Below are 144,179 nucleotides of genomic sequence, written 5' to 3'. Positions count from 1 at the left end.
TTCTGGGCTGGGGTGCAGTCTGGAACTCCCTGAAGGCTCAGGGTTCGTGTACTCAGGAGGAGGCCCTCCTTCCGATAAACATTCTGGAACTAAGAGCGATATTCAATGCTCTTCAAGCTTGGCTTCAGATTTCAGTCGGACGACATCACGACTGTAGCCTATATCAACCATCAGGGGGGAACAAGGAGCCCCCTGGCAATGTTGGAGGTTTCAAAGATAATTCTATGGGCAGAGGTTCACTCTTGCCATCTCTCAGCTATCCATATCCCAGGAGAAGAGAACTGGGAGGCGGATTTTCTAAGTCGGCAGACGTTTCATCCGGGGGAGTGGGAGCTCCATCCGGAGGTATTTGCCCAGTTGATCCAACTTTGGGGCAAACCAGAACTGGATCTCATGGCGTCTCGTCAGAACGCTAAGCTTCCTTGTTACGGGTCCAGGTCCAGGGATCCCAAGGCAGCGCTGATAGATGCTCTTGCAGCGCCCTGGTCCTTCAGCCTGGCTTATGTGTTTTCACCGTTTCCTCTGATCCCTCGTCTGATTGCCAAGATCAAGCAGGAGAGAGCTTCGGTGATCTTGATAGCCCCTGCGTGGCCACGCAGGACTTGGTATGCAGATCTGGTGGACATGTCATCCTTTCCACCATGGACTCTGCCGCTAAGGCAGGACCTTCTACTTCAAGGTCCCTTCAAACATCCAAATCTAATTTCTCTACGTCTGACTGCTTGGAGATTGAACGCTTGATTCTATCAAAGCGTGGTTTTTCCGAATCGGTCATTGATACCTTAATTCAGGCTCGAAAGCCTGTCACCAGGGAAATCTATCATAAGATATGGTGTAAATATCTTCATTGGTGTGAATCCAAGGGTTACTCATGGAGTAAGGTCAGGATTCCTAGGATATTATCTTTTCTCCAAGAAGGATTGGAGAAGGGTTTGTCAGCTAGCTCCTTAAAGGGACAGATTTCTGCTCTGTCTATTCTTTTGCACAAACGTCTGGCTGAGGTTCCAGACATTCAGGCGTTTTGTCAGGCTTTAGTTAGGATCAAGCCTGTGTTTAAACCTGTTGCTCCGCCATGGAGTTTAAATTTAGTTCTTAAAGTTCTTCAAGGGGTTCCATTTGAACCTTTGCATTCCATAGATATTAAGCTTTTATCTTGGAAAGTTCTGTTTTTAGTAGCTATCTCCTCGGCTCGAAGAGTTTCGGAGTTATCTGCTTTACAATGTGATTCCCCTTATCTGATTTCCATGCAGATAAGGAAGTGTTACATACCAAACCTGGGTTTCTTCCTAAGGTGGTATCTAATAACATCAATCAGCAGATTGTTGTTCCTTCACTATGTCCTAATCCTTCTTCAAAGAAGAACGTCTATTACACAATCTTGATGTGGTTCGTGCTTTAAAGTTTTATTTACAAGCTATGAAGGATTTTCGTCAAACATCTACTTTGTTTGTTGTCTACTCTGGACAGAGGAGAGGCCAAAAGGCTTCGGCAACTTCTCTTTTTGGCTAAGAAGTATAATACGCTTAGCTTATGAGACAGCTGGCCAGCAGCCTCCTGAAAGAATTACAGCTCATTCTACTAGAGCAGTAGCTTCCACATGGGCTTTTAAACATGAGGCCTCTGTTGAACAGATTTGTAAGGCGGCGACTTGGTCTTCGCTTCATACCTTTTCTAAATTCTATAAATTTGATACTTTTGCTTTTTCAGAGGCTATTTTTGGGAGACAGGTCTTACAGGCAGTGGTGCCTTCCGTTTAAGTTCCTGCCTTGTCCCTCCCTTCATCCGTGTCCTAAAGCTTTGGTATTGGTATCCCACAAGTAATGGATGAACCCTTGGACTGGATACACCTTTACAAGAGAAAACAAAATTTATGCTTACCTGATAAATTTATTTCTCTTGTGGTGTATCCAGTCCACGGCCCGCCCTGTCATTTTAAGGCAGGTGTTTTTTATTTTTAAACTACAGTCACCACTGCACTCTATAGTTTCTCCTTTTTTCTTACTTGTCTTCGGTCGAATGACTGGGGGTGGCAGTTAGGGGAGGAGCTATATAGACGGCTCTGCTGTGGGTGTCCTCTTGCAGCTTCCTGTTGGGAAGGAGAATATCCCACAAGTAATGGATGAACCCGTGGACTGGATACACCACAAGAGAAATAAATTTATCAGGTAAGCATAAATTTTGGTTTTTCATAAGGTGGTAAAAGTCCACCAGCCATTACTCCTGGCCCTAGCAGGAGGCAAAGATACCCAAAGCTCTAAGGGCACTTAATCCCTTTAACTTCTCTGGTATTCTAGTTTTATCTTTGCCTCCCAGGAGGAAGGTTAAGAATTGAGATGCTCCAGGTTCTTTGTTGAGAGGGGTCCTTAAACTGTCATCAAACTGATTTTAGGCTCATTTTCCCAGCAGTGAGCTGCTAAACAAAGACAGAGGGGAAATTGGACTATTGGGCTGTGGCTTGCCATAGTTGTCCTGGGGACTGGTCCACTAGCTGCCTTCTGTTGTGTCATCTGTATACTCCACACATAGACCCTCTGCTGTAACGTACACAGCACTGGATGGGCTCTCTACAGGAATCAGTCTTTTCTGCAGCCATTATGTATGTTAGAGTGCATGCATATGAGAGCAGTTCTAGCAACTAAATCACATAATGTAAGAAGCAAGTAAATTACATTTTTTTTTATTTTTTTTTATCTAGGTCACCCCCACCCTAAAATCAGAGAAAAACTAAAATTATAGTTTCTTTCCTAAGACATGGAGAGTCCAGTCATTCCAATTACTAGTGGGATATTCACTCTTGGCCAGCAGGAGTATCATTTATCTTCTTGAAAAAGTCCGTTCAGGGGGGACAAAATGCGTTGGGGGCGGAGCTCTGGGTGGCTCCTTGAAAAAAGTCAACTGCAGGATTTAAACTTGGTGTCACGTACCGAGAGTTATAAGGGACCGGCATTTGGACTTCTTACCCTTCATCCCTGAGTGGATACAGGCTTGACATTTTTATTATTTTGTAAGTGGTTTTTAACCGGTGTGTGTGAAATAAATTGTACAAACGTCTACCTTGATATGGGCTTGCGCTTGTTTCTTTTCCTGTAGAATTGCCGCATAGAGAGTGTGGGTGACACACTTCTGAAAGCAGCTGCAGCCCGTGGATCAAGCATATAGGAACATCTGAAATAGTTATTATTGGACACTCTCTAACACTCCCACTCTTAGTGGTGAGCCTGTGGAAGTGGTAACAATACTCCCATTGTTTGTCTGTATCTGTTTTTGTGGTAATAATTTTCTAGATAGTAAATCAGTTAATATCATATTTTTTGTATTTTTTTGAATATTATTATTCTTTGAATATTTTTGTACTATTTTTTTAATTGCTAGCCCTGTCCCACACCCCTCCTCTTATCTTGCGCTGCTAATACTTTTGTTTTTGGGTTTGAAGCTTAATAAATACTATGATGTTCCATCTGCCGTGGAAATATTTCCTGTCCCAGACCGTGTGTCTGAGATAATCTCAGGAATGGGATAAACCAGGGGTTCCCTTTTTCCCCTTTTCCCATTTTTAAGAAGTTTCCTGTTGCTGACTCAATTAGGTACTCAGGGCACACTGTGCCTAAAGTGAAAGGAGCTATTTCCACTCTGGTCAAGAGAACCACAATTCCTATAGAGTATAGCTGTTTCTTTAAGGATCCCATGGATAAAAAGCTGGAGGCTTATTTAAAGAAAATGTATGTATGTTCATCAGGGATTACAATGGCAGCCTGCTTTTTGTATTGCTACGGTAACAAGCGCAGCATCTTATTGGTGACGCTATGTCAGAGCTAATTTTAGAAGAGACTTTGTTAGAGGAGATCCATGATAGATCAAGGCTCTCAAGCTGGCTAATAACTATCTCTCTTGCCAACATGCATGTCATTAGACTGGAAGCAAAGATGTCTGGTTTCACTGTTCTAGTCCGCAGGGCTCTGTGGTTAAAATCTTGGTCAGCTGATGTTACCTCTAAGTCCAAGCTCTTGGCGCAACCTTTCAAGGGCAAGACCCTGTTTGGCCCTCGTCTGGCAGAGATAATTCTGAAATTACTGGTAAAAAGGGGTCTTTCTTTCCTAAGATATGGAGAGTCCATGATGTAATTCAATTACTAGTGGGAATATCACTCCTGGCCAGCAGGAGGAGGCAAAGAGCACCACAGCAAAGCTGTTAAGTGTCACTCCCCTATCCTTAATCCCCAGTCATTCTCTTTGCCTCTGTCAATGGAGGAGGTGAAGTTTGGTATCTGAAGAAATTAATTCCTTTTTTCGAGTACTTTTCCCTGCAAGCAAGGATTTGGGTTTAGCTGAGTCAACGTCAGTCTTTTCAGTAGAGTAGTGGTGGCTTTTAAGCAGTTAGGAATCAAAGCAAGGACTACCTCACAACTTCCTAACACATTGCTGCCCATGGTACAGAAAGACAGAGTTGGTTACTCTGTTCTTTATTTTTCTACCGGTCTCTGTATGGAGTGTTTGTGCTTTCACACTTTGTGAGCTGTCTTCCTGCCGGACAGCTAGACTGCAGGTAAGTGCTTTTGTCTTCTATGTCTTGGAGACTTGCACTTCAGAAGAATATGTAATATGCAGTAGATGGAGACATTTTGAAAATCCTTTATACAGGATTTTCTTTGGCAGTGGGCAGGCACATATTATGTATGTTGAGACTAGGGGTTAAGCTTCCCTTTATTGGGATTTTTTTCCTCTTTGGGCTAATTTTGTTGAAATACTTTTAGTATGTGTGTGGCTTATGTTTAATACAGGGATTTATGTATAAACTTAAAATTTGGCAGTTGGTTTTCTTTGCTTGCTTAGCTAGAACAGGCTAACTGACAGACTGCTTGAGTTTGAAACCAGCTGCAGCTACTTGCATCTTATGTTGTTGGCAGAGGGAAACGCGTGCCTTTTACTTGCGTAGTTTCCTCTCTCTGTCGGTCATGTGACTTCTCTCTGCTGTCGGATATTCACGGAGCGGATCAGCGTCATTGAATTTCAGTCTATTTAGCGTCGATCTACTTAACAGTTTTAGAGACTTCTAGCAGCCAAATTGTGGTATTAAAATTTTTTAAAGTGAGTGTATTTAAAAAAAAATCTACAATTTGGGGAATTTTTTATTTACTATTATGGACATGGACCTAGACTCGTTGTTTTGACAAATGCTTGTTATGCCTAGAGGCACAAATCGTTCTGCCTATGCAATTTTGTGCTGCATGCTTAGCTAGAACACTTCAATTTAAAGATACATTATTGCCCTCTGAGCCCAATGTCTCTCAGGATGATGCTGTTCAGGCAGTGCCACAGCTTTCTCCTCAAACGTCCCAAGCCTCTATGGGGTCACATACAGTGCCCTGCAGTTCCTCTCAGCCTCCTGGAGGAGTTTATTTGCCTGCAGATTTTGCTACACAGGTATCTTCTGCGTTATCTGTGGAATTATCTGCTTTTCCTATGCTGGGAAAACGCAAGAGGAAAATTAGACATTCATATAGTAAGGTTTTTGTTCCACCTACTGCTACGCAGGTTGCCCTCCCTCATAAGTCTGGTGCGGAGGATACGCCGGTAGCCTCTGAGGGTGAAATCTCAGATTCAGACAGTATTATTCCTTCATCTGATACTGAAGAAGTGAACTTCAGATTTAAGCTTGAACACCTTTGTGTACTGTTAATGAAGGTATTGGCTACTTTGGATGACTCCGAAACTTCTGTCGTCAACCCTTAGAAGTCTAGTAAACTTAAAGGGACACTGAACCCAAATTTTTTCTTTTGTAATTCAGAAAGAGCATGCAATTTTAAGCAACTTTCTAATTTACTCCTATTATCAATTTTTCTTCGTTCTCTTGCTATCATTATTTGAAAAAGAAGGCATCTAAGCTTTTTTTTGGTTTCAGTACTCTGGACCGCACTTTTTTTTTATTGGTGGATGAATTTATCCACCAATCAGCAAGGACAACCCAGGTTGTTCACCAAAAATGGGCCAGCATCTAAACTTACATTCTTGCGTTTCAAATAAAGATACCAAGAGAATGAAGAAAATTTGATAATAGGAGTAAATTAGAAAGTTGCTTAAAATGTCATGCTCAATCTGAATCACGAAAGAATTCTTTTGGGTACAGTGTCCCTTTTAATAAATACTATGATGTTCCTTCCTCTGTGGAAGTTTTTTCTGTCCCAGACTGTGTGACCGAGATTTCAGTTATGTGAGAAGCCAGGGATTCCTTTCTCCCCGTCTCCCGTATTTAAAAAGATGTTTCCTGTTGCTGACTCCATTAAAGATTCTTGGCGCACAGTGCCTAAAGTAGAAGGGGCTGTTTCTACTCTGGCTAAGAGAACTATGATCCCTATAGAGGATAGCTTCTCCTTTAAGGATCCCATGGACAAAAAGCTGGAAGCTTATTTGAAGATGTATGTTCATCAAGGTCTTCAATGGCAACCTGCAGTTTGTATTGCCACAGTAGCAAGTGCGACGCCTTGTCTGAATCAATTTTGGTGGAGACGAGATGTCCCCGATCCTTGGGCTGTGGACATAGTATCTAAGGGTTACAAAATATAATTCAAAACTTTCCCTCCCAGGGGCAGATTCCACCTCTCAAAATTCAAATCTGTTCCTGGTTCCCAAAAAAGAGGGAACTTTTCGACGCACTTTAGGTCTAAAATGGCTCTACAAGTCCTTCAAAATAGAAACCATTCGTTCAATTCTTCCTTTGGTCCAAAAGGGTCAGTTCATGACAACCATAGACCTGAAGGACACGTATTTTCATGTTCCCATCCACAGGGATCATCACAAATTCCTGAGATTCACCTTTCTAGACCAACACTTTCAGTTTGTGGCTCTTCCATTTGGCCTTGCCACAGCTCCCAGAATTTTCTCAATGGTTCTGGGGGCTCTCTTGGCAGTGATCAGGTCTCGGGGAATGGCAGTGGCGCCATACCTGGACGACATATTGGTTTAGGCGCCATCTTTTCAACAAGCAGACTCTTATACAGAGATTTTGTTGTTGTCTTTTCTACATTCCCATTGTTGGAAAGTGAATCTGGAAAAGAGTTCCCTTGTTCCAGCTACAAGGGTGGTTTTCTTAGGGACCATAATAGAGTCCCTATCTATGAAAAATGTGAATCTGCTCTCCCCATAAAAATCTTGGAGTTGAGAGCAATTTACAATGCTCTGATGGCTTGGCCTCAATTGTCCTTAGCCCGATTTATCAGGTTTCAGTCGGACAACACCTCAGTGACTTACATCAACCACCAGGGAGGAACTCAGAGTTCCTTAGCCATGGAGGTGGCATGCATTGTTCAGTAAGTGGAAGCTCACAATTGTTTATCTGCCATCCACGTTCCTGGAGTGGACAACTGGGAAGCGGATTTCCTGAGCAGACATTTCATCCCGGGGAGTGGGCTCTTTATCCAGAGGTGTTCTCCAAAGTTACCCCTCAAAATGGGGGGGGGGGGGTGATGGAGTTGGATCTGATGGTGTCTCGGCAGAACGCTAAGGTATGGTTCAAGGTCAAGAGATCCTCAGGCTGCTCTGATAGATGCTGTGGCAGTTCCTTGGGATTTCGGTCTAGCATACCTGTTTACTCCATTTGCGCTCCTTCTACGAGTTATTGCTCGTATCAAACAAGAGAGAGCATCAGTAATTCTAATAGCTCCTGCATGGTCTCACATCATCTGGTATGCAGACCTAGTGAAGATGTCTTCACAGCCGCCTTGCAGGGTGCCTCTGAGGAAGAACCTTCTAACTCAGGGTCCATTCCTCCATCCAAATCTCGTTTCTCTGTAGCTGACTGCTTGCAGATTTGATTTTATGGAAAAATGTACAATAAGGTATGGCGTAAATACCTTTTATTAATGTGAACTAAGGGGTACTCTTGGAGTAGGGTCAGGGTTCCTAGAATTTTGGCTTTTTCCTGGAAGGTCTAGAGAAAGGGTTGTCAGTCAGTTCTCTGAAAGGTCAGATTTTGGCATTCTCTATTTTGTTACACAAGCGTCTGACGGATGTGCCAGATGTTCAATCTTTTTGTCAGGCCCTTGTCAAGATCAGGCCTGTGTTTAAACCTGTTGCTCCTCCTTGAAGCCTTAATCTTGTTCTTAAAGTTTTGCAGCAGGCTCCGTTTGAGCCAATGCATTCCATAGATATTAAGTCGCTATCTTGAAAGGTTTTGTTTCTTATTGCTATCTCTTCTGCTCAGAATTTCGGAACTCTCGGCTTTGCGGTGTGATTCTCTTTACCTTATCTTTCATGCTAATAAGGCGGTTCTTCGTACTAAATTGGGGTTTCTTCCTAAAGTTGTTTCGGATAGAAATCAGGAAATTGTTGTTCCTTCTCTCTGTCCCAATCCTTCTTCTCATAAAGAATGTCTGCACAACTTGGATGTTGTGTGTGTGTGCTCTAAAATTCTACCTACAGACGCCTTAGGAATTTCGCCAGTCTTCTGCCCTGTTTGTTTGTTTGTTTTGTTTCTCAGGAAAGCATAAGGGTCAGAAGGCTACTTCTACTTCTCTTTCCCTCTGCTTAAAAAATTGATTTGTTTTTGCTTATGAGACTGCTGGACAGCAGCCTCCTGAGAGAATTACAGCTCATTCCACTAGGGCTGTCTCCTCTTCTTGGGCTTTCAAAGATGAAGCTTCTGTTTAACAGCTTTGCAAGGCTGCAACTTGGTCCTCTCTGCCTACTTTATCCAAATTTGACAAATTTGATACTTTTGGCCTCGGCTGAGGCCTCTTTTGGGAGAAAGGTTCTAAAAGCAGTGGTGCCTTCTGCTTAGGTCTGCCTGTCTTGTTCTCCCTCCCTGTTCATTCTGTGTCTTCTAGCTTGGGTATTGGTTCCCACTAGTAATTGAATGACGTTGTGGACTCTCCATATCTTAGGAAAGAAAACAAAATTTATGCTTACTTTATAAACTTCTTTCTTTCCGGATATGGAGAGTCCTCGACCCCACCCTTTATTAAGACAGTTATTTTTTACTAAACCTCAGGCACCTCTACACCTTTGTTTTATTCTTTTTCTTTTTTCCTTTGCTCGAATGACTGGGCATTATGGGTAGGGGAGTGACACTTAACAGCTTTGCTGTGGTGCTCTTTGCTGCCTCCTGCTGGCCAGGAGTGATATTCCCACTAGTAACTGAATGACGTTGTGGACTCTCCATATCCAGAAAGAAATATATCAGGTAAGCATAAATTTAGTTTTCTCTTGTTAAGTGTATCCAGTCCACGGATCATCCATTACTTGTGGGATATTCTCCTTCCCAACAGGAAGTTGCAAGAGGATCACCCACAGCAGAGCTGCTATATAGCTCCTCCCCTCACTGCCATATCCAGTCATTCTCTTGCAACTCTCAACTAAGATGGAGGTCGTAAGAGGACTGTGGTGTTTTATACTTAGTTTATTTCTTCAATCAAAAGTTTGTTATTTTTAAATGGTACCGGAGTGTACTGTTTATCTCAGGCAGTATTTAGAAGAAGAATCTGCCTGCGTTTTCTATGATCTTAGCAGAAGTAACTAAGATCCTTTGCTGTTCTCACATATTCTGAGGAGTGAGGTAACTTCAGAGGGGGAATAGCGTGCAGGTTTTCCTGTAATAAGGTATGTGCAGTTAAAATATTTTTCTAGGGATGGAATTTGCTAGAAAATGCTGCTGATACCGAAGTAATGTAAGTAAAGCCTTAAATGCAGTGATAGCGACTGGTATCAGGCTTATTAATAGAGATACATACTCTTATAAAAGTGTATTTTAAAACGTTTGCTGGCATGTTTAATCGTTTTTTACATATGTTTGGTGATAAAACTTATTGGGGCCTAGTTTTTTCCACATGGCTGGCTTGAATTTTGCCTAGAAACAGTTCCCTGAGGCTTCCCACTGTTGTAAAATGAGTGGGAGGGGCCTATTCTAGCTTGGCCTCAGCAACACTGAGGTTCATCAGATTTCAGTCGGACAACATCACGACTGTGGCTTACATCAACCATCAAGGGGGAACCAGGAGTTCCCTAGCGATGTTAGAAGTATCAAAGATAATTCGCTGGGCAGAGTCTCACTCTTGCCACCTGTCAGCGATCCACATCCCAGGCGTAGAGAACTGGGAGGCGGATTTTCTAAGTCGTCAGACTTTTCATCCGGGGGAGTGGGAACTCCATCCGGAGGTGTTTGCTCAACTGGTCCATCGTTGGGGCAAACCAGAACTGGATCTCATGGCGTCTCGCCAGAACGCCAAGCTTCCTTGTTACGGATCCAGGTCCAGGGACCCGGGAGCAACGCTGATAGATGCTCTAGCAGCTCCTTGGTTCTTCAACCTGGCCTATGTGTTTCCACCGTTTCCTCTGCTCCCTCGACTGATTGCCAAAATCAAACAGGAGAGAGCATCTGTGATTCTGATAGCGCCTGCGTGGCCACGCAGGACCTGGTATGCAGACCTAGTGGACATGTCATCTCTTCCACCATGGACTCTGCCTCTGAGGCAGGACCTTCTAATACAAGGTCCTTTCAATCATCCAAATCTAATTTCTCTGAGACTGACTGCATGGAGATTGAACGCTTGATTCTATCAAGGCGTGGCTTCTCCAAGTCAGTCATTGATACCTTAATACAGGCTCGGAAGCCTGTCACCAGGAAAATCTACCATAAGATATGGCGTAAATATCTTTATTGGTGTGAATCCAAGAGTTACTCATGGAGTAAGGTTAGGATTCCTAGGATATTGTCCTTTCTCCAAGAGGGTTTGGACAAAGGCTTATCAGCTAGTTCTTTAAAAGGACATATCTCTGCTCTGTCTATTCTTTTGCACAAGCGTCTGGCAGAAGTTCCAGACGTCCAGGCGTTTTGTCAGGCTTTGGTTAGGATTAAGCCTGTGTTTAAAACTGTTGCTCCCCCGTGGAGCTTAAACTTGGTTCTTAAAGTTCTTCAGGGAGTTCCGTTTGAACCCCTTCATTCCATTGATATTAAACTTTTATCTTGGAAAGTTCTGTTTTTGATGGCTATTTCCTCGGCTCGAAGAGTCTCTCTGAGTTATCTGCCTTACATTGTGATTCTCCTTATCTGATTTTTCATTCAGACAAGGTAGTTCTGCGTACCAAACCTGGGTTTTTACCTAAGGTGGTTTCTAACAGGAATATCAATCAAGAGATTGTTGTTCCATCATTGTGTCCTAATCCTTCTTCAAAGAAGGAACGTCTTTTGCATAATCTGGACGTAGTCCGTGCCTTGAAGTTTTACTTACAGGCTACTAAAGATTTTCGTCAAACATCTGCCCTGTTTGTCGTTTACTCTGGACAGAGGAGAGGTCAAAAAGCTTCGGCAACCTCTCTCTCCTTTTGGCTTCGGAGCATAATACGCTTAGCCTATGAGACTGCTGGAGAGCAGCCCCCTGAAAGTATTACAGCTCATTCTACTAGAGCTGTGGCTTCCACCTGGGCCTTTAAAAATGAGGCCTCTGTTGAACAGATTTGCAAGGCTGCGACTTGGTCTTCGCTTCACACCTTTTCAAAATTTTACAAGTTTGACACTTTTGCTTCTTCGGAGGCTGTTTTTGGGAGAAAGGTTCTACAGGCAGTGGTTCCTTCCGTTTAAGTTCCTGCCTTGTCCCTCCCATCATCCGTGTACTTTAGCTTTGGTATTGGTATCCCACAAGTAATGGATGATCCGTGGACTGGATACACTTAACAAGAGAAAACATAATTTATGCTTACCTGATAAATTTATTTCTCTTGTAGTGTATCCAGTCCACGGCCCGCCCTGTCCTTTTAAGGCAGGTCTAAATTTTAATTAAACTACAGTCACCACTGCACCCTACGGTTTCTCTTTTCTCGTCTTGTTTCTGTCGAATGACTGGATATGGCAGTGAGGGGAGGAGCTATATAGCAGCTCTGCTGTGGGTGATCCTCTTGCAACTTCCTGTTGGGAAGGAGAATATCCCACAAGTAATGGATGATCTGTGGACTGGATACACTACAAGAGAAATAAATTTATCAGGTAAGCATAAATTATGTTTTTCTGCCACAGGACAAGAAACAATAAATTTAAAGACCTAAGGGTGCCGTCAAAATTCTAATTTTCGTTCCTTTCGTAACTTCAAGGGTCAAAAGTCTCCATCTTCCTCCTCCAAGCCGGAGCAGTCCAAGTCCTCTTGGAGACCCAATCCAACTTGGAATAAGGGGTAGCAGTCAAAGAAGCCTTCATCTGAGACTAAGTCAGCATGAAGGGTCCGCCCCCGGTCCGGTAGTGGATCAAGTGGGGCGCAGACTTTCCTTGTTTCGTCAAGCTTGGATACACAATGTCTCAGACACTTGGGCTTGGACATAGTATCTCAGGGTTACAAAATAGAATTCAAGACTTGTCCTCCCAGGGACAGATTTCTCCTCTCAAGATTATCTGCAGATCAGGTAAAAAGAGGCATTCTTAAGATCCGTTCAGGATCTTTCTTCCCTGGGAGTGATTGTTCCAGTAAAGCAGGGGTGGGCAGACTTTTGTAAAAACAAAACACCAGTCGATGGCTGAAAATTGTATTTTTGCCACAAATAGGACCTGCTGGCTGAAATTGTATTTTTGCCACAAATAATACAGCTTTAAAAATCAGTCACATTCTCTTTAATAATAAATACAGCCACACTCTACTTACTGCTAGAGCTCTCTTTACGTCACGGTGGGACCATAAAGCAACCTTATCTGTGTACCGCGCCTGTGAACTATTCTCAGCCAATCATAGACAGACTCATTCTACAAAGTAATTTTATTGGCTGGACGCTATGTCAGGTTGATTAGGAGGTAGGCTGCTCTCCACCCAACTGCTACTAGCTGAAGACTACTGCAAATAGTTGGGACAGTGGCAGGACCTGCAGGTGCTCTACCACCTTACAAAGCAACCAAAGACTGGTATAGCAGCAACAGCAGTAAGCTGCTCAATTTGGTGGTGACAAATTCTAAGGACAGAAAGCTATAGCACAAAGTATAGCTAATATTAGTGTGTCAGAGAAAGTATCGGAGAGCAGCATCAAAGCCTGGTACAGAGTAAGTAAAAGAACCTGAGGGGGTGTAACAGACCATTCACCTAGCAGAGCCTGGTGGCAAGCAACGGAGGACAGAACTAGAAAGTTGCAGCAGAATATCAGACGGAGCAGGACCTGGAACTGCCAAACCCAGGGAAACCAAACAGCATCTTAGCCTGGCGCATAGAGTCTGTACTATGGACTGACCATTCTTGAGACAAAAAGTAGGAGTTTGGGACAGGCAGTAACCAAAGCTGGGGCAAGCGAGTTAAAGTACAGCCGTGTCACGCATGCTGAAGTACACATACCACCGTCATAGACCTATGCAGACTTTTGAAATCGGCTATAAGAGAAACATTTCTCGTATATCTACGGTGGCGAGGCTCTTCACTTAGAATCTAGATGTGTGAGAAATGTTTCTCTTATTATACAAACTTTTGAAATATTCCAGGCGGTCACCTTAAAATTAACTTGCGGTCCACTGGTAGACCGCGATCTACCTCTTGCCCACCCCTGCAGTAAAAGAACAGGGTCTAGGATTCCTTTCAAATCTGTTTGTGGTTCCCAAAAAGAGGACATTTTTTGACCCATTAAAGACCTAAAATGTCTCAACAAGTTTCTCAGGTTACCATTCGGTCCATTCTTTCTTTAGTCCAAGAAGGTCAGTTCATGACCACCATAGACCTGAAGAATGCATATTTTCATGTTCCCATTCACAGGGATCATTACCAGTATCTGAGATTTGCTTTTCTAGATGAGCAGTTTCAATTTGTTGCTCTTGCCACATTTTCCAGAATTTTCACAAAGGTTCTGGGGGTGCTCTTGGCAGTAGTCAGGTCTCGGAATTGCAGTGGCTCCTTACCTGGATGACATCTTGGTTCAGGCATCATCTTTTCAACTAGCAAAATCTCATACAGAGATCTTGTTGTCTTTTCTACGTTACCACGGATGGAAAGTGAATCTACAAGGGTGTGTTTTTTAGGGACCATCATAGATTCCCTATCTATGAAGATTTTTTGACGGAGGTCAGAAAATCCAAACTTCTCTCTTCTTGCCTCTCTCTCCAGTCTACTGTTCAGCCATCATTGGCTCAATGCATGGAGGTAATTGGTCTGATGGTTGCTTCCATGGACATAATTTCCTTTGCTCAATTACATTTGAGAGCTCTACAATTATGCATGCTCAGACAATGGAACGGAGACCATTCCGATCTGTCTCAGAGGATAGATCTGGACCAGTTGACAAGAGAGTCTCTCTCATGGTGGACTTCTCAGGATCATCTGTCTCAGGGCACATGCTTCCGGAGGCCCTCCTGGGTGATTGTGACCACAGACTCCAGCCTGCTGGGCTGGGGAGCAGCCTGGGACCCGTTAAAGGCTCAGGGCCTGTGGTCTCGGGAGGAGTCTTCTCTCCCCATAAACATCTTGGAGTTGAGAGCGATCTTCAATGCCTTGATGGCTTGGCCTCATTTATCTTTAGCCAGGTGTATCATATTTCAGTTGGACAACATCACCTCAGTGGCTTACATCAACCACCAGGGAGGAACTCTGAGTTCCTTGGCCGTTGAGGTGGCTTGGATTATTCAGTGGGTGGAAGCTCACAATTGTTGTCTATCTGCCATCCACATTCCAGGAGTGGACAACTGGGAGGTGGATTTCCTGAGCAGACAGACCTTTCATCCCGGGGAGTGGGCTCTCCATCCGGAGGTGTTCTCCAGGTTAACCCTCAAGTAGGGGGTGCCAGAGTTGGATCTGATGGCATCTCGTCAGAACGCCAAGCTTCCAAGGTACGATTCAAGGTCAAGAGATCCTAAGGCTGCCCTGATAGATCCTCTGGCAGTTCCTTGAGATTGTGGTCTAGCATACCCGTTTCCTGCGTTTGCTTTCCTTCCACGAGTCATTGCTCCGTATCAAAAAGGAGAGAGCGTCTAATTCTAATAGCTCCTGCATGGCCTCACAGTATCTGGTTTGCAGACCTGGTGAGGATGTCTTCTCTTCCACCTTGGAGGTTACCTCTGAAGAAGGACCTTCTAACTCAGGGTCCTTTCCTCCATCAAAATCTAGTTTCTCTGAAGCGGACTGCATGGAGATTGAACGCTTAGTTTTGGCTAAGCGTGGATTTTCTGAGTCAGTCATTGATACTATGCTTCAGGCCCGCAAACCAATTACTCGTAAGATATACCATAAGGTATGGTGCAAATACCTTTTATTGGTGTGAATCGAAAAGGGCTTCTCTTGGAGAAGGGTCAGGGTACCTAGAATTTTGTCTTTTCTCCTGGAAGGTCTTGAGAAGGGTTTGTCAGTCAGTTCTCTGAAGGTTCAGATTTCTGCGCTATCTATTCTTTTACACAAGCGTCTGGCGGATATGCCAGACATTCAATCTTTTTGTCAGAATTAGGCCAGTGTTTAAACCTTCTGCTCCTCATTGGAGCTTGAACCTTGTGCTTAAGGTTTTGCAGCAGGCTCCGTTTGAGCCAATGCATTCTGTAGATATTAAGTTATCTTGGAAAGTTCTATTTCTTATTGCTATTTCCTCTGCTCGCAGAGTTTCTGAACTCTCGGCTCTGCACTGTGATTCGCCTTACCTTTTTTTTTCATGCAGATAAGGCAGTCCTTCGTACTAAGTTAAGATTTCTCCCTAAAGTGGTTTCGGATCAAAACATTAATCAGGAAATTATTGTTCCTTCTCTTTGTCCTAATCCTTCTCATAAGGAACATCTTTTGCATGTCTTTATCAAGATATACAGCACCCAATCGCTCACATGTTATAAATCACATATATCAGTAGTTATGAAGAAATCTATACATAGAACTTTAATAGAGCTGCTCCTCTTTTGGAATGATTAGTGTAGTGCCTGTGGTCTTACTAGAACTGTAAATACATCTAGCAGTTGGGCTACTGTGGTTAGGCCACAATCCAAGACAAGCCAGAAAGGATGAAAGCAAACGCCCAAAATTAAAACATCAGCCTTTATTAGAAAAAGTTAAAATCCAGGAGGGAAGGCACACAAGGAATTCAGCATACGCGTTTCGGCTACACGCCGTAATCACTACTGATAAAAAACATTACACACATGTGCATTTAAAAAGGGTGTACTGAACACCCATTGGTAAAACAAAGAACACACCCACTGTGATGATCTTATGTTAAATTGTGTGCACAAACTTTACAAGCCTAGAACAATTAACCCCTAACATACCGGTACTGCTGTGGTTTAAAAGGGATGATAATTCATATACATTAATTGAACAGCTAGAATACTAGTCAAATATAGATATATATGTATCGATAGTTAAAGTGAATGTACATTTTTTTACATCAGCTGCCTCCTAATTACTGTTTTACCCATCTGTATCATAACTGCTATGTTTATTTTTTTAGAAAAATTAAGATTGTTTATATATTTGAATTACTTACTTTTTTCCACTTTCTATCTTCCTCCTCCCACCCGGCACTTCCTTGTTCTTCACATGTGACGTATAGAGCAGTCCCAACCGCTCTATGCGTATGTGTGAAGCGCGCACCCATTCAGCTTTTTTTTCTGAGCATGCGCATAATTTCAGTGATGCCTCCTCATTCATGCCTAATCTCGATCCTAAAACCAGATACCCATCAATTATTAAATTCATTAATTCAAACGAAACATGAATTACACCCATCTTTGCTCTTTAGCCTAAATAATTGCTCACATATAATTTTTTGCAGAAGCGCATGCGCGTTCTATGAACACGCATTGCTTCTGGTATAGGATAACATTTTCAAACGCATGCGCTGAAGAAGCGCATGACATATCGAAAAAGGGTTTGAACCCCCTGGGGGGGAAACGCGGATTAGCTAGAGTAGCTGTCATTCATTCCAATAATGAGGGACAACATGGCGGGCGGAGGCAGCGCGGCATAAAAATAGAGTTTAAAAGGTATAATTTTGGATTTATTGCTAAGCTTGTTAAAAATCGATGAATTAAACTCCCCCTTATTTGAATAGCTTAACAATATTGCATTAAGCAATAGGGGTGACTTTACATTCACTTTAAGCTATTATGGATAGACATAAATCAATATTATGCAAGATCAACATATTGCACATACCATGGATGTAAACAAAGCCTCTGAAATAGAAAAACACTTTATCTCGTTTGTTAGATAGAAAAATGGTAGGATGTAACTAACTTGAGTATAGGCCACAATCCAAACATCCTGGTAGAAAAATACGACTTCCTTACACTTTGTGTGTCAAGCCGCACCATTTGCATAATCCAGCCCTGGCTCCTAAGGGATCTTGAAACTATTTTAATTTATTTCTTAAGACACGGTGAGTCCACGGAATCATCAATTACTATTGGTAATATAACTCCTGGCCAGCAGGAGGCGGCAAAGAGCACCACAGCAAAGCTGTTAAGTATCACTTCCCTTCCCACAACCCCCAGTCATTCTCTTTGTCTTCAGTGCATGGAGGAGGTAAAATTATAGGTGTCCTGTATAAGATTCTTCTATCAAGATTTTTTTATTTTGAAGCCAGAGTAGGCTTGCTCTGATCTTCCCTATCAGACTGGGTTTAGCTGTACTGCATGTTAGTCTCTTCAGCAGGGCTGTGGTAGCTTTTAAGCAGTCAGGAACTTGTGGGGTGGGCCTCACTGTGTTTTCCTTACAAGTTGCTGCCCTCTAACAGAATGCCAGAGTAGGCTTACTCTTTCCTTTTTTCTACTCATAGGTCTCTGTGAGGAGTGGCTTCCTCTCATGCCGGTGAGATGTCCTTCCTGTTGGACAGAGATGCAGGTAAGTGCCATGTTTTTTACAAATATACAGAAACCGTGGCACTTCAGTACTGCATCATTGTGGGGGTAAGTTATCCTGAGTTCAGGATACATTGGACAGGTTGCAGGGCCCTGCTACGGTATGTGAGAGAAGTATAGAGTGATTAAGCCTTTTTATTTACTTTATTATGGTGGCTCAGGGTCATATAACTTCTGTGATCAGACATCCTTTTCAGGAGGTGGCAGACTCGTTGTTTTTATTTTAGTTTGATTGCGGTCCGTTTATCAGACATTTTGTGACGTCATAGATACGGAGCTTCTTCCGGTCTCAAAGTGCGCTGTAACTTTGCGCCCTTTGCTTGTTTTAGCTGTTGGCAGTTGCACACGTAGTGGATAGCGTGTTTTTGCTTTAAAACTAGTCTCTCTCTGTTCGTAAGGGTTCAGTTAGGCATCCCAGCTTAACGCTAAGGTGTAGAGGGCCCAGACGTTTTTTAAAAAAAAAACCTGTATGGTTAAAGGGACACTGAACCCAAAATTTTTCTTTCATGATTCAGATAGAGCATGCAATTTTAAGCAACTTTCTAATTTACTACTATTATCAAATTTTCTTCGTTCTCTTGCTATCTTTATATGAAAAAAGGCATATAAGCTTTTTTCTTGGTTCAGAACTCTGGACAGCAGTTTTTGATTGGTGGATGAATTTATTCACCAATCGGCAAGGACAACCTAGGTTGTTCACCAAAAATGGTCCGGCATCTAAACTTACATTCTTGCATTTCAAATAAAGATACTAAGAGAATAAAGAACATTTGATAAGAGTAAATTAGAAAGTTGCTTAAAATTTCATGCTCTATCTGAATCACAAAAGAAAAAAATTGGGTTCAGTGTTCCTTTAAGTTTTTCAGTTGAAAGGGAGCTGAATATTAAGGGGGAGGGTTTTTTGCCGGTTAGTTGCGGTTCCTGTAACCGACGTCCTACTATCGTTACCCAGTTAAAGGGACAGTACATATAAAAAAAAAATCGTTTTTTGTTGTTTACCTAAATCTTTTGCAAGATGGACTTAGAGTCTATGCCTGAAGCAGAGTGCAAAATTTGTTTGAGTGCCCGTGTTGAACCTCCTTTGCCCTTTTGTGGTTCCTGTATTGAAAGGACCTTGATGTTTAAAGACAGACTTTTTGTTACTGAGCCACCATTCTCCCTGGTGGATTCTGTTCAGGCAATGCCGCAGTCTCCTCCTCAAGTACCCCAGGTATCATTACCGTCTCAGGCAGTGCCCTGTGGTTCCTCGCAGACTCTTAATGGAGTCTTTTTGAAGGCAGAAATTGCTGCCCAGGTGTCCTCAGTGGTATCTGAGGCATTAGCTGCCATTCCCTTGCTGCAGGGTAAACATAAGAGGAAATCTAGAGAATCAGATAGTAAGGTATCAGATCCTGTACAGGCTAACAAAGTTGCTCTCTCCCATAAGTTAGAGGAGGAGGATACTTCGGTAGCCTCTGAGGGTGAAATCTCAGATCCGGATAGTGTAATTCCTTCTGATGCTAAAGTGGTTTCCTTTAGATTTAAAGGGACACTGTAGTCAGAACAAAATGTATCATAGACCAGCGGTCGCCAACCAGTGGTCCATGGACAACTGGTGGTCCACGAGAAGATGTTGGCGGTCCTTGACACCATCAAGCAGGAATTAGTCTGTCACCCTGTCGTGCCGCAATTAGGTGTCACCCTGTCGTGCTGCAACTCCCTACAGTGCCTGGCTGGGCATTAGTGAAAATGGAGGAGTTAAATTACAATCTCCCTACGCAATCTCCCTACTCATTAGGAAGTATTCTCTCAGTTTTGTCATTCAGTTAGTTAATTCAAAAAAATAATTCTTAAACATGCAAATATATGCATAATGTAAACTTAGCTATGGTTATACTAGTTATGTACAGTATGTGTGTGTGTGTGTATGTGTATATATATATATATATATATATATAACAATTATTATTATGTTAGTGGTCCACGGGATTCAAAATTGTGAGTTTAGTGGTCCCTGAGGTCGGAAAGGTTGGCGGCCCCTGTCATAGACTAATAATAAGTACTGAAATAAATACATTTATAATGCCCTTCATGTTTTAAATACTTATCGTTTATCAGATATTTGTCCACAAATATTTTATCCTTTCCAAACCCACTCCGTTACTAGCTGTTATCATTTTCCAATCCGTGCTGAGAACCCAGGTTGCAAGATGGCGAGCGTTAACAGATATGCGCATGCGCAATATACTGCAACATCATTGAATACATCACTCTCTTCAGATCGTTTTTTTGAAGCAGTAGACCCGCTCTATCGATCTCGTAGTGGAAGATTTGGATGCGCTGTTCAGGTAAGTTTTTTTTTGTGTGCCCTAGAATTAACGAGCAACTAAAATAAAAGTTTAGATCAACAACTATTAATAATTTATAATAATAAATTAATAAGAATACTAATAATAGTTAATGTCTCATAAAATACATATATTAAAATTAAGCAAATAAGAAATTTTGATTTTAGGCATATTCTATTATATAAGCGAATCTCCCTATTAATGAGCAATTATAAAAAAAAAACGTCTGCAATACTAATTTTTAACTTTCTAGCATTTACAAGCAAATCGCCCTTGAATTAACGAATAATTCAAAATATTTATTTGAAATAATTTCTATCTTATACTTTTCTTTATTCTAAATTATTGATTCTTCAACAATCGAATTTTACTGCTGAAAGAATTTTAGAATTATTGTAAAAGTATTAAAAACTATGGGACATAGTTAAAAGTTTATTAGTATAAATAAATATTATTTCTATATATTTTAATATGATATTATTTATGTGCAATGATATTAAAATCTATTATTTTTGTGTATAGTTATAAATATATGTTATATGAATGCCTGGATAACCGATCAGATGGATTGAGATGAAAAATGCGCAGCCGTGAATATTAGTCAGTTTAGATTTAGAAGGTTCAGTCACGCATGCGCTACTGAAAGAATCAAATTGCGCATACGCAATAGACCTATAATTATATGCGAAAAGTAAAAGTCTGATTGGTTGATGTTTTGGGACATGTACTGCCCATTTTGGAGGGCGGGATAGAGTGACGTCATAAAGGAATAATAAAACTCGATTATATGGCGTTATGCAGCTTCGTTTTTGGATTACAGTAGGTCAATTTCATTTTATATATGTATATATTTCTAAATGTGGGTGTTTAGTTATCATTTAAGCTTGAACACTGTGTGTTACTAAAGGAGGTTCTAGCTACTTTGGAGGACTCTAATGTGCCTGTTGCGGTCAACCCTAAGAAATCTAGTAGATGCTTTGATGTCCCCTCTCCTGGGGAGGTGTTTCCAGTACCAGACCGTGCCATGGAAATTATTACCCGTGAATGGGAGAGACCAGGGATTCCTTTCTCCCCCTCCCCTGTCTTTAAGAAAATGTTCCCGGTGGCTGACTCCATAAAGGATTCGTGGCAGACGGTTTCAAAGGTGGAAAAGGGTGTTTTCCACTTTGGCAAAGAGAATTACTATTCCTATTGAGGACAGTTGCTCGTTCAAAGATCCTATGGATAAAAATCTGCAGGCCTTTTTAAAGAGAATGTATACTCATCAGGGGTTGCAATGGCAACCCTTCAAGCATAAACTCCGTTGGAGGAAATTCAGGATAGGATAAAGGCTCTAAAGTTAGCTAATTCCTTTATCACAGATGCAAATTTTAGCGCATAGAGCACTATGGCTTAAATCTTGGTCTGCTGATGTTTCTTCTAAATCTAAGCTTTTGGCAATTCCTTACAAGGGAAAAACCTTGTTCTGGCCGGCATTGGCAGAAATTATTTCCGATATCACGGGTGTTAAAGGATCCTTTCTGCCTCAGGATAAGAACAACAAAATGAAAGGACGTCAGACTAATTTTCATACCTTTTTGTAACTTCAGAGGCAAGTCTTCCCCTGCCTCTACCAAACAGGAACAAACCAAGCCCTCCTGGAAGCCTGGTCAGTCCTGGAACAAGGGAAAGCAATCTAAGAAACTTGCAACTGAATCCAAGTCAGCATGAAGGGTTTGCCCCAGATCCGGGATCGGATCAAGTGGGGGGCAGAATTAGTTCGCACAAGCTTGGGAACGAGATGTTCCAGACCCGTGGGCAGGGAACATAGTTTCCCAAGGGTACAAATTAGAGTTATAGACCAGATAAAAAGAGGCATTCTTGAAATGTGTACAGGACCTTTCCCTGTTGGGGGTGATAGTGCCTGTTCCAAGGCAGGAACAGGGTCTCGGGTTTTACTCCAACCTGTTTGTGGTTCCAAAAAAAGAGGGAACTTTGAGACCTATTTTAGATCTAAAATTACTAAACAAATGCCTCAGGGTACCGTCATTCAAAATGTAGACTATCCGTTCCATTCTGCCTCTGATTCAAGAGGGTCAATTCATGACAACGATGGACCTGAAGGATGCGTACCTGCACATGCCCATTCACAGGGACCATCATAAATATCTGAGGTTTGCATATCTAGACAAACACTTTCAATTTGTAGCCTTCCGTTTTGCCTTGCCACAGCACCCAGAGTCTTCTCAAAGGTTCTGGGAGCTCTATTGGCAGTAATTCGGGCCCAGGGAATTGCAGTGGCGCCTTATCTGGACGACATTCTGGTTCAGGTGCCATCCCTACAACTGGCAGTATCTCACACAAGGACCTTGTTGGCATTTCTTCGTTCCCACGGTTGGAAGGTCAATCTGGAGAAAAGTTTCCTTGTCCCAGCTACAAGGGTGATCTTCCTAGGAACCATTATAGATTCTATAACAATGATAATTTTTCTGAAGAGTCAATATTCGGTCCGCTTGCTTGTCCCTATAGTTGACGGCTCGTCCATCAGTGGTCCAATGCATGGAGGTAATCGGGTTAATGGTGGCTTCCATGGACATAGTTCTATTTGCTTGATTCCATTTGAGACCTCTGCAGCTATGCATGCTAGCTCAGTGGAACAGGGATTATACAGATCTATCTTAGAGAATAGTTCTGGATCAATCTTCAAGGGACTTGCTACCGTCTTGGCTGTCTAAAGAACATCTGTCCCAGGGGACGTGTTTTCAGAGACCCTCTTGGGTTATTGTGACTATGAATGCCAGCTTGCTGTGGTGGGGAGCAGTCTGGGACTCGAAGGCGCAGGGACTTTGGTCTTGGGAGGAATTGGCTCTCCCTATAAACATTCTGGAGTTGAGAGCGATCTTCAATGCCTTGATGGCTTGGCCTCAGCTGGCCCTAGCTCGGTTCATCAGGTTCCAGACGGACAACATAACCTCAGTGGCCTACATCAACCACCAAGGAGGAACTCTGAGTTCCTTAGCCATGAAGGAGGTGTCACAGATCATCCAGTGCGCGGAGACTCAAATTGCTGTCTATCTGCCATCCACATTCCAGAAGTGGACAATTGGGAAGCGGACTACCTGAGCAGACAGACTTTCCATCCCGGGGAGTGGGAGCTCCATCCGGGAGTGTTCTCCAGGTTAACAACCAAATGGGGATTACCAGAATTGAGTCTGGCGTCTCGTCAGAACACCAAGCTCCCAAAATATGGTTTGAGGTCGAGAGATCCTCAAGCCTTTCTGATAGATGCTCTGGCAGTTCCTTGGAACTTCAGGTTGGCATATCTATTTCCTCCATTTGCTCTCCTTCTGTGAGTCATCACTCGGATCAAGCAGGAGAGAGCATCAGTGATTCTAATCGCTTCTGCGTGGCCTCACAGGATTTGGTATGCAGATCTAGTAGAGATGTCGTCTCTACCTCCGTGGAGACTACCTCTCAGGAAGGACCTTCTACTTTAGGGGCCCTTCTTACATCCAAATCTTGTTTCTCTGAAGCTGACTGCTTGGAGATTGAAAGCTTGATTTTAGTTAAGCATGGGTTTTCAGAATCGGTCATTGAGACCATTAATCAGGCTCGTAAGCCTGTCACTAGAAAGATTTACCATAAGATATGGCGTAATTATCTTTATTGGTGTGAGTCTAAAGGATATTCTTGGAGTAAGGTTAGGATCCCAAGGATCTTGTCTTTTCTCCAGGAAGGCATTGAGAAGGGGTTATCTGTCAGTACCCTTAAAAGATAATTTTTTGCTTTATCTATTCTGTTGCACAAGCGTTTGGCGGACGTGCCTGATGTCCAATCCTTTTGTCAGGCTCTGGTCAGAATCAGGCCTGTGTTTAAATCAACGAAATAAGTTCCCCTTTTAGGTATACAGCCAAGGTGAGGTAAAGTTCATTCTTGAAAAAGGCACATAAAGCACTATAACAGAGTGATATAAAACTCATACCATTTATTGAAGTCGTATAAAAACACAGCAGTTTAAGAGCAATCTAGTTACCAGGAGACGTAGGTACTAACGGAGGGTGACGTCATCTGACATGTTTCACGCCTTACTGGCACTTTGTCAAAGATATGTGTAGAGGGGGAGCGGTGTCTACTTATACTCAAAGGCATTACAATTAAGGTCCGCCTCTATACTACATATTGGTCACCTGTAGTTACAGTACGTATTACAGTGTTGGTTATACATAATCAAAACAAAATTAGTTAAAAACACCATGTATCTTGTATTCAGTTTGGCAGCTTGCAACAATGTATATTCAAAGAAATACAAATCAGTTTACTAAACTTTAACAAAATGTATTAAAGTAACCGTTTGAATGGTTTGAGAACGTAACTATAATTATGTTATCGTAAGTAAATCAACAGTCATTGTTTTAATGGGAAATTTAACTATATCATGTCCGAATGTAAACATTTTAGTATATTAAATAACAGACATATTAGTTCCCATATTTTATTTACTGACTCAACACACCCGATCTCTTTAGAAAAAACGCTGCCTAGAAAACAAGATAAATACATAAAAACAATCAATAGCACCCTGATCGAAAAAACACAAGTTATTGGCTTTAGAAATTATATATACTAAACATTTGCATTTTTTTATTATGTTTTAGTGCTTTTATATTATATATATATATATATATATATATATATATATATATATATATATATATATATATATATATATATATATATATATATATATATATATATATATATATATATATAGAAAGGCAAGAGAATAATAAATACTAATAAAACACAAATGTTAAACTCGTAATATAAAATGACACAAAATGGAGTAATAGAAAATAATAAAAGTAAAAGTTTTTCGTTGCGTTTGGGAGAAACGGAGGAAATTTTTAAACCACTCCTAACTAAGACCGTACAGACAACCCGGATGAGTACACCTGTGGGCGAGATACTTACCTCATCAGATTTAGGTGAAATCTGGTGAGTACCCACCCTTAGCCAGTAACGGATAAAGAAACATTTGCACCCAAGTCTGCACATTTGAATTGATAGACTGTGTGAACCTCCGTGGCAATATAATAGTGATATCACCCTTGCCGACTACACACCTTAAATCATATTATTATATAGTATTGGCTATAATAACGAACTATTATTTTTGCTTTGTCTAACTATACATGTGATTGTTATCTTAGCTTATTCTGGACTCTATTTTTTACTACCAACAACTTTTACTTTTATTATTTTCTATTACTCCATTTTGTGTCATTTTATATTACGAGTGCCACATATTGATGGCCATATGCATCCTATTTTAGTTTAACGTTTGTGTTTTATTAGTATTTATTATTCACTCATTACAATCCTATGTCATTGCATATTTATATGTTATTGCACTTCTAGACTAATAATATCCACAAGATCTACTTGCTCCTGTGGTGTAGCGTCACCTGGTACTTTTAGGTGATCATAAGGAATTGTTCAGATGCGCTTGAATCATTATACCTTGCTTTTTATTTTTCTGTTTTTTGGAAGTTTAATAGGGATATTACTTCCTTTTTTTGTGATACAGCTGCTCTGGCCTCTTCTATAGCTACTGTGTATAACATTTGTCTGTCAATACAGACATTTGTAGCCTTTGATTTGTCTTTGGATTAGAACCCATTACAAGTCTTCGTTTTTAGGCTAATCCCAAGCGCAGTCCCTGAGTGTTTTGTTCACTTTGTTCATTTCACTCTGATTCTCTTGCCTTTCTTTTTACTTTTAACTATCCCTAGGGGACAGCTGCTAGGATGTTATTTTAATTTCTCCAACATAGGTGTGTCCGGTCCACGGCGTCATCCTTACTTGTGGGATATTCTCTTCCCCAACAGGAAATGGCAAAGAGCCCAGCAAAGCTGGTCACATGATCCCTCCTAGGCTCCGCCTACCCCAGTCATTCTCTTTGCCGTTGTACAGGCAACATCTCCACGGAGATGGCTTAGAGTTTTTTAGTGTTTAACTGTAGTTTTTATTATTCAATCAAGAGTTTGTTATTTTAAAATAGTGCTGGTATGTACTATTTACTCAGAAACAGAAAAGAGATGAAGATTTCTGTTTGTATGAGGAAAATGATTTTAGCAACCGTCACTAAAATCCATGGCTGTTCCACACAGGACTGTTGAGAGCAATTAACTTCAGTTGGGGGAACAGTGAGCAGTCTCTTGCTGCTTGAGGTATGACACATTCTAACAAGACGATGTAATGCTGGAAGCTGTCATTTTCCCTATGGGATCCGGTAAGCCATGTTTATTACGATTGTAAATAAGGGCTTCAAAAAGGGCTTATTAAGACTGTAGACTTTTTCTGGGCTAAATCGATTCATTATTAACACATATTTAGCCTTGAGGAATCATTTTATCTGGGTATTTTGATATAATAATATCGGCAGGCACTGTTTTAGACACCTTATTCTTTAGGGGCTTTCCCAAAGCATAGGCAGAGACTCATTTTCGCGCCGGTGTTGCGCACTTGTTTTTGAGAGGCATGGCATGCAGTCGCATGTGAGAGGAGCTCTGATACTTAGAAAAGACTTTCTGAAGGCGTCATTTGGTATCGTATTCCCCTTGGGGCTTGGTTGGGTCTCAGCAAAGCAGATACCAGGGACTGTAAAGGGGTTTAAGTTCAAAACGGCTCCGGTTCCGTTATTTTAAGGGTTAAAGCTTCCAAATTTGGTGTGCAATACTTTTAAGGCTTTAAGACACTGTGGTGAAAATTTGGTGAATTTTGAACAATTCCTTCATGTTTTTTCGCAATTGCAGTAATAAAGTGTGTTCAGTTTAAAATTTAAAGTGACAGTAACGGTTTTATTTTAAAACGTTTTTTGTACTTTGTTATCAAGTTTATGCCTGTTTAACATGTCTGAACTACCAGATAGACTGTGTTCTGAATGTGGGGAAGCCAGAATTCCTATTCATTTAAATAAATGTGATTTATGTGACAATGACAATGATGCCCAAGATGATTCCTCAAGTGAGGGGAGTAAGCATGGTACTGCATCATTCCCTCCTTCGTCTACACGAGTCTTGCCCACTCAGGAGGCCCCTAGTACATCTAGCGCGCCAATACTCCTTTCTATGCAACAATTAACGGCTGTAATGGATAATTCTGTCAAAAACATTTTAGCCAAAATGAACACTTATCAGCGTAAGCGCGACTGCTCTGTTTTAGATACTGAAGAGCATGACGACGCTGATAATAATATTTCTGAAGGGCCCCTAACCCAGTCTAATGGGGCCAGGGAGGTTTTGTCTGAGGGAGAAATTACTGATTCAGGGAACATTTCTCAACAAGCTGAACCTGATGTGATTGCATTTAAATTTAAGTTGGAACATCTCCGCATTCTGCTTAAGGAGGTATTATCCACTCTGGATGATTGTGACAAGTTGGTCATCCCAGAGAAACTATGTAAAATGGACAAGTTCCTAGAGGTGCCGGGGCTACCAGAAGCTTTTCCTATACCCAAGCGGGTGGCGGACATTGTTAATAAAGAATGGGAAAGGCCCGGTATTCCTTTCGTCCCTCCCCCCATATTTAAAAAATTGTTTCCTATGGTCGACCCCAGAAAGGACTTATGGCAGACAGTCCCCAAGGTCGAGGGAGCGGTTTCCACTTTAAACAAACGCACCACTATACCCATAGAGGATAGTTGTGCTTTCAAAGATCCTATGGATAAAAAATTAGAAGGTTTGCTTAAAAAGATGTTTGTTCAGCAGGGTTACCTTCTACAACCAATTTCATGCATTGTCCCTGTCGCTGCAGCCGCATGTTTCTGGTTCGATGAGCTGATAAAGGCGGTCGATAGTGATTCTCCTCCTTATGAGGAGATTATGGACAGAATCAATGCTCTCAAATTGGCTAATTCTTTCACCCTAGACGCCACTTTGCAATTGGCTAGGTTAGCGGCTAAGAATTCTGGGTTTGCTATTGTGGCGCGCAGAGCGCTTTGGTTGAAATCTTGGTCGGCTGATGCGTCTTCCAAGAACAAGCTACTTAACATTCCTTTCAAGGGGAAAACGCTGTTTGGCCCTGACTTGAAAGAGATTATCTCTGATATCACTGGGGGTAAGGGCCACGCCCTTCCTCAGGATCGGCCTTTCAAGGCAAAAAATAAACCTAATTTTCGTCCCTTTCGTAGAAACGGACCAGCCCAAAGTGCTACGTCCTCTAAGCAAGAGGGTAATACTTCTCAAGCCAAGCCAGCTTGGAGACCAATGCAAGGCTGGAACAAGGGTAAGCAGGCCAAAAAACCTGCCACTGCTACCAAGACAGCATGAAATGTTGGCCCCCGATCCGGGACCGGATCTGGTGGGGGGCAGACTCTCTCTCTTCGCTCAGGCTTGGACAAGAGATGTTCTGGATCCTTGGGCGCTAGAAATAGTCTCCCAAGGTTATCTTCTGGAATTCAAGGGACTTCCCCCAAGGGGGAGGTTCCACAGGTCTCAGTTGTCTTCAGACCACATAAAAAGACAGGCATTCTTACATTGTGTAGAAGACCTGTTAAAAATGGGAGTGATTCATCCTGTTCCATTAAGAGAACAAGGGATGGGGTTCTACTCCAATCTGTTCATAGTTCCCAAAAAAGAGGGAACGTTCAGACCAATCTTAGATCTCAAGATCTTAAACAAGTTTCTCAAGGTTCCATCGTTCAAGATGGAAACAATTCGAACTATTCTTCCTTCCATCCAGGAAGGTCAATTCATGACCACGGTGGATTTAAAGGATGCGTATCTACATATTCCTATCCACAAGGAACATCATCGGTTCCTGAGGTTCGCATTCCTGGACAAACATTACCAGTTCGTGGCGCTTCCTTTCGGATTAGCCACTGCTCCGAGGATTTTCACAAAGGTACTAGGGTCCCTTCTAGCTGTGCTAAGACCAAGGGGCATTGCTGTAGTACCTTACTTGGACGACATTCTGATTCAAGCGTCGTCCCTTCCTCAAGCAAAGGCTCACACGGACATTGTCCTGGCCTTTCTCAGATCTCACGGATGGAAAGTGAACGTGGAAAAGAGTTCTCTATCTCCGTCAACAAGGGTTCCCTTCTTGGGAACAATAATAGACTCCTTAGAAATGAGGATTTTTCTGACAGAGGCCAGAAAAACAAAACTTCTAGACTCTTGTCGGATACTTCATTCCGTTCCTCTTCCTTCCATAGCTCAGTGCATGGAAGTGATCGGGTTGATGGTAGCGGCAATGGACATAGTTCCTTTTGCGCGCATTCATCTAAGACCATTACAACTGTGCATGCTCAGTCAGTGGAATGGGGACTATACAGACTTGTCTCCGAAGATACAAGTAATTCAGAGGACCAGAGACTCACTCCGTTGGTGGCTGTCCCTGGACAACCTGTCACGAGGGATGACATTCCGCAGACCAGAGTGGGTCATTGTCACGACCGACGCCAGTCTGATGGGCTGGGGCGCGGTCTGGGGATCCCTGAAAGCTCAGGGTCTTTGGTCTCGGGAAGAATCTCTGTTACCGATAAATATTCTGGAACTGAGAGCGATATTCAATGCTCTCAAGGCTTGGCCTCAGCTAGCGAGGGCCAAGTTCATACGGTTTCAATCAGACAACATGACAACTGTTGCGTACATCAACCATCAGGGGGGAACAAGGAGTTCCCTGGCGATGGAAGAAGTGACCAAAATCATTCTATGGGCGGAGTCTCACTCCTGCCACCTGTCTGCTATCCACATCCCAGGAGTGGAAAATTGGGAAGCGGATTTTCTGAGTCGTCAGACATTGCATCCGGGGGAGTGGGAACTCCACCCGGAAATCTTTGCCCAAGTCACTCAGCTGTGGGGCATTCCAGACATGGATCTGATGGCCTCTCGTCAGAACTTCAAAGTTCCTTGCTACGGGTCCAGATCCAGGGATCCCAAGGCGGCTCTAGTGGATGCACTAGTAGCACCTTGGACCTTCAAACTAGCTTATGTGTTCCCGCCGTTTCCTCTCATCCCCAGGCTGGTAGCCAGGATCAATCAGGAGAGGGCGTTGGTGATCTTGATAGCTCCTGCGTGGCCACGCAGGACTTGGTATGCAGATCTGGTGAATATGTCATCGGCTCCACCTTGGAAGCTACCTTTGAGACGAGACCTTCTTGTTCAGGGTCCGTTCGAACATCCGAATCTGGTTTCACTCCAGCTGACTGCTTGGAGATTGAACGCTTGATCTTATCGAAGCAAGGGTTCTCAGATTCTGTTATCGATACTCTTGTTCAGGCCAGAAAGCCTGTAACTAGAAAGATTTACCACAAAATTTGGAAAAAATATATCTGTTGGTGTGAATCTAAAGGATTCCCTTGGGACAAGGTTAAGATTCCTAGGATTCTATCCTTCCTTCAAGAAGGATTGGAAAAAGGATTATCTGCAAGTTCCCTGAAGGGACAGATTTCTGCCTTGTCTGTGTTACTTCACAAAAAGCTGGCCGCTGTGCCAGATGTTCAAGCCTTTGTTCAGGCTCTGGTTAGAATTAAGCCTGTTTACAAACCTTTGACTCCTCCTTGGAGTCTCAATTTAGTTCTTTCAGTTCTTCAGGGGGTTCCGTTTGAACCCTTGCATTCCGTTGATATTAAGTTATTATCTTGGAAAGTTTTGTTTTTAGTTGCAATTTCTTCTGCTAGAAGAGTTTCAGAATTATCTGCTCTGCAGTGTTCTCCTCCTTATCTGGTGTTCCATGCAGATAAGGTGGTTTTACGTACTAAACCTGGTTTTCTTCCAAAAGTTGTTTCTAACAAAAACATTAACCAGGAGATTATCGTACCTTCTCTGTGTCCGAAACCAGTTTCAAAGAAGGAACGTTTGTTGCACAATTTGGATGTTGTTCGCGCTCTAAAATTCTATTTAGATGCTACAAAGGATTTTAGACAAACATCTTCCTTGTTTGTTGTTTATTCCGGTAAAAGGAGAGGTCAAAAAGCAACTTCTACCTCTCTCTCTTTTTGGATTAAAAGCATCATCAGATTGGCTTACGAGACTGCCGGACGGCAGCCTCCCGAAAGAATCACAGCTCATTCCACTAGGGCTGTGGCTTCCACATGGGCCTTCAAGAACGAGGCTTCTGTTGATCAGATATGTAGGGCAGCGACTTGGTCTTCGCTGCACACTTTTACCAAATTTTACAAGTTTGATACTTTTGCTTCTTCTGAGGCTATTTTTGGGAGAAAGGTTTTGCAAGCCGTGGTGCCTTCCATTTAGGTGACCTGATTTGCTCCCTCCCTTCATCCGTGTCCTAAAGCTTTGGTATTGGTTCCCACAAGTAAGGATGACGCCGTGGACCGGACACACCTATGTTGGAGAAAACAGAATTTATGTTTACCTGATAAATTACTTTCTCCAACGGTGTGTCCGGTCCACGGCCCGCCCTGGTTTTTTTAATCAGGTCTGATAATTTATTTTCTTTAACTACAGTCACCACGGTACCATATGGTTTCTCCTATGCAAATATTCCTCCTTAACGTCGGTCGAATGACTGGGGTAGGCGGAGCCTAGGAGGGATCATGTGACCAGCTTTGCTGGGCTCTTTGCCATTTCCTGTTGGGGAAGAGAATATCCCACAAGTAAGGATGACGCCGTGGACCGGACACACCGTTGGAGAAAGTAATTTATCAGGTAAACATAAATTCTGTTTTTTAAATGTTATATGTGAGTGTATATCAGTGGTAATTACAATTTTTAAACTTCTAAATATTTCTATACTGTTACATTGTATATGTGGGCTTCTGTATTCGTTCCCTAATACACACACACATATACATACATATATATATATATATATATATTATTTTTTTTTTTTTTAATTGTCTTTTTGACATTAAAAACACTGTTTATATCTAGATATAGATATATACATCTCTCTCTAGATATATATATATGTGTATATATACACACACACACATATATATATATATATATATATATATATATATATATATATATATATATTTAGTGCAGTCAATAACAGTATATACTAGATTCTATCCAAAAACAGTTATTCTTGAAGGAAAAAAATATGGAAAATAATGATGAAAGATTGAAATTCAGGAATTACTTTGATCCCCTTACTAAACCTAAACTATTGTCAATTAATCTCGAGGAAGATCAGGAAACTTTAGATATTCTATTAGATCCTAAAGAGGCCTTTGAAAAATTAGAAAAACTAAGTAAACGGCAGCTAACCCATTGGTATGATGGTAACAATCTCGAGAGGTATATTAAATATAATCTGATTCATAATGGGCTTAAATTATTTAAGCAAGCCATCTTTGAACAGGAAGATGTTGAATTTTGGTCAGAATGGGAATCTAGCCTTGAGGAAAGTTCTATCAAACTAATAAAAATAGCCATTAAATATAGACAATTTAAAGTTAAACATCTTACCTCCCAAATTTTAGAATTAAAGGGACAGTAAACCTTAAAAATAATGTTATATAATTCTCCACATAGTGCAGAATTATATAACATTATTTAAGTGCTATAGTTCTAATAGCCTTTTTTCTCTTTAAATATGTAAAAATTACGGCGCTTTTACAGACCCGCTCTCTGCTCTCTGCTGAGCGGGTCTGTAATATTTAGTCAGCGCATCGGGCCAGCTGTATAGTCACAGCCCGGCCCGACCGCGCCATAACACTAAGTGCAGCTCGCTCCTGTCACCGTAATTTTTACATATTTAAAGAGAAAAAAGGCTATTAGAACTATAGCACTTAAATAATGTTATATAATTCTGCACTATGTGCAGAATTATATAACATTATTTTTAAGGTTTACTGTCCCTTTAAGGGAAAGGCGAGAACCTCATAAGGATGATGCTGTATATAGAGAACTGGATGATGAAATTAAAAAGAAAATTCTTAGATTTGAACAGGTGGTAGATTCTAAGAAAAAGAAGAAATTTCTTAAAGACTGGCATCATGAATCTAAAGTCAATTTGGAGATAGACATGGAAGGGGAGGATGAAAACACTGATAACATCTGGTATGAGGTTGAAGATGGAACAAATGAAATTATAGCTGGTCCTTCTACAGCTAAAAATCCATCTAATAATAAAATTGCCATAGACTCTAAGAGAGATAAGCTGGTGTCGAATTCTGCCGCCCCTCATGTTGGGGGAAAGTAGAAACACCACCTATCATACAAAAATTCTTGCAACTGTATTCCAAAGGCTTCTGTAAAAGAAACTAAATCGTCTAATTATGGAAATCCATCATCTTTTAACTACAAAAACAAAAATGAGGGAAACAATCACAGACCAAGTTAAGTATAAAATTGGTGCACAACAATATAATGGGAGGGATTTTAGGAGGAGACAGTCATTTTGTCCACCCTCACAATCTCATTACAATCATTCGGAGTTTAATTATCAAAAAAATACAAATAAAAATAACTGGTATGAGAGACCCTATCCTTTTAAAAATGAGTACTACTATAATAACAAGAAGGAATATGACGAGAATGAAACCTATAACATTCAACATCATGCAAATAGTTATAATCATCAAAATTATAACTATAATAGGCAACAAAATTGGAGAGATGATCTTCCTCCAAACCATCAATATAATCACAACAGAAATTGGAGACAATATAGAAAAAAATTCTAGTATTTATCCAACTACACCTTTTTAAGAAATTGAACCAAAACAAATTTATACACCGGGCAATTTACGAAATTCTATAGAGATTCCGACGCAAGAATTTCAAACACAAATAAATCTAAGACCCGAATGGAAAACACTGACAAGAAGCGGAAAAAGTAAAGAACTAGATGAGAAACTAGAGGAGGACAACAGACAGGTAGAAAACCAAAGAGGAAAGAGGACGGCCAAACGCCGACATCTGAACAATTAGTCAAGATATTTAATCTTTCTACAGTCGTTCTAAATGATAAACAACTAGAGGTCCTTAAGAAAGGATTATCTTTTGCTCCTACTCGAGGTCCAAACCCGTTTGAACTTTTTATTGACCTACATAAATTTGTGAGAAAACTCACTTTACGTAGGCATTTTGAAAAATTAGAATCACAAAGAGAAGTTGGTACCTCCTTCCCGTCTAGTCTCACAGATAAGGATCTAGAAACTTAGCTCTTGAGGAACTAAATGGTGAAAGAATACCTGATATGCAAATTCAGTCAAATAAGAAACATCTTGGCTCTAATCTTAAACCTAATTCTACATTTTTTCCAGTCCATTCCAAAGGAAATTTTATTCCTACTTTTTGGAATCTAGTGAATAATGACCTGAATGTCCTTTGTAATAATTATAAAATCGAAAAGGACAATTTGAAAAAATGGGAGAAAGATATTATAAAATCTATTGAGGAAAACAATGATCTAATAATTCGCAAAGCTGATAAGGGAGGAGGGATAGTTCTCCAAGAGAGATCTGATTACCTAAAAGAGGCAAACCATCTTCTGTGAGATCCCTCTACATATAAAAAACTTAGTGGAAATCCCACTGTAGGTTTTCTAAAGGAATATCTGTCACTTTTTGATACAGCAAAATTCAGGGGTATTCTGTCCAAACACGAATTTGATTACTTATATGACGAACATCCAAAAATTGCTTTATTTTATCATCTACCAAAAGTCCACAAGGACCCAGTACATCCACCTGGGCGCCCCATTATTTCAGGGATTAACTCTCTGACCTCGAAATTATCCCAATATGTGGACTTTTTTCTTAAACCCCTAGTTCCAATTACACCTTTTTTACAAGACTCCACTCACACGATTGAAAAAGTAGAATCCCTGGAGTGGAAAACCTTGTATAAATGGGTCTCCGTAGATGTGGCCGCTCTGTATACGAGCATCCCTCATGAACTAGGTATCTGTAGTATTAAAAACACTCTTAGACAACAAAATTCTCTTACTACAGAACACCAGGATTTTATCTTGGAAGCCATACGTTTCGTTCTGGAAAGAAACTATTTAGATTTTGATAAACAATTCTACCTCCAGATTAGTGGAACAGCAATGGGGACCATCATGGCCCCCAGTTATGCAAACCTTTATATGGCCCTGTGGGCAGAAGAGTACATCTATCACAATAATCCCTTCCACCATAATATAAAATGGTGGGGGAGATATATTGATGATGTTCTTCTCATATGGGACGGAAATAAAGAGGATCTGACTAAGTTTGTAGAATATGTCAACCTGAATGATAGAAATCTCAAATTCACTCATAAAGTATGACGCTTTTCCTATACCCAAGCGGGTGGCGGATATAGTGAATAAGGAGTGGGAGAAGCCCGGCATACCTTTTGTCCCCCCTCCTATATTTAAGAAATTATTTCCTATGGTCGACCCCAGAAAGGACTTATGGCAGACAGTCCCTAAGGTCGAGGGGGCAGTTTCTACTTTAAACAAGCGCACTACTATTCCTATCGAGGATAATTGTGCTTTCAAAGATCCTATGGATAAAAAATTGGAGGGTTTGCTTAAAAAGATTTTTGTACAGCAAGGTTACCTCCTGCAACCCATTTCGTGCATTGTTCCTGTCACTACAGCAGCGTGGTTCTGGTTCGAGGAACTAGAAAAGTCGCTCAGTAGAGAGACTCCGTAGGAGGAGGTTATGGACAGAGTTCACGCACTCAAGTTGGCTAATTCTTTTATTTTAGATGCCGCTTTGCAACTAGCTAGATTAGCGGCGAAAAATTCAGGGTTTGCAATTGTGGCGCGTAGAGCGCTTTGGCTAAAGTCTTGGTCAGCGGATGTATCTTCCAAGACAAAACTGCTTAATATCCCCTTCAAGGGTAAGACTCTCTTTGGGCCAGAATTGAAAGAGATTATCTCAGACATCACTGGGGGAAAGGGCCACGCCCTCCCACAAGATAGGCCTTTCAAAGCCAAGAATAAGTCTAATTTTCGTTCCTTTCGCAATTTCAGGAACGGACCGGCCTCTAACTCTGCATCCTCTAAACAAGAGGGTAATGCTTCTCAAACCAAACCAGCCTGGAAACCGATGCAAGGCTGGAACAAGGGTAAGCAGGCCAAGAAGCCTACTGCTGCTAACAAAACAGCATGAAGGAGTAGCCCCCGATCCGGGACCGGATCTAGTAGGGGGCAGACTCTCTCTCTTTGCTCAGGCTTGGGCAAGAGATGTTCAGGATCCCTGGACACTAGAAATATGTTCTCAGGGTTATCTTCTGGAATTCAAGGAACTACCCCCAAGGGGAAGGTTCCACATGTCTCACTTATCCTCAAACCAAATAAAGAGACAGGCATTCTTACATTGTGTAGGAGACCTGTTAAAGATGGGAGTGATACACCCAGTTCCAACGGCGGAACAAGGAATGGGATTTTACTCAAATCTGTTTGTAGTTCCCAAAAAAGAGGGAACTTTCAGACCAATTCTGGATTTAAAGATCCTAAACAAATTTCTCAGAGTACCATCGTTCAAAATGGAAACCATTCGAACGATTCTACCCACAATCCAGGAAGGTCAATTTATGACTACCGTGGATCTAAAGGATGCGTACCTACATATTCCTATCCACAAAGAACATCATCAGTTCCTAAGGTTCGCCTTTCTGGACAAACATTATCAGTTTGTGGCCCTCCCATTCGGGTTAGCCACTGCTCCAAGGATTTTCTCAAAGGTACTCGGATCCCTTCTAGCGGTTCTAAGACCAAGGGGCATTGCAGTAGTACCGTACTTGGACAACATTCTAATACAAGCGTCGTCTCTTTCAAAGGCAAAGGCTCACACAGACATCGTTCTGGCCTTTCTCAGATCTCACGGATGGAAGGTGAACATAGAAAAAAGTTCCCTGTCTCCGTCGACAAGAGTTCCCTTCTTGGGAACAATAATAGATTCTTTAGAAATGAGGATTTTCCTGACAGAAGTCAGAAAGTCAAAACTTCTAAACGCTTGTCAAGTTCTTCATTCTATTCCTCGTCCTTCCGTAGCTCAGTGCATGGAAGTAGTAGGGTTGATGGTTGCAGCAATGGACATAGTTCCTTTTGCGCAAATTCATCTAAGACCATTACAACTGTGCATGCTGAAACAGTGGAATGGGGACTATACAGACTTGTTTCCAGTGATTCAAGTAGATCAGAAGACCAGAGACTCACTCCGTTGGTGGCTAACACTGGACCACCTGTCCCAGGGAATGAGCTTCCGCAGACCAGAGTGGGTCATCGTCACGACCGACGCCAGTCTAGTGGGCTGGGGCGCGGTCTGGGAATCCCTGAAAGCTCAGGGACTATGGTCTCGGGAAGAGTCTCTTCTCCCGATAAACATTCTGGAACTGAGAGCGATATTCAATGCTCTCAGGGCTTGGCCTCAACTAGCAAAGGCCAGATTCATAAGATTCCAATCAGACAACATGACGACTGTATATCAATCATCAGGGGGGAACAAGGAGTTCCCTGGCGATGAAAGAAGTGACCAAAATAATAAAATGGGCGGAGGATCACTCCTGCCACCTATCTGCGATCCACATCCCAGGTGTGGAAAACTGGGAGGCGGATTATCTGAGTCGTCAAACATTCCATCCGGGGGAGTGGGAACTCCACCCGGAGATCTTTGCCCAGTTGACTCAATTATGGGGCATTCCAGATATGGATCTAATGGCGTCTCGTCAGAACTTCAAGGTTCCTTGCTACGGGTCCAGATCCAGGGATCCCAAGGCGACTCTAGTGGATGCACTAGTAGCGCCTTGGACCTTCAACCTAGCCTATGTGTTTCCACCGTTTCCTCTCATTCCCAGGCTGGTAGCCAGGATCAAGCAGGAGAGGGCCTCGGTGATCTTGATAGCTCCTGCGTGGCCACGCAGGACTTGGTATGCAGACCTGGTGAATATGTCATCGGTTCCACCATGGAAGCTACCTTTGAGACAGGATCTTCTTGTACAGGGTCCATTCGAACATCCAAATCTGGTCTCCCTCCAGCTGACGGCTTGGAAATTGAACGCTTGATTCTATCAAAGCGTGGGTTTTCAGATTCTGTGATAGATACTCTAGTTCAAGCCAGAAAACCGGTAACTAGAAAAATTTACCATAAAATATGGAAAAGATATATCTGCTGGTGTGAATCCAAGGGATTCTTATGGAATAAGATCAAAATCCCTAAGATCCTTTCCTTTCTAGAAGAGGGTTTGGATAAAGGATTATCAGCGAGTTCTCTAAAGGGACAGATTTCTGCTTTATCTGTCTTATTACACAAACGACTGGCAGCTGTGCCAGATGTTCAAGCATTTGTTCAGGCTCTGGTTAGGATCAAGCCTGTTTACAGACCTTTGACTCCTCCCTGGAGTTTAAATCTAGTTCTTTCAGTTCTCCAAGGGGTTCCGTTTGAACCTCTACATTCCATAGATATTAAGTTGTTATCTTGGAAAGTTCTGTTTTTGGTTGCTATTTCTTCTGCTAGAAGAGTTTCTGAGTTATCTGCTCTGCAGTGTTCTCCGCCCTATCTGGTGTTCCATACAGATAAGGTTGTTTTGCGTACTAAGCCTGTTTTTCTTCCAAAGGTTGTTTCTAACAAAAATATTAACCAGGAGATAGTTGTACCTTCTTTGTGTCCGAATCCAGTTTCAAAGAAGGAGCGTTTGTTACACAACTTAGACGTAGTCCGTGCTCTAAAATTCTATTTAGAAGCCACAAAAGAGTTCAGACAAACTTCTTCTCTGTTTGTCGTCTATTCTGGTAAAAGGAGAGGTCAAAAAGCGACTTCTACCTCTCTTTCCTTTTGGCTTAAAAGCATCATCCGATTGGCTTACGAGACTGCCGGACGGCAGCCTCCTGAAAGAATCACAGCTCACTCCACTAGGGCTGTGGCTTCCACATGGGCCTTCAAGAACGAGGCTTCTGTTGATCAGATATGTAAGGCAGCGACTTGGTCTTCACTGCACACTTTTGCCAAATTTTACAAATTTGATACTTTTGCTTCTTCAGAGGCTATTTTTTGGAGAAAGGTTTTGCAAGCCGTGGTGCCTTCTGTTTAGGTAACCTGATTTGCTCCCTCCCTTCATCCGTGTCCTAAAGCTTTGGTATTGGTTCCCACAAGTAAGGATGACGCCGTGGACCGGACACACCAATGTTGGAGAAAACAGAATTTATGCTTACCTGATAAATTACTTTCTCCAACGGTGTGTCCGGTCCACGGCCCGCCCTGGTTTTTTAATCAGGTTTGATGAATTATTTTCTCTAACTACAGTCACCACGGCACCCTATAGTTTCTCCTGTTTTTTCCTCCTGTCCGTCGGTCGAATGACTGGGGTGGGCGGAGCCTAGGAGGGACTATATGGACAGCTTTGCTGGGACTCTTTGCCATTTCCTGTTGGGGAAGAGATATTCCCACAAGTAAGGATGACGCCGTGGACGGGACACACCGTTGGAGAAAGTAATTTATCAGGTAAGCATAAATTCTGTTTTCTGGCGAAAAAATACCCTTTAAAACTTGTAGAAAAGCTTTAAAAAAAAGCCAGAAATTTGGATAGAAAAGTTCTTTTACAAAATAAGAACCAAAATAAACTCTCTACAAAAAATGCCCCTCTTAAATCTAAAGAGAACTGTAGAGGAGAAATGTGGTTTATCACTACTTTTAATGAAGCTGCTCCAGATATTAAGAGAATTTTTTTTTTAAAATTGGGCAATATTACAACAAGACCCACTATTGGAACCAATAATTGGAAAAAATCTGAATATTATATACAGAAAAAAAAAATTGAAAAATATTCTTGCACCTTCCAAATTAAAAAAACATCTGAAATCAAACAATAAAATAGCCAATTCTAACTGGCTATCAGAAGGATCAAAAGGTTTTTTCAGATGTCAAAGAGCAAATTGTTTGGGATGTTCTCATGCTTATAATGGAAATAAGCCAACTAGAGTTGTTAAATCCAATCAGAACCCCAAAAAATTTGCAACATCAACACACTTACTAATTGCAAGACCACTTACGTGGTATACCTTTTGGAATGTGGCTGTGGCCTTCAATATATAGGACGCACTTAGAGGCCCTACAAGAAACGCCTATTTGAACATATTGACAACATTGAAATGGGCTTTAAGGGCCACAGCCTATCCAAACATTATAAGAAGAAGCATGACAAAAATCCTCAGTGCCTAAAAGGGACCATTTTAGAACATGTAAAAACTAATGAGAGGGGTAGAGATAGGTTTCTGACTCTCAGAAAGAGAGAAACGTACTGGATCCATTTTCTAGATACACTATACCCCCAAGGTCTAAATAAGGACATTGATCTGCTTTTTTAGTTTAATTTATATATGTATATATGTGGAATACATTTTTTAAATTGGTGCAACCTCTCTCTATATATATACTATATATAAAAAAGAAAAAGCATCATGAATGATGGATGTAATCATCCACTTATCCTCCCCTTCTATATTATCAACACTACCTCTTGATAATATTTGTCCAGTTCTCTCTAATACTGTAGAATATATTATTATTACCATTAAAGGAATTTTCACTTATATTCCTAATATGACATATACATGTATGAAGGTAGGTCCCCTTTTCATACACAATAAATATAATAAGATGATATTCTCTAATTATAAGTTTTAGATATGTATATTTATATAGATATAGACTAATGGTCGACATAAAACATTTTTTTCATTATGGATGACCATAGCAATTACTTCCGAAATTCAATAATTGTAATATCCCTGCTTTTATTATCTTATTATCTTTTTATTATTTATTTATTATTTATTTTATTTATTTATTATTATTATAACACGGGCTACCCGGTCCTGGTAGTTTTAATACTTCAAAATTTTATGGAAGCTTGTTTTATCGTATATGCAAATCTGCATTTTCTCGTCTGTAACATACCTCATCTGTTGAGGTTCTGTCTATGTTCCTTCTTGTTTTATGCTCAATTGATACCGGAGCATCATACAGAAGCCATTCACCAGGTGATCATAAGGAATTGTTCAGATGCGCTTGAATCATAATACTTGCTTTTTATATATATATATATATATATATATATATATATATACAGGTGAAACTCAAAAAATTAGAATATCGTGCAAAAGTTAATTTATTTCACTAATGCAACTTAAAAGGTGAAACTAATATATTAGATAGACTCATTACATGTAAAGCAAGATAGTTCAAGCCGTGATTTGTCATAATTGTGATGATTATGGCTTACAGCTCATGAAAACCCCAAATCCACAATCTCAGAAAATTAGAATTTTGTGAAAAGGTGCAATATTCTAGGCTCAGTGTCCCACTCTAATCAGCTAATTAAGCCATAACACCTGCAAAGGGTTCCTGAGCCTTTAAATGGTCTCTGTCTGGTTCAGTAGGAATCACAATCATGGGAAAGACTGCTGACCTGGCAGTTGTGCAGAAAACCATCATTGACACCCTCCATAAGGAGGGAAAGCCTCAAAAGGTAATTGCAAAAGAAGTTGGATGTTCCCAAAGTGCTGTATCAAAGCACATTAATAGAAAGTTATGTGGAAGGGAAAAGTGTGGAAGAAAAAGGTGCACAAGCAGCAGGAATGACCGCAGCCTGGAGAGGATTGTCAGGAAAAGGCCATTCAAAAGTGTTGGGGACTTTCACAAGGAGTGGACTGAGGCTGGAGTCAGTGCATCAAGAGCCACCACACACAAACGGATCCTAGACATGGGCTTCAAATGTCGTATTCCTCTTGTCAAGCCACTCCTGAACAACAAACAACGTCAGAAGCGTCTTACCTGGGCTAAAGAAAAACAGACCTGGTCTGTTGCTCTGTGGTCCAAAGTCCTCTTTTCTGATGAGAGCAAATGTTGCATCTCATTTGGAAACAAAGGACCCAGAGTATGCAGGAAGAATGGAGAGGCACACACTGCAAGATGCTTGAAGTCCAGTGTGAAGTTTCCACAGTCTGTGTTGATTTGGGGAGCATGTCATCTGCTGGTGTTGGTCCACTGTGCTTCATTAAGTCCAGGGTCAACGCAGCCGTCTACCAGGAGATTTTAGAGCACTTCATGCTTCCTTCCGCAGACGGGCTCTATGGGGATGCTTACTTCATTTTCCAGTAGGACTTTGCACCTGCCCACACTGCCAAAAGCACCAAAACCTGGTTCAATGACCGTGGGATTACTGTGCTTGATTGGCCACCAAACTTGCCTGACCTGGCATTGCCAAGAGAAAGATGAGACATGAGACCAAACAATGCAGAAGAGCTGAAGGCCGATATGGAAGCATCCTGGTCTCCATAACACCTCAGCAGTGCCACAGGCTGATAGCTTCCATGCCACGCCGCATTGAGGCAGTAATTGCTGCAAAAGGGGCCCAAACCAAGTACTGAATACATACAGTATGCATGCTTATACTTTTCAGAGGTCTGATATTGTTCTATGTACAATCCTTGTTTTATTGATTGCATGTAATATTCTAATTTTCTGAGATTGTGGATTTGGGGTTTTCATGAGCTGTAAGCCATAATCATCACAATTATGACAAATCACGGCTTGAACTATCTTGCTTTGCATGTAATGAGTCTATCTCATATATTAGTTTCACCTTTTAAGTTGCATTAGTGAAATAAATTAACTCTGCATGATATTCAAATTTTTCGAGTTTCACCTGTATAGATATGTAAATCATACCGTATTAGAGGATATATAGATAGTCCTTATCTATTATTGAAATCTAAACCTAATTTGTTAGTTATAAAATAGATAGGACTAGATCCTCAGATAGAAAAACTAAGCCAAAGTTCAAGTGAACTACTATCTAAGTGAAAAAATAAATAAAATATAAATATCTTTATTGGTGTGAGTCTAAAGGATATTCTTGGAGTAAGGTTAGGATCCCAAGGATCTTGTCTTTTCTCCAGGAAGGCCTTGAGAAGGGGTTATCTGTCAGTAACCTTAAAGGACAGATTTCTGCTTTATCTATTCTTTTGCACAAGTGTCTGGCGGACGTGCCGGATGTCTAATCCTTTTGTCAGGCTCTGGTCAGAATCAGGCCTGTGTTTAAATCAGTTGCTCCACCTTGGAACCTTAATTTGGTTCTTAAAGTGTTACAACAGGCTCTGTTTAAGCCTATGCATTCCATAGATATTAAGTTATTATCTTGGAAAGTTTTGTTTCTTATTGCTATTTCTTTTTTTTTTTATTATTATAAATGTTTTTATTGAAAGCTTCATACGTCTTAACAGCAGGGGTCATCATATTCACAAAAAACACAATATACAAAGCATACATTTCCAACTATTGCTGACAAACACAGCTTTCTATCCGGATGACCGATCCGGAAATTACAACTCCTGTTCAATGAATATATATTGCCTACTCGGCAGAAAAGGAAAAAAAAAAAAAAAAAAGGGAAAGAGAAAGAAAGAGGAAGGGAGAAAAAAAAAAAAGGGAAAGGGAACTCGCTATTTACACTATCTATTATCACAATTTATAATCGCTGCCAGCCCGTCCCTGACAGAGAGGCACTAAAGCCAGTATGTCGGCAGAACCTCCCCAACTACCAGTGCCATGAAGTTAATATTCTGCTTAAGTGGTGAAACGAATTGAATCTGGGCCTGTTGGGGCCATGCTAAGATTACCCTCTTCCACTTATCAAAGAAGTTCCTTATTACCTTTTCTGATCCCCCGGCCAAATACTGTCTTTCCATAATCATTTGTAACTTAATGGTATTAACAAATTCCCCTATCGTCGGGGCCTCAGAAGCTCCCCATTTCACAAATATCATATGCTTGGCAGCCAGAATGGCCATATTGATTAATTGACCCTCGCCTTTATACCGCCCGTATTCTTTTAAAAGAAAGATATGTCGTAGTTGGGGGACCCACTCCACACGTAAAAACCTATTCACCCAAAATTGGATTTTACTCCAAAATTGACGTATTTTAGGGCACTCCCATATACAATGCGGTAGGTCTGCTCCCTCTCTCTGACATTTGAAGCATTCCCCCTTATGACTCGATTGTCCCCATTTGCTGATCCTCATTGGGGTGATATAAAAGTTGTTTAGGAGTTTAAACTGTGATTCTTTCCAGCTGGTTACACTCGTGGCTGCATTTGCCAGTCTTATACTCCTACCAATATCCTCAACTTGAAGATGATTAATATACTTGGTTAAAAACACCTTATCATCTGTGTCCTCTAGCTTGGGTATTGATTCTCAACAGTACGTGATGATTCTGTGGACTCACCATGTTTTAAGAAAGAAAACAAAATGTATGCTTACCTGTTTTTCAGACAGGTTTTTTTTATATAAACCTTAGGCACCTCTGCACTTTGTATTATTTCCTTTCTTTCCTTTTCCTTCGGTCGAATGACTGGGGGTATACAGGGAAATAATAATTTGTCTCAGAACAGAATTTAGAGAGACTGTCCTTGTTTGTAAAAGGTTATTGAGACCCCCTTATTAGATTGGGGGGGAAAATAAACACCCACATAAAGAGTTTCCTCCATTGGCTACTTTTGTTTCCTTAATAGAGTATTAAAGTGAATGTAAAGTTTAATGAATAAGTACCCGGTTTTTAAAAATACTCTTAAAAACAGGGGCAATTTCATTCATTAAAGTTACCTTTGTTTTATGGAAAGCAGACCGGCGATCCTTCGCCTGCACCTCCTGCTGCAGTTAGCAGATCAATAACGAATCCGGCTTTCTCCAATCATTGTGTGGATGAAGTCGGATTCGTTATCGCTTTGCTAAATACAGCAAGAGCTGCACAACACCTATTGCATTGAATCGTCAAACCTGTCGGAATGTGGAACCACGTCTCTTCCCATGACGTTGATATTCGCAATCCAACAGGTTGCGCATGCGCAACTCCCACAGCTACAAAATACTTTAAATTCTTGAAACTCCTAACACTGTCTGTCGGATTTTGGAACCGCTGAGTGCGCATGCGCGAGTTCCATATTGTAAATTCATATGTAAAACGACCAATAATGTAGTAACCTATTGAGTATGTGATGTAAATAATGGATTTTGGCATGTAGAGCTAGGTGAGTGATATAGGTGCACAAGCTCAAACAAATATTGAAGAGACTGACTGGTATCACACCAATAGCAGATGATGTACTAGTAGTCATTTATTGTTACAATATAAGTCTGCGATAAAGTCTGAAATAAAATAAAAAAAAGAGTATGAAGCGTTGGAAAAACATAAAGGGACATAATAATAAAACTGTTTCATATAGGTTTGTTTCATACTTAACAACATTGTGGGATCCTTCACTGGGGTTCAGTGTAAAAAGACCCTCTTAGGTTACCCCTGGACCCTCTCTTTCCATTATCCTGACTTGTCTATCTGGTCAGCTTAGCCTCCCATCTCCTCTGGATAGGGTGTGGTCATCATGCATGCTCAGTGTGGCCCCCTGTGCCGTCTGCTTGTGTCCCCCTCTCCCCCTTTTGTGGGTGAGTGTGTATTTTATGGAAAGTGCTTAACTCCACCCCAACTGATAAGGTTAGGTTTACATAAATGCTTGGCTAACACTAATTACAGATTAATTAACATTTTTGTTAATAAGCTAAGATTTAGCAGTTAGAATATTTTTCCCTCGGAAGATGGCACTCGTCACTAAGCTATAACAGACAAATATGTATTTTGTAAATATATTCTGAAAAACAAGTCAGTATCTCAATTTGACCATTAACCAAGGTTGAACCCCACTAATGTTTATAGAGAAAAGAGACTTATTGGAACCATGTATGACAAACATGGGGATATTTGTGAATATTTATACCAGTAATATAATGATAGGAATCATGCAGCTATGAAAAATTATTGCAATTCCTATATCTAGCATGATTCTGCAGACCATGTCACCTTTTAGGCACCCCTACTTGATTTTCAACCAATATATCAAGAAAGATAAGACAAATAGAAAGATAGAGAGTGAGTAAGAGAAAGAGAGAATGAGGTTGAGGTTGAGAGAAAGAGAGAGAGAGAGAATGAGGTTGAGAGAAAGAGAGAGTGAAGGAGTGAGAGAAAAAGAAAGAGAGCGAGAGAAAGAGAGAGAGAAAAAGGGAGAGTGCGAGAGAGAGAAAGTCATAGTGAGTGAGAGAGAAAAAGACAGAGAGAGCAAGTGAGAGATATAGACAAAGAGAGAGAGAGATGGAGAAATAGAGAGTGAGAGAAAGAGAGTGAGTAAGAAAGAGAGAGAATGAGGCTGAGAGAGAGAAAGAAAGAGTGAGAGAAAGAGAGAGTGAGAGAGAGAAATAGTGAGAGTGAAAGACAGAGTGAGTGAGAGAGAGTGAGAAAGAGAGAAAAAGACAGAGAGCTAGAGAGAGAGAAAAAGAGAGTGAGAGATGGAGAAAAAGAGAGTGAGAGATGGAAAAATAGAGTTAGAGAGTAAGAGAGAGAGAAAAAGGGTGAGAGAGAGAGAGACTGCAATTTATATGTTTAGTATATGTTCTGAATAAGTAACAAGTGTATGTTGAGATTATTTTGATAATCGGAACGGAGATACACAAGGTATGTTCCCATTGGCACCATTAGGGAGTGTCAGTGGGAGGTAACACAATTAAGTTAACATAGCTGTGCCTCTTAATTTTGAAATATGATTGGTAGAAATTTGTATAAAAGGTAGTATGTTAGGTTTGTTCATTATGCATGATGAAACGGCTAGGACAGCCGAGAAACGCGTTGCATATTTGGGGTATCTTATGAGAGCATTACCCCTTAATCTGTGCACTTTTTTATGGTTTTAATAAATATTTGATTTTAACTTTTACTCAAATCGGAGGGCCATTATTCATGCTACCATCCCATCAGCCTGTATATATCCTCCTGTAGAGAGCCGTAATACAGTGAGCTTGGAGTACTGAGTCTCCAGACTGCCTCTATCAGCACATCTGTGTGAGTACCCTGTGATATTGCATTAATTCCAATTGGCATACTGATATACACATGAAGCACTCTCTGTGTTGTGTATCTAGGATCTGTCACCTTTTTGTGATTGGTGTGGAGTGGAGCAGCCGGAATCTTGTGTATCCTGAGAGAGAAGGAATTTTGGATTGCCACTCCTAGGCTCAATTCTAAAGACCCATTTTGGTTATCACATCCTATATGGACATTGTGGGACTATATATGATTTAAGATACGTTCATATTGTGACTGGTAGCACCTGTATTGTTTTAGTGCCTTCCTAAGGGAACTTATTGTGGTTGGTAATACCTGCATTATTTTAGCGCCCCCTAAACTTCAATTCCCAGTTTTCACTACATATTCATGCCACATACATACACCCTAGTGAAACATTGCAATTAAACAACCTGCTCACTAATACATAAACACACACACACTGCATTTACACGCACACTGCTGTATATGCCCAACAGAGCACATTGTCAGCTACTTAACAACCAATACACAATCTCTAAACTTTCTCAACTCAGCATTTTGCTGCAAACAGAAAAGTTATCTACCATACTAGCCACAAATCCAGTCCCAGTTTTTTATTACCAGTGATAGGGGCTGTAAGAAAACATCACATGCAGTTCTGCTCACTGGAGCACACTCACTGTGAACAATTTATACATGTGCAGCCTTCCAATTAGACACATGCGTTTCGATTCGTTCCGAATCCAAATTCGGACAAATTTGTTACATTCGGAGATTCGGATTGATTCGAATTTCCGAATTATGGTAGTACCGAATCTACCGAATAAATCTGAATTAGTTCCGATTTATTCGGTAGATTCGGATGGCCATGGATTACACTAGTATTGTACAGTATATTAGGTTATATCACTCTGCTATGGGTTACACCTAATATACAGTACATAATACTAGTCTAATACACAGCACATCCCACCTAACACATACTGAATTTCCGAATCGAACCGAATCCAGCCGAATTTATTAGAATCCGAATGAATCCGAAATGAATTCATTCAAATTTTTCAGAATTCGAATCGATCCGAACCGAAATTCGAAAACATCCAAATCGATCCGAACCGAAACTAATTTTTCGATCATGCACAAGTCTACTTCCAATGGATTGTTATAAAGAGTTCAAAGCAAATTCCTAGCAACAAATTGAGACACAGCCTCCTATACCAGCAGATAAAGCCCAAGCAGTAATCAATATATATATCTCCAATACTGCTTGTGTGAAAGTTATGAGGAATGCCAGGAGATTACAGCATACTTAAGCCAGCAGGCTTCCCTCCTTTCACACAGCTGCCACCCCCTGGACACATGACATCACTGTGCCGAGAGAGGAGGAGACTATCTCCTGCTGTGGGGAGGGGAAAAACCCTTCCTGCATGACATCAGCAACAGGGGAGGGACAATGAAAATGTATTTTGTCACTCACTGTGGCTGCTTGTAGATTTTAGGAGAGAAACGGGAGGAGTATACGAAATAACTGTTGCCCTTAGAAAAGCAAACTACTACTCCATTAGAAGACAACACTTCCTTTTAAAGACAAGTTTCATATTGGCTAAGAGGTAACATCTAGAGTGACAGTTCACCTCTACCTGCATTATCTGTTGTTTGATGGGGTGAGTTACCATGGAGACCTATGATGTCACAGAGGAGTTTTTGCTCACACACAGGTATTAGCTCTTGAGTCAGTGATCTCATCACACTTGCTATGACAATGGATAGGACGTTAGCAGCTTCTCATAGAAAAGCTTTTCAGCAGCTGTTTTATTGTCTTCAGACCAGTGGTTTGTGTTGCTTGTGTGGACAACGCTATAACTTGTGTGACTCTTTATCAGAAGTGGTCGCTGAAGAGATTTCTCTGGATAAGATTCAGGATCGCTTGAAGATGATTAAGTTGCCAATACTTTCTTTTGTGATGCAGTTGTGGAAATAATCTTCATCAAAGCCAAAAATGTGACTTGGCCATTTTAACTAGAAGAACCTTTGGGTTAAAATCATGATCGGCATACTTGGTTTCTGAAGGCAGATTTTGTCACTTTCATTTCAGGGAAAGATTTTATTCAGGCCAGGTTTGGATACAATTATTTCTATGCCTGTTTTCAAATCATAGAGGTTTCTCTGATTCGGATGTTGACACTCTTCTTCAAGGTAGGAATCCTTTGACTAGGAAGATTTATCATAAGGCCTAGAAAAAATATTTCCTGGTGTCACAGTAAGAGTTTCCTTGGAATACCTTTAAAGTATGTAGAATTCTTTAGTTTCTTCAAGATGAGCTAGATAAGGGTTTATAAGTTAGTTTCTTGTAGGGTTAAATTCTGCTTTCTCAGTTTTCTTACACATAAAGATTGCCAGAAAGACAGACCCTTGGGGCAGTGGTAGGGAGTATCCAATACAGCAGTAGTAGATGGCTGGGTAATCACAGTAATAGAAATCTAGTAACTGAGATATCTAGTAACTGAGACTGAGTATACAATATAGCTGTAGCAGATGAATGGATAATTACTGTAATACTTGTCTAATAACTGAGATATGTTGCAGGGCCAGTGTATACAATACAGTTGTAGCAGTTGAATGGCTACAATACCAGTAATACTTGTCTTATAACTGGGATATGTTGCAGGGTCAGGGTATACAGTTGTATAAAATGACTGGATAATCACAACAATGATTGCAGAGTTTAAAGTATACAATATAGCGGTGTACAGCAGAATAAATAAAACAAAATACAGCAGGGTACGTGCGGGCAGTAGAAAACAGGCAGAGGAATTCAAGCAGGACCGGTATGACTTGAAATACACAGGGAAAAGGCTTGTTAGAACAGACACAGAGTGAACTGCAAAGCTGGTGCATTAAGCCTAGGCCTGAAAATGTCCTAAATAGAAACTGAATCAGAGATCAGGCAGGAAATAATCATACAGGTTCCAGCAGAGGAGGTTAATGCCCAAAGCAAGCTGAGCTACTGAAAAGACCAGTGACATCCATGAAGAGACAAGGGCAACAACCAGGCAGACATGACGCAGGTGTTTTTTTACCATTAGACAGTTGTTCAATCCGGTATCTCCTCCTTGGAACCTTTTTGACCTTATGGGTGTTATAACCTACACCCTTTGCACCTATACATGGTTTGGATAGTCAACTTCTGTCTGGAAGATATCTTTTACATAATCTGGATGTGGTAAGGGCTCTAAAATTGTCTTCAGGGGCCACTAAGAATTTTCGTCAAACTTCTACCTTATTTGTTAATTTTTTTCTGGATCTCTTAAGGGTCAGAAAGCTTTAGAAATTAAACTTGTTTCTTGGCTAAAGCAAATGATTAGTAAGGCTGGTAACGAGGATGGAACCTCCAGAGCGTATTACAGCTCATTCTACTAGATCTGTTTCTAGTTCTAGGGCCTTTAGGAATTAAGCTTCTGTGGAACAAATCTGCAAGACATCTACTTGGTCCTCATTACATTACTTTACTACATTTTATCATTTTTATGTTTTCTCACTTGAGAGTGTGTTTGAAGGAAAGTTCTGTGGGCAGCAGTATCTGTATCTGGTCATTGGTTTTCCTGCCTTAACTTCATGTCCTTCCTTTTCATGGTGATCTTGTGGACTCCACAGCTTGGGTATAAGATCACACATGTGATGGCTCTCACCAAATTATGAAAGAATAACATTTTTTTGCTTTCCTGGTATATACATTTCCTTTATGGTTATGAAAATCCATGAGACCATCCAATTTTTTTTTATACTTAGTTGGCGGAAGTTCTAGTTGGCACTTCATTTGCCCTGCTTTGAACTTTGCTGCTTTTCTGCTATTTTTTTTCCTTAGCCATACATTTGAGTGGGGTAATCAGGGAAGTGGGAGGAATTAAAAGCTGTTGGTATTTATTTTGGGTATTTTTTTACCTCCTCCTAGTGGACTGGAGTTTAATCCCACGTGATGGCTTGTGGACTCTCACCGCCATGAAAGAAATTAATTTATCAGGTAAGCATAAATTTACTATTTTTTGTTGAGCTTCTCATTTGAAATAAAAACTAAACTAATTTTATAAGTACTTTAAAAAAAATAATGACATTGATGTAAATTTGTAGTAATGCTACAAATTTCCTCACCCTGTTTTCTATGTTTTAAAACTAACTTTATATGTTTTATTTTTTTAACAGGTCTTCCCAAAAAGTTTTTAATAGAACTGTTCATTAAACCATCAGAATGGAGGAAGAGGTAAGTTGTTTTAATTACCACCTATGTTTAGTACAGCAATCTTGAGTATTTTCAGGCGCTCGTGACAACAAGAGATACTTCCAAATCCCTAAAGTCAAAAACCACAAACAGCGGCCCACAGCACCTTAGTTTATTATATCTTCTTTATTAAAGACAGATAAAATACAGAATGTGACGTTTCGAGGGTTTCCCCCTTGATCATGCATGATTAATGGGGAAACCCTGACACGTTGCATTCTGTATTGTATCTGTCTTTAATAAAGTAGATATACTAAACTAAGGTGCTGTGGGCCTATTTTAGGTTAAGCGCTTTTTAAATTTGTGTTTTTGATAAAAGTATTTGCTTTTGGAGAGCTGCCTACACCTCTAGAGGACCTAAATGGAAGCCAAGCAGAGTGATATTCTATGTAGACAACTGGAATGGTAGACAGTTTGTGGTGCTGGGAGAGGGAAGGGGATTTAGTTTATTAAGTTTTTTTTCAACTAGTGCTTTTCATTAATTGCTTTAAAATTAGAATAACGTTTTTATTTTATTCTCAAAAGGACACCAAGCACAGTGACAAGTCCCCTCTTCCTCTGAACGGTATTAGATTAGTGGTGGGGTGATGTAGGAGGGAAAGAGGGGGTAATTGTCTCACTGGTTGATGCACCTTTTGGATATTTTGAAAGACTATGTAATCTTAACATTACTAATGTTTAAAGGGACAGTCTAGTCAAAATTAAACTTTAATGGTTCACATAGGGTATGCTAAACCTAGGTAGACTCATATTTTAATTTCTAAGCCCTTGAAAGCTGCCCCTTATCTCAGTGCATTTTGACAGTTTTTCACATTGCTAGTTCATGTGTACCATAAAGATAACATTGTGCTCAGTCACGTGGAGTTATTTATGAGTCAGCACTGATTGGCTAAAATACAAGTCTATCAAAAGAACTGAAATAAGGGGGCAGTTTGAAGAGGCTTAGATACAAGGTATTCACAGAGGTAAAAAGTATATTAATATAACTGTTGGTTGTGTAAAACTGGGGAATGTGTAATAAAGGGATTATATTTAAACAATTTATATTTAAAGGGATCTATTTAAACAATAAAAAATCTGAAGTAGACTGTCTCTTTAATGTGTGTCCGCTATATTAATTTGCAATGTAGGTTGTACTTACCTTTGCCATTTGTTGTTTTATTTATAATGTAGCCTTTACATGTCTAATTGTCTTTTTATTAGCATTTTTACATATTTCTATTTATACAATTTCTTTACTTTATTTTTTAAATTGCCGCCATATATTATTCTATATTAAAAATACTGTCATTTTTTTTTTCTTGTTAAAGAGATGTTAAAACAAAATAGCTTCATACTTTTTTTGTTGTTAATATTTTGCTCCTCTTTTGGAATCAATATGATACAAATCAAGTATTTTTTAGTAGAGCACTATATGGCAGCACTTTTGCAAGAAATTGCAAGAGCACTAAATGTCAGCACTATTTCCTGCCATGTAGTGCGCCAGATACCTACCTAGGTATCTCTTCAACATAGAATATCAGGGGAACAAAGCAAATTTGATAAGAAAAGTAAAATGGAAACATTTAGTTAAGATAATTTTTGGGTTTCATATTCCTTTAATCAAATTAGAGAGATTAAAGGGACACTGAACCCAAAATTTTTCTGTTGTGATTCAGATAGAACAGGCAATTTTAAGCAACTTTCTAATTTACTCCTATTATCAAATTTTCTTTGTTCTCTTGCTATCTTTATTTGAAAAAGAAGGCATCTAAGCTTTTTTTTTGGTTTAGAACTCTGGATAGCACTTTTTTATTGGTGGATGAATTTATCCACCAATCAGCAAGGACAACCCAGGTTGTTCACCAAAAATGGGCCAGCATCTAAACTTACATTCTTGCATTTCAAATAAAGATACAAAGAGAATGAAGAAAATTTGATAATAGGAGTAAATTAGAAAGTTGCTTAAAATTTCATGCTCTATCTGAATCACGAAAGAAAAAATTTGTGTTCAGTGTCCCTTTAATATTTGATGTGTTTAGATTTTCGTTTAATATTATAGCTAGTTATCATTTTTAACATTTCTTTAACATTGTTTTTATAATTAATTTTAAATTGTTTACGATTAAAAAATAATGTTTATTTTGTTTTCTTTGCCAAAAAGTTTTTTTTAAAAAAATAGCTTGCTTCCTTTCAAACGTGAGGAGATTTTTTTTTTATTTTTATTAAGCTCCTCTTTTGGAATCAATATTTAAATGAATTTAAGTAGTAGAAGTTTGTTTAGTTTTATATTGGTGAAGATCTGTACTAATCATGAGAAGGACACTAATCATGTAGCAAATTTCTTCACCCACTTGTTATGTTTTTGTAAACTAACTTTGTATGTTTCAATATTTTTTTAAACAGGTCTCTTTATCTCTTTACTTGAGTTTCCCAAGAAGTTTTAAATAGAACTGCCTGCAAACCCTTGGAATGGAGAAAGTGGTAAGGTACTTTCTTTCCTAAGATATGGTGAATCCACAGCATCATTAATTACTGTTGGGAATATCACTCCTGGCCAGCAGGAGGAGGCAAAGAGCACCACAGCAAAGCGCTGTTAAGTATCACTTCCCTTCCCACAACCCCCAGTCATTCTCTTTGCGTTCTGTGCAAGGAGGAGGTTAAGTTTTGGTGTCTGAAGAAGATTGGATTTATTTCACTTCAATCAAGATTTTATTATTTTGAAAGCCAGAGTAGGTTTGCTCTGATCTTTCCTCTCAAGATTGGGTCTAGTCCTACTCCACGTTAGTCTCTTCAGTAGGGCAGTGGTGGCTTTTAAGCATTTAGGAACTTGTGAAGTGGGCTTCGCTGCATTTTCCTAACATGTTGCTGCACTGGTCTAGAAAGCCTGAGTAGGTTTACTTTGTTCTTTCTGTTTTGTCACAGGTCTCTGTAAGGAGTGGCTTCCTTTCATGCCGGGTGAGCTGTCCTCCTGCCGGACAGCTAGATGTGCAGGTAAGTGCCTTCTGTCTTCTGGGGCTAGGAGGCTGGCATTGAAGGGGTTAAGGGCTCCAATTTGCACTTTATGTGGGACACATTATCCTTTATGAAGGATTTTTGCTGGGAGTGGGCAGGCACTTTTGGCTGTGAACATAGGAGACAAGTGTTAATCTCCTACTAGTCTAGGAAGGAGTTAATCTTTGTTGGGGCTCAGATTTTATTCTGTGTTATATAACATAGGATTTACAGGTCCAGATTATTAGGTAACACCACCTTTTATTAACATGCTGGATTCTGTTAGGAGAGATAGCTTACTTAGCGGCGTCACTCCTATGGGGCAGTTAAGTCTAAATCTGGAAAATACTAATACTCCGTTGGTAATGGGCTTTCTCTGAATATATTGTTATTTTATGGCCCGGTTTTTCAGCAGAATGAAGCGTGATGTATGCGCGCTTCATTCTCTTGCCGTTTGCTAGCTTCAATCTCGAAGCGGCACCATTTTGGGTTTTACTGTCCCAGGTTAACTTCGTCCTGTTTTCAGAACGCCGCATTCGCGGCACACAGCAGGGCGCTCGTAAAAAATGGTGCTTGTGTGAGAAGGGCTTTGTGCACATGGCCGCCTCAGCAGCACTAAACTAAGAGAGCGGAGTGGCGTTCTGTGGGCGTTGATAATACATTTTGTTATGTGGCACCACTGATTTTACATTTAAACATAAAATCCTGGTGAGAATATGCAGCGATGTGCAGGGACTATAGATGCTTTTTTTTTTTTTTTTCAATCTATCTAATGAAAGAACAGATAGGTTGTTGTCTTCTGAGCCTCATGTTTCCCAGGATGATGCTGTTCAGGCAATGCCACAGCTTTCTCCTTATCCGTCCCAAGCTTCTATGGCATCACATGCAGTACCTTGTGGTTCCTCTCAATCTCCTGGAGGAGTGTATTTGCCTACAGAGTTTGCTACTCAGGTATCCTCTGCGGTATCTGCAGCTTTATCTGGTTTTCCTTTCCTGCAGGGGAACAGGCAAGAGGACATTAAAGTATCAGATGGTAAGGTTTCTGCTCCACATTCTGCGACACAGGTCGCTCTCTCTCCTACGTCTGGTGAGGAGGATTTGAGATTTGGACAGTATAATTCCTTCATCTGATGCTGAATTTATCTCCTTCAGCTGTATGCTTGAACACCTTGTGTATTGTTAACAGAGGTTTTGGCTACTTAGACGACATCGATACTTATGTCATTGTCAACATTTGGAAGTTTAGTAAACTTATCATCACTGTTTCTTCTTTGAGGAAGTGTTTCTAGACGACGCACTATGGAAATTTTCGCCGGAATAGGAGAAGCTAGGGATACCTTTCTCCCTGTCTCCTGTCCTTTTAAGGATTTTCTTGTTACTGACTCCATTTGCATGCTGCCCTAAGTAGAAGGGAATTTTTCTACTATGGCTCCGAGAACTTCGATCCCCTTGGAGGGTAGCTGCTCCTTTATGGATCTATGGATAAGAAGCTGGAGGTTTCTTTGCTCTATTAGAGCAATGCCTTGTCTTATTAGACTTGCTGTGCTAGCCTGCCGGGCATTGTGGCTGAAATTTTGGTCGGCTGAGAAGCTTACCTGTGACTTAAGGGTACAGCATAGGCTTTATAGTTCTGCAGTTGCAGGTTCAATTTTTTATGTTTCCTCCATATTCACGCATCTGGTGTTTGCTCTCAAGGATGAGACCTTGATTGGATTTGGTCTGGCAGAATTATCCTTTGACTTTACGGGTGAAATAAGGTTTTTCTACCACTCGTCAAGAGAGTAAGACTACAGGAAAGTTCTACTTTTCTTCTTTCTGCAGGGTCAATAATGTTTGTTGGGATCCAACCGAACTTAGTCGAATCTAAGATTTCCTCCCAGGGGCAGATTTCTCCTTCTAGAGTATCTGCAATCCAGGTATGATGAGAGGTATTCCTTGAATTGGGTTCAGGACCTGCCTCTATGGGAGTAATGGTTCCAGTCACAGTTTTGGAAAGGGATCTAGGTATATTTACCTCAAGTTTCCCAGGTTCTGACCTTCAAAGTTGTATCCATTCTACTTTGGTTCAAGAGGGTCTTTTCATAACGAACATAGACCTGAAGGATGTGTATTTATTGTTCCCATGATTGGGATTTTCTCAGGTTTCTGAGTTTCACCATCCTAAAAAGACTTTTAAGTTTTAGGGTATTGCGTGGGTTTCTTCCTGGACAAAATAGGGTTCAGGTGTCACCTTTTCCTTCGAACAAACTCTCTTCTTTCCCATGGATGGGAAATGAATCTAGGGAAGAGTTCCTTTGTTCCATCTACAAGGGTGATTTTTTTTTGGTGCCTTTACAGATTCTCAAGTCTATTGTCCGGCCAGCAGCAAGCTCTGGTGGTCCGGTAGATAGTTTAGTCATCTTGCAACCAGAGGGTTGGGAGTTTGCATCTAGCTGCAGTTCATTTTCTTCACTTTTCAATGACTTAATATATGGAAGGAATTGGTCTGATTGTTACTATGGACATCATTCCTTTCGCTTTTTTCTATAAAATAAAGAACGTTTGGATCTGGCTCAAGAGGATAGCTCTAGATCAGTCGACAAGAGTCTCTCTCTCGTAGTGTTTTTTCCAGGAGTATCTGTCTCAGGGCACGTGCTTCTGGAGACATTCCTGGGTGATGTGACCACGGACGCCAACCTGCTGGGCTGGGAAGCAGTCTGGGTCTTGTTTAAGGCGCAGGGATTACGGACTCGGAAGTGTCTGCTCTCCTCTTTAACATCTTGGAGTTGATATTGATTTAAAATGCTCAGATGGCTTGGCCTCAGTCGTCCTTAGCTTGGTTCTAGTCAGACAATATCACCTCAGTGGTTTATATCAACCATCAGGGAGGAACTCAGAGTTCCTTAGCCATGCTGGAGGTGACTTGGATTGTTCAGTGGGCGGAAGCTCACTATTGCTGTCTGTCTTCCACTTTCCAGGGGTGGTCAATTGGGCTTCTGAACAGACAAATATTTCATCCTGGGGAGTGGGAATTCCATCCGGAGGTGTTCTACAGCTTAACCCTCAAATGGGGGATGCTGGAGTTGGATCTGTTGGCGTCTCGGCGAAATGCCAAGCTTCTAAGGTACGGTTCAAGTCAAGGGATCCACAGGCTGCTTTGATAGATGCTCTGGCGGTCCCTTGGGTTTTCAGACTGGCTTACCTATTTCCTCCATTTGCTCTCTCTTTTCCACGAGTCTTTGTACGTATCAAACAGGAGAGAGCATCAGTGATCTAATAGCCTCTTCATGACCTTGCAGGTTTGGGTATGCGGACTTAGTGGAGAGGTTGTCTCTCCCACCTTGGAATATGCCTCTGAGGAAGGACCTTCTACTTCAGGGTACCTTCCTTCATCCAAATTTTGTTTCTCTGAAGCTGACTGCTTGGAGATTGAACGCTTAGTTCTGTCTAAGCGTGTTTTTTCTGAGTCGGTCATTGAGACCATGATTCAGGCTCTCAAGCCTGTTACTAGAAAGATTTACCATAAGATATGGCGTCATATATTTATTGGTGTGAATCTAAGGCCTCTCTTGGAGTAGGGTCAGGATTCCTAGGATTTTGTCCTTTTTCCAGGGAGGTCTGGAAAAAGGTTTGTCAGTCAGTACTCTGAAGAGTCTGACTTATGCTTTATCTTTTTTGCTACATAAGCATCTGGCGGACATGCCAAATGCGCAATCTTTTTGTCAGGCCTTGTTCAGAATCAGCCCTGTGTTTAAGGAGCCTTTACCTTGTGTTTAAAGTTTTGCAGCAGGCTCAGTTTAAACCTTTATGTACAAAAAATGCAAAAGAATTTGCAAAACAAAGAAAAAGACTGCCTGTCTCTAAGAAGATATCCATTTAAACCTTTGTATTCCATAGATATTAAAGGTTTTGTTTCTTATGGCTATCTCTTCTGCTCTGAGAGTTTCGGAACTCTTAACTAGCAGTGTCATTCGCCTTATCTTATCTTTCATGCCGATAAGGCGGTTCTTCATACTTAGTTTAGGTTTCATTCCTAAGGTTGTTTCGGATAGAAATTTTAAGCAGGAAATTGTTGTTCCTTCTCTATATCCTCTCATAAGGAACGTTTGTGGCACAACTTGGATGTTGTGTGTGCTCTTAAATTCTTTTTGCAGGCTACTAAGGATTTTTGCCAGTCTTCTGCCTTGTTAGTTTGTTTCTCTGGGAAATGTAAAGGTCAGAAAGCTGCTGCTACTTCTCTTTCTCTCTGGTTGAGAAGTATAATTTGTTTGGCTGATGAGACTGCTGGACAACAGCCTCCAGAGAGAATTACGGCTCATTTCTCGAGAGCTGTTTTTTCTTCTTGGGCTTTTTAAAGATGAAGCTTCTGTGGAACAGATTTGCAAGACTGCAACTTAGTCTTCCTTTCTTTCTTTTTACAAATGTTATAAATTTAACACTTATGCCTCTGCTAAGGTTTCTTTTGGGAGAAGGTTCTTCAAGCGGTGGTGCCTTCTGTTTAGGTTACCTGTCTTGTCCCTCCCTAATAATCTGTGTCCTCTAGCTTGGGTATTGGTTCCCAACAGTAATTGATGATGCCTATCTTAGGAAAGAAAACTAAATTTATGCTTACCTGATAAATTTCTTTCTTTCCGGATATGGTGAGTCCATGGCCCTCCCTTTATTTTAAGACCGTTATTTCTAACTAAAACCTCAGGCACCTCTACACCTTGTGTTACTCCTTTTTTTCTCCATTTACCTTCTGTCAAATGACTGGGGCTTGTGGGAAGGGAAGTGATACTTAACAGCTTTGCTGTGGTGCTCTTTGCCTCCTCCTGCTGGTCAGGAGTGATATTCCTAACAGTAATTGATGATGCCGTGGACTCACCATATCCGGAAAGAAAGAAATTTAGCAGGTAAGCATACATTTAGTTTTATTTGCCATATCTTTTTGGGTTAAACTGTTTTATATGTGTTTTTGATAAAAGCATTTATATGTATTTTATATTTTGCTAAACTAACTTTGTATGTTTTATTTTTTTAAATAGGTCTTGAGTTTCCTAAGAAGTTTTAACCGGAACTGTTCTTCACACCCTTGGAATGGAAGAAGAGGTAAGATCTTTTATTTGCCATCTCTTTTGGGTTAAACCATTTTTACATTTGTGTTTTTTGATAAAAGCATTTAGATATGTTTTTATATTTTTTTAAACTAACTTTGTATGTTTTATTTTTAATATTTTTTTAAACAGGTCTCGAGCTTCCCAAGAAGTTTTAGACAGAACTGTTCTTCAAACCATTGGAATGGAGAAAGAGGTAAGCCATTTTATTTACCATTTCTTTGGGTTAAACTGTTTTTATTTGTGTTTTTTGATAAAAGCATTTATATTTTTTAAACTAACTATGTTTTTTTTTATATTTTTAAACAGGTCTCAAGCTTCCAAAGACGTTTTAGATAGAACTGTTTATCAAACCCTTGGAATGGAAGAAGAGGTAAGCTATTTTATTTACCACCTCTTTTGAGTTAATCCCTTTTCTCCAACATAGGTGTGTCCGGTCCACGGCGTCATCCTTACTTGTGGGATATTCTCTTCCCCAACAGGAAATGGCAAAGAGTCCCAGCAAAGCTGGTCACATGATCCCTCCTAGGCTCCGCCCACCCCAGTCATTCTCTTTGCCGTTGCACAGGCAACATCTCCACGGAGATGGTTAAGAGTTTTTTGGTGTTTAAATGTAGTTTTTATTCTTCAATCAAGTGTTTGTTATTTTAAAATAGTGCTGGTATGTACTATTTACTCTGAAACAGAAAAAAGATGAAGATTTCTGTTTGTAAGAGGAAGATGATTTTAGCAGAAGTTACTAAAATCGATTGCTGTTTCCACACAGGACTGTTGAGATGAAGTAACTTCAGTTGGGGGAAACAGTTGGCAGACTTTTCTGCTTAAGGTATGACTGGCCATATTTCTAACAAGACTATGTAATGCTGGAAGGCTGTCATTTCCCCTTATGGGGACCGGTAAGCCATTTTCTTAGTTAAATAAAAGAATAAAGGGCTTCATAAGGGCTTAAAAAACTAGTAGACATTTTTCTGGGCTAAAACGATTGCTTTGCTAGGCATATTTTGCAGATTCTAACTATTAATGGTTATTATAATCTTGGGGATTGTTTAGAAAAACGGCAGGCACTGTGTTGGACACCTTTTTCAGATGGGGGCCTTTTCTAGTTATAGACAGAGCCTCATTTTCGCGCCACTAATGCGCAGTTGTTTTTGGAGAGCAAGGCATGCAGATGCATGTGTGAGGAGCTAAGAATCACTGAAAAAGCTTATAGAAGGCATCATTTGGTATCGTATTCCCCTCTGGGCTTGGTTGGGTCTCAGCAAAGCATATAGCTGGGACTGTATAGGGGTTAAATGTAAAAACGGCTCTGGTTCCGTTAATTTAAGGGTTAAAGCTCTGAAATTTGATGTGCAATACTTTTAATGCTTTAAGACACTGTGGTGAAATTTTGGTGAATTTTGAACAATTCCTTCATACTTTTTCACATATTCAGTAATAAAGTGTTTTCAGTTTGAAATTTAAAGTGACAGTAACGGTTTTATTTTAAAACGTTTTTTGTGCTTTGTTGACAAGTTTAAGCCTGTTTAACATGTCTGTACCATCAGATAAGCTATGTTCTATATGTATGAAAGCCAAGGTGTCTCCCCATTTAAATTTATGTGATAATTGTGCCATAGTGTCCAAACAAAGTAGGGACAGCAATGCCACAGATAATGATATTGCCCAAGATGATTCCTCAAATGAGGGGAGTAAACATGATACTACATCATCCCCTTCTGTGTCTACACCAGTTTTGCCCACACAAGAGGCCCCCAGTACATCTAGTGCGCCAATTCTTATTACCATGCAACAATTAACGGCTGTAATGGATAACTCTATAGCAAACATTTTATCCAAAATGCCTACTTATCAGAGAAAGCGCGATTGCTCTGTTTTAAACACTGAAGAGCAAGAGGACGCTGATGATAACTGTTCTGACATACCCTCACACCAATCTGAAGGGGCCATGAGGTTTTGTCTGAGGGAGAAATTTCAGATTCAGGAAAAATTTCTCAACAAGCTGAACCTGATGTTGTGACATTTAAATTTAAATTAGAACATCTCCGCGCACTGCTTAAGGAGGTATTATCTACTCTGGATGATTGTGACAATTTGGTCATTCCAGAGAAATTATGTAAGATGGACAAGTTCCTAGAGGTTCCGGTGCCCCCCGACGCTTTTCCTATACCCAAGCGGGTGGCGGACATAGTAAATAAGGAGTGGGAAAGGCCCGGCATACCTTGTGTTCCCCCCCCTATATTTTAGAAATTATTTCCTATAGTCGAACCCAGAAAGGGCTTATGGCAGACAGTCCCCAAGGTCGAGGGGGCGGTTTCTACTCTAAATAAACGCACTACTATTCCTATCGAAGATAGTTGTGCTTTCAAAGATCCTATGGATAAAAAATTAGAAGGTTTGCTTAAAAAGATTTTTGTTCAGCAGGGTTACCTTCTACAACCAATTTCATGCATTGTTCCTGTCACTACGGCAGCGTGTTTCTGGTTCGAGGAACTAGAAAAGTCGCTCAATAAAGAATCTTCGTATGAGGAGGTTATGGACAGAGTTCAAGCACTTAAATTGGCTAACTATTTTATTTTAGATGCCGCTTTGCAATTAGCTAGATTAGTGGCGAAAAATTCAGGGTTTGCTATCGTGGCGCGCAGAGCGCTTTGGCTAAAGTCTTGGTCAGCGGATGTGTCTTCCAAGACAAAATTGCTTAACATCCCTTTCAAGGGTAAAACATTATTTGGACCTGATTTGAAAGAGATTATTTCAGACATCACAGGGGGAAAGGGCCACGCCCTCCCACAGGATAGGTCTTTTAAGGCTAAAAATAGGCCTAATTTTCGTCCCTTTCGCAGAAACGGACCAGCCTCTAATTCTACATCCTCTAAGCAAGAGGGTAATACTTCACAACCCAAACCAGCCTGGAGACCAATGCAAGGCTGGAACAAGGGTAAGCAGGCCAAGAAGCCTACCACTGCTACCAAAACAGCATGAAGGGATGGCCCCCGATCCGGGACCGGATCTGGTGGGGGGCAGACTTTCTCTCTTTGCTCAGGCTTGGGCAAGAGATGTTCAGGATCCTTGGGCGCTAGAGATAGTTTCTCAAGGTTATCTCCTGGAATTCAAGGAACTACCCCCAAGGGGAAGGTTCCACAGGTCTCAATTATCTTCAAACCAAATAAAAAGACAGGCATTCTTACATTGTGTAGAAGACCTGTTAAAAATGGGAGTGATTCATCCAGTTCCAATAAGAGAACAAGGGATGGGTTTTTATTCCAACCTGTTCATAGTTCCCAAAAAAGAGGGAACATTCAGACCAATTTTGGATCTCAAGATCCTAAACAAATTTCTCAAGGTTCCATCGTTCAAAATGGAAACTATTCGAACGATCCTACCTACTATCCAGGAAAATCAATTAATGACTACCGTGGATTTAAAGGATGCGTACCTACATATTCCTATCCACAAGGAACATCATCAGTTCCTAAGGTTCGCTTTTCTGGACAAGCATTACCAGTTTGTGGCACTTCCATTCGGATTAGCCACTGCTCCAAGGATTTTCACAAAGGTACTAGGGTCCCTTCTAGCGGTTCTAAGACCAAGGGGCATTGCAGTAGTACCTTACTTGGACGACATCCTGATTCAAGCGTCGTCTCTGTCAAAAGCAAAGGCTCATACGGACATCGTCCTAGCCTTTCTCAGATCTCATGGATAGAAGGTGAACAAAGAAAAAAGTTCTCTGTCCCCGTCAACAAGAGTTCCCTTCTTGGGAACGATTATAGATTCCTTAGAAATGAGGATTTTTCTGACAGAGGTCAGAAAATCAAAAATTCTAAGCTCTTGTCAAGTACTTCATTCTGTTCTTCGTCCTTCCATAGCGCAGTGCATGGAAGTAATAGGATTGATGGTTGCAGCAATGGACATAGTTCCTTTTGCACGAATTCATCTAAGACCATTACAACTGTGCATGCTCAGACAGTGGAATGGGGATTATACAGACTTGTCTCCGACGATTCAAGTAGATCAAAAGACCAGAGATTCACTCCGTTGGTGGCTGACCCTGGACAATCTGTCACAGGGAATGAGCTTCCGCAGACCAGAGTGGGTCATTGTCACGACCGACGCCAGCCTGGTGGGCTTGGGCGCGGTCTGGGAACCCCTGAAAGCTCAGGGTCTATGGTCTCGGGAAGAATCTCTTCTCCCGATAAACATTCTGGAACTGAGGGCGATATTCAATGCTCTCAAAGCTTGGCCTCAACTAGCAAAGGCCAAATTCATAAGGTTTCAATCAGACAACATGACGACTGTTGCATATATCAATCATCAGGGGGAACAAGGAGTTCCCTAGCGATGAAAGAAGTGACCAAAATAATCCAATGGGCGGAGGATCACTCCTGCCACTTGTCTGCAATCCACATCCCAGGAGTGGAAAATTGGGAAGCGGATTTTCTGAGTCGTCAGACATTCCATCCGGGGGAGTGGGAACTCCATCCGGAAATCTTTGCCCAAATAATTCAATTATGGGGCATTCCAGACATGGATCTGATGGCGTCCCGTCAGAACTTCAAGGTTCCTTGCTACGGGTCCAGATCCAGGGATCCAAGGGCGACTCTAGTAGATGCACTAGTAGCACCTTGGACCTTCAACCTAGCTTATGTATTCCCACCGTTTCCTCTCATTCCCAGGCTGGTAGCCAGGATCAATCAAGAGAGGGCCTCGGTGATCTTGATAGCTCCTGCGTGGCCATGCAGGACTTGGTATGCAGACCTGGTGAATATGTCATCGGCTCCACCATGGAAGCTACCTTTGAGACAGGACCTTCTTGTTCAGGGTCCATTCGAACATCCGAATCTGGTTTCCCTCCAACTGACGGCTTGGAGATTGAACGCTTGATTTTATCAAAGCGTGGGTTTTCAGATTCTGTAATAGATACTCTGATTCAGGCTAGAAAGCCTGTAACTAGAAAAATTTACCATAAAATATGGAAAAAATATATCTGTTGGTGTGAATCTAAAGGATTCCCATGGAACAAGATAAAAATTCCTAAGATTCTATCCTTTCTACAAGAAGGTTTGGAGAAAGGATTATCTGCAAGTTCTCTGAAGGGACAGATCTCTGCTTTATCTGTTTTACTTCACAAAAGACTGGCAGCTGTGCCAGATGTTCAAGCATTTGTTCAGGCTCTGGTTAGAATCAAGCCTGTTTACAGACCTTTGACTCCTCCCTGGAGTCTAAATCTAGTTCTTTCAGTTCTTCAAGGGGTTCCGTTTGAACCCTTACATTCCGTAGATATTAAGTTATTATCTTGGAAAGTTTTGTTTTTGGTTGCAATTTCTTCTGCTAGAAGAGTTTCAGAGTTATCTGCTCTGCAGTGTTCTCCGCCCTATCTGGTGTTCCATGCAGATAAGGTGGTTTTGCGTACTAAGCCTGGTTTTCTTCCGAAAGTTGTTTCCAACAAAAATATTAACCAGGAGATAGTTGTACCTTCTTTGTGTCCGAATCCAGTTTCAAAGAAGGAACGTTTGTTACACAATTTGGACGTAGTCCGTGCTCTAAAATTCTATTTAGAGGCTACTAAAGATTTCAGACAAACATCTTCCTTGTTTGTTGTTTATTCTGGTAAAAGGAGAGGTCAAAAAGCGACTGTTAGGTGTCCCCTTCAGGGGGTAAGTGTCAGTGCAGGCCAAAGCCTGGGGCCTAGTGTACCACCTGAGGCATATGTAGATTACCTGATAAGGGCCCCTTAGAATGACTCAGACCACGCAGCATTATGATCGAAAGCCAATTCTGTTTATTGCACAGTGCAAGCCTTTCTTATAGTGACATACAGGGTTAAGGGGATGACACGTTAGGACCGCGTCATCTTACACAGTTATACAGAGCAATTTACAAGGAAAAACTGGAACATGAGTTTCTCATAACAATATTTACAGAGTCATAACAAACTACCATCTGCAGAGACAACCAAGTGTCTAAAGCCTCTTGTTTACATTATCTCATTCTATCTTACTTCTAGGCATTAGGCCAGGGTACATTGGCAAGGCCGAATAGCTAAAGAAACTCATAACATGCATATAATTCTCACTACATAATAACTGCTATAATAAAGTCTATTCATTACAAAATGGATGTTATTATCACAAAATGGCTGCGCGAAACAAGATGGCTGCCGTCAGGTTCATATTACCCCTAACATACCATCCTTTTATTCTAACAGAATAACATAAAAATAGACAGGCATAGAAAATTAGTAAAGCCTTATATTATGGTAACAGAACTCTGTGAGAATACTAAAGAGAAAAATATTCGCATGTCGTGATATACTTTTATAGGCTAATTGTCACTGCATATAGGTACAGTCCCTCCAATACCTTCCATCTATCTTCCAGCCTTCCCAAAACTACCGGTCCACCAGCACAGAGACCCAACCAGCCCCCATCTACCCCCAAACAACGCTGCATCATCTATCTCTCCACCTGCATTGCTAGCACCCCCCAATATGTCCAACAGTTCCTTTTCCACAGTAAAGCATGACATAGCAACAGCACAACTGTCTCTAGGTGGCCTCTGAATACTTTAAGAACAGTCTTTGTCCATTTGAGAGCGCTGCACCTTGACACTTTGCTATAATACAGTTCTCCAACAGTTCATTTGCAGTAGGGGTGCTTATCCACGGTTCTTCCGCAGGGAGATACTGGAAATCTGATGGTTTGTTCATGGGGTAGACAAGGCAACCAGTGGATACCCATGGCAAGCAGACACTCGAGTCACAGGGAGTCTAGGAAGCAAACAGAAACAATACAGGATGAGTACACACCGCAATACAATCACAATTATGTCCAAATAAAACGTCACTTTCATCCTATGTCATTTAAAATCAAACAAAACATTGTTGATAGATAATACAACTTAAATACATTGACATTTCTCAGAGAATAATTTACAACTTCTAAAAAATAAAAGAACCTTGTGTTGCTTTATTCTGGATGGCTGCTATCTATAATGTTTATAATTCTCCAACCTAAATTCTCTCACACTCCTATATGAGGAAAGCATACAAACAGAACATCATTTAAAACTACAAGCTCTTTTAAAGGTAAACACATCTTTATGGTAAGAATTACTCTCTTTGATAAACAGATACCATACTAATTAATAAAAGGGAAAAACACCTTTGCTTTCATAAACTATAATTATGCTATTCCCTGAAACATTTCTCTGTATATTTACTATAAACTTCTAGCTTAGACGTGTCCTCCTTATGTTCTAAAGGGTGAAGGGTCTAAAATATTATGCTATGTTGCAGCATTTTCCTTAAACCTATTTTCTATACTCAGTGGGCCATTCAATAGAGTACAATACTGCGAAGTTCACAGTTACACTTATCTAAAGGGTTACTTTGTTACGCACATAAACTACCATGTGCACTAATACCAATGAAGCATATGATTTCTTAGACCAAATATGATCAATAAAAATAAAACAAATACAAGAAAATACAAAACAAGCAATATAAGGAATAGGGTTAAAACAATACTCCCCTAATTTAATTGGTTGATCCTGTAACAGCATAACAGGACTTCCATATCGAGCGGTAAGGCACAGTCCAGAGAAGGATAGTCTTTATGTCCTGAAGACACACATCAGAGGAAACAGTCATGGATTACCCAGAGTCCAGTTCTGGGGCTGGTACCAGCATGCAAAGCAAAGAATGGATCCAAAGATAGTTCAGTAACTTTTTTTTTTACTGCAGTATGATGGTTAAAACAAGCTTGACAAAAGGTCTTTCATCTTTATCTTTTCTTTCTTTAAAGGTTTACTTGCTTTCAATCTTTAATCTTTTGAAGAGTGCACTTATGGAATTTTGCCTGTACAGATTTTACCTAAATATGGAAACTCAAAAATAATTCAGTTAGTGTGTTTCAATCTCTGAAGACAGCATACTCTCATCCTGCAAATACAAATATAGTGTTAAGAACCACATAGAAAAATAAAACATTTTAGGCATCTGAAAGTAACACAATAACATTGTACGAGGAGATTCAAAACGTTGTAGGTTCACCTCCTAAAAATAATCTCCTCCATTACATAAAGATATTCATCAATACTCATCAATACTTCCCCCATGTTTGCGTGAAACATCTCATGTGACACGCAAACACAAGATAACAAGAAACTAAACGATAAATCATGCACTCCACTCATGCAGAGACAATTCTCAATAGCAAGCAAAATGAAATACACTTCACAATTCAATATGCTGTCCACAAAAGAGAAAAACATAACAAACAATGAAAACCAATCGTTCTTGTCTTACACAAAACGAAACATTAGCTGCTGACACAAATTTCAAACAACTACAATTAACTTAGAATGCAACACATATTCTGACATTTGCTGAAATGCAACACACTCAGAACATGACAAACAATTAAAAACATCCACTATGTACAAAACTTGAATATCACACAAAGAAAGCAATCACAGCAGATGCCCAAGAAACTTAAGTTGCAGATTGCACAAATAAAATTGCGCTTATTTGGGAAAGATCAGATAACCACAGTAGCCACTGTTAAAGGGACATTCTAGGATAAATGAAAATTCATTTTTCAGATAGGACTTTTAATTTTAACCAACCTTCCTAGATTAAACCAAACATAGGTAGGCTCATATGCTAATTTTTTTTTTTTTAAACCTTTGAGGACTGCCTCTTATCACAGGCTGTATAATTCTCATTACAACACCAAGAGACAGAATACACGTAAGCCATATAAATAAAACCAAAACTGTGAACAGATAAATTAGCTAGTTATATAAATGCAGTAGAATCAGATAAACTGTGCATCATTTGTTTTAGGGGTGTTTATTTCTAGACACCTTATGGACCACGGCTTAACTGTTAAGCAGCAATCAAAGTCATTGCAATAATAGTGGTAGACTAGTTAATAACCAAATAACTATATATATTTTAAAGTGTCACTGGAATCACTTCATTAAATAATATCTCATTTATTTATTGAACGCAGTGGGGGTTATTTTAAATAACAAAGAGTTATATATGTGAGATACAGTTTGACAGCCACAGAAATAAAATTATCATTTTTTAAGCTATATTCTATGACAGAATATTCTATAAATACTTGTTTCTTTGTAGTGAGCAATTTATAGTTATCATTTTTTATAACATAGAACACCAGTACTGCCGCTTTAAATGTACAGTGCAAATCGTTCTCTCTGCAACAAAGCCAAACAGAGAAACTTTTTTTTTTTTTTTTTTTTTTTAAAGATAAGCAAAACATGCACAGTGTTATCATTCTTCTCAAGGATAGTGAGGATAGTGAGGCAAGCTCAAAGTTTCATTTCTACTTAAAGGAGAAACACTGTTTACTGCTTAAAAATATAAAATTCACACTAAAACTTGATAAATGCTAATTAGTTTAACCACAACAAAATTATTGGATTTAACGTTGTATATAATTTGATATTCCCCATTCTGCAGCTCTACAGCCAAATATAACAACCGTATATAACACAAAAAAATAAGCTTTCTGAAAAAGAATACTAATACAATTTCCCCTTTAAATTATTCCCAATGATCCTTATAATAAAAAAATGCATACTGACGTTCATGAAATAGCCTAAACAAGCATAAGAAGCATAAGAACGCACTCACAGTGGGATGCAGGCTAATTAAAGGGACATTTTAACCAAATTAAAAATAATCTTTAATTGAAACTGCTAACACAGTGAAATATACTAGTGTTAGGCTTACAGTAAACCTCATCGTCTTTTATGTAAATATTCCCTTAAATTCTCAGATGTTATACCAGTTTTCCTGTATCCCTTTAAATATTTTCACTCCTCTGTTTTTTTCTTGTTTTTTTTTTTTTTTTTTCTTTTCTGTCCGCTAGTCTCACGGATCCCTACACTAAAATTGTAGACAACTTATCACTTCAGTTTGCATTACAGAGAGAATTAAGTTATGCTGCAAAAAAAATATCTGCTATCTGACCAGCAAATTTAAAATAAATATATACAAAGAAAGGTCTCTAAAAATATATTTAGCAAAATACTAATACAGGGTTATTGCACTGGTTCTTTAAATAAGAAAATGACAATTTTCTATTGCTCCGTCTACGCACTGAGCTCTGATTTTCCAGACAAATATAAGATAATATGCCACTTGTATAACAAGTCATGGACAATACATTAATAGCAACACCTTGTTACAGTGAACTGTCCCTTTAAGGACTAACCATTCATCACGCAAATTACATATGTATATCCTAACCATAATTTAGGCTGCTTGTATGATTTACCACACCAATTTCACCTCTGTACTGTAGCATGACCTGCAGATTAATTTACTTGCAACAAAAACGGACGCCCTTTTAGAAAAACTTTCAATTACAGCCTATAAATATATTTCATTGTGTGCACCCACGCCGTGCACAGACCTTACAAATACAACATACGTTAACCCATTAATCATACCAGAAACAATTTCATATTTACCAGAGCGTGACAAAAAATCACACACACCATCGCACTTTCAAAGCCACTTTCAAAGCCGTTACTTCACTTGCAAAAACAATATCATATCTTTACATGCCGAACAACAATTATCACTTAAAACTAAAACTGCATATGAATACCACATACTTAAAACATGCTGGTGACTTTGAAATACAGTTACATAAAATAACATTACCAAATATCTTCTAAAAACGTCTGATTTCCCAGCAGAGAAACAGAAAGAAACATTATTACTAACGATACAGACACACACAAGCTCATTTCATCTTGCATGCCAAAGATTCACTCCCTTTTTTTTCTTTCGCAGAAAAACATCTAATTTCTAGCGTACGACATACATATATATATATAAAAAAACACTAGATTAACTTTTCACCATTTCCACAATGCATTTTTTTTTCGATTCCACGCAAAATGGCCATTTTTTGCGTGGAGTGGGATAATCATTTTCAAATAATACATTCTGTTCCTGGTCCAAAGTAAATCTGTTACACGCATACCATAGTGAGAACCTACAGACCATCACACATTATGCATCTCAATATACAAAATTTCAGTTTTGTTACTGCAAGCAAACAAAAAAAATCTTACAAACGGAGACAGGATTTCTTTTCTCTCTTTTTTTTTTTCTTTTCTGAGCTATGTGCGCGCTCAGTGGTGGCCCCCCTTCTTTGCCTGCTACATTCTTTAACACAGAGATTTCTCTATTTATCAAACAGCAGTACTTACTGACCGTGTTTTTTAAAAAAAATATTTCTGTCTTTTGCAGAAACTATTAACTCTTCTTTTCTTTTACCTTATACATGTAATTTTCTCTGTGCATTCTTATCTATGAGCAGTTCCCCTTTCTCAATACAATAATAGCCACAATTAACATGCACAGCCACTTAATATTTTCTACGCACAGCATAATTTTATATAGCAGCAAAAGCAAGCATCAGATATCAACATGAGCCTCAGGTGGGTAGCAAAACTCTATTATGGGAATGAATATGGGAAACTTCAACACACGTGAGACTTACTCACTTCACTGCCACGTTCGCCCGGGGGAGTTTATCTTAAAAAATCCTCCCGTCAACTGGCATTCATATATTTCTTGCGCGCTTATCACCGACAGGACTCACAATACCTGTCGTGTCCCAGCACAGGACTGATTACCTGTCTGGAGGGGTATCACAACTGCCGGCAGGACTTTAACCTCCGCAAACCTGTGCTTCAACCACAGGAACCCCTTTAACCTTATATCATATATTATCAACACCTATTACCAGACTAAATTTAGGTTCAAATTCACAGAAAGAAAGCATGGTAAAAGCACTCATAGTTACTCACTGCGAATCCCACTGTCCTGACGCCAAAACTGTTAGGTGTCCCCTTCAGGGGGTAAGTGTCAGTGCAGGCCAAAGCCTGGGGCCTAGTGTACCACCTGAGGCATATGTAGATTACCTGATAAGGGCCCCTTAGAATGACTCAGACCACGCAGCATTATGATCGAAAGCCAATTCTGTTTATTGCACAGTGCAAGCCTTTCTTATAGTGACATACAGGGTTAAGGGGATGACACGTTAGGACCGCGTCATCTTACACAGTTATACAGAGCAATTTACAAGGAAAAACTGGAACATGAGTTTCTCATAACAATATTTACAGAGTCATAACAAACTACCATCTGCAGAGACAACCAAGTGTCTAAAGCCTCTTGTTTACATTATCTCATTCTATCTTACTTCTAGGCATTAGGCCAGGGTACATTGGCAAGGCCGAATAGCTAAAGAAACTCATAACATGCATATAATTCTCACTACATAATAACTGCTATAATAAAGTCTATTCATTACAAAATGGATGTTATTATCACAAAATGGCTGCGCGAAACAAGATGGCTGCCGTCAGGTTCATATTACCCCTAACAGCGACTTCTACCTCTCTTTCCTTTTGGCTTAAAAGCATTATCCGATTGGCTTATGAGACTGCCGGACGGCAGCCTCCTGAAAGAATCACAGCTCACTCCACTAGGGCTGTGGCTTCCACATGGGCCTTCAAGAACGAGGCTTCTGTTGACCAGATATGTAAGGCAGCGACTTGGTCTTCACTGCACACTTTTGCCAAATTTTACAAATTTGATACTTTTGCTTCTTCGGAGGCTATTTTTGGGAGAAAGGTTTTGCAAGCCGTGGTGCCTTCCATTTAGGTGACCTGATTTGCTCCCTCCCTTCATCCGTGTCCTAAAGCTTTGGTATTGGTTCCCACAAGTAAGGATGACGCCGTGGACCGGACACACCTATGTTGGAGAAAACAGAATTTATGCTTACCTGATAAATTACTTTCTCCAACGGTGTGTCCGGTCCACGGCCCGCCCTGGTTTTTTAATCAGGTCTGATTAATTATTTTCTCTAACTACAGTCACCACGGTATCATATGGTTTCTCCTATATATATTTCCTCCTGTCCGTCGGTCGAATGACTGGGGTGGGTGGAGCCTAGGAGGGATCATGTGACCAGCTTTGCTGGGACTCTTTGCCATTTCCTGTTGGGGAAGAGAATATCCCACAAGTAAGGATGACGCCGTGGACCGGACACACCGTTGGAGAAAGTAATTTATCAGGTAAGCATAAATTCTGTTTTTTCTTTCATAAGGTGGTGAGAGCCCACAAGCCATCACATGTGGGATTAAACTCTAGTCCTCTTTGAGGAGGCAAAAAATACCCAACATACTAGGAGCCTTAAATTAAATCCCTCCAACTTCCCTGTACACCTCAGTCTTATTTATTTGCCTCCACAGAATAAGTTGAAAATTGAAGTGCTCTTCCGTAAGAACGTTGACAGGGGTTCTCAGACCTATGTGAGACCCATTACCCCCTCAGAGAGCTGGGAATAGGACAGAGGGGTGTACAGGAGTAAACTGGCAGTGCGAAATGAAAAGGGATGGCTACTGAGCAACAGGTGAAAAATATAAATTTATTCCATTAAAAAGAGAAAAAAAGACACAACAAGTCAGGCGAGGGTATTAGCCATCTAACATGTTTCGCGCAGACAAGCGCTTACTCATAGATGCATCGCATCTATGAGTAAGTGCTTGTCTGCGCAAGACATGTTAGATGGCTAATACCCTCGCCTGACTTGTTGTGTCTTTTTTTCTCTTTTTAATGGAATAAATTTATATTTTTCACCTGTTGCTCAGTAGCCATCCCTTTTCATTTCGCTTGAGCTTTTTGCGGTTGTCCTCCGCTCCTTGGTTGGCTCCACACACCCCTCTCCTGGTGTTGGTCTGTTCCTCTCACCCTTGTCCTTTTGCGGAAGTTCTCTGCAGCAGCACGATCTCTCCTCCTCTAAACTGGCAGTGATAGTAATTCTCCCTTGGGAGTTTGTCACTAGCCTCCCTCAGGTGTTGCTGGGATTTATCCTTCAGCCTCCTCCTGTTGGCCTGTTGATGTGCAGCTGCTTCAGATTCTAGGTTAGTTCTCTACTAACCAGGATGGGCTAATGCAGGTTTACTACAGCTTTGTAAGAATAGTGGATTGAGTTCTACGTTGGTGAAGAAGATCACTCACATAGACCACAGGCTTTTGGTGCGTATAATGTTAATTTTACTCACAGCCTGGGGACAATACACACAGAGGTTTTTCTCTGTGACTGGTTTGGGGCACTTTATAACGAGTAACTTCTGGATAATGTCTCTTTACATTCTATGTGTGGAAGTTGTTTTTTGCCTTGGGAAATGGTTTGTGTTATAGGTGTGCTGACTCAGGGGCCATTGTAGTGTAGGGTAGGTCCCAGGGAGGTTACCTAGATGCCTCTCCTGATTTTAAGGAATATTTGTACTCCACTATTTGTGAAGTTTTGGCATCTATTCCTCGCAGTGGGTGATACTTCAGGTGGTTTCAGTTAATCTTGTATATCTCACAGAAGTAGCACATCAGTAACTCTGCTTAAGTATTCTGATATGGAAGATTCAGATTCTTCAGAAGTGAGATTCTGTCAGATAGTTGGGATCCTTCATTGGACCTGGAATCTGAGAGTGCATCTTTAAGATGGATTATCTTCACACTTTGCTGAAATAAGTTTTACTTACAACTGTTTTTAAAGCCTCTTTCTAAAACTTTGGAGGTTCCACTAAGTTCAAAAAGATGTTTCCATTTCCTCATGGAAATCTTGAACTTTGTGAATTTATTCCCAAGGTGAATGGAGCTATTTCTATGCTTGCTAAAATGCCTACTATCCCCTTAGATAATAGTACCTCTTTTAATGACCCCATGAATAGAAAACTAGAGGCTTTTTATAGCAAAGCTTTTCAACAAGCAGATTTTTTTATTCAAGCCAGCAATCAGTGTTGCCTCCATAGTGGGTGCTATCACTTTGTGGTGTGACAACTTATCAGAGATGGTTTCTCTTCAGAAACCTCTCTTTAGAGGAAATTCAGAAGTGTCTTAAAATTATCAATGTTGCTTATTCCTTTATGTCTGACAATTTTTGAAACTATTCACATTAAAGCAAAGAATGTGGATTTGGTGGCTCAAATCTTGGTCTGTAGACATGGTATCAAAGGACATGATTTTTATCTCTCCCTTTCCAAGGATAAATCCTATATAGTCCTAGCTTGGATGCAATTATTGCCACAGTGTCTGGTGCTAAGGGTGCTTTTTTATCTCAGGTCCAAAGACAAAATTAGATTTTCTGGTCATTTCCATTCTTTTTACCAGTTCAGTAATCAGAAATTTTCCTCCTCTTGCCAGAAAGTTGAGGCTTCCAACCCTTATTGGAAGCCGGGCAATACTTGGAACAAATCCAAGCAATCTACTCTGTATCAAAATCTGCATGAAGGTGCAACCCTCAAACCAGACTTATCTCTGGTAGGGGGCAAATCTATAAATAGTTTGAAATAAGAAGGGAACTTTTAGATCCATTCTAGATCTCAAGGTCTTAAAATTTCTTCGGGTACCCACGTTCAAGATGGAGGCAATTTGGAGCATCTTACAATTGGTACAAGAGGGTCAATTAATTACCACCATAGAATTGAAGGATGTCTTCTTGCATATCTCTATTCACAAAGATAATTTTTTGTTTTCTAAGGTTTTCCTTCCTAGACAAACATTTCCAGTTTGTGTCTCTACTTTTCAGGTTGGCTACAGCTCCAGGAACTTTCACAAAGGTTCTGGGAGCTCTGCTAGGGCTGGTCATTAATGGTTGGGATTAGGACACATTGCATGATACTTGCTAAAGAAAATGCCTCAAGCTAAAATTAGATTATAATCATTATTGAGGGATCCCCAAGCGGATTTAATAGATGCACTAGCAGTGCCCTGGAGGTTCAAACTCATATATTTCTCCTCCATTACCGCTTCTTCCTCGAGTTGTGGCCCGCATCAAGCAGGAGCGGGTATCAGTAGTCCTGATTGCTCCATCGTGGCCGCGAAGGACGTGGTTCACGGATCTAGTGGGGATGTCATCATCTCCTCCGTGGAAGTTACCTTGTCGCAGAAACCTGCTGTTACAAGGTCCATTTGTTCATCAAAATCTAGATTCTCTGAGGCTGACTGCGTGAAGACTGAACACTTAGTCTTAGCAAATAAAGGTTTCTCTGAGAGTGTCATTGATACTTTATTCATGCATATAAACCAGTTACTCGACGTATCTACCACAAAGGGTGGAGGACCTACTTATTCTGGTGTGAAGAGCGTGGTTTATCTTGGCACAGAGTTAAGGTTGCCAGGATCTTATCTTTTCTCCAGGATGGACTGGAGAAGGGCCTTTCTGCTAGTTCCCTGAGAGGACAGATTTCGGCCCTGTCGGTTTTATTGCACAAGAGGCTGGCTGAGCTTCCAGACGTGCAGTCCTTTGTTAAGGCTCTGATTAGGATCAGACCTGTGTTTTGATCTGGGGCTCCTCATTGGAGCCTAAATCTTGTTCTTCGTGTTTTGCAACAGGCTCTGTTTGAGCCTCTGCATTCCGTTGACATTAAATTGTTATCTTGGAAGGCTCTCTTTTTAATGGCTATTGCCTCTGCGCGCAGAGTTTCTGACATCTCTGCTTTGCAATGTGAGTTCCCTTTTCTGATTTTTCATGCAGATAAGGCAGTTATACGTACTAAATTAGGTTTTTTTTCCTACGGTTGTGTCAGATCGCAACATCAATCAAGAGATTGTCTTTCCTTCCTTGTGTCCTAATCCTTCTTCATCGAAGGAACATTAGGCTACTAAGGAGTTTTAGACAATCTTCCTCTTTGTTTGTTGTCTATTCGGGGAAGCGTAAGGGGCAGAAGGCTACTTCGACTTCCCTATCTTTTTGGTTAAGGAGTGTCATCAGCTTAGCTTAGAAGACAGCGGGACATCATCCTCCTGAGAGGATAATGGCTCATTCCACTAGAGCAGTGGCTTCCTCTTGGGCCTTTAAGAACAAGGCCTCTATGGATCAAATTTTAAGGTGGCTACCTGGTCCTCCTTACATACTTTTTCTAATTTTTACAAGTTTGATGTTTTTGCTTCAGCTGAAGAAGCTTTCGGAGAAAAGTTTTGCAGGCTGTGGTGCCCTCAGAATAGGGTCCGCCTCTTCCTTTTTGTTCCCTTCCGTTATTCATTCAGTGTCCTCTGGAGCTTGGGTATAGTTTTCCCAACAGTTAGGAATGAAGCCGTGGACTCTACCTATCTTAGGAAGGAAAACATAATTTATGCTTACCAGATAAATTCCTTTCCTTTCGGATAGGGAGAGTCCACGGCCCCCGCTCGTTTTTCTTGTCTATGGGCGGCCCCCTATTATTAATCTTATTCTTCTGGCACCATTTATACCCTGATATTTCTCTACTTTTCCTTGTTCCCTTGGCAGAATGATTGGGGTAATGAGGAAGTGGGAGGGATGTATTTCCCAACAGTAAGGAATGAAGCCGTGGACTCTCCCTATCCGGAAGGAAAGGATATTATCTTGTAAGCATAAATTATGTTTTTAGTTAACTACATAGCAAACGGCTATCTGTAAACCCACTCAGCCCATAACTCTGTGCTGTGTTATTAATGAGCTTTCCTCATTCTTCTTACCTGCCCACCGGCTCTTTTTCTCACTTACCTGTATCCTGTGACATCCTGAGTCTCCTGTATCCTGCTGTACCAGTGGCTACTTACCTGTACCCTGCAGTACCCACTGCACTCACCTGATATCCCCTGACAGTCTTACCAACAGTACCCACTGGGTATCCTGTGCCAGCTGAGTCTCCTGTATCCTGCTGTACCAGAGTCTGCTTACCTGTACCCGCTGCACCTACCTGATGTTACTTGACAGCCTCCTCAACAGTACCCGCTGGGTTTCCTGTACCTGCTGAGTCTCATGTGCTTACTGTACCATCAGCAACTTACCTGAATCATGTTGTTTCTGCTGCATCCTGGAATCTGCTCTTGTTTTACTTTTAGTTTTTGTTTCTCTTGCTTTATTAAAGTCATTTAAAATACTTTTGGTTTCCTGTACGTCTATTTCTGCATGTTGAGTTCCACTCACCCTAACTCTCACACTAACAGAGCAGTGCGTCAGGAGCACCCTGACTGAAAACAAGTTAAGGACCAGTAAATAGAGTAGATTTGCATAACCAACAAATGCATGGTAAAAAGACAATGCATAGCACTTAGTTTGAATTTCAAATGAGAAGATTTTTTTCTGACAAATTTCAAAGTTATGTTTATTATGTTTATTTCCACTCCCCCTGATAATGTGACAGCCATCAGCCAATCACAAATGCATATACGTATAGTCTGTGAAGTCTTGCACATGCTCAGGAGGAGCTGGTGACTCAAAAAGTGTAAATATATAAAGACTGTGCACATTTTGTTTTTGGAAGTAAACTTGAAAGTTGTTTAAAATTGCTGCTCTATCTGAATCATGAAAGTTTAATTTTGACTTGAGTGTCCCTTTAAAAGGGACATGAAACTCAAAATTTAACTTTCATGTTTATATAGAACATACGATTTTAAAATGACTTCTACTATCAAATTTACTTTCATTGTTGAAAAGCATACCTAGGTAGGTTCAGAAGCGCACTACTGGGAGATAACTGGTGGTCGGTTGCACATATGCCTCTTGTCATTGGTTTACTAGATATGTTCTGCTAAGTCCCTGCAAGTGCATTGCTCCTTTACATCTAAATGTGTTATCCCCTTTGCAGATTAAACAGTTTTATGTAAACAACAGTGCAATATAATAATGCTCTAAATAATATACATGTCTGTCCCTTTAAACAATTAACAGCTGACTATGTCACTTGTGCGGCAACTCAGGCCTGGGGCTGCTGATTACATCACCTGTGCTGCAGCCCAGACTTGGGCAGCTGATTATATTACCCTGTGCTGCAGCTCAGACTTGGGGCAGCTGATTACATCACCTGTGCTGCAGTTCAGACCCAGGTCAGCTGATTACATCACCTGTGCTGCAGCTTAGACCTGGGGCAGCTGATTATATTACCCTGTGCTGCAGCTCAGACTTGGGGCAGCTGAATACATCACCTGTGCTGCAGCTCAGACCCAGGTGAGCTGATTACATCACCTGTGCTGCAGCTCAAACCCAGGTCAGCTGATTACATCACCTGTGCTGCAGCTTACGCCCGGGCAGCTGATTACATCACCTGTGCTGCAGCTTAGACATGGGTCAGCTGATTAAGTCACCTGTGCTGCAGCTTAGACCTGGGGCAGCTGATTACATCATATGTGCTGCAGCTCAGACCTGGGGCAGCTGATTAAGTCACCTGTGCTGCAGCTTAGACCTAGGGCAGCTGATTACATCACCTGTGCTGCTGCTTAGACCTAGGGCAGCTGCTTACATCACATGTGCTGCAGCTTAGACCTAGGGCAGCTGCTTACATCACATGTGCTGCAGCTTAGACCTGGGGCAGCTGCTTACATCACATGTGCTGCAGACTAGACCTGGGGCAGCTGATTACGTCACATGTGCTGCAGTTTAGACCTGGGGCAGCTGATTATGTCACCTGTGCTGCAGCTTAGACCTAGGGTAGCTGATTACATCACCTGAGCTGCTGCTTAGACCTAGGGCAGCTGCTTACATCACATGTGCTGCAGCTTAGACCTAGGGCAGCTGCTTTCATCACGTGCTGCAGCTTAGACCTGGGGCAGCTGATTATGTCACATGTGCTGCAGCTTAGACCTGGGGCAGCTGATTATGTCACCTGTGCTGCAGCTTAGACCTGGGGCAGCTGATTACATCACATGTGCTACAGCTTAGACCTGAGGCAGCTGATTACGTCACCTGTGCTGCAGCTTAGACCTGGGACAACTGATTATGTCACCTGTGCTGCAGCTTAGACCTGGGGCAGCTGATTACATCACGTGCTACAGCTTAGACCTGAGGCAGCTGATTATGTCACCTGTGCTGCAGCTTAGACCTGGGGCAGCTGATTACGTCACCTGTGCTGCAGCTTAGACCTGGGACAGCTGATTACGTCACCTGTGCTGCAGCTCAGACATTCTCAATATCTAGTTTTCAGCACCAAGTTCAGTTTCCGGCTCCTTTATACTAAGACCAAGTGCAATTTACTCTCACTCAAATGTGATGTTACAAACTTTACACATGTAATAATTCTTTCATGAAAAAAGGTCATAAATAAGGTTATTGCTGAATCTTAAAGGTATATAAAACACTAAATACATGTTATAAGTATATATAGTATTGATGTTTCTTCTGTTAAGTGTGATCAGTCCACGGGTCATCATTACTTCTGGGATATTAACTCCTCCCCAACAGGAAGTGCAAGAGGATTCACCCAGCAGAGCTGCATATAGCTCCTCCCCTCTACGTCACTCCCAGTCATTCTCTTGCACCCAACGACTAGATAGGAGGTGTGAGAGGGCTATGGTGATTATACTTAGTTTTATATCTTCAATCAAAAGTTTGTTATTTTAAAATAGCACCGGAGTGTGTTATTACCTCTCTGGCAGAGTTTGACGAAGAATCTACCAGAGTTTTTGCTATGATTTTAGCCGGAGTAGTTAAGATCATATTGCTGTTTCTCGGCCATCTGAGGAGAGGTAAACTTCAGATCAGGGGACAGCGGGCAGATGAATCTGCATAGAGGTATGTAGCAGCTTTTATTTTCTGACAATGGAATTGATGAGAAAATCCTGCCATACCGATATAATGTCATGTATGTATACTTTACACTTCAGTATTCTGGGGAATGGTACTTCACTAGAATTACACTGTAAGAAGTACATTAAGCTGTTTAATAACTAGAAATTATGTTTAACGTTTTTGCTGGAATGTAAAATCGTTTTCATTTGCTGAGGTACTGAGTGAATAAATGTTTGGGCACCATTTTCCCACTTGGCAGTTGCTTAATCTTTTTCTGACAGTTTCTGTTCTCTCTCACTGCTGTGTGTGAGGGGGAAGGGCCGTTTTTTGGCACCTTTTCTATGCATCAGTTATTTCAGTCAGCAGCTCATTGTATTTCCTGCATGATCCGGTTCATCTCTACAGAACTCAGGGGTCTTCAAACTTATTTTGAGGGAGGTAATTTCTCTCAGCAGAGCTGTGAGAATTATAGTTGACTGTGATAAAAAACGTTTATTCTGTAATTGTTTCCTGCTTTCAGAATTTGTTATCTTTGCTATTGGGATTAAACCTTTGCTAAAGTTGTGTTGTTTACAAGGATTGAGGCTATAACTGTTTCAATTTATTAATTTTCAACTGTCATAGATTTTCTGTGCTTCTTAAAGGCACAGTACGTTTTTAATATTATTCTAATTGAATTGTATTCTAAGTTGCAAGTTTATTTGCTAGTGTGTTAAACATGTCTGATTCAGAGGAAGATACCTGTGTCATTTGTTGCAATGCCAAAGTGGAGCCCAATAGAAATTTATGTACTAACTGTATTGATGCTACTTTAAATAAAAGTCAATCTGTACAAATTGAACAAATTTCACCAAACAACGAGGGGAGAGTTATGCCGACTAACTCGCCTCACGTGCCAGTACCTGCATCTCCCGCTCGGGAGGTGCGTGATATTGTAGCGCCGAGTACATCTGGCCGGCCATTACAAATCACATTACAGGATATGGCTTCTGTTATGACTGAAGTTTTGGCTAAATTACCAGAACTAAGAGGTAAGCGTGATCACTCTGGGGTGAGAACAGAGTGCGCTGATAATATTAGGGCCATGTCAGATACTGCGTCACAGGTTGCAGAACATGAGGACGGAGAACTTCATTCTGTGGGTGACGGTTCTGATCCAAACAGACTGGATTCAGATATTTCAAATTTTAAATTTAAACTGGAAAACCTCCGTGTATTACTAGGGGAGGTGTTAGCGGCTCTGAATGATTGTAACACAGTTGCAATACCAGAGAAAATGTGTAGGTTGGATAAATATTTTGCGGTACCGACGAGTACTGAGGTTTTTCCTATACCTAAGAGAATTACTGAAATTGTTTCTAAGGAGTGGGATAGACCCGGTGTGCCGTTCTCACCCCCTCCGATATTTAGAAAAATGTTTCCAATAGACGCCACCACACGGGACTTATGGCAAGCGGTCCCTAAGGTAGAGGGAGCAGTTTCTACTTTAGCTAAGCGTACCACTATCCCGGTGGAGGATAGCTGTGCTTTTTCAGATCCAATGGATAAAAAATTAGAGGGTTACCTTAAGAAAATGTTTGTTCAACAAGGTTTTATATTGCAACCCCTTGCATGCATTGCGCCGATCACGGCTGCAGCGGCGTTCTGGATTGAGTCTCTGGAAGAGAACATTAGTTCAGCTACTCTGGACGACATTACGGACAGGCTTAGAGTCCTTAAACTAGCTAATTCATTCATTTCGGAGGCCGTAGTACATCTAACTAAACTTACGGCGAGGAATTCAGGATTCGCCATTCAGGCACGCAGGGCGCTGTGGCTAAAATCCTGGTCAGCTGATGTTACTTCTAAGTCTAAATTGCTTAATATACCTTTCAAAGGGCAGACCTTATTCGGGCCCGGGTTGAAAGAGATTATCGCTGACATTACAGGAGGTAAAGGCCATGCCCTGCCTCAGGACAAAGCCAAAACTAAGACTAGACAGTCTAATTTTCGTTCCTTTCGTAATTTCAAAGCAGGAGCAGCATCAACTTCCTCTGCACCAAAACAGGAAGGAGCTGTTGCTCGCTACAGACAAGGCTGGAAACCTAACCAGTCCTGGAACAAGGGCAAGCAGACCAGGAAACCTACTGCTGCCCCTAAAACGGCATGAATTGAGGGCCCCCGATCCGGGATCGGATCTAGTGGGGGGCAGGCTTTCTCTCTTCGCCCAGGCTTGGGCAAGAGATGTCCAGGATCCCTGGGCGCTAGAAATAATATCTCAGGGATACCTTCTGGACTTCAAATACTCTCCTCCAAGAGAGAGATTTCATCTGTCAAGGTTGTCAACAATCCAGACAAAGAAAGAGGCGTTTCTACGCTGCGTACAAGAGCTCTTGTTAATGGGAGTAATCCACCCAGTTCCACGATCGGAACAGGGACAGGGGTTTTACTCAAATCTGTTTGTGGTTCCCAAAAAAGAGGGAACTTTCAGACCAATCCTGGACTTAAAGATCCTAAACAAGTTCCTAAGAGTTCCATCGTTCAAGATGGAGACTATTCGGACAATTTTACCTATGATCCAAGAGGGTCAGTACATACCGGTACCTAAGGTTTGCCTTCCTAGACAGGCATTACCAGTTTGTAGCTCTTCCATTCGGATTGGCTACAGCTCCAAGAATCTTCACAAAGGTTCTGGGTGCTCTTCTGGCGGTACTAAGACGGCGGGGAATCTCGGTAGCTCCATACCTAGACGACATTCTGATTCAAGCTTCAAGCTTTCAAACTGCCAAGTCTCATACAGAGTTAGTACTGGCATTTCTAAGGTCACATGGATGGAAGGTGAACGAAAAGAAAAGTTCACTCGTTCCACTCACAAGAGTTCCCTTCCTGGGGACTCTTATAGATTCTGTAAAAATGAAGATTTACCTGACAGAGGACAGGTTAACAAGACTTCAAAGTGCTTGCCGCACCCTTCATTCCATTCAACACCCGTCAGTGGCTCAATGCATGGAGGTAATCGGCTTAATGGTAGCGGCAATGGACATAGTACCCTTTGCACGCCTACACCTCAGACCACTGCAACTGTGCATGCTAAGTCAGTGGAATGGGGATTACTCAGACTTATCCCCTTCTCTGAATCTGGATCAAGAGACCAGAAATTCTCTTCTTTGGTGGCTTTCTCGGCCACATCTGTCCAGGGGGATGCCATTCAGCAGACCAGACTGGACAATTGTAACAACAGACGCCAGCCTTCTAGGTTGGGGTGCCGTCTGGAATTCTCTGAAGGCTCAGGGACAATGGAGTCAGGAGGAGAGTCTCCTGCCAATAAACATTCTGGAATTGAGAGCAGTTCTCAATGCCCTCCTGGCTTGGCCCCAGTTGACAACGCGGAGTTTCATCAGGTTTCAGTCGGACAACATCACGACTGTAGCTTACATCAACCATCAGGGAGGGACACGAAGCTCCCTAGCTATGATGGAAGTATCAAAGATAATTCGCTGGGCAGAGTCTCACTCTTGCCACCTGTCAGCAATCCACATCCCGGGAGTGGAGAACTGGGAGGCGGATTTCTTAAGTCGTCAGACTTTTCATCCGGGGGAGTGGGAACCTCATCCGGAGGTCTTTGCCCAAATACTTCGACGTTGGGGCAAACCAGAGATAGATCTCATGGCGTCTCGACAGAACGCCAAGCTTCCTCGTTATGGGTCCAGATCCAGGGATCCAGAAGCAGTCCTGATAGATGCCCTGACAGCACCTTAGGATTTCAGGATGGCTTACGTGTTTCCACCCTTCCCGATGCTTCCTCGATTGATTGCCAGAATCAAACAAGAGAGAGCATCAGTGATTCTAATAGCACCTGCGTGGCCACGCAGGACTTGGTATGCAGATCTGGTGGACATGTCATCCTGTCCACCTTGGTCTCTACCCCTGAAACAGGACCTTCTGATACAGGGTCCCTTCAAACATCAAAGTCTAACTTCTCTGAAGCTGACTGCTTGGAAATTGAACGCTTGATTTTATCAAGACGTGGGTTTTCTGAGTCAGTTATTGATACCTTAATACAGGCTAGGAAACCTGTTACCAGAAAGATTTACCATAAGATATGGCGTAAATACCTATATTGGTGTGAATCCAAAGGTTACTCTTGGAGTAAGGTTAGGATTCCTAGGATATTGTCTTTTCTACAAGAAGGTTTAGAAAAGGGTTTATCCGCTAGTTCATTAAAGGGACAGATCTCAGCTCTGTCCATTCTGTTACACAAACGTCTGTCAGAAGTTCCTGACGTCCAGGCTTTTTGTCAGGCTTTGGCCAGGATTAAGCCTGTGTTTAAAACGGTTGCTCCACCATGGAGTTTAAACCTTGTTCTTAATGTTTTACAGGGCGTTCCGTTTGAACCCCTTCATTCCATTGATATAAAGTTGTTATCTTGGAAAGTTCTATTTTTAATGGCTATTTCCTCGGCTCGAAGAGTCTCTGAGTTATCAGCCTTACATTGTGATTCTCCTTATTTGATTTTTCATTCGGATAAGGTAGTTCTGCGTACTAAACCTGGGTTCTTACCTAAGGTAGTTACTAACAGGAATATCAATCAAGAGATTGTTGTTCCTTCTTTATGCCCAAATCCTTCTTCGAAGAAGGAACGTCTACTGCACAACCTGGATGTAGTCCGTGCTCTAAAATTTTACTTACAGGCAACTAAGGAATTTCGACAAACGTCTTCTCTGTTTGTCGTTTACTCTGGGCAGAGGAGAGGTCAAAAAGCTTCTGCTACCTCTCTTTCTTTTTGGCTTCGTAGCATAATTCGTTTAGCTTATGAGACTGCTGGACAGCAGCCTCCTGAAAGGATTACAGCTCATTCCACTAGAGCTGTGGCTTCTACTTGGGCCTTTAAGAATGAGGCCTCTGTTGAACAGATTTGCAAGGCTGCAACTTGGTCTTCGCTTCATACTTTTTCCAAATTTTACAAATTTGACACTTTTGCTTCATCGGAGGCTATTTTTGGGAGAAAGGTTCTTCAGGCAGTGGTTCCTTCTGTATAAAGAGCCTGCCTATCCCTCCCGTCATCCGTGTACTTTTGCTTTGGTATTGGTATCCCAGAAGTAATGATGACCCGTGGACTGATCACACTTAACAGAAGAAAACATAATTTATGCTTACCTGATAAATTCCTTTCTTCTGTAGTGTGATCAGTCCACGGCCCGCCCTGTTTTAAGGCAGGTAAATATTTTTTAATTTATACTCCAGTCACCACTTCACCCTTGGCTTTTCCTTTCTCGTTGGTCCTTGGTCGAATGACTGGGAGTGACGTAGAGGGGAGGAGCTATATGCAGCTCTGCTGGGTGAATCCTCTTGCACTTCCTGTTGGGGAGGAGTTAATATCCCAGAAGTAATGATGACCCGTGGACTGATCACACTACAGAAGAAAGGAATTTATCAGGTAAGCATAAATTATGTTTTTTCCCACCTCCCTCTAGTCATGGGGGCCGTCACATTACAAATCTAGCTGACCTAACTCTCACATTATCCAGTATCCTTGTGCATAAATAGAATTTTACTGAATTATGCTCTGTACCAGTGATTTATTTAGAAATGTTAATTTAACACTTCCAGTGCTGAGCCATTTTTCACCAGCAATGAAGCAATAATTGGAAGCTTATTAGTTACACATTTTGTAGTACATCTATTACATAAGTGCTGCAGTCATTTCCTTCATTGTGCAAAAAGTATGGTTCACACACAGGGGCCGATTTACTAATGTGCAGGCGGAGATGATCTTCTGTCACCGCACATCGTATCTGATCGGGCTGATTGCTGTCCGCCGCTTCAGGGGCCCAGTCACAAATGCGACCTCTGCACCCCCTGTAGGTCCGCACCTGTACAGAAGTAATTTTGTATTTGCAATAACTGGCCCCACAGTATAAAGGCAGCTCTGATTAGATTAGAAACCAATTAGAATATATATGCAGTTTGCTCCTATCCAAACTTGTATTAAAATGTATTAATCTTCCTATATGGATTCTGTAAAAGCACAGTTATAATACAGGATGAAAAGACTCACGTCCAGTCTCACATGATCCTGTAGTATCTGTTAATCCAAATGGCTAAAGTTCAAATTGAAGTGATTTCCAATTGTGCCTCAAAGGGGGGAAAAATATTCTTAACTCCAAAGTAAAAATCAGATTTCTCATTGGATTAACTACTGTATTGCCATATCCCTCAATGTCCTGTTTTACTTATAAAAATCTTCAAGGTTATTGTACAGATATTACACTATTTTTACACTTTCTCCAATTCATAAAATGACACCAAATATATACTCAAAACAGTATCTATAAACACCAACATCAAAAGAAACAGGTCTAGTAGTTGCCTGGTGATTACTTAGACATAATGATCGGACCACTCACGGTCAGAGCAAAAGGGCATTGTTAGAGTTGTCACAATCACCAACATAGGTTGAATGTTGTGAGATTTACTATTATGACAAACCTGGAATATGGAGGAAAATGCCTCAAGCTAAAAGGAGATTGTAATCACTATTTTAGTTAACTACGTAGCAAGCTGCTATCTGTAAATCTCAGTACTACATACAGTTACATTCACTAATGGTGAATTTTGTTTTTTTAAATTAATTTACTATTGTGACCCTTAGCATCACTGAGCAGAAAACCAACATCTGGCAGGTTAGGTGTGGCCCTGGGCAGCCCTGCTCTAAGTCCATGGTTCTTCAGTTCTATTCCTTAGGGCTCGATTTACCAAAGCCCTACGGCTGCAAGTTCTCACAAGAACTTGCTCGCCGTTATTTATCAAGCAGCGGTCCTTAACCTCTTTGCCACCTCTAAGGTGGCGAAATTCAATCTCCGCGGTCGAGTCCGACCGAGGAGACTGACAGCTCCTGCCCGCACGTGATTGGCTGTGGACGGGTAGGGGGCGGGATTGCATGCGAGCGCAAAATTGCACTCGTGTGCAATGTTGATTACCTGCGGGTAATTTTGCCCCTCCACAGGCGAGCTGAGGCGTACAGGGGCGAGTATACGTGCCCCTGTACGCCTCAGCTTTGATAAATCTAGCCCTTAGTATCCACTGTCTATCACAAATTTACCTAATACCATGTGAAACAATGAGATCTTCTGCAGCGGCTGCTGCTCTCCCTAGGTATGCAAAACTGGACAATGCACTAATTTAAAGGGATAGGAAAGTTAAAATTAAACTTGCATGATTCAGATAGAGCAGGTCATTTTAAGACACTTTTAAATTCACTTCTATTTTTAAATTGTCTTTGTTCTTTTGGTATCCTTAGTTGAAAAAGAATGTGCATATACTAGACTAGTGGGAGCTAGTTGGTGATTGGTGCCTGCACACATTTTTCTCTTGTAATTGGCTCACTAGATGTGTTGAATTCGCTCAGTAGTGCAGTGCTGTTTCTTCAACAAAGGTTATCAAGGGAATGAAGCAAATTTTATAATAGAAGTAAATTAGAATTTTTTTTTAAAATTGTATGTTCTATTTGAATCCTGAAAGAAAAAAAATGGTTTTAAAGAGGCAGCACCTAATTACAGGAACGTCCACCCAAGTGGCCATCGGTTGTGGGAGTTTTTATGTTATCCTACTCAGCCCATAACTCTGGGCTGAGTTATTGAGGAGCTTACCTGCCCTCCAGTTATTTTTCTCACTTACCTGTATCCTGTGAAATCAGCTGAATCTCCTGTATACTGCTGTACCCACTGGTACCCCCATGATGGTCTTACCAACAGTACCCACTGGGTATCCTGTGCCTACTGAGTCTCCTGTGCTTACTGTACCAGTGGCAGCTTATCTGAATCCTGTTGTTACCGCTGCATCTATCTGATATCCTGTGCCAGCCTGACCACCTATACCTGCTGGATATTGCTGGTGTTTTGGTTTAGAAAATAGTAAAATGTATAGCTGGGGTTGCCACCTTTTCTGGAAAAAATTACCCGCCTTACTCAGTGTCTCGGATACAAGACAGCCAAGGCTACCCACCCCCCTACAACCTCACCCCTGTTGTTATCTAGTCTAGGTGTGAAGTGTCTTTCTGTTATTGTGTGAGTCATCCATTGTCCTTTTGTAAGTCAGGATGTGATTAGAATCTTGTTTAACTAACCATTGTCTGATGTTTGTCTCATTGTATAATATTTGTTTCTATTTGTGTAGTAACTACCCCCATTTGTTGGAAATGTATAAAAGCTGTGTTTTCTGTGCAATAAAGCAGTTCTTATTTACCTGAATGCTAGTCTGTCTAGTTATTTGGGTGAGCTCCAGCTAAAATCACTTTCCTGGGCTACATAGCAGCCTGTTCCAGGCAAAGGAAGAACCCTCTGACAGAGCTACCCAGTCGGGGTAGCTGGAGTCTGCCACAGGGTAAGACACTGAGTACTGGTGCTGTCGGGCATCAGGGGTGGCTACAGGCTGTGGTCACTAGCCAGCTACATAGCTGCAGTTGGCAGGGAGGAAGCAGGGCCCGTTTGGTGGGATCCGTCACATTGGTGGCAGTGGTGGGATCTGCTTCTTCCACACGATTCCTGCTGACAGAGAAGGGCCAAAGTAGCTGGTAACTATGGAAGCCGAGTACCTAAGGAGAGTACAGGAGGCACTGACCCAGCTGGACGGTCCTGGTTCTGAACTGGACCAGCTGAGCTGCAGGAGCATTGTCTGCCGGCAACTATGGAGGGAGAGGCTTCAACAAGAAAAGGATTGTGATAGAAAGGTCCTCCCCACAGATGATGAGAGGTACTGGGTCCGGTGGGATTTGCGAGTGCTTTTCCTGGGAGAGCAGCCCATGGAGGAATGGCTATCGGAACTAGATCAACTGGTTTGTGCAGAGATGTGGGTGGAGGACAGCTATCGGGACCTCCGATGGCTCGCTATGCAAGTACGGCCATGGCTGGAGGATTGCTCCCCCACAGAGGGCTTTGGCTTCGGCGGCCCTGGTTTACTATTGGAAAAGTTGACAGAAGACCCAGAATTTGGGAGCGGGGCGAAACTGAGAGTAACGAACATTGGCCTCTCCCGAGAGCAGCTGTTGGATCTCTCGGGGGTACCCTGTCTGGTATCCGTGACACTCAGTATAAATTGGCACAAATAATTATACAGCATAAATTAGGAACTAAAGCTGCTAGGATTATTTTAAATAGTCATTGGTTTAGAATTAGATTCTATTCACTCACCATGATGCCATCATTATGTCTATATTTAATTTTTATTTTCAACTTTAACCTGAACCTTAAAATTATCGGCCATGTCAGTAAAATACCGGCTGGGGATGCAACCTTACGTATAGCTAGTTTATAATGATCTTTCTTTCATATAGGTGGCGATAGTCCATGAGCTAGTGATGATGGGATATACATTCCTACCAGAAGGGGCAAAGTTTCCCAAACCTCAAATGCCTATAAATACACCTCCGACCTCACTTATACGTCAGTTTAAAAAACTTTGCCTCCTTAGGAGGTGGTAAAGCATGATGTTCTTGATTATTCACTGAAAGGCGCTTCTAAGCATATTAAAGCCCAGTTCTTCTCTAAGTACAGTGTTTCTCTGAGGGATGTGAAGGGAGTGTTGTCTGATGACACCATGTTTTCACCTATGGGAAATCTATTCATAAGGCTCTCTGTAAATTCAGTGGCAGGGATTCATCTGCTACTTCTCTTTACAGATCGACATTATACTCCTCTACCATTACCTCTGCTGATATCTTTCAGTACTGGTTTGGCTGTCTGCTATTTGATGATTAGTGGACGAGTGTCTATGGGTAAGTATGTTTTAAATTTGTTTATATAGACACTTGTAGCCATATTGTGGGCACTTTTAATTGATAAAAGATTATATATTATGTATATACATCCCTGGGACAGAATATCACTATTACCCTTGCTTTGTACCCATATGCATTTTAGCATGCTTTATTTTTTCCAAGCCAGCTGTAGTAACTCAATGATTAGCTCAGGTACCTAGCAACTAGACAGGTTTAGAAACGGAATACCAGCTGCAGGTACTTTATATCTTGATTGTGCCTTCAAAACTAGTCTGAACATGTTATCCTGGACACTTATGAGGTATACATGCTGCAGGGTTTGCAGGGAGGAACATGAATAGTGCTGTTCAGTGTCCCTATTTGTCTGCTTTCTATGGTTGAAATTCATGTTCCTACCTGCAAACTCTGCAGCATGTATACCTCATAAGTGTCCAGGAAAACGTGGCAGCCACGTTTTCCTGGACACTTATGAGGTATACATGCTGCAGAGTTTGCAGGTAGGAACATGAATTTCAACCATAGAAAGCAGACAAATAGGGACACTGAACAGCACTATTCATGTTCCTCCCTGCAAACCCTGCAGCATGTATAACTCATAAGTGTCCAGGAAAATGTGGCCGAGGTGGCAACCCTAGATCCAAGGGTACCTGCATTAACTATCTGTAAAGCTACTTAAAGGGACTATAATTTGTTTTTGTGTTTGTTTTTTTCTCTCCTTTCCTCAAAATAGCTTTCTTAAAGGGACACTGACCCCAATTTTTTTTCTTTTGTAATTCAGATAGAGCATGCAATTTTAAGCAACTTTCTAATTTACTCCTATTATCAATTTTTCTTAGTTCTCTTGCTATCATTATTTGAAAAAGAAGGCATCTAAGCTTTTTTTTGGTTTCAGTACTCTGGACAGCACTTTTTTATTGGTGGCTGAATGTATCCACCAATCAGCAAGATCAACCCAGGTTGTTAACAAAAATGGGCCGGCATCTAAACTTACATTCTTGCATTTCAAATAAAGATGCCAAGAGAATGAAGAAAATTTGATAATAGGAGTAAATTAGAAAGTTGCTTAAAATTTCATGCTCAATCTGAATCACGAAAGAAAATTTTTGGGTACAGTGTCCCTTTAAGGTTTTTTTTAGTGCTTATTGCTTTGTTTTTGTTTTATTATGCTATAAGGAGCAGCGAACTCTGTCCCTAAACTGACCCTAGAAAATGAGTCCCCTGAACACATTTTTATCATTATTTAAGTGTGCTTATTATAAAATAACTGAAGTACTGTCTTCAGCTCATTTATGTGACTCATCTGCTGACTAATCTATGTTTCTTTGGGTACTAATACACCTGTTCTATGTTTATTACAGGATGATGCTAACAAAGTACTTCCAACTACAATTTGCAAACTCTGTTTATAAGGTTTTCTGCTGCTCAAATATCTTCAAACAAGCGTAAAGTAGTCCGTTCAGAAATTTTCCTTCTAAGTGCTATGTATCCTGTTCCAAGGGATACTGTGGTATCTTCAGATAATGAGATTTCCTCTAAAGAGTGAGGATCTCTCATCTGCTGTAAGAACCTGATCATTACTCTTTTTTTACACATGGTTCTCTTTTTAATGAGTTCTTAGTCACTTTAATGATTAAAAATCCTAAATATTCTGATGCTAAACTTTGTAATTGTTTAAAATCAATGTTTAAAACAGTTGTTAATCAGTTTTCCCTACACCTAACTGCACTTTGTGACCTGATTGCTAAAATTGGGTGTATATGGTGATCTTTTTTGCAAGGTTTAAAAGTTATAACTATTAAGTTTGCTTCACAATACAAATTCTTTTATTTGGGATGATGTATCTGATAATATAAAAATCTATGTCAGAAGCATGTTGGTAGCTATTCTTACCAGGAGGGCCCTGTGGCTTACATCATGGAATGCTTAATATGGTGTATACAATCTAGATTGTCTCTTTCCTTTCAAAGAAAGGGATCTCTCTACTATTCCTGAAGACATAAAGAACTGACTCCTTTGTTCAAAGCAAGGTTCCTATGGTTTACTCTAGGGACCTAATACTCATTGGAACAAGTCCAACCAGGATAAAAAGTCTGTTCCCACCACCAAGACTACTATTTAAGTAGCATATGCACATATGCTCCAATACTTTGTCTTTCAGCATTTAAATACCACTCCTACTTTGAGTAAGCAGTGAAATGTATTATAAGTTTAGCCCCAGATCTAGTAATCCTGCTAGGGGGCAGTTTTTAACAGGAGTCTTGGATTCAGTTTTTCCCACACCTCTGGGTTCAGAACATTATTCTCATGGATTGATTTAAGAACAAGGCCTCTAAGAGAGAGGTTTTTTTCTATCCATAAAAAATAAATAAATCTTCAAACTGTCTCAAAATTCAGGGCCCTTCAATTGTGGCCTCTGTTTATATATGGCAATAAATTATTCAAGTTCAATGCAAGAGCAGGGAATGGGGTTTTAATCAAATCTCTTAATTTGTTCCAAAGAAGGAAGATACTTTTTAGACCAATTTTGGATCTTGAACTCTAAACAGTTTGTAAAAATTCCATCTTTCAGAATGAAACATTCAGAACTATTCTACGTTAAGCAAGGTCAGTTTATGTCTCTATTAGATGAAAGGATGCTTACCTTCCTAATCCAATTTACTCACAACATTTAGTTTATGGGATTTGTTTTTCTGGAAAGACTTTAGTTTGTTGCTCTTCCGCTATGGTCTAGTTACTACTCTAGCCTACTGCCACACTGCCCTGAATACACTCGATCCTTTCTGATCTCTGAAGTTAAGCAGGGCCAGGCCTGGTCAGTACCTGAAAATGAATAATATCAAGGTATAACCTTTTGTCTATAACAGAACTCAGGTTATTGCAGTGCTTTCAAAACACTAATTCACTACGTGAATGATATCTAGGTCCTTTCCTTTAACCTCAATTTGCACAATACAAGTATTGTTGTTTCTTTAAACAAATTAAGTTCCCATTAATTTTTCTCTAACAGAATAGATATGAATAACATTGTATTAACCTATATGCATATTTAGTCTCTTTCACTCCCTTCAGTGGCTATGTGAATAGAAGTACTAGGTCTCATAATTTCCATTTGCTCAATTTCACGAGACCTCTTCAACTTTATATGCTGTGTCAATGACGCAAGATTTATTTCCAGCCATCTCAAAAAATATTTTAGATTCTAATACAAACCAGTCTGTGGTCGAATCATTAATTTTTTATTCATGAGGCTTCTTACACCTTTCTGATCTGTGATTTCCACAGATACAAATTTCTTTCTAATGACATGATGAGTCCACGGATCATCATTAATTACTGTTGGGATTATCACTTCTGCCCAGCAGGAGGCGGCAAAGAGCACCACAGCAAAGCTGTTAAATATCTCCTCCCTTCCCTCCCACCCCAGTCATTCTCTTTGCCTATGTTAGAGCAAGGAAGTGGTAAAAAAATAAGTTGTTATCTGGCATTACAGTATGAGTCTCCTTACCTTATTTTTTATTCGGGTAAGGTGGGTTTACGTATTAAATTAGGGTTTCTCCCTAAAGTAGTTTCAGATTGCAACATTAATCAGGAGATTGTTGTTCCTTCCTTGTGTCCTAATCCTTCTTTCTCCTGTTAAGTGTAGTCAGTCCACGGGTCATCCATTACTTATGGAATATTTCTCTTCCTAACAGGAAACTGCAAGAGAATTACCCAGCAGAGCTTGCTATATAGCTCCTCCCCTCACCTGTCATACTCAGTCATTCTCTTGCAGCCTAATAGATAGGCAGCTGTGAGAGATCTGTGGTGTTTTTTAACTTAGTTTATTTCTACAATCAAAAGTTTGTTATTTTTAAATGGCACCGGAGTGTGCTATTTATTCTCAGGCAGCTTTAGAAGAAGAATCTGCCTGGGTTTTTTTCTATGGTCTTAGCAGACGTAACTAAGACCCACTGGCTGTTCTCATCTGAGGAGTGAGGTAACTTCAGAGAAGGGGAATAGCATGCAGGGTCCCCCTGCAACAAATAGGTATGTGCAGTAAATTATTTTCTGAGGAATGGAATTGACTGAGAAAATACTGCTGATGCCATTGTAAAGTAAGTTCAGCCTTAAATGCAGCGATAGCGACTGGTATCAGGCTGATGTGTGTGTGTGCACTGAATGTATTTTCTAAGGAATGGAATTGACTCTGAAAATACTGTAAATACTGAAATAATGTATGAGCCTTAACTGCAGTAAAAGCGACTGGTAGCAGGCTTATTAATAATAATACATAACTTTCAAATGTATGTTTAAAACGTTTACTGGCATGTTAATCGTTTTTTGTGAGGTACTTGGTGATAAAACTTATTGGGGCTTGATTTTTACCACATGGCCATTTTTGTTTTCTGCATAGAAACAGTTTCTGAGCTTCCCCACTGTTGTAATATGAGTGGGAGGGGCCTATTTTAGCGCTTTTTTGCACAGTAAAAATTCAGTCACAATCTGTCTACTTCATCCTCCATGATCCAGATCGTCTCTAGAGAGCTCAGGGGTCTTCAAAATCCATTTTGAGGGAGGTAATCAGTCACAGTAGTCCTGTGACAGTGTATTTGACTGTGAGAAAAACGTTAATTATATAATTGTTATCCGTTTTTGGGTACTAAGGGGTTAATCATCCATTTGCTGGTGGGTGCAATCCTTTGCTAACTTAATACATTTACTGTGAAAATTTGGTTGCTATAACTATTTTTGTTCATTGTTATTTCAACTGTGTCAGTTTTTCTGTGCTTCTTAAAGGCACAGTAACGTTTTTTATATTGCTTGTAAATTAATTTTGAAAAGTATTTCCAAGTTTGCTAGTCTCATTGCTAGTTTGTTTAAACATGTCTGACTTAGATGAATCTCTTTGTTCACTATGTTTAAAGGCCAATGTGGAGCCCAATAGAAATTTGTGTACCAATTGCATTGATGCTACTTTGAATAAAAGTCAATCTTTACATGTAAAGAAATTATCACCAGACGACGAGGGGGAAGTTATGCCGACTAACTCTCCTCACGTGTCAGTACCTGCGCCTCCCGCTCAGGAGGTGCGTGATTTTGTGGCGCCAAGTACATCAGGGAGGCCCTTACAAATCACTTTGCAAGACATGGCTACTGTTATGACAGAAGTATTATCTAAGTTGCCAGATTTAAGAGGCAAGCGCGATAGCTCTGGGTTAAGGATAGAGCGCGCGGATGAGATGAGCCATGTCAGATACTGCGTCACAGTTTGCAGAACGTGAGGACGGAGAGCTTCATTCTGTGGGTGACGGATCTGATCCAGGGAGACTGGATTCAGAGATTTCCAATTTTAAATTTAAGCTAGAGAACCTCCGCACATTGCTAGGGGAGGTATTAGCGGCTCTGAATGATTGTAACACGGTTGCAATTCCAGAGAAATTATGTAGGTTGGATAAATACTATGCGGTACCGGTGTATACTGACGTATTTCCTATACCAAAAAGGCTTACAGAGATTATTAGCAAGGAGTGGGATAGACCTGGTGTGCCTTTTACCCCTCCTCCCATATTTAGGAAAATGTTTCCTATTGACGCCACCACACGAGACTTATGGCAGACGGTCCCTAAGGTGGAGGGAGCAGTTTCTACTTTAGCTAAGCGTACCACTATCCCGGTGGAGGATAGTTGTGCCTTTTCAGATCCAATGGATAAAAAATTAGAGGGTTACCTTAAGAAAATGTTTGTTCAACAAGGTTTTATTTTACAGCCCCTTGCATGCATTGCGCCTGTCACTGCTGCGGCAGCATTCTGGTTTGAGTCTCTGGAAGAGGCCATTCGCTCAGCTCCATTGGATGAAATAATGAACAAGCTTAAAACACTTAAGCTAGCTAACGCATTTGTTTCTGATGCCGTTGTGCATTTAACCAAACTTACGGCTAAGAACTCCGGATTCGCCATCCAAGCGCGTAGAGCGCTATGGCTTAAATCTTGGTCAGCTGATGTGACTTCTAAATCGCTTAATATTCCTTTCAAAGGGCAGACCTTATTCGGGCCCGGCTTGAAAGAAATTATTGCTGACATTACGGGAGGTAAGGGCCATGCTCTACCTCAGGACAGGGCCAAATCAAAGGCCAAACAGTCTAATTTTCGTGCCTTTCGTAACTTCAAGGCAGGAGCAGCATCAACTTCCTCCGCTCCTAAACAGGAAGGAGCTGTTGCTCGTTACAGGCAGGGCTGGAAAGTTAACCAGTCCTGGAACAGGGGCAAGCAGGCCAAGAAACCTGCTGCTGCCCCCAAGACAGCATGAAGAGAGGGCCCCCTATCCGGAAACGGATCTAGTGGGGGGCAGACTTTCTCTCTTCGCCCAGGCTTGGGCAAGAGATGTCCAGGATCCCTGGGCGTTGGAGATCATATCCCAGGGATATCTCCTGGACTTCAAGACTTCTCCTCCACGGGGGAGATTTCATCTTTCAAGGTTATCAGCAAACCAAACAAAGAAAGAAGCGTTTCTACGCTGTGTACAAGACCTCTTACTAATGGGGGTAGTCCACCCAGTTCCGCGGACGGAACACGGGCAGGGATTCTATTCAAATCTATTTGTAGTTCCCAAAAAAGAGGGAACCTTCAGACCAATCTTGGACTTAAAAATCCTAAACAAATTTCTAAGAGTTCCATCATTCAAAATGGAGACTATTCAAACCATCCTTCCCATGATCCAAGAGGGTCAGTACATGACCACGGTGGACTTAAAGGATGCCTACCTTCACATACCGATTCACAAGGACCATTACCGGTATTTGAGATTTGCCTTCCTAGACAGGCATTACCAGTTCGTAGCTCTTCCCTTCGGATTAGCTACGGCTCCAAGAATCTTTACAAAAATTCTAGGATCACTTCTGGCGGTACTAAGACCGCGAGGCATAGCGGTGACTCCGTACCTAGACGACATTCTGATACAAGCGTCAAGTTTTCAAACTGCCAAGTCTCATACAGAGATAGTTCTGGCATTTCTGAGGTCGCATGGGTGGAAGGTGAACGTGGAAAAGAGTTCTCTATTACCACTTACAAGAGTTCCCTTTCTAGGGACTCTTATAGATTCTGTAGAGATGAAAATTTACCTGACAGAGGCCAGGTTATTAAAACTTCTAAATGCTTGCCGTGTCCTTCACTCCATTCCACACCCGTCAGTAGCTCAGTGCATGGAAGTAATCGGCTTAATGGTAGCGGCAATGGACATAGTACGATTTGCACGCCTGCATCTCAGACCGCTGCAATTGTGCATGCTAAGTCAGTGGAACGGGGATTACTCAGATTTGTCCCCCCTACTAAATCTGGATCAAGAGACCAGAGATTCTCTTCTATGGTGGCTCTCTCGGCCACATCTGTCCAAGGGGATGACCTTTCGCAGGCCAGATTGGACGATTGTAACAACAGACGCCAGCCTTCTAGGCTGGGGAGCAGTCTGGAATTCCCTGAAAGCTCAGGGATTATGGACTCAGGAGGAGAAACTCCTCCCAATAAATATTCTGGAGTTAAGAGCAATATTCAATGCTCTCCTAGCTTGGCCTCAGTTAGCAACTCTGAGGTTCATCAGATTTCAGTCGGACAACATCACAACTGTGGCTTATATCAACCATCAAGGGGGAACCAGAAGTTCCCTAGCGATGTTGGAAGTCTCGAAGATAATTCGCTGGGCAGAGTCTCACTCTTGCCACCTGTCAGCGATCTACATCCCAGGCGTGGAGAACTGGGAGGCGGATTTTCTAAGTCGCCAGACTTTTCATCCGGGGGAGTGGGAACTTCACCCGGAGGTCTTTGCTCAACTGGTTCGTCGTTGGGGCAAGCCAGATCTGGATCTCATGGCGTCTCGTCAGAACGCCAAGCTTCCTTGTTACGGATCCAGGTCCAGGGACCCGGGAGGGGTGCTGATAGATGCTCTGACTGCCCCTTGGGTCTTCAACATGGCTTATGTGTTTCCACCATTCCCAATGCTTCCTCGTTTGATTGCCAAGATCAAACAGGAGAGAGCTTCGGTGATTCTGATAGCGCCTGCGTGGCCACGCAGGACCTGGTATGCAGACCTAGTGGACATGTCGTCCTGTCCACCGTGGTCTCTGCCTCTGAGACAGGACCTTCTAATTCAGGGTCCTTTCAAACATCCAAATCTAATTTCTCTGAGGCTGACTGCATGGAGATTGAACGCTTGATTCTATCAAGGCGTGGTTTCTCGGAGTCGGTTATTGATACCTTAATACAGGCTAGGAAGCCTGTTACCAGAGAAATTTACCATAAAATATGGCGTAAATTTTTACATTGGTGCGAATCCAAGAGTTACTCATGGAGTAAGGTTAGGATTCCTAGGATATTGTCCTTTCTACAAGAGGGTTTAGAAAAGGGCTTATCTACTAGTTCGTTAAAGGGACAGATTTCTGCTCTGTCTATTCTTCTACACAAACGTCTGGCTGAAGTTCCAGACGTTCAGGCTTTCTGTCAGGCCTTAACTAGGATTAAGCCTGTGTTTAAGTCTGTTGCTCCACCGTGGAGCTTAAACTTAGTTCTTAATGTTCTTCAAGGCGTTCCATTTGAACCCCTTCATTCCATTGATATCAAGTTGTTATCTTGGAAAGTTCTGTTTTTGATGGCTATTTCCTCGGCTCGGAGAGTCTCTGAGTTATCTGCCTTACATTGTGATTCTCCTTATCTGATTTTCCATTCAGACAAGGTAGTTCTGCGTGCTAAACCTGGGTTCTTACCTAAGGTAGTTACTAACAAGAATATAAATCAAGAGATTGTTGTTCCATCTATGTGTCCTAACCCTTCTTCAAAGAAGGAACGACTTTTGCATAATCTGGACGTAGTCCGTGCCCTGAAATTCTATTTGCAGGCAACTAAGGATTTTCGTCAAACTTCTTCCCTGTTTGTCGTTTACTCTGGACAGAGGAGAGGTCAAAAGGCTTCGGCTACCTCTCTCTCTTTTTGGCTTCGTAGCATAATATGATTAGCCTATGAGACTGCTGGACAGCAGCCTCCTGAAAGGATTACAGCTCATTCTACTAGAGCTGTGGCTTCCACCTGGGCCTTTAAAAATGAGGCCTCTGTTGAACAGATTTGCAAGGCTGCGACTTGGTCTTCGCTTCACACTTTTTCAAAATTTTACAAATTTGACACTTTTGCTTCCTCGGAGGCTGTGTTTGGGAGAAAGGTACTTCAGGCAGTGGTTCCTTCTGTTTAATGTTCCTGCCTTGTCCCTCCCTTCATCCGTGTACTTTAGCTTTGGTATTGGTATTCCATAAGTAATGGATGACCCGTGGACTGACTACACTTAACAGGAGAAAACATAATTTATGCTTACCTGATAAATTCCTTTCTCCTGTAGTGTAGTCAGTCCACGGCCCGCCCTGTTTTTACGGCAGGTCTAAATTTTAATTAAACTCCAGTCACCACTGTACCCTATGGTTCCTCCTTTCTCGTATGCTTGGTCGAATGACTGAGTATGACAGGTGAGGGGAGGAGCTATATAGCAAGCTCTGCTGGGTAATTCTCTTGCAGTTTCCTGTTAGGAAGAGAAATATTCCATAAGTAATGGATGACCCGTGGACTGACTACACTACAGGAGAAAGGAATTTATCAGGTAAGCATAAATTATGTTTTTCAGGAGGAACGGCTTCTACACATTCTGGACGTGGTACGTGCACTAAGATTCTTTTTACAGACGACTAAGGTTTTTCGTCAGTCTTCTGTTTAACGTAAGGGACAGTAAGCTATGGCTACTTCTTTTACTTTGTGGCTGAAGAGAATCATTTGCTTTGCCTATGAAACTGCTGGACAGCAGCCTCCTGAGGGAGTAACGGCTCTTTCTGTAAGGGTTGTTCTCTCGTCCTGGGCATTCAAAATTAAGCCTTTATGGAACAGATTTGCAAGCCTGCAACCTGGTCCTCTCTTCACACTTTTTCAGTCTTCTATAAATTTGACTCTTTTGCCTCGGCTGAGGCTTCTTTTGGGAGAAAGGTTTTTCAAGCAGTGGTGCCTTCTGTTTAGGTTTCCTGTCTTGTCCCTCCCTTATCATCTGTGTACTCTAGCTTGGGTATTGATTCCCAACAGTAATTAATGATGATCCATGGACTCATTGTGTCATTAGAAAGAAAACAAAATGTATGCTTACCTGATAAATTTATTTATTTCTTGACACGATGAGTCCATGGCCCGCCCTGTTATTTAGACAGGTTGTTAGTATGTTATAAACTTCAGACACCTCTGCACCTTGTTTCTTCCTTTCTCTCCTTTACATCGGCTTTGCTGTGGTGCTTTGCCGCCTCCTGCTGGGCAGGAGTGATATTCCCAACAGTAATTAATAATGATCCGTGGACTCATCGTGTCAAGAAATAAATAAATGTATCAGGTAAGCATAAATTTTGTTTTTCAGGTTGGAAAGATGTTTTTGGGTCTCTGACAGCACAGGGCTTGGGATCCTCAGAGGTGAGGTTGCCAATCAATATTTCAGAACTTTGTGCAATTTTCAGGACCCTTCAAGCTTGGCCACTGTTAGAAAGGGAGTCTTATCTTAATTTCCAGACAGACAATGTCACAGCAGTAACTTCTGTCAACCACCAAGGGGCAACTCACAGTTCCCTAGCTATGAACAAAGTATCTCACATACTTTCTTGGGCACAATACAATTCCTGTCTAATCACAGGGATTCATATTCCAGGTGTAGATAATTGGGAAGCATATTATCTCAGCCGGCAATCTCTACATCCAGGGGAGTGGTCTCTCCACCCAGATGTATTCTATTACGTTGTACAGATGTGGGCTTCTCCAGAGATAGATCTGATGGCCTCTCATCTGAACAAGCAACTTCCCAGGTACCTTTCCAGGTCCAGGGATCCTCAGGTGGAAATGATGGACGCTCTAGCAGTTCCTTGGTATTACCAGACTGTTTACATTTTTCCCCTCTTATTCCAAGAGTGATCTCAAAGATCATAATGGAACAATCTTATGTATTTCTAACAGCACCAGCATGGCCGCACAGGATTTGGTAGGCAGACCTTGTCCGAATGTCCAGTTGCCAGCCTTTGCCTCTTCCTCTAAGACCAGACCTTCTGTCTCAAGGCCCGTTCTTCCATCCAGATCTCAAATCTCTAAATTTGATGGCATGGAAATTGAACGTTTAGTCCTCAGTCATAGAAGTTTCTCTAACTCCGTGATTAAAACTATAATTTAGGCCTGTAAGCCTGTTTCAAGGAAATTATACCACAAGGTTTGGAAAATCTATATTGCTTGGTGTTCTACACATGATTATTCCTGGCATTCCTTTTGGATTCCTAGGAATCTCCAGTTTCTTCAGGATGGTTTAGATAAGGGTTTGTCTGCCAATACTTTGAAAGACAAATCTTTGCTCTTTCTGTTTTATTTTACAGAAAAAATGGCTAATCTTCCTGATATTCACTGTTTTGTCCAGGCTTTAATTAGAATTAAACCTGTTATTAAAATCTATTTCTCCTCCTTGGAGTCTTAATTTGGTAGTAAAGACTTTGCAATCTCCTCCTTTTGAGCCTATGCATACTTTGGACATTAAACTACTTTGTTGTAAAGTGTTATTACTATTGCCTATCTCTTATGCTAGAAGAGTTTCTGAATTGTCTGCTCTCTCTTGTGAGTCTCCTTATCTGATTTTTCATCAAGATAAAGCAGTTTTGCAGACTTCTTTCAAATTTTTGCCTAAAGTTGTGAATTCTAAAAACATTAATAGGGAAATTATTGTTTCTTCCTTATGTCCTAATCCTAAGAATACTCTTGAAAGATCTTTGCATTCTTTAAATGTGGTAAGAGCTTTGAAATATTATTTTGATGCTACCTAGGATTTCAGACAGACTTCTAGTCTATTTGTTATTTTTTCTGGTTCTAGAAAAGGTCAGAAAGTCTCTGCCATTTCTTTAGCATCTTAGTTGAAACTTCTGAATCACCAAGCTTATTTGGAGGAGGGCCAGTCTCATTCTACAAGATCAGTTGCTACATCTTGGGCTTTCAAGAATGAAGCTTCAGTTGATCGAATCTGCAAAGCAGCCACTTGGTCGTCTTTGCATACCTTTACTAAATTTTACCATTTTTATGTTTTTGCTTCTTCAGAAGCAGCTTTTGGTAGAAAGGTTCTTTAGGCAGCTGTCTAAGTTGGATTCTAGTGCCTATAATTAAAGTTTTTTTAATTTAAAGAAAAGTAATTATTTTTTGTATTTAATTTCTCAGCAAAATAGCTGTTATTCATTTTATCCCTCCCTTTATTGTTACTCGTGGACTACCACATCTTGGGTATTATATCCCACTAGTAGCAAGTTTTTTTTGTTTAAAGCACATTATTTATCCTATTCCTCTTTTTTTATGCTTTTACACCTCACCAACTTGGCTTTACATTAAACTGATGTATGAGTGAGGTGGGAGGTGCATTTATATTCAATTTGAGGTTTGGGAAACTTTGTCCCCTCCTGGTAGGAATGTATATCCCATCAGTAACAAACTTGTGGACTCTCGCCACCATGAAAGAAATGAATTTATCAGATAAGTTCTTACATAAATTATGTTTTATAACCAGCTTTATTTCTTGGAGATAACATATATGTGAAATAGCTGATTCAGTCAGTAATACTATAACAGATAATATTACTTTAAAGAACAAGAGATAATTAATAAATTGTATGTCTGGGATTTGCCCTAATAATGTCACCATCTTTTCCCCCAGAGAGTTCAAATCCTAGTGAAGCAACCACTGAGGGAGTTAGTTGCAGTGAATGACGCTCTTCCATCGTCTGGTTATCACTGACATCTCTTTGTCCTGAGCCTTTTCCAGCCAACGTCTGCTCCATTTAACTAGAGAGGAACCACAGCCTGACAGTCTGTTTTTCCTCTGTGCCCCACTGAATCTAGAGAGCTGAGTGTTGTATCCAACCAGAACCAGTAAGTTACCCTGTTGTTGTAGAAGACAAGTAAAGGCTCAGATACTGATTAATAAAGCACAGCCTGGCCTGAGCTTGCCTCTCACTGGGCTGTACACTTGTAGGACCTCTTAATATAATTATAATTTAATACTGGGTGGCCGATGATAAGAGATTCTCCAATTTAGAGAGAATTTATAGTGCAGACTACACAGGAGCTGAACTCACTAGAAAAATGTCTGAACCTGGAAGTCCCAATGAGATGCCTTCCACAGAAAATAATGAAGCTCTCTGGGATAGAAAATCTCACAGGTGAGGGTGAAGTTAACAGGGGAACACCTATCACAGGTTACTAGATCTCATCCACTAATTCTTCCCCCAAACACTTAACTTCAGTTTAACCTCCTGACAACTGGACTCAGCCTCTGGTCTCTTGTTTCCAACGTCTTCATCTTTCTATATCATTTCATTTAGATTAAGAACTCACAAGCAACTCTTGTATTTACTTTGTATATGTTGTGATCTTTCTAATGTTGTTAATAAAATCTCATATCAGTGTAAACAAATAAAATACATTACAAAGGGATTGATTGTTTACTCAGTCATTGATGTGTGTGAAGGTGCAGTATCAGCTTAGTGATTGGTTCTGATGAGGAGATGCTGAATTCATCTACCATTTCCTCCTCTCTTACTGTACTCACATCCATATTTCTCATTTCAATATCCTCCTCACTTTATTTTAGCCCATCTTGCTAAAATAACCTCTCACTTTCTTATTTGTTTAAACTCATATGTAGAGTGCCGTTATAAATGATTAATCTCACAAGCAGCTAATTAGTCAGTTCTCACACATACACATTAGATGTTTATGTAGAGGTTTAGTGCACATCTAGCATACATGGTGTGGGGATATATCACTAGTGAACCAACAAAAAGATACCTAATAGGTGATAATATAGCAGGTACCTAGCTCACTGAGTTAGTACTACAGAGCATGTGCAAGATTCACAGGATATATGTACTGTATATGCAACATGTGATTGGCTAATGACTGTCACATGATGTAGTAGGAAGGAAAATGTAACTATCAGCTAGATTACGAGTTATGCGCGCTATAGGGAAATTAACAAACGCAACAAAAGTTGCGTTATTTAACCCCCTATAGCGCATCATTTACAAGTTTTTAAAAACCCGGCTTGTGCGTGCGATATGGTGCTTTTAAGCTCCATACTACACCAAAAACAAGCGCTGTTTTGACGTGCTCATGCACACTTTCCCCATAGACATCAATGGGGAGAAGGTGTCAGAAAAAAGTCTAACACCTGCGATCGCGGAAAGAAAAGCTCTGTAACGCATCCCCATTGATATCTATGGGAAAAAAACTAACGTTTAAACCTAACACCCTAACATAAACCCAGAGTCTAAACACCCCTAATCTGCCCCCCACTGACATCGCTGCCACCTACATAATGTTATTAACCCTTAATCTGCCGCCCCCGATATCGCCACCACCTAAATAAAACTATTAACCCCTAATCTGCCGTCCCAATATCGCCACCACCTAAATAAAGCTATTAAACCCTAATCTGCCGCTCCCAATATTGCAGCCACTATACTAAAGTTATTAAACCCTATTCCCCTGCACCCCAACATCGCCCACTCTATAATAAATATATTAACCCCTATTCCGCCGCTCCCCGACATCGCTGCAACTAAATAAAGCTATTAACACCTAAACCTCTGGCCTCCCATATCACTACCACTAAATAAATCTATTAACCCATTAACCCGCCAGCCCCCCACATCAGAAAAATCTAAATTGAACTATTGACCCCTACACCTACCCCTAAACCTAACCCCCCTAACTTTAACATAATTACCATAGAGTTAAATTAAAGTTACAATTATTAACTAAATAATACCTAGTTAAAACTAAATATCTGTGAAATAAAACCTAAGCTTGTTACAATATAACTAATAGTTATATTGTAGCTATCTTAGGTTTTATAAAAAAGAATTACACCTAATCTAATAGCCCTATGAAAATAAAAAAGCCCACCCAAAATAAAAAAAAACTAGCCTACAATAAGCTACCAATAGCCCTTAAAAGGGCCTTTTGTAGGGCATTGCCCTAAGTTAAACAGCTCTTTTACCTGTTTTTACCTGTAAAAAAAATACAAAGACCCAACCAACCCCCCAAAAATAAAAAACATAACTTAAAACATAAGCTACCCATTGCCCTGAAAAGGGCATTTGTATGGGCATTGCCCTTTAAAGGGCATTTCGCTCTTTTACATGCCCAAACCCTAATCTAAAATGAAAACCCACCCAAAAAACCCTTAAAAAACTCACTAATGCCTGAAGATCCACTTAAAGTTTTTAAAGTCCCGCTGAACGATCTTCATCCAGGCAGCAAGAAGTCTTCATCCAGGCGGCCTCTTCGATCTTCATCCCGGCTGTGAAGTTCACATCCAAGCGGCGAGAAGTTTTCATCCAGATGGGCACTTCAATCTTCATCCAGACGGCATCTTCTATCTTGATCCCGGCGCCGCGGAGCGGGTCCATCCTAAAGGCATCCGGCGGAGCATCCTCTTCATACCGTCGCCGCCGTACACGCAATATTTAATGCAAGGAGTGCGATTCAAGATGGTGTCCCTTGCATTCCTATTGGCTGAAAATTTTGAATCAGCCAATAGGAATTAGAGCTGCTAAAATGCTATTGGCTGTTCAAATCAGCCAATAGGATTTAAGCAGCTCTTATTCTAAAAGGCCCAAATTTTTTCTTTTGTGATTCAGATAGAGCATGACATTTTAAGCAACTTTCTAATTTACTACTATTATCAAATTTTCTTCATTCTCTTGGTATCTTTATTTGAAATGCAAGAATGTAAGTTTAGATGCTGGTCCATTTTTGATGAACAAACTGGGTTGTCCTTGCTGATTGGTGGATAAATTCATCCACCAATAAAAAGTGCTGTCCAGAGTACTGAACCAAAAAAAAAAAAAAAAAAAAAGCTTTCATGCCTTCTTTTTCAAATAAAGATAGCAAGAGAACGAAGAAAATTTGATAATAGGAGTAAATGAGAAAGTTGCTTAAAATTGCATGCTTTATCTGAATCACGAAAGAAAAAATTTGGGTTCAGTATCCCTTTAACCCCTTAATGACCAAGGACGTACGCCACACGTCCTCAAAAAAAAGACAGTTAATGACCGAGGACGTGTGGCGTACGTCCTTGGTCTGGAAAGCAGCTGGAAGCGATCCTGCTCGCTTCCAGCTGCTTTACGGTTATTGCAGTGATGCCTCGATATGGAGGCATCCTGCAATAACCCCCCTTGGCCATCCGATGCAGAGAGAGCCACTCTGTGGCCCTCTCTGCACCGGACATCGGTGGCCGGTATCGTTGGTGGGTGGGAGCAAGTCTGGGAGGCAGGTGGGCGGCCATCGATGTGCCGAGTGGAGGGAAGGGGGGTGGAACAGGCGGGAGCGCGCGCGTGCACGGGGCGGGAGCGGGAGAGAACCGCTACACTACAGAAAAATAAAATTGTTAAAAGTTAAAAATTTTTTTTTTTTAAATTTAGAAATAAACATCTAAGGGATCAGGAAGGGGTGGGGGTTGGTCTTGGGGGGGGGGAAGCTACACTACAGAAAAGGGCATTTTTTTTTTTTTAAAAAAGGCACATTTGTTGCTAAACTGGGTACTGGCAGACAGCTGCCAGTACCCAAGATGGCGCCCATTAAGGCAGAGGGAGAGGGTTAGAGAGCTGTTTGGTGGGGGATCAGTGAGGTTGGGGACTAAGGGGGGATCCTACACAGCAGCATATGTAAATATGCCAAAAAAAAAACCCAAAAAAGCCCAAATATAGCTTTTATTTTAGTACTGGCAGAGTTTCTGCCAGTACTTAAGATGGCGGGGACAATTGTGGGGTGGGGGAGGGAAGAGAGCTGTTTGGGAGGGATCAGGGGGTCTCATGTTTCAGGTGGGAGGCTGAGCTCTACACTAAAGCTAAAATTAACCCTGCAAGCTACATAATTAACCCCTTCACTGCTAGCCATAATACACGTGTGAAATGCAGCGGCCTTCTTATTACCAAAAAGCAACGCCAAAGCCATATATGTCTGCTATTTCTGAACAAAGGGGATCCCAGAGAAGCATTTACAACCATTTGTGCCATAATTGCACAAGCTGTTTGTAAATGATTTCAGTGAGAAACCTAAAATTGTGAAAAATTTAACGTTATTTTTAATTTGATCGCATTTGGCGGTGAAATGGTGGCATGAAATATACCAAAATTGGCCTATATCAATACTTGGGGTTGTCTACTACACTACACTAAAGCTAAAAGTATCCCTAAAAGCTCTCTACATGCTCCATAATTAACCCTTTCACTGCTGGGCATAATACACGTGTAGTGCGCAGTGGCATTTAGCAGCCTTCTAATTACTAAAAAGCAACGCCAAAGCCATATATGTCTGCTATTTCTGAACAAAGGGGATCCCAGAGAAGCATTTACAACCATTTAAGCCATAATTGCACAAGCTGTTTGTAAATAATTTCAGTGAGAAACCAAAAGTTTGTGAAAAAATTAGTAAAAAAGTGAACGATTTTTTGTATTTAATTGCATTTGGCGGTGAAATGGTGGCATGAAATATACCAAAATGGGCCTAGATGAATACTTTGGGATGTCTACTAAAAAAAAATATATACATGTCAATGGATATTCAGAGATTCCTGAAAGATATTAGTGTTCTAATGTAACTAGCGCTAATTTTGAAAAATAATGGTTTGGAAATAGCAAAGTGCTATTTGTATTTATGGCCCTATAACTTACAAAAAAAGCAAAGAACATGTAAACATTGGGTATTTCTAAACTCAGGACAAAATTTAGAAACTATTTAGCATGGGTGTTTTTTGGTGGTTGTAGATGTGTAACAGATTTTGGGGGTCAAAGTTAGAAAAAGTGTGTGTTTTTTCAATTTTTTCCTCATATTTTATAATTTTTTTTATAGTAAATTATAAGATATGATGAAAATAATGGTATCTTTAGAAAGTCCATTTAATGACGAGAAAAACGGTATATAATATGTGTGGGTACAGTAAATGAGTAAGAGGAAAATTACAGCTAAACACAAACACAGCAGAAATGTAAAAATAGCCTTGGTCCCAAACGGACAGAAAATGGAAAAGTGCTGTGGTCATTAAGGGGTTAAGGGATATTGGTAGTTTATTGTAGGCTAGTTTTTATTTTTATTTTGGGTGGGCTTTTTTATTTTCATAGGGCTATTAGATTAGGTGTAATTCTTTTTTTATTTTCGATAATTTCGTTTTTTATTTTCCGTAATTTAGTGTTTATTTTTTTTTTGTAATTTAGGTTTTTGTTTTTTTTTGTAATTAGACACTTTGTAATTTTTAGAGTAGTGTTAAGATTTTTTCAATGTGTAGTTTAGTTTTATTTAAATGGTAGTTAGTTTAATTTTAGTTTAATAATTATATTATATTAGGTTTAGGGGTTACTAGTTTAAATTAGTTTATTGCGATGTGGGGGGCTTTTGGTTTATGGGTTAATAGGTTTATTATAGTGGCGGCGGTGTAGGTCTTAATAACTTTAGTATAGTGGGGGTGATGTGGGCGGACGGCAGATTAGGGGTTAATAATATTTAAATAGTGTTTGCTATGCGGGAGAGCGGCTGTTTAGGGGTTAATATCTTTATTATAGTGGTGACGATGTCGGGGAGCAGCAGAATAGGGATTAATAAATTGTATTAGTGGCGGCGATGTCGGGATCGGCAGATTAGGGGTTAATAACTTTAATATTGTATTTGCAATGCCAGATGGCCTCGGTTTAGGGGTTAATCAGTAGTTTATGGGTGTTAGTGTACTTTTTAACACTTTAGTTATGAGTTTTATGTTACAGCTTTGTAGCGTAAAACTCATAACTACTGACTTTAGATGGCGTTACGGATCTTGTTGTTTTAGAGTGTAACGCTAGCTTTTTAGCCGCCCAGAAAAACTTGTAAAAGCATCGCTATGGAAATCCCATGCAAAAACATAATTTTTACGAGTGCGGTACTGACGTTGCGTTACAGGCTAAAAGGTTTGCGGTACATCTATACCGACAAGACTTGTAATGGCTACGGTGCTGTTTTAACGCTGAAAATTACATATTTCTTTCATGTAATTAGCAAGAGTCCATGAGCTAGTGACGTATGGGATATACATTCCTACCAGGAGGGGCAAAGTTTCCCAAACCTCAAAATGCCTATAAATACACCCCTCACCACACCCACAAATCAGTTTTACAAACTTTGCCTCCCTTGGAGGTGGTGAAGTAAGTTTATGCTAGATTCTTCGTTGATATGCGCTTCGCAGCAGGCTGGAGCCCGGTTTTCCTCTCAGTGTGCAGTGAATGTCAGAGGGATGTGAAGAGAGTATTGCCTATTTGAATTCAATGATCTCCTTCTACGGGGTCTATTTCATAGGTTCTCTGTTATCGGTCGTAGAGATTCATCTCTTACCTCCCTTTTCAGATCGACAATATACTCTTATATATACCATTACCTCTACTGATTCTCGTTTCAGTACTGGTTTGGCTTTCTACTACATGTAGATGAGTGTCCTGGGGTAAGTAAGTCTTATTTTTGTGACACTCTAAGCTATGTTTGGGCACTTTTATATAAAGTTCTAAATATATGTGTTTAAACATTTATTTGCCTTGATTCAGGATGTTCAACATTTCCTTATTTCAGACAGTCAGTTTCATTATTTGGGATAAATGCATTTGAATAAATCAATTTTTTCTTACCTTAAAATTTGACTTTTCTCCTGTGGGCTGTTAGGCTCGCGGGGGCTGAAAATGCTTCATTTTATTGCGTCATTCTTGGCGCGGACTTTTTTGGCGCAAAAATTTTCTTTGTCATTTCCGGGGTCATACTTGTCGCCGGAAGTTGCGTCATTTTTTTGACGTTTTGGCGCCAAAAATGTCGGCGTTACCGGATGTGGCGTCATTTTTGGCGCTTAAAGCATTTAGGCGCCAAATAATGTGGGCGTCTTTTTTGGCGCTAAAAAATATGGGCGTCATTATTGTCTCCTCATTATTTAAGTCTCATTGTTTATTTGCTTCTGGTTGCTAGAAGCTTGTTCTTTGGCATTTTTTCCCATTCCTGAAACTGTCTTTTAAGGAATTTGATCAATTTTGCTTTATATGTTGTTTTTTCTATTACATATTGCAAGATGTCTCAGATTGACCCTGAATCAGAAGATACTTCTGGAAAATTGCTGCCTGATGCTGGATCTACCAAAGTTAAGTGTATTTGTTGTAAACTTGTGGTATCTGTTCCTCCGGCTGTTGTTTGTAATGAATGTCATGACAAACTTGTTAATGCAGATAATATTTCCTTTAGTAATGTTCCATTACCTGTTGCTGTTCCATCAACATCTAATATTCAGGGTGTTCCTGTTAACATAAGAGATTTTGTTTCTAAATCTATTAAGAAGGCTATGTCTGTTATTCCTCCTTCTAGTAAACGTAAAAGGTCTTTTAAAACTTCTAATTTTTCAGATGAATTTTTAAATGAACATCATCATTCTGATTCTGATAATGATTCCTCTGGTTCAGAGGATTCTGTTTCAGAGGTTGACACTGATAAATCTTCATATTTATTTAAAATGGAATTTATTCGTTCTTTTCTTAAAGAAGTCTTAATTGCATTAGAAATAGAGGAATCTGGTCCACTTGATACTAAATCTAAACGTTTGAATACGGTTTTTAAACCTCCTGTAGTTATTCCAGAGGTTTTTCCTGTCCCTGATGCTATTTCTGAAGTAATTTCTAGGGAATGGAATAATTTAGGTAATTCATTTACTCCTTCTAAACGGTTTAAGCAATTATATCCTGTGCCATCTGATAGATTAGAGTTTTGGGACAAAATCCCTAAGGTTGATGGGGCTATCTCTACTCTTGCTAAACGTACTACTATTCCAACGGCAGATAGTACTTCCTTTAAGGATCCTTTAGATAGGAAAATTGAATCCTTTCTAAGAAAAGCTTACTTATGTTCAGGTAATCTTCTTAGGCCTGCTATATCTTTGGCGGATGTTGCTGCAGCTTCAACTTTCTGGTTGGAGGCTTTAGCACAACAAGTAACAGATCATAATACTCATAGCATTGTTAATCTTCTTCAACATGCTAATAACTTTATTTGTGATGCCATCTTTGATATCATTAGGGTTGATGTCAGGTATATGTCTTTAGCTATTTTAGCTAGAAGAGCTTTATGGCTTAAAACTTGGAATGCTGATATGTCTTCTAAGTCAACTTTGCTTTCCCTTTCTTTCCAGGGTAATAAATTGTTTGGTTCACAGTTGGATTCTATTATTTCAACTGTTACTGGGGGGAAAGGAACTTTTTTACCACAGGATAAAAAATCTAAAGGTAAATTTAGGTCTGCTAATCGTTTTCGTTCCTTTCGTCACAATAAGGAACAAAAGCCTGATCCTTCCCCTACAGGAGCGGTATCAGTTTGGAAACCATCTCCAGTCTGGAATAAATCCAAGCCTTTTAGAAAGCCAAAGCCAGCTCCCAAGTCCACATGAAGGTGTGGCCCTCATTCCAGCCCAGCTGGTAGGGGGCAGATTACGATTTTTCAAAGAAATTTGGATCAATTCGATTCACAATCTTTAGATCCAGAACATTGTTTCACAAGGGTACAGAATAGGCTTCAAGATAAGGCCTCCTGCAAAAAGATTTTTTCTTTCCCGTGTCCCAATAAATCCAGTGAAGGCTCAAGCATTTCTGAAATGTGTTTCAGATCTAGACTTGGCTGGAGTAATTATGCCAGTTCCAGTTCTGGAACAGGGGCTGGGGTTTTACTCAAATCTCTTCATTGTACCAAAGAAGGAGAATTCCTTCAGGCCAGTTCTGGATTTAAAAATATTGAATCGTTATGTAAGGATACCAACATTCAAAATGGTAACTATAAGGACTATTCTGCCTTTTGTTCAGCAAGAGCATTATATGTCCACAATAGATTTACAAGATGCATATCTGCATATTCCGATTCATCCAGATCACTATCAGTTTCTGAGATTCTCTTTCCTAGACAAGCATTACCAGTTTGTGGCTCTGCCGTTTGGCCTAGCAACAGCTCCAAGGATTTTTACAAAGGTTCTCGGTGCCCTTCTATCTGTAATCAGAGAACAGGGTATTGTGGTATTTCCTTATTTGGACGATATCTTGGTACTTGCTCAGTCTTCACATTTAGCAGAATCTCATACGAATCGACTTGTATCGTTTCTTCAAGAACATGGTTGGAGGATCAATTTACCAAAGAGTTTGTTGATTCCTCAGACAAGGGTAACCTTTTTAGGTTTCCAGATAGATTCAGTGTCCATGACTCTGTCTCTGACGGACAAGAGACGTCTGAAATTGGTTTCAGCTTCTCGAAACCTTCAGTCTCAATCATTCCCTTCGGTAGCCTTATGCATGGAAATTCTAGGTCTTATGACTGCTGCATCGGACGCGATCCCCTTTGCTCGTTTTCACATGCGACCTCTTCAGCTCTGTATGCTGAACCAGTGGTGCAGGGATTATACAAAGATATCTCAATTAATATCTTTAAAACCGATTGCACGACACTCTCTGACGTGGTGGACAGACCACCATCGTTTAGTTCAGGGGGCTTCTTTTGTTCTTCCGACCTGGACTGTGATCTCAACAGATGCAAGTCTGACAGGTTGGGGAGCTGTTTGGGGGTCTCTGACAGCACAAGGGGTTTGGGAATCTAAGGAGGCGAGATTAACAATCAACATTTTGGAACTCCGTGCAATTTTCAGAGCTCTTCAGTCGTGGCCTCTTCTAAAGAGAGAGTCGTTCATTTGTTTTCAGACGGACAATGTCACAACTGTGGCATATGTCAATCATCAAGGAGGGACTCACAGTCCTCTGGCTATGAAAGAAGTATCTCGAATACTGGTATGGGCGGAATCCAGCTCCTGTCTAATTTCTGCGGTTCATATCCCAGTTATAGACAATTGGGAAGCGGATTATCTCAGTCGCCAAACGTTACATCCGGGCGAATGGTCTCTTCACCCAGAGGTATTTCTTCAGGTTGTTCAAATGTGGGGACTTCCAGAAATAGATCTGATGGCTTCTCATCTAAACAAGAAGCTTCCCAGGTATCTGTCCAGATCCAGGGATCCTCAGGCGGAAGCAGTGGATGCATTGTCACTTCCTTGGAAGTATCATCCTGCCTATATCTTTCCGCCTCTAGTTCTTCTTCCAAGAGTGATTTCCAAGATTCTAAAGGAGCGTTCGTTTGTTCTGCTGGTGGCTCCAGCATGGCCTCACAGGTTTTGGTATGCGGATCTTGTCCGGATGGCTGCTTGCCAACCGTGGACTCTTCCGTTAAGACCAGACCTTCTATCGCAAGGTCCTTTTTTCCATCAGGATCTCAAATCCTTAAATTTGAAGGTATGGAGATTGAACGCTTGATTCTCAGTCATAGAGGTTTCTCTGACTCTGTAATTAATACTATGTTACAGGCTCGTAAATCTGTATCTAGAAAGATATATTATCGAGTCTGGAAGACTTACATTTCTTGGTGTTCTTCTCATCATTTTTCTTGGCATTCTTTTAGAATTCCTAGAATTTTACAGTTTCTTCAGGATGGTTTGGATAAAGGTTTGTCTGCAAGTTCCTTGAAGGGACAAATCTCTGCTCTTTCTGTTCTCTTTCACAGAAAGATTGCTAGTCTTCCTGATATTCATTGTTTTGTACAGGCTTTGGTTCGTATAAAACCTGTTATTAAGTCAATTTCTCCTCCTTGGAGTTTGAATTTGGTTCTGGGGGCTCTTCAAGCTCCTCCGTTTGAACCTATGCATTCGCTGGATATTAAATTACTTTCTTGGAAAGTTTTGTTTCTTTTGGCCATCTCTTCTGCTAGAAGAGTTTCTGAATTATCTGCTCTTTCTTGTGAGTCTCCTTTTCTGATTTTTCATCAGGATAAGGCGGTGTTGCGAACTTCATTTAAATTTTTTCCTAAAGTTGTGAATTCTAACAACATTAGTAGAGAAATTGTGTTTCCTTCATTGTGTCCTAATCCTAAGAATTCTAAGGAAAGATCGTTGCATTCTTTGGATGTAGTTAGAGCTTTGAAATATTATGTTGAAGCTACTAAAGATTTCAGAAAGACTTCTAGTCTATTTGTTATTTTTTCTGGTTCTAGGAAAGGTCAGAAGGCTTCTGCCATTTCCTTGGCATCTTGGTTAAAGTCTTTGATTCATCATGCTTATGTTGAGTCGGGTAGATCTCCGCCTCAAAGGATTACAGCTCATTCGACTAGGTCAGTTTCTACTTCCTGGGCATTTAAGAATGAAGCTTCGGTTGATCAGATTTGCAAAGCAGCAACTTGGTCTTCTTTGCATACTTTTACTAAATTCTACCATTTTGATGTGTTTTCTTCTTCTGAAGCAGTTTTTGGTAGAAAAGTACTTCAGGCAGCTGTTTCAGTTTGATTCTTCTGCTTATAATTTCAGTTTTTTTCATTATAAGATTTAAACTTTGTTTTGGGTGTGGATTAATTTTTCAGCGGAATTGGCTGTCTGTATTTTATCCCTCCCTCTCTAGTGACTCTTGCGTGGAAGATCCACATCTTGGGTATTCATTATCCCATACGTCACTAGCTCATGGACTCTTGCTAATTACATGAAAGAAAACATAATTTATGTAAGAACTTACCTGATAAATTCATTTCTTTCATATTAGCAAGAGTCCATGAGGCCCACCCTTTTTGTGGTGGTTATGATTTTTTTGTATAAAGCACAATTATTCCAATTCCTTATTTTTTATGCTTTCGCACTTTTTTCTTATCACCCCACTTCTTGGCTATTCGTTAAACTGATTTGTGGGTGTGGTGAGGGGTGTATTTATAGGCATTTTGAGGTTTGGGAAACTTTGCCCCTCCTGGTAGGAATGTATATCCCATACGTCACTAGCTCATGGACTCTTGCTAATATGAAAGAAATGAATTTATCAGGTAAGTTCTTACATAAATTATGTTTTTCAGTGTTAAAAGACGAACGCACAGACTTGTAATCTAGCTGTTTGACATTTGTCTGAAAAAAATCTACTCATTTAATATTCATATTAAGTGTTTTTGCATTGTCTTTTTGTTATGCATTTATTGATTATGAAATTCTACTGTGTTTAGTGGTTCTTTAAGTTCTGTTTCCCTAATCCAAAGCTCTCTTTATTCCTCTCTTCCATCTCTTGCTGCTTGAATTCTCTCTCAAGAGTTTTCTTTCATACAGGGGGTTAGACTCCACAATCCATTACTCCTGGGAATTACTCTTCCTTACCACTAAGAGGAGGCAAAGATTCCTAAACCCCAAGAGCTCTATAAAACCCCTCACACATACCTCAGTCTTTACTTTGCCTCTGCTGGAGGTAGTCAAACAAATGTAGATGTGCACCGCAAGTACCTATCCTACTAACCCTTATACCACCACATACCCACCACAAGTACCTATCCTATTAACCCCCATACTGCCACATGCCCATCACAAGTATCCTGTTAACCCTATATCGCCACATACCCACTGCAAGTACTAAACTATTAACCCCTATACCTCCACATATCCACTGCAATTACCTAACCTATTAACCCCTATACTGCCACATAGCCACAGCAAGTACTTATTTTATGAATCCCTATACCAACACATACCCGCCACAAGTACCTATCCTATTAACCCCTATACTGCCACATGCCCAACACAAGTATCTATCCTATTAACCCTTACACTACCACAAATCCACCGCAAGTTAGAAATGAAAAATAAACTTAAACCATCACAACCCCAAATGCAATCTAACCCTACTCTACCTAACCCCCTCTAAACTAGCCCTCCTCGAAAATAAACCCCCCTCTAAACTCAAACTAAAGTTACAAAAAAAACTAAATTAAATTAAAAAAATCGAAGTTACAAAAATGAATAAACTACAGTATCTAAAATTAAAACCCCCACCATTATACCTAACACTAAATGCCCCATAAAATGTAAAACCCACCCAAAACAAAAAAACTCCTAACACTGGAATAAATGACAATAGCCTTTAAAAGGGCTATTGCTCTAAAGTGATTTCAGCTCTTTTACATTTAAAAAAACAATTACAACCACAATACAATACAAGTAATCCCCCCACCCTCCAAAATCTACCAAAAAAACTATCCTAGAAAATAAAAGTTAAAATAAAAGAGCCTATTCTTAAAAATAAAAAAACAACACCCCAAAAAAGCCCTAACTAACCACAACAGTTGTACTCATTGTTAAGAAATCCAGCTCCTCTTGATCCGATTAGGCTCATTAATGTGTATGCCTCCTCTGATAAAAATGAGTGACAGGAACTTTCTTTCCTATGTCATGGAGAGTCCATGATTCATTCCAATTACTAGTGAGATATTCACTCCTGGCCAGCAGGAGGAGGCAAAGAGCACCCCAGCAGAGCTGTTAAGTATCACTTCCCTTACCCATAACTCCCAGTCATTCTCTTTGCTTTGATCACGGGAGGATGGCGAAGAAGGTGTCTGAAGATATTTAATCCTTTAATGGGGTACTTTTCCTTGCAAGCAAGGATTTGGGGCTATGCTGTATCCAATGTCAATCTCTTTAGTAAGAGTAATGGTGGCTTTTAGCAGTTAGAAGGTGGCGTGGTGGTCCTTGATTTATTTCTAACACTTAATCTACCCCTTTTATAGAAAGCCAGGGTTAGTTCTCTTGTCTTTTCTTTTTCTACAGGTCCCTGACAGATGTTGGTGAATCTGTCACACCTAAGAAGCTGCGTCTGCCCTGCAGCTGGATTCACAGGTAAGTGCTCTTGCTCTAGGTATTGAGGGTCAGCACTTAGGGATTAATCCTCTGTGGCCATTTTTGGGACATTTCTATCTCCCTAGATTGGAGTATTATTTTGGGAATCTCTGCTAGGGTACTGCTCTGCTTGGGAAAGGGTTACTTTGACGTATTCACGTTAGTAACTAGACTGGCTGTGAGACTGTATGTTTGGCAATGGGGCACATTAGGGGTTAATCCGATAAAAGCTTTATTTTTTTCCCCTATATTCATGTGAGGATTTAAAATCATGTGAGGACGATCAGTTGCACTGTTTTATTTTTAACGACAATGCCGCATACTCGTTCCTTTTTTTTTTTTTTAATTCTGTGGCACAGTTCCTAACTTTTTTTAAGTTGCTGTCATGTGACTGTGCTTGTGCTTCCGCTAATTATAGCGTTCTTGTCAGCCGGACTTAGAGTGGAGCGTATTGCGGAGTGTTTAACATGCTGCATCGGATTTGCATGGTCACTGAGGATTGCTATGTAACAACATAAGGAAACGCGTCTGACCATTATCTCTTTTCCCTACTGCTGCCTGTCATATGCTGTCTTTCTTTTTGCGGTTGGACTGTTTGGCCACCAGGCATATTTGGCTTTGTCTAGCCCTGTGATCAACATGTAACAGAATAAAAGGTATATATCAAGGCTTATCAAATTGTTGAGTCTCATTGCTGCCGGGTGCGCTGGACTTTTGTTGTTACAGTGTCATTTTGGTGGGCGTGGATGGAGCGCTCCTTTTTCCTTTGCACCGGAGCAGATGAGTGAACGTACATACGTCATCAGGACGTCTAGCAAGTAAGTGGGTGTGTATACTACGTGAAGAGCGTCACGTGATCGGATTCGACACGCTGCAGTGTCTGAGCGCTACCATGGTTGCGACTGCATCGGATTTCTACTACTCCTGAGTCTGTGATATCGCATTTCAGCTTGTGGGATGTCACGACTGGTCACTGGAGTAGATCCTCAGCTAGGACTGAGGTTTAGAGGTACCAATTTTTTTTAAAATTACTATTCTGGTTCTGAAACTTAAAATCGTTTATTTTATTAATAGTACAGTTTTTTATTTTCAAAGGGTTTCTTTGATATCTGTTCAATTTTATATATATTGGGAATATATATTCAGACTGGGACTCTGTAACTAATTTTGGAGTTAATTGGAGATCCAGGATACAATAAATGTTTGTATTGTTTGGAGGCACAAATTGTTCCTCATGTGCAGCTTTCTTCCACATGTTTTTAAAGGGACAGTCTAGGCCAAAATAAACTTTCATGATTCAGATAGAGCATGTAATTTTAAACAATTTTCCAATTTACTTTTATCACCAATTTTGCTTTGTTCTCTTGGTATTCTTAGTTGAAAGCTTAACCTAGGAGGTTCATATGCTAATTTCTTAGACCTTGAAGCCCACCTCTTTCAGATTTTAACAGTTTTTCACCACTAGAGGGTGTTAGTTCACGTATTTCATATAGATAACACTGTGCTCGTGCACGAGAAGTTATCTGGGAGCAGACACTGATTGGCTAGACTGCAAGTCTGTCAAAGCAACTGAAAAAAGGGGCAGTTTGCAGAGGCTTAGCTACAAGATAATCACAGAGGTTAAAAGTATAATATTATAACTGTGTTAGTTATGCAAAACTGGGAAATGGGTAATAAAGGGTTTATCTATCTTTTAAAAACAATAAAAATTCTGGTGTAGACTGTCCCTTTAAGTAGGACTTTGTTATCTAGAGACAAGGATACCCCTTTCAGCCATATGTCTCTCAGGATTATGTTATCCATGTTATGCCTCCGCTTTCTCCTCAAACATCCCAAGTTTTAATAGTTTTTCACATGCAGTGCCCTGCGGTTCCTTTCATCAATTCCCCGGGGGTGTTTATTTACCAGGAGATTTTGCTGCGCAGATAACTTCTGCGGTTTCTGCAGCTTTGTGAGCTTTCCCTGTTGTTGGTAAGCAAAGGAGGAAATCAAAAAGAAAAAAAAATTCTGTCAGTAAGGGTTCTGACTCATCTAAGGCTGTGTTGGTCAGTCTCAGTTATCTAAGGTACATGTTACCTCAGTGGCCTTTGAGGGTGAAATCTCTGACTCTGAATTTGTGGTTGCTAGTCAGCAGATTCAGAGGAAGTTAACTTTAGGTTTAAGCTGGAATACCTCTGTGCGCTTTTAAATGAGGTTCCTGCTACATTGGAAGACTCTGATTCTACTGTTGCTGCGGCTCCAAAGAGGACTTATAAGCTTAAAGAATGTTCCATGTCAAACTTTCATCAGTAGAAGTCTTTCCAATTCCAGATCATTTTGTTGGACATTATAGCTCAGGATTGGAGAAGCCGGGGTTTCCCTTTTCCCCATCCCCTGTTTTCAAGAAAATGTTTCCTGTTGCTGATTCTGTTTGTGAGTCATATAGGCACTGTACCTGAGGTGGTAGAGGGTGCTATATCCTCTCTAGCCAAAATAACTACTATCCCTCTTAAAGATAATGCTTCTTTCAAGGACCCTATGAAAATCCTTTTAAGAAGGATTTATATTTATTAGGGTCTATATTGGCAACTTGTGACAAGTATTACTTCAATTGCAGGTGCGACATTTTATGGTGCAACTCCTTGTCTGATCTAATTTAGAGGAGACTACAGGATCAAGGCTCTTAAGCTAGCCAATACCTTTATTTGTGATGCCACTATGCAAGTTCTTAGGCTGGGAGCTAAGATTTTTGGTTAAAATCTTGGTCTGCAGATGTCAAGAATAGACCTAAGGGTCGCCAGAATTCTAATTTTCATAACTTTAAGGGACAAAAGTCTTCCTCTTCCAAGTCGGATCACTCCAAGTCTTCTTGGAGGTCCAGGCATCCTTGGAATAAAGGAAAGCAAGCCAAGAAGCCTTCCGCTGATCCTAAATCAGCATGAAGGGATCGTTCCCGATCAAGTGGGGGACAGGCTCTATTTTTTCTCGGCAGGCTTGGATACGTGATGTCCCAGATCCTTGGGCCATAGGCATAGTGTCCCACGGTTACAGAATACAATACGGTCCGTTCATGGCGACAATAGATCTGAAGGACGCGTAGTATCTCCATGTTCCCATTCACAGGGATCTTTTCCAGTATGTGAGGTTTGCCTTCCTAGACAAACATTTCTAGTTTGTTGCTCTTCCTTTTGGCCTTGTTATAGCTCCCAGAATTTTCAAAGGTTCTGGGGGGTCTTCTGGCAGTGGTCAGTTCTCAGGGCATTGCTGTGACGTCTTATCTAGACAACATTTTGGTTCAAGCGCCATCTTTTCTTCTAGCAAGATCTCATACAGAGATGTTGTTGTCTATTCTACATTCCCATGGGTAGAAGGTGAATCTGGGAAAGAGTTCCCTTGTACCAGATACAAGGGTGTGTTTCTTAGGAACAATTATAGATTCCCTGTCCATGAAGATTTTTCTGACAGAAATCAGAAAATCCAAGTTTCTTGCTTCGTGTCTTTCTCTCCAGTCTGCTGGACTGTTTGTCAGTGGCTCAATGCATGGAGGTGATTGGTCTGATGGTTGCTTCTATGGACATCATTCCTTTTGCTCGGTTCCATCTGAGACCTCTGCAACTATGACTGCTCAGTCAATGGAACGGAGATCATTAGAATCTCTCGCAGAGGATAGTTCTGGATCCCCTAACAAGACACTCTCTCTTGTGGTGGATGTCTCAGGACCATCTGTCTTGGGGCACATGTTTCCAAGGACCTTCCTGGGTGATTGTGATCGCGTATGCCAGTCTTTTAGGCTGGGGAGCAGTTTGGGACTCCTTAGAAGCGCAGGGCTTGGGGACTCAGGAGGAGTCTTCTCTTCCTATAAACATCTTAGAGTTCAGAGCAGTCTTCAATGCTTTGACAACTTGCCCTCAACTAGACTCGCTTCGGATTATCAGATTTCAGTCGGACAACATTTTTTCGGTGGCCTACATCAATCACCAGGGAGGAACTCGGAGCTCCTTAGCAATGAAGGAGGTGACTCGCATTCTCTAGTGGGCAGAGTTTCACGATTGCCATCTCTCTGCCATCCACATCCCAGGGGTGGTCAACTGGGAAGTGGATTTTCTGAGCAGACAGACTTTTCATCCAGGGGAGTGGGCTCTCCATCCAGAGGTTTTCACAATGATAACCCTCAGGTGAGGGGTATCGGTGTTGGATCTGATGGCGTCTCGTCAAAACGCCAAGCTTTCAAAGTGCGGTTCAAGGTCAAGAGATCCTCAAGCCGTTCTGATAGATGCTGTGGTGGTTCGTTGGATCTTCAATCTATCATACCTTTTTCCTCCATTTGCCCTGCTTTCACGAGTCATTACTCATGTCAAGCAGGAGAGAGCGTCTGTGATCCTAATAGCTCCCGCATGGCCTCACAGGATCTGGTTCGTAGATCTGGTAAAGATGTCTCTTCCTCCTTGGAGGTTGTCTCTGAGAAAGGACCTTCTACTTCAGGGTCCCTTCCTTCATCCAAATCTAGATTTTCTGAAGCTGACTGCTTGGAGATTTAACGCCTAGTTTTGGCTAGAAGTGGCTTTTCTGAGAAAGTCATAGATACCATGCTTCAGGCTCGTAAGCCTGTTACTTGTAGAATTTACCATAGGGTATGGTGTAAATACCTTTTTTGGTGTGATTCAAAGGGGTTCTCTTGGAACAGAGTAAAGGTTCCTCAGAGTTTGGCTTTTCTTCAGGAGGGCCTGGAGAAGGGTTTTTCATTCAGTACTCTGAACGGTCAGATTTCTGCACTATCTATTCTTTTGCTCAAATGTCTGGCAGTTTTGCCAGATGTTCAGTCTTTTTGTCAGGCCTTGGTTAGAATCAAGCTTGTGTTTAAATCTGTTGCTCCTCCTTGGAGCCTTAATCTTGTTCTTAAAGTTTTACTACAGGCTCCGTTTGAGCCAATGTATTCTGTTGACATTAATTACTATCTTGGATGGTTTTGTTTCTTATTGCTATTACTTCTACTCGCAGACACCGAGATTATGAGTTTGGCGTTAGCCTTAAAAAGCAGCGTTGAGAGGTCCCAACACTGCTTTTTAACGCCCGCTGGTATTACGAGTCAGACAGGAAAGGGTCTACCGCTCACTTTTCTTCCGCGACTCGAGGCTACCGCAAATCCCCTTACGTCAATTGCGTATCCTATCTTTTTAATGGGATTTGCCTAACGCTGGTATTACGAGTCTTGGAAGAAGTGAGCAGTAGACCCTCTCCTGGCAAGACTTCTACCGCATTTAAAAGTCAGTAGTTAAGAGTTTTATGGGCTAACGTCGGAGCATAAAACTCTTAACTAAAGTGCTAAAAGTACACTAACTCCCATAAACTACCTATTAACCCCTAAACCGAGCCCCCCCCCCACATTGCAAACACTTAAATAAATATATTAACCCCTAATCTGCCAATCGGACATTGCCTCCACTTTAATAAATATATTAACCCCTAAACCGCAGCACTCCCGCCTCGCAAACACTAGTTAAATTTTATTAACCCCTAATCTGCCGTCCCTAACATCGCCGACACCTACTTACATATATTAACCCCTAATCTGCCACCCCCAATGTCGCCGCTACTATATTAAAGGTATTAACCCCTAAACCTAAGTCTAACCCTAACCCCCCCTAACTTAAATATAGTTTAGATTAAATTAAATAGATTTAATATAATTAAATAAATTAATCCTATTTAAAACTAAATAGTTACCGATAAGATAAACCCTAAGCTAGCTACAATATAACTAATAGTTACATTGTAGCTATTTTAGGATTTATATTTATTTTACAGGCAACTTTGTATTTATTTTAACTAGGTAAAATAGTTATTAAATAGTTATTAACTATTTAATAACTACCTAGCTAAAATAAATTCAAAATTACCTGTAAAATAAATCCTAACCTAAGTTACAATTACACCTAACACTACACTATATTAAATAAATTACCTAAACTACCTACAAATAAATACAATTAAATAAACTAAATTACGAAGAAAAAAAAACACTAAATTACAGAAAAAAAAAAGATTTACAAGAATTTTAAACTAATTACACCTAATCTAATCCCCCTAATAAAATAAAAAAGCCCCCCAAAATAATAAAATTCCCTACCGTATACTAAATTACAAATAGCCCTTAAAATGGCCTTTTGCGGGGCATTGCCCCAAAGTAATCAGCTCTTTCTTTCATGTAATTAACAAGAGTCCATGAGCTAGTGACGTATGGGATATACATTCCTACCAGGAGGGGCAAAGTTTCCCAAACCTTAAAATGCCTATAAATACACCCCTCACCACACCCACAAATCAGTTTTACAAACTTTGCCTCCAAGGGAGGTGGTGAAGTAAGTTTGTGCTAGATTCTACGTTGATATGCGCTCCGCAGCAAGTTGGAGCCCGGTTTTCCTCTCAGCGTGCAGTGAATGTCAGAGGGATGTGAAGAGAGTATTGCCTATTGAATGCAGTGATCTCCTTCTACGGGGTCTATTTCATAAGGTTCTCTGTTATCGGTCGTAGAGATTCATCTCTTACCTCCCTTTTCAGATCGACGATATACTCTTATATTTACCATTTCCTCTACTGATTCTCGTTTCAGTACTGGTTTGGCTTTCTACAAACATGTAGATGAGTGTCCTGGGGTAAGTAAGTCTTATTTTCTGTGACACTCTAAGCTATGGTTGGGCACTTTATTTATAAAGTTCTAAATATATGTATTCAAACATTTATTTGCCTTGTCTCAGAATGTTCAACTTTCCTTATTTTCAGACAGTCAGTTTCATATTTGGGATTATGCATTGAATTATCATATTTTTTCTTACCTCAAAAATTTGACTTTTTTCCCTGTGGGCTGTTAGGCTCGCGGGGGCTGAAAATGCTTCATTTTATTGCGTCATTCTTGGCGCGGACTTTTTTGGCGCAAAAATTCTTTTCCGTTTCCGGCGTCATACGTGTCGCCGGAAGTTGCGTCATTTTTTGCCGTTATTTTGCGCCAAAAATGTCGGCGTTCCGGATGTGGCGTCATTTTTGGCGCCAAAAGCATTTAGGCGCCAAATAATGTGGGCGTCTTATTTGGCGCTAAAAAATATGGGCGTCGCTTTTGTCTCCACATTATTTCAGTCTCATTTTTCATTTGCTTCTGGTTGCTAGAAGCTTGATGTTTGGCATTTTTTCCCATTCCTGAAACTGTCTTATAAGGAATTTGATCTATTTTGCTTTATATGTTGTTTTTTCTCTTACATATTGCAAGATGTCTCACGTTGCATCTGAGCCAGAAGATACTACAGGAAAACCACTGCCTGCTGGATCTACCAAAGCTAAGTGTATCTGCTGTAAACTTTTGGTAGCTATTCCTCCAGCTGTTGTTTGTAATAATTGTCATGACAAACTTGTTAAAGCAGATAATATTTCCTTTAGTGATGTACCATTGCCTGTTGCAGTTCCCTCAACATCTAAGGTGCAGAATGTTCCTGATAACATTAGAGATTTTGTTTCTGAATCCATAAAGAAGGCTTTGTCTGTTATTTCTCCTTCTAGTAAACGTAAAAAGTCTTTTAAATCTTCTCTCTCTACAGATGAATTTTTAAATGAACACCATCATTCTGATTCTTTGGACTCTTCTGGTTCAGAGGATTCTATCTCAGAGATTGATGCTGATAAATCTTCATATTTATTTAAGATGGAATTTATTCGCTCTTTACTTAAAGAAGTACTAATTGCTTTAGAAATAGAGGATTCTAGTCCTCTTGATACTAATTCTATACGTTTGGATAAGGTTTTTAAAGCTCCTGCGGTTATTCCAGAAGTCTTTCCTGTTCCTAATGCTATTTCTGCTGTAATTTCCAAGGAATGGGATAAATTGGGTAATTCATTTACTCCTTCTAAACGTTTTAAGCAATTATATCCTGTTCCGCCTGACAGGTTAGAATTTTGGGACAAAATCCCTAAAGTTGATGGGGCTATTTCTACCCTTGCTAAACGTACTACCATTCCTACGTCAGATGGTACCTCGTTTAAGGATCCTTTAGATAGAAAAATTGAATCTTTTCTAAGAAAAGCTTATCTATGTTCAGGTAATCTTCTTAGACCTGCTATATCATTGGCTGATGTTGCTGCAGCTTCAACTTTTTGGTTGGAAACTCTAGCGCAACAAGTAACAAATCGTGATTCTCATGATATTATTATTCTTCTCCAGCATGCTAATAATTTCATCTGTGATGCCATTTTTGATATTATTAGAGTTGATGTTAGGTTTATGTCTCTGGCTATCTTAGCCAGAAGAGCTTTATGGCTTAAGACCTGGAATGCTGATATGGCTTCTAAATCAACTCTACTTTCCATTTCTTTCCAGGGAAACAAATTATTTGGTTCTCAGTTGGATTCTATTATTTCAACTGTTACTGGTGGGAAAGGAACTTTTTTACCACAGGATAAAAAGTCTAAAGGTAAAAACAGGGCTAACAATCGTTTTCGTTCCTTTCGTTTCAACAAAGAACAAAAGCCTGATCCTTCGTCCTCAGGAGCAGTTTCAGTTTGGAAACCATCTCCAGTCTGGAATAAATCCAAGCCTGCTAGAAAGGCAAAGCCTGCTTCTAAGTTCACATGAAGGTACGGCCCTCATTCCAGTTCAGCTGGTAGGGGGCAGGTTACGTTTTTTCAAAGAAATTTGGATCAATTCTGTTCACAATCTTTGGATTCAGAACATTGTTTCAGAAGGGTACAGAATTGGTTTCAAGATGAGACCTCCTGCAAAGAGATTTTTTCTTTCCCATGTCCCAGTAAATCCAGTGAAAGCTCAAGCATTTCTGATTTGTGTTTCAGATCTAGAGTTGGCTGGAGTAATTATGCCAGTTCCAGTTCCGGAACAGGGGATGGGGTTTTATTCAAATCTCTTCATTGTACCAAAGAAGGAGAATTCCTTCAGACCAGTTCTGGATCTAAAATTATTGAATCGTTATGTAAGGATACCAACGTTCAAGATGGTAACTGTAAGGACTATATTGCCTTTTGTTCAGCAAGGGAATTATATGTCCACAATAGATTTACAGGATGCATATCTGCATATTCCGATTCATCCAGATCATTATCAGTTCCTGAGATTCTCTTTTCTAGACAAGCATTACCAATTTGTGGCTCTACCGTTTGGCCTTGCTACAGCTCCAAGAATTTTCACAAAGATTCTCGGTGCCCTTCTGTCTGTAATCAGAGAACAGGGTATTGTGGTATTTCCTTATTTGGACGATATCTTGGTACTTGCTCAGTCTTTACATTTAGCAGAGTCTCATACGAATCGACTTGTGTTGTTTCTTCAAGATCATGGTTGGAGGATCAATTTACCAAAAAGTTCTTTGATTCCTCAAACAAGGGTAACCTTTCTGGGTTTTCAGATAGATTCAGTGTCCATGACTCTGTCTTTAACAGACAAGAGACGTCTAAAATTGATTACAGCTTGTCGAAACCTTCAGTCTCAATCATTCCCTTCGGTAGCCTTATGCATGGAAATTCTAGGTCTTATGACTGCTGCATCGGACGCGATCCCCTTTGCTCGTTTTCACATGCGACCTCTTCAGCTCTGTATGCTGAACCAATGGTGCAGGGATTACACGAAGATATATCAATTAATATCTTTAAAACCGATTGTTCGACACTCTCTAACGTGGTGGACAGATCACCTTCGTTTAATTCAGGGGGCTTCTTTTGTTCTTCCGACCTGGACTGTAATATCCCAGGTGTAGACAATTGGGAAGCGGATTATCTCAGTCGCCAAACGTTGCATCCGGGCGAATGGTCTCTTCACCCAGAGGTATTTCTTCAGATTGTTCAAATGTGGGGGCTCCCAGAGATAGATCTGATGGCCTCTCATCTAAACAAGAAACTTCCCAGGTATCTGTCCAGATCCCGGGATCCTCAGGCGGAGGCAGTGGATGCATTATCACTTCCTTGGAAGTATCATCCTGCCTATATCTTTCCGCCTCTAGTTCTTCTTCCAAGAGTAATCTCCAAGATTCTGAGGGAATGCTCGTTTGTTCTGCTAATAGCTCCGGCATGGCCTCACAGGTTTTGGTATGCGGATCTTGTCCGGATGGCATCTTGCCAACCATGGACTCTTCCGTTAAGACCAGACCTTCTGTCACAAGGTCCTTTTTTCCATCCGGATCTGAAATCCTTAAATTTAAAGGTATGGAGATTGAACGCTTGATTCTTGGTCAAAGAGGTTTCTCTGACTCCGTGATTAATACTATGTTACAGGCTCGTAAATCTGTATCTCGAGAGATATATTATAGAGTCTGGAAGACTTATATTTCTTGGTGTCTTTCTCATCATTTTTCTTGGCATTCTTTTAGAATACCGAGAATTTTACAGTTTCTTCAGGATGGTTTAGATAAGGGTTTGTCCGCAAGTTCTTTGAAAGGACAAATCTCCGCTCTTTCTGTTCTTTTTCACAGAAAGATTGCTATTCTTCCTGATATTCATTGTTTTGTACAAGCTTTGGTTCGTATAAAACCTGTCATTAAGTCAATTTCTCCTCCTTGGAGTTTGAATTTGGTTCTGGGAGCTCTTCAAGCTCCTCCGTTTGAACCTATGCATTCATTGGACATTAAATTACTTTCTTGGAAAGTTTTGTTCCTTTTGGCCATCTCTTCTGCTAGAAGAGTTTCTGAATTATCTGCTCTTTCTTGTGAGTCTCCTTTTCTGATTTTTCATCAGGATAAGGCGGTGTTGCGAACTTCTTTTGAATTTTTACCTAAAGTTGTGAATTCCAACAACATTAGTAGAGAAATTGTGGTTCCTTCATTATGTCCTAATCCTAAGAATTCTAAGGAGAAATCGTTGCATTCTTTGGATGTTGTTAGAGCTTTGAAATATTATGTTGAAGCTACGAAATCTTTCCGTAAGACTTCTAGTCTATTTGTTATCTTTTCCGGTTCTAGGAAAGGCCAGAAAGCTTCTGCCATTTCTTTGGCATCTTGGTTGAAATCTTTAATTCATCTTGCCTATGTTGAGTCGGGTAAAATTCCGCCTCAGAGAATTACAGCTCATTCTACTAGGTCAGTATCTACTTCCTGGGCGTTTAGGAATGAAGCTTCGGTTGACCAGATCTGCAAAGCAGCAACTTGGTCCTCTTTGCATACTTTTACTAAATTCTACCATTTTGATGTATTTTCTTCTTCTGAAGCAGTTTTTGGTAGAAAAGTTCTTCAGGCAGCGGTTTCAGTTTGAATCTTCTGCTTATGTTTTTTGTTAAACTTTATTTTGGGTGTGGATTATTTTCAGCAGGAATTGGCTGTCTTTATTTTATCCCTCCCTCTCTAGTGACTCTTGTGTGGAAAGATCCACATCTTGGGTAGTCATTATCCCATACGTCACTAGCTCATGGACTCTTGTTAATTACATGAAAGAAAACATAATTTATGTAAGAACTTACCTGATAAATTCATTTCTTTCATATTAACAAGAGTCCATGAGGCCCACCCTTTTTTGTGGTGGTTATGATTTTTTTGTATAAAGCACAATTATTCCAATTCCTTATTTTATATGCTTCGCACTTTTTTTCTTATCACCCCACTTCTTGGCTATTCGTTAAACTGATTTGTGGGTGTGGTGAGGGGTGTATTTATAGGCATTTTAAGGTTTGGGAAACTTTGCCCCTCCTGGTAGGAATGTATATCCCATACGTCACTAGCTCATGGACTCTTGTTAATATGAAAGAAATGAATTTATCAGGTAAGTTCTTACATAAATTATGTTTTTACCTGTAAAAAAAAATACAATACCCCCCCCAACATTAAAACCCACCACCCACACACCCAACCCTACTCTAAAACCCACCAAATCCCCCCTTAAAAAAACTAATACTACCCCCCTAAAGATCTCCCTACCTTGAGCCGTCTTCACCCAGCCAGGCACAAGTGGACCTCCAGAGGGGCAGAAGTCTTCATCCGATCCGGGCAGAAGAGGTCCTCCAAGCAGCAGAAGTCTTCATCCAAGCGGCATCTTCTATCTTCATCCATCCGGAGCGGAGCGGGTCCATCTTCAATCCAGCCTATGCGGAGCCATCCTCTTCAAACGACGTCCTAACGAAGAATGAAGGTTCCTTTAAATGACGTCATCCAAGATGGCGTCCCTTGAATTCCGATTGGCTGATAGAATTCTATCAGCCAATCGGAATTAAGGTAGGAATAATCCTATTGGCTGATTGGATCAGCCAATATGATTGAGCTTGCATTCTATTGGCTGATTGGAACAGTCAATAGAATGCAAACTCAATCCTATTGGCTGATCCAATCAGCCAATAGGAGTGAACTTCAATCCTATTGGCTGATTGGATCAGCCAATAGGATTTTTCCTACCTTAATTCCGATTGGCAGATAGAATCCGACCAGCCAATAGGAATTCAAGGGACGCCATCTTCGATGACGTCATTTAAAGGAACCTTCATTCTTCGTTAGGACGTCGTTTGAAGAGGATGGCTCCGCGTCGGCTGGATTGAAGATGGTTCCGCTCCGAATGGATGAAGATAGAAGATGCCGCTTGGATGAAGCCTTCTGCCGCTTGGAGGACCTCTTCTGCCCAGATCGGATGAAGACTTCTGCCCCTCTGGAGGTCCACTTGGGCCCGGCTGGGTGAAGACGGCTCAAGGTAGGGAGATCTTCAGGGGGGTAGTGTTAGGTTTTTTTAAGGGGGGATTGGGTGGGTTTTAGAGTAGGGTTAGGTGTGTGGGTGGTTGGTTGTAATGTTGGGGGGGTATTGCATTTTTTTTTAAGGGAAAAGAGCTGATTACTTTGGGGCAATGCCCCGCAAAAGGCCCTTTTAAGAGCTATTTGTAATTTAGTATAGGGTAGGGAATTTTATTATTTTGGGGGGCTTTTTTATTTTATTATTGGGATTAGATTAGGTGTAATTAGTTTAAAATTCTTGTAAATCTTTTTTTTTTCTGTAATTTAGTGGGGTTTTTTTTTCGTAATTTAGTTTATTTAATTTAATTGTATTTATTTGTAGATAGTTAAGGTAATTTATTTGATGATAGTGTAGTGTTAGGTGTAATTGTAACTTAGGTTAGGATTTATTTTACAGGTAATTTTGAACTTATTTTAGCTAGGTAGTTATTAAATAGTTAATAACTATTTAATAACTATTCTAGCTAGTTAAAATAAATACAAAGTTGCCTGTAAAATAAATATAAATCCTAAAATAGCTACAATCTAACTATTAGTTATATTGTAGCTATCTTAGGGTTTATTTTATCGGTAAGTATTTAGTTTTAAATAGGATTCATTTATTTAATTATGTTAAATTTATTTTGTTTAATTTCAATTATATTTAAGTTATGGGGGGTTAGGGTTAGACTTAGGTTTAGGGGTTAATAAATTTAATATAGTTGCGGCGACGTTGGGGGGGCAGATTAGGGGTTAATAAATATAATGTAGGGTTCAGCAGTGTTGGGGGCGGCACATTAGGGGGTTCATAGGGATAATGTAGGTGGCGGCGGTGTCCGGAGCGGCCGATTAGGGGTTAATAATACAATGTAGATGTCGGAGATGTCGGGGGTGGCAGATTAGGGGTTAATAAGTGTAAGATTAGGGGTGTTTAGACTCGGGGTTCATGTTAGGGTGTTCGGTGCAGACATAAAATTCCTTTCCCCATAGGAAACAATGGGGCTGCGTTAGGAGCTGGACGCTGCTTTTTTGCAGGTGTTAGTTTTTTTTTCAGCCAGCTCAGCCCCATTGTTTCCTATGGGGAAATCGTGCACGAGCACGTTTAGCCAGCTCACCGCTGACTTAAAGGGACACTGTACTCAAAAATTTTCTTTTGTGATTCAGACAGAGCATGCATTTTTAAGCAACTTTCTAATTGACTCCTATTATCAAATTTTCTTCATTCTCTTGGTATGTTTATTTTAAAAGCAAGAATGTAAGTTTAGATGCCGGCCCATTTTTGGTGAACAACCTGGGTTGTCCTTGCCGATTGGTCAGCACCAATAAACAAGTGCTGTCCATGGTACTGAAGCAAACATTTGCTGGCTCCTTAGCTGAGATGCCTTCTTTTTCAAATAGAGATAGCAAGAGAACTAATTAAAATTGATAATAGAAGTAAATTAGAAAGTTGCTTAAAATTGCATGCTCTATCTGAATCATGAAAGAAAAAAATTTGGGTTCAGTGTCCCTTTAAGCAACGCTGGTATTGAGGTGAGATGTGGAGCTAAATTTTGCTCTACGCTCACCTTTTTGCGGCTAACGCCAGGTTTAAAAAACCTGTAATACCAGCGTTGGCTTAAAGGAGCGGTGGGGAAAAAAGGCTCGTTAGCAACGCACCCCTGTTACCGCAAAACTTGTAATCTCGGTGATAGTTTCTGAACTTTCTGCTCTGCAGTGTGATTTCTCTTACCTTGTTTTTCATGCTGATAAGGCGGTCCTTCGTACTAAGCTGGGACTTGGGGACCATCGTCTGTGTGCCTTCTGTGTACTCTAGCCCTAAGGTAGTGTTGGATCGCAATATTAATCAGGAAATTGTTGTTTCTTGTTTTTTGTCCTAATCCTTCTTCGCAGAAGGAACGTCTTTTGCATAATTTGGACATTGTGCGTGCTTTGAAATTTTACCTTCAAGCAACTAAAGATTTTCGGCAAACTTCTGTCCTGTTTATGTTTTTCTCTGGTAAGCGTAGGGGTCAGAAGACCACTTCTGCCACTCTTTCTCTCTGGTTAAGAAGTGTTATTCATTTAGCTTATGAGACAGCTGGACAGCAACCTCCTGTGAGAATTACAGCTCATTCCACTAGATCAGTCTCATCTTCATGGGCTTCAAAAATGAAGCCTCTGTGAAACAGATTTGCAAGGCGGCCACATGGTCCTATATACATACTTTTTCCAAATTTTCCCATTTGTTTATACTTTTGCCTCAGCTGAGACTTCTTTGGGAGAAAGGTTCTTCAAGCAGTAGTGCCTTTGCTATAGGCCCAACTGTCTTGTTTCTCCCTCCCTTTCATTCTGTGTACTCTAGCTTGGGTATTGGTTCCCACTAGTAATTGGAATGGATCATGGACTCTCCATGCCATAGGAAAGAAAACAAAATTTGTGCTTACCTGATAAATTTATTTCTGGGCATGGAGAGTCCACGACCCATCCATGTTTAAATTTAGATGACAGTTTTTTTGTACAAACCTCAGGCAAACCCTTGTGTTAACTTATTTTTACGTTCCCTTCGTCCGAATGACTGGGGGTTATGGGTAAGGGAAGTGATACTTAACAGCTCTGCTGGGGTGCTCTTTGCCTCCTCCTACTGGCCAGGAGTGAATAGCCCACTAGTAATTAGAGTGTTTTGTGGACTCTCCATGCCCGGAAAGAAATACATTTATCAGGTAAGCATACATTTTGTTTTTCTAGCGCCTCAGACTGCAGCTTGAGACCTCCAGGACAGTAGTGATGGGTGGATATCTCAACTGTCCGCTTGAAGAGGGTGGGCATAGCTCTCTCCCAGCTGCCAAGCTAGATGTGACATCCAGACTACTGAGGAAGATGATCAGTGAGACATCCTTTAAGGACGCTGTAGGTACCATAGGGGCAGGCTCTGTGAATTACACTTGGACTGTGGGTGTCTCTGTGTGTGTGTCTTTGTGTGTTTTATGTGGGTGTTTGTGAGTGTGTATGTATTTGTGTGTTTTCTGAGGCTGTCTCTGTGGGTGTTTCCTTGGGTGTATGTGCAAGTTTGAGTTTGTGTGTGTGTGTGTGTGTGTGTCAACTGTCTGTTCCTTTTTAGGACATTTTGACCTTACTCACATCTTTCTACAGACTATAAGACTAATGAGACCTTTCCCGGAAGTCACGAATCCACCACTTAACCTTTAAATTATTGTTTAGGCAGTTCAGGGCCCTTCCTTTCAGCCACTGCATGCTGCTGTCATCCTATAGTTGGCGTCTTCCTTGACAAAAAGATAATCAGAACTCCATATTTTTAAATCTCCTTTTTTGACAAAACTGTAGTCTACCCCATTACTTGTCAGGTCAATGTAAACAAGTGCTGAGTGTCTGTGTCTGAGTATGCTTGTGTGTTTCTTTGTGTGTCTGCTAGAGTGTCTATATGTGAATCCTTATGTGTGAGTGTGTGTTTCAGTGTATGAGTGTGTCTGTGTGTTACTACCTTTGCAACATTTCCAAATTTGACTATTTAAGTTTTAGTCACATGGTCAAAAATTGCACATGTCAACAGGGAGGGGGTAAGGGGCACCAAAATTTCTAGTGGCGGCCCTGCTTGGAGATGCCTCAATGGCTCAGTGCGCTCCAGGATCAACTTCCTGTTCACTTCCAGTGCAGTCAAACCTTTAAAGGGAGGGTATAATAGAGTCTGAGGCGCTAGAAAAACAAAATGTATGCTTACCTGATAAATGTATTTCTTTCCGGGTTTCTTTCCAGGTCTTTCATGCACGCAAGAGGACATTGCAGATACAGACACTGCCCCCGCAGCTGTGTTACAGAAGAAACAGCTCTGCATGTATTCTGGGAATGCCCTCTTGCCTAGGACTTGTTGTATGAGTTAGAGAATGAGCTAATAAATTCTGTACCAAGAAGACATTCGTCTTTGTAGACTGTTCCTGTTCCCAAGCGCACACTATGGACACTGTAAATGATGCATGGCACCTGATGTGCTGTGTCAAGGATGCGTTATGGTTTGCTCGGAATCATCTGATACTGAGGAATGAGAAGAAGACCTCTAAGGACTGTCGCAATCTGATTCATAACCTACTCAGAGACTATTCTATCGTCTCCGGCCCTGAGGAGGAGAACTAAACACCCTCCTGCCCCTCCATACTTCAGCCCCGCCCCATCTCATCACAGCCCTAATCATACCCTCACTGCCCCATGCCCACTCCACCGTCCCAGCCCCAACACCGTCCCCCACCACAGATGTTTTTCTATAATGCAAATTAAATGATTTATTGAGATGAATGATTGTAAGAATAAAGTTGAAAACTTTGTATTACACTGTTTTTATAATAACGTAATGCAAAAATGTATGTGTAAGCCTTGTACTGCGCCGCTGTCATTTAACTGTGCTGTGTTACATTGTCGTATGAACGTTATGACTGTCATTTATATAAATAATGTTATTTATTTTTTAAAATAGTACCAAAGCTGGAGCCATGAAGAATATTAGAAAATGTTTTTGTAAAAAAAAAATTAAAAATGGCCTTTTCTGGTCCCATAGAGATTAAAGACGTTTATGTAATATGGAAAACCTTTTTTGTTGTTGTTGAAATAATGACTAATCATGTGACTCATGATCTTAAAATAATATCTAATGAACACAGCTACACATACATTTCAAAAAGACTTAGTAATCTAACCGAATTTTTTATATTCTTAGTTTTCTTCAAATAATAATGTGATAATCTACACATTGTATAGATTAGAAGAAACAGTGCTATTGTGTCAGCTGTGTCTAAATAAATTAGTGCCTGATCGTTCAGTTCAGAGGTTTGGGGATTTGAGTCACAGTATTTTACATTTATTTAAATGTTGTAATCTAAATGTAATGTAGTTTACAAGAACCACTTACCTGCGTAGGCTTTGATAGATTAATAAACTAGAGGCCTGATCTTTCAGAGAGTATGTTTTGGGTTTAATTCATTATGTAAATTTATTCCATGATGTTTTGTCGCTCGTAATTTGCAAATTTTAATGAAGGGTCTCTATAGAGTAATATGGGAACTAGTACATTGGTCCATGTCTTTTAGTTTTCTACATAATAATGCCTACAGGAAATTTTGACTTTGATGTACTTTGTAGGGGTCTCTCTAAGTTTAATAGAGTGTGGTTTATAGGTTTCCTTTATGTGTCTAATATTAACAATAAGTTGGTCAAAATGTTTTAATCCTTTTGGTTATAATCAAGAATAGTACCTGCCTTGCATTGCTAATAGGGGTAGTTGGGTTGACCTGAATCCTCCTAGCAGGGTTTGGGGATCCTTGGTACCAGCCTGTTGTTAAGGGACTGCTGTGGTATCAGTGGAGTTTGAAGCTTCTCTGTGTTGGTCATTTGTTATCCTAGAGCTGAATGGAGGTGGTTGTCCTTTTGGAAACACTTGCTGTATTGTTATTAAAATTTTTTATTAGGGGATAACTTTGTTTTCCAATGTCACTTTGAAACCTTCCTAGCAGGTTATGGTAATCTTTGGTTGGTGACTGGCCTGGTGTCCTGGCATCAGAGGAGTTTTAAGCTTCATTGCATCGCTCATCTGTCGTCCTAGAGCTGGACAGAGGTGTATCATCTGATACTGAGGAATGAGAGGAAGACCAATCTGATTCATAACCTACTCAGAGACTATTCCATTGTCTACGGCCCTGAGGAGGAGAACTAAACACCCACCTGCCCCTCCATACTTCAGCCCCGCCCCATAACAGCCCTAGTAATACCCTCACTGCCCCATGCCCACTCCACCGCCCCAGCCTCAACACCAGCATTCCACCACAGATGTTTTTCTATAATGCAAATTAAATGCTTTATTAAGATGAATGATTGTAAGAATAAAGTTGAAAACTTTGTATTACACTGTTTTTATAATAACGTAATGCAAAAATGTATGTATAAGCCTTGTACTGCGCGGCTGTCATTTAACTGTGCTGCGTCACAATACATTGTCGTACGAACGTTATGACTGTAATTTATATTCTTCTCTAAACAAGAGAAACAACAACCCCAGACGATTGTTTCGGCCTTCTGTGGGCCTCGCCAGTGAGGTCCAGTTGTATCTCACTAAGAGCATGTGTGCACGGAGTTCTATCTCAGGAGTGCTGTTCTTTCTCTTCTGATATTTATGTAAATTACTCTTGGGTCTCCCTAAGAGTAATGGGGAAACCAGACGTGGACTTCGAAACAACTGCACTTCACTGATGAGGCACACAGAATGTTAAAATGATTGTCTGGGGTTGTTGTGTTGATTGTTCGTAGAAGAATTGCCTGGTATCTCAGCGCTGGACTGTTATTGGGCAGGGTCAAACTGATACTTTACAGGATATTTTTTCTCTGTGAAAGGCATAGTGTGCTAAAAGAGACTGCACCCTGAGTTGCAATAGAAACGAACAGGCATGGAAGTTATTCTAGCTTTTGTTCTATCTCTTCTGATATTTATGTACATTACTCTTGGGTCTCCCTAAGAGTAATGGGGAAACCAGTCGTGGATTGTCATTGGGCAGGGTCAGACTGATATGCTAAAAGATATTTTTCTCTCTGTGAAGGGGCATAGTGTGCTAAAAGAGCGCGCACCCTGAGTTGCAATAAAAATGAACAGGCATGGAAGTTATTCTAGCTTTTGTTCTATCTCAGGAGTGTTGTACTCTCTCTTCTGATATTTATGTAAATTACTCTTGGGTCTCCCTAAGAGTTAAAGGGAAACCAGACGTGGACACCATGCACACATGTCCTTAGTGAGATACAGCTGCACCTCACTGACGAGGCCCACAGAAGGCCGAAATGATCGTCTGGGGTTGTTGTTTCTCTTGTTCAGAGAGGAATTGCCTGGTATTTCTGAGCTGGACTGTCATTGGGCAAGGTCAGACTGATATGCTACAGGATATTTTTTATCTGTGAAGGGGCATAGTGTGCTAAAAGAGTCTGCACCCTGAGTGGCACTGAAAATGAACAGGCACAGAAGTTTTTCCAGCTTTTGTACTGTCTCAGCTGAGTGCATCTCTCTTTTTATATTTATGCAAATTGCTCGTGGGTCTCCCTAAGAGTAAAAGGGAAACCAGACGTGGACCCCGTGCACACATGCCCTTAGAGAGGTGCGACTGCACCTCACTGACGAGGCCCACAGAAGGGCGAAACGATCGTCTGGGGTTGTTGCTTCCCTTGTTCAGAGAATTGCCTGGTATTTCTGAGCTGGACTGTCATTGGGCAGGCTCAGACTGATATGCTATAGGATATTTTTTCTCTGTGAAGGGGCATAGTGTGCTAAAAGAGTCTGCACCCTGAGTGGCACTGAAAATGAACAGGCACAGAAGTTTTTCCAGCTTTTGTTCTGTCTCAGCTGAGTGCATCTCTCTTTTTATATTTATGCAAATTGCTCGTGGGTCTCCCTAAGAGTAAAAGGGAAACCAGACGTGGACCCCGTGCACACATGCCCTTAGAAGGGTGCGACTGCACCTCACTGACGAGGCCCACAGAAGGGCGAAACGATCGTCTGGGGTTGTTGTTTCTCTTGTTCAGAGAGGAATTGCCTGGTATTTCGGTGCTGGACTGTCATTGGGCAGGGTCAGACTGATATGCTACAGGATATTTTTTTTTCTCTCTGAAAGGGCTAAAAGAACGCGCACCCTGAGTTACAATAGAAATGAACAGGCATGGAAGTTATTCTAACTTTTCTTCTATCTCAGGAGCGCTGTTCTTTCTCTTCTGGTATAGATATATATTTAAATGTTTATGAAGTGACTTATTAACATAAATTAAATTAGATTGATAGTGTATTAGAAAATAACCATCCTCACTTTAATTGAAATAAAGTATTTACGATAAACATTTTCCTGTAAGAGGAGTTTTGTCTCATTCTAGTGAAATACATTTATTGGTATGGTTCTAAAAGGGAATACCTAGTGTAGGTTTACGTATCAAAAGTCTCCCTAAGCTAAGTTGATAGGGTTGGTTTTACTTCTCTGACTTATGGGTAATATGTGAGATGATCTCTGCTGATGTGCTGGTATCATTCTGCGTTTCCAGTGGTGGCTACTCTTGGATTCACCAGCTGGTTTATTTGACTTTTCACTGAGAAAGAATGTGTTAAATTAACTGTCTGGTTTATTGTATTTTTGACTATATTTGTAATTACATTGGTTTATTGATTGTAAACTTGACTTGTAAATGTGGGAGTGGCTAGAAATTTGGTTCTCATGACCACTCCCTTTAATGGGGAGTGCCTAGTGTAGATTTATGTATCAAAAGTCTCCCTAAGCGTAAGTGAGACTCAATGGCCTGTGTTACAGGCCTCCTAACTACTTGTTATTGTCAGTATCTGAGCGCTTTATTTGAATGTAGGGAATGATTACATGGTCTATCCTGAGTGAAAAAATTGGATAACCAAAACAGGAACCATGAATAATAATAAAAATTGGTTTCTTAAAGTAAACTTATTTTCCTGGCCTTATGGAGATTAAAGGATTACAAAGGTTAACAATTTTTTCATTAAGAAGGAAAAAATTACTTTAATCTCTTTACATACTAATGATTACCCATAAAAAGACAACACACCAATCTAAAAGAAAAATTCAAGTCCAGTGCTTTAGGGGATCCTACAATAAAGAATATTTGAAAGACTGATTTAACTTAGGGAGAGTTTACATTTCCCATAATGCTTTGCTGGTCTAAGGTGCTGTTTATAACCATAAACATATATTTGCATATTATATGTTAATAAAAGCCTTTTATGTATCCTCACCCTATGTCAAAGAGTGCTTGAAATTTCTCACAAAGACGTGCTTAATATTTAAGGACAGATATTATTAATCTGAGTTATGTGAAAAATATATGTCTCACAAAGACATGCTAATGAACCACAACAATTAAGGATGGTTTAATTTCTCTGCGTTATTGGTGAATATATAAGATATTATACTTGGTATGTGTGTGTCATCCTGCGCACACAGTGGTTGCCCTTTTGGATTTGCTGGCTGGTTTATTTTAATTTTCACTGAGAAAGATTGGATGTTTGATTAAATTAGCCATTAGTCAGTGATTTATGTAAATATTTGCTGGGGGGAAAAATGGTCTCCCTAAGCTAAATGGACAAAGGTAAATAGGTTTTGTTTGTGTTTCTGATTAACTTATGTTTTCAAGAGCTTTTGGTGTTAAGAAATTAATCTGAAAGCTGCATATTTGGTCAATGACCATTATACAGAGGACAAGATAAAAGGATTTAGAAGACTGTTTTCAATGGAAAACGTAAATTTTCTGTAATACATAACTTTTATTTTTTTGTTCTGTTTTTTTCAGACTTCCAATAGAAATAAATGTAGTCATCCTGGAAAATATGTTCAATGAGAATTTTTTTTTTTTTTTTTTTTTTTAACCAGTGTTGACAAGAAAACGTACTAAGATCGTCTGGCGCAATTATAAGATATAGTATCTTTTGCAACCTTATTAAACTAAGGGAGAGATTATATTACCCATGATGCTTTGCTGTCATATTTTCCTCATCCAACCATGGATACATATTTGAATATATTATGCAGATGAGAGACTGCTGTGCTGAGTATCCTCACCCTAAGTTAAAAGACAGCTTAGAAGTGTAGAAACTGTTAGATGTCAAAAGTTTGGTTATATTGATTTTTTTTTATACTTTCATCTCTGTCTCACTAATCTCTACACAGATAAAACAAACCTGCAAATATTAGGTTTCTCAGTAACTCTTCCATTCAGCTTTCAAACAATATCTTTATCTCTATCTAAATTTAAATTTCATGGATTTTGTTCAAAAATATTTTATGGAAGTTTTCTTCTGAATACTTTAGCAAAGCAGAATTATCACAACAAAAACAATTTCATCATTTCTTATCAAATCTGAATCAAGATCTGCCTTTTTAAACTTTAACCACATTTGGTGTTAAAATGTTTCACTGTTTCATTTAGCAGTTTTTGAAGTACCCTTTTAACTTATGGTGAAAATAATAATTTCCCATGATTCTTAGCAAAGCTAATTTGCATGTTTGATTGATTTCAGCTGTGTGCATTATATATGAATTGAAATGTATTAGTTCAAAAAGAAAACATATTTGGCATCAGTCCGTATGGTGTAGTGGATTAGTGGTTGAAACATAGCAAATAATTTATTTTCTTGGGTTCGATTCCCTGTGATGCTTATAGTATTTTTGAAATGTTATAATGATTAGAAGAAACAGCCAGCTAACTAACTGTTTGTAGCTCACCAAGCTAAGGCACTGCTGTTTGAATACATGTGTTTTGGGTTCGAATCCAAGTGCTGTTTTTTTTTCTTAACACTTCTAAGGGAATCAGAATTATATAGATATTAGAAGAAGTCATCCTTGAGTGTTAGCTGTGGTGGCTCAGAGAGATGATGCGCGTGTAAACTGCTCATGGAGTCATGGGTTTGAGCCCGGGTATCAGCAGCACTTAATGATATGAGCAGTATGTGTACAGCCTGGTTGGATTGGTAAATAGGGAGGAGAGAGTGGTTAGAAAGAAGGAGTAGGCCTAAAGTGAGAAGAGGGAGTATGCTTAGAGAGAGGGGTGGAAGAAAGTGAGAAGAGGGAGTATGCTTAGAGAGAGGGGTAGGAGGGAAATCCCTTTTTTGTACTATCTGTTGAATGATTATATATTCTTCCCACAATTCAAAGAATATAAATTTGCATATTTTATGCAAATGAGGCTGAATATCCTCACCCTAAGTTAAAAGACAGCTTAGAAATGTTGGTCAAACTGTTAGTATTTTTTTTTTTTTTTCTTAAAAAAAAAAGAGACAAATATGTTCGGGCTCAGGATGCGCCACAATGACAACGTCAGGGCCCAGGGCGGGACGCCCCGACAACGCCAGGGCCCAGGGCGGGACGCCCCGCCAGGGCCATGGACGCGCCGCCCCGACAACGCCAGGGCCAAGGACGCGCCGCCCCGACGACGCCAGGGCCAAGGACGCGCCGCCCCGACGACGCCAGGGCCCAGGATGCGCCGCCCCGACGACGCCAGGGCCCAGGACGCGCCGCCGACGCGCCGCCCCGACGACGCCAGGGCCCAGGACGCGCTGCCCCGACGACGCCAGGGCCCAGGACGCGCCGCCCCGACGACGCCAGGGCTCAGGACGCGACGCCCCGACGACGCCAGGGCCCAGGACGCGCCGCCCCGACGACGCCAGGGCTCAGGACGTACTGTCCCAACTGTGCTAACACCTAGGAAGTTCTGTTCCAACATCACTAAAGCGCAGGACATTCCATGAAGTAACGTCCTGGGCCTAAGCTCCGTTGGGACAGAACGTCCTGGGCCTTAGCACCTTTGGGACAGAACGTCCTGGGCCTTAGTGCCTTTGGGACAGAACGTCCTGGGCCTTAGCGCCTTTGGGACAGAACGTCCTGGGCCTTAGCGCCGTTGGGACAGAACGTCCTGGGCCTTAGCGCCATTGGGACGAAACATCCTGGGGGGCTTAGCTCTGTTAGGACGGGTCATATTACTTTAACTCTTTTTTGTTTTCTTTCCCCACCTCCTCAGCAACTTTTAACTCTTTTTAAAAAAAAAAAAATTCTAAGAGTTAAAGGTTTTGAAGTTGCTGGGGAGGTAGGAATAAAAACAGTTAAAGCAATACGTGCCGTCCTAGCGGCTCTAAGTCCAAGGACGTTCCATCTCAACGGCGCTAAGGCCTAGGATGTTCCATTCCAACGGCGCTAAGGCCTAGGACGGGCCACCCTGACGATGCCAGGGCCCAGGATGCACCGCCCCGACGACGCCAGGGCCCAGGATGCACCGCCCTGACAACGCCAGGGCCCAGGACGCGCTGCCCCGACGACGCCAGGGCCCAGGATATGTCGCCCCGACGACGCCAGGGCTCAGGACGTACTGTCCCAACTGTGCTAACACACAGGAAGTTCTGTTCCAACAACACTAAAGCGCAGGACATTCCGTGAAGTAACGTCCTGGGCCTAAGCTCCGTTGGGACAGAACATCCTGGGCCTTAGCGCCATTGAGACAGAACATACTGGGCCTTAGCGCCTTTGGGACAGAACGTCCTGGGCCTTAGCGCCTTTGGGACAGAACGTCCTGGGCCTTAGCGCCTTTGGGACATAACTTCCTGGGCCTTAGCGCTATTGGGACAGAACGTCCTGGGCCTTAGCGCCGTTGGGACAGAACGTCCTGGGCCTTAGCACCATTGGGATGAAACATCCTGGGCCTTAGCTCCGTTAGGACGGCACATATTATTTTAACTCTTTTTTGTTTTCTTTCCCCACCTCCTCAACAACTTTTAACTCTTTAAAAAAAAAAATTCTAAGAGTTAAAGATTTTGAAGTTGCTGGGGAGGTGGGAATAAAAACAGTTAAAGCAATACATGCCGTCCTAACGGCTCTAAGTCCAAGGACGTTCCATCTCAACAGCGCTAAGGCATAGGATGTTCCGTTCCAACGGCGCTAAGGCCTAGGACGGGCCGCCCTGACGCCAGGGCCCAGAATGCGCCATCCCAACAACGCCAGGGACCAGGATGTGCCGTCACAACAGTGCTAAGACCCAGGAAGTTCTGTTCCAATGTCACTAAAGCCCAGGATGTTCTGTGACGTAACGTCCTTGGCCTTAGCGACGTTGGGACGGAATGTCCTTGGCGTTAGCACCATTAGGACGGCACAAAATGTCCTGGGCCTTAGCGCCATTGGGACAGAACGTCTTGGGCCTTAGCGCTGTTGGGACAGAACATCCTGTGCCTTAGCATAGTTGTGATGGAACATTCTGGACCTTAGCGCCATTAGGATGGCATATATTACTTTAACTCTTTTTTATTTTCTTTCCCCTCCTCCTCAACAACTTCAAAACTTTTAACTCTTTAAAAGAAATAAATTAAGAGTTAAAAGATTTGAAGTTACTGGGGAGGTGGGGAAAAAACAGTTAAAGTAATACGTGCCGTCATAACGGCGCTAAGTCCGAGGACGTTCCATCCCAACAGTGCTAAGGCCTAGGACGTTCTATCCCAATGGCGCTAAGACCATGGAAGTGCCGCCCCGATGATGCCAGGGCCCAGGACGCGCCATCCCAATGACCCAGAGACCAGGACGTGCCGTTCCAATGGTGCTAAGACCCAGAACGTAATGTCCTGGGCTTCAGCGACGTTGGGACAAAACGTCTTTGGACTTAGCGCCGTTAAGACGGCACAAAACGTCCTGGGCCTTAGCGCCATTGGGACAGAACGTCCTGGGCCTTAGCGCAGTTGGGAGAGAACATCCTGGGCCAAAGCACCGTTAGGACGACACATATTCCTTTAACTCTTTTTTGTTTTCTTTCCCCACCTCCCCAGCAAATTCAAAACTTTTAACTCTTTTAAAAAAAAAAAAATTCTAAGAGTTAAAAGTTTTGAAGTTGCTGGGGAGGTGGGAATACAAGAGTTAAAGTAATTATGTGTCATCCTAACGGCGCTAAGTCCCAGGAATTTCCATCCCAATGGCGCTAAGGCCCAGGACGCGCCGTCCTAATGGCGCTAAGGCCCAAGACGTCCGTGCCGTCCTAACAGCACTTAGGTCCAGGACGTCCGTGCCGTCCTACCGGCTTTAGCCCCGCAGGATGGCACAAAATGTCCTGGGATGTTCTAGACTTTAACGCTGTTAGGATGGCACAGAACAAACGGGTAAGATGTTCCATTCCATCCTAATGGCGCTAAAGCCCGTCTTGGGTCTTAGCTTAGTTAAGATGGCACAGAACGTCCTGGGCTTTAGCGTTTTTAGGATGGAACGGAACGTCCTAGGCGTTAGTGTCTTTAGGACTATATGGAAGTTCTTACCCATTCCGCTGTCCTAAAAAAAAGCCCAGGATGCCTCGTGACATCCTAACACCGCTAAAGCCCAGGACAGGCTTTAGCGTTTGACAGAACATCCTGGGCTTTAGCACCATTAGGACGGCACGGAACAAACATGTAAGATGTTACATGTCATCCTATCAGCGCTAAAGCCAAGGGTTTTAGCGCCAATAGGACAGCATGGAAGTCTTACCCGCTGGGCTGTCCTGAAAAAAAAGCCCAGGATATTCCATGTCGCCCTAACAGTGCTAAAGCCATACTAACTGTGCAAAAATGGATGGCTAAAGCGCTGTTAGGAAAGAACGGAACGCGCTGTTAGGATGGCACGGAATGAAGGTAAGGCGCTCCATGCCATCCAAATGGCGCTAAAGACCATGATGTTCCATGCCATCCTAATGGTGCTAAAGTCCAGAATGTTCTGTGCCATCCTAATGGCACTAAAGCCCAGGATGGGGTTAGCACCGTTAGGACGGCATGTAACATTTTGGGTTCTAGCGCTGATAGGATGGAACAGAACGTTCTGGGCTTTAGTGCCATTAGGATGGCATGGAATGAACGGGGCTTTAGCACCATTAGGAAGGCACAGAACAAACAACTAAGGCATGCCATGCAGTCCTAACAGAGATAAAGCCCAGGACATTCCGTGCCATCCTAATGGCGCTAAAGCCCAGGACGTTCCATGCCGTCCTAACGGCGCTAAAGCCCAGGACTTTCCGTGCCGCCCAGGATGGGCTTTAGTGCCATTAGGATGGCATGGAACGTCTTACCCGGTAGGCTGTCCTCAAAAAAAAGCCCAGGACCTTTCGTGCCATACTACTGGCGCAAAAACAAAGTAAGGCTTTAGCCCCCGCAGGACAGCTCGACATGTCCTGGAACGTCCTAGACTTTAGCACTGTTAGGATGGCACAGAACAAACAGGTAAGATGTTCCATGCCATCCTAATGGTGCTATAGCCGTCCTGGGTCTTAGCTTAGTTAGGATGGCATCGAACGTCCTAGGATTTAGCGCCGTTAGGATGACATGGAACATCCATGGTTTTAGTGCCATTAGGACTGAATGGAAGGTCCTAGGCTTTAGCGGAACAAACGGGTAAGACGTTACATGGCGTCCTAACAGCGCTAAAGCCCAGGACATGCCATGCAGTCCTAACAGCACTAAAGCCCAGGATGTTCCCTGTTGTCCTAACTGTGCTAAAGCCTTTAGCGTTGTTAGGATGGTACATAACGTCCCAAACTTTAGCATTGTTAGGACAGCATGGAACGTACCTGGGCTTTAGCGCCATTAGGACGGCATGTAACGTCTTACCCGTTTGTTCTGCTAAAGCCTAGGACCTTCCATTCTGTCCTAACGGCATTAAAACCTAA

General features: G+C 40.9%; 1 long non-coding RNA gene across 2 annotated transcripts; it reads left to right on the top strand.

Moving 5' to 3' along the window:
- Positions 1–59,072: 59,072 nt before the first annotated feature.
- Positions 59,073–103,070, top strand: LOC128643227 (uncharacterized). Of its 2 annotated transcripts, none has more exons than XR_008399786.1 (4): positions 59,073–59,242; positions 59,380–59,443; positions 59,557–59,620; positions 102,292–103,070. It is a non-coding gene; the product is annotated as an uncharacterized LOC128643227 (long non-coding RNA). The 2 variants fall into 2 exon arrangements; XR_008399787.1 differs by lacking the exon at positions 102,292–103,070 and adding an exon at positions 76,926–77,203.
- Positions 103,071–144,179: the final 41,109 nt, after the last annotated feature.

This window comes from Bombina bombina, chromosome 12, assembly GCF_027579735.1.
Source record: "Bombina bombina isolate aBomBom1 chromosome 12, aBomBom1.pri, whole genome shotgun sequence".
Lineage (NCBI taxonomy): Eukaryota > Metazoa > Chordata > Amphibia > Anura > Bombinatoridae > Bombina > Bombina bombina.
The sequence above is the reverse complement of the archived record's forward strand: the minus strand, read 5'-3'. Positions and strand labels throughout refer to the sequence as shown.